This window comes from Lepidothrix coronata, unplaced genomic scaffold (assembly GCF_001604755.1).
Source record: "Lepidothrix coronata isolate B3197 unplaced genomic scaffold, Lepidothrix_coronata-1.0 Scaffold9, whole genome shotgun sequence".
NCBI classification, from domain to species: domain Eukaryota; kingdom Metazoa; phylum Chordata; class Aves; order Passeriformes; family Pipridae; genus Lepidothrix; species Lepidothrix coronata.
In genome coordinates, this window is record NW_016690189.1 from 2,698,692 (window position 1) to 2,842,870 (window position 144,179).

At 39.8% G+C, this 144,179-nt stretch overlaps 4 protein-coding genes across 6 annotated transcripts in view; 3 read left to right on the plus strand and 1 right to left on the minus strand.

Moving 5' to 3' along the window:
• PTPRQ (protein tyrosine phosphatase, receptor type Q) overlaps window positions 1-1,308 on the plus strand; it is a 116,567-nt gene extending 115,259 nt beyond the window's left edge. Inside the window, exon 53 of the mRNA XM_017804252.1 lies at window positions 252-1,308. Coding sequence (XP_017659741.1) covers window positions 252-289 — 38 coding nt within the window. The 3' untranslated portion in view covers window positions 290-1,308. The remainder of the gene's footprint in view (window positions 1-251) is intronic.
• A 22,880-nt stretch (window positions 1,309-24,188) lies between these two features.
• On the plus strand, window positions 24,189-25,911 carry MYF6 (myogenic factor 6). The gene is made up of 3 exons (XM_017804494.1): window positions 24,189-24,770; window positions 24,947-25,037; window positions 25,256-25,911. The coding sequence occupies exons 1-3, from the start codon at window positions 24,255-24,257 to the stop codon at window positions 25,372-25,374; spliced, it is 726 nt and encodes a 241-aa protein (XP_017659983.1). The 5' UTR covers window positions 24,189-24,254; the 3' UTR covers window positions 25,375-25,911.
• Window positions 25,912-31,841: 5,930 nt separating this feature from the next.
• Window positions 31,842-33,285, plus strand: MYF5 (myogenic factor 5). The gene is made up of 3 exons (XM_017804269.1): window positions 31,842-32,376; window positions 32,877-32,952; window positions 33,084-33,285. Exons 1-3 carry the CDS (start codon window positions 31,870-31,872, stop codon window positions 33,275-33,277), a joined length of 777 nt encoding a protein of 258 aa, XP_017659758.1. The 5' UTR covers window positions 31,842-31,869; the 3' UTR covers window positions 33,278-33,285.
• A 24,477-nt stretch (window positions 33,286-57,762) lies between these two features.
• On the minus strand, window positions 57,763-106,724 carry LIN7A (lin-7 homolog A, crumbs cell polarity complex component). Of its 3 annotated transcripts, none has more exons than XM_017804567.1 (7): window positions 106,445-106,724; window positions 87,590-87,708; window positions 70,516-70,587; window positions 67,966-68,175; window positions 61,760-61,804; window positions 61,455-61,618; window positions 57,763-59,876 (listed from the first exon to the last, which is right to left on the minus strand). In XM_017804567.1, exons 1-7 carry the CDS (start codon window positions 106,722-106,724, stop codon window positions 59,834-59,836), a joined length of 933 nt encoding a protein of 310 aa, XP_017660056.1. In that variant the 3' UTR covers window positions 57,763-59,833. The 3 variants fall into 3 exon arrangements, with proteins under 3 accessions (XP_017660056.1, XP_017660057.1, XP_017660058.1); XM_017804568.1 differs by having other exon boundaries at window positions 61,451-61,618; XM_017804569.1 differs by lacking the exon at window positions 61,760-61,804 and having other exon boundaries at window positions 61,451-61,663.
• Between the last annotated feature and the right edge of the window lie 37,455 nt (window positions 106,725-144,179).

Sequence of the window (144,179 nt, forward strand, 5' to 3'; positions counted from 1 at the left end):
CATTTTTTCATAGACTTTTCCAGATTAAGAAGCAGGAAAAAAGTACTTTGACATCCATTTTTTGGCTTCAAAAATGTAAATTTCTAACATTTTTCTGCTCTTTAGTCTTCCTCATAGTAATAGCCATTGCTCAATCTTTCCACTTCTTTTTCCCTGCAAGATTTTTTAAATTCAGCCAAAAATAGTTATCTGCCATTAGTTACTACTTGTTTACAACGTAGGTTAATGTAATGTATCTGTTTCTTTTGTAGGTGATGTGGAGCTTGAATGGGAAGAAACTACCATGTAAATACTAAGAGTAAACATGAAAGAAAATGAGATTTTGAAAGTTAGTCATATTTTTCTAAGCACAGGGGCCAAAGTGAATTCCCCTATTTTGATGATTAAAGCAAACACAGATGATCAAAGCATCTTCTCTTCTATCAATGTGCCTTCATAAGTTGAAGTATTTTATTCAGAACACTGAGCAATAATGATTAGGAGTACTTTTGCACAGACTGCACTTCTGGTGTTATATGAATAGTGCACCCAGTATGTATAAAGTGTGTTTGAACATATTCCTTTTTTTCTGATTATCTTTGTAAAAGAAAAACGAGCCAAATAAGATGTAAAAATATCATATTCCCGGTGAACTTTTTTTGGTGTGAATTTGATGTGTTCTGCATGTTTTGGTTTTAAGTAAAAGCTACAGTTTCTTGAATCATTCTTGCTAGATTGGCTTCAGTGTTGTCAGCTCTTGCAGATTAATTCCAATACCATCATAATGATCTTTACATAACTGTATGCTCTGGTGTTTTGAATATTTTTTTTACAAGTGGTAGCATATCAGCTCATGATCCTGAACAGCTGAAGAGTCACCTTCTGACATGGAAAGGATTATTCAACTCTTACACAGCACACAGTAGCTCTTCAGGGACACTTGGGGCTATTTAAGCTATTTAATAATCAGCAGGTTGTTTTTTTAAATATATAATGGTGATTGCATATGTTCAATGCAGAAGAAAGTATTTAACATTCCTGCTACTTTTTCAAACAGATAAAACAAAGTAAAACTATAAATCTATTATCTATTACAAAGAATTTTAGATTGACTTATGTAAAAGAATGTCTAGAATTCATTCAAATTTCTTGAATATAATACTATTCAGTATTTCAAAAGATTGCTCAAAATGTAATGTCAAGATATTTTATGACAGTGTTGTCAAGTAAAAATGTTCTTGCTTCTTCCTCAGGCTTGGCATCACTGTAGACACTGAAAATTATGGGAGCTAATATTTGGAGATTTAATAAAAGGAAACATCTTCCACTTCCACTAATGATTATTATTATTATTATTATTATTATTATTATTATTATTATTATTATTATTATTATTATTATTATTATTATTATTTATTATTATTATTGGAAAGAGATCTGAAACAGGAATGAGAGAAGCGGGAAGCTCTTATCAGAGAAGCAGAGCAAAAATATGTAGAGTAGGAAGACTAGAGAGATAATTAAACTGTGTGCCCTAGTTTTGCATGGAAGTGACAGTATTCAACTGATATTAGTGGGGGGAAGGGTTGATTGCTAAGTTTTTCTCTGTGTAAAGAAATGGATCATCATTCTGAATAACACTGAAACTGTGACCTTAATCTGAGTGCAAAACATAATAGTAAAAAGACTTCAGAGCTGCTATGTTATGTTTAGACAGAAAAAATCAAAGATGCCTTATTGAGGCATCAAGCTAAGAGAAGTCAGAAAAAACCTCTTTAGAACCTTGAAATATGTATGTGAGGAGCTGTGTTTGCATGCACACACTCTGAATGGAAGAGTAAATGAACAAATCTTTCCATTTCTTGACTGTAGCTACCAGACGAAAATGCTATGCAATGTGTAACCTGATACTTTTCAGAAGAAAACGATAGTAGGTGTTTTTAGAAGCTGGAGAGATTGGTACAGTGAAGACCCTTTGTAATTTAACAGAAAGTGCTAAATATCTAAAACGAAAATCAAAAGATAGTGTTTAAGGAGATGGAAGTGGTCTACGAAGATATTTGGGCAATCTGTCTTTTAGGAAGATTGACGGTATTGTAAACATCACCTGTCAAGCTAAAAAGTAAACAATGCCTTTTAAAGCTGGATAGAGCAAGAGAGAGGTGATGTCCACAGCTGTTCAAGTCTCTGGCAAAGCATTCGGTACAGCTCTAGTTTCATTTGGCTCCTATGAAACACGTGTTCTTCATTTATTATACATGTACTTTAAAGTATTCTGACAAATTGCTTATAGGGACTTACAGATGTTTTTCATCATTTGTAGTTGTACTTGGTAGCAGTACATGCTATGATAAATTGACACTATAGAGTCATAATCTTTTATAATTTTATATCCACAATAGTGGAATATCTGTATGTGTGTCATTTCTCTTTTGATTGGAGGAAAAATCTAAGAAGCCTTATGCAACTTACAGTTGAACTCCAGAAGTTTCAAATGTGCTTAAGTGTTTTCTGTTTTTTATAAAATACTTAATGATGAAGACTCCTGAATACTCCCTTAGGGAACCTGCCTATGGTCAGACATTGCACTTGGTAGTCTGGTGGTCTGACAACTTAGTAAGAGACTAGAAAATGTGCGTTTCTTTGCTGTAGAGGCAAAGCAAAAGCTGAAAAGTAATTCAAGTAGTTTACTGTACCATTTGATGTAAGCAATCTCATATGTTCTACCTTGATATATTTTGCATTGTCTTCAGGGTAGAAGACAATATTCAGCATAAAGTGGCCACAACTCGTAAGATATATGGTCAGGGAAAGAAATATGTCCAAGCAACTCTCTCAAAGAACTGGTTTTCAGTATAAACATAGCAGTAGTTCACTGACCTTCTTGTGTGTCTGCCAACGCTTTACAGTGGTAGGAGAGCATCTATATATCAGAAAATTCCTCCAGACCTTGGTGCAGTCATGAAGAAAGAATTTCCACAGTCTCTTGTCTTTCATCCCTCCTTCCCTTATTCAATGACAACTATGGTGGTTCTACTGACAGCACTGTAGAGCTGGAGGCAAGCTATTTCTCTTTTAAGAGTATGCGTATATAAATAAAGCAGCACACCAATTCATTTTTAATATCATCACTCGATTTTCTACAAATTCTTGGCATTACTAATATATGAAGAGTGTACTCTATCAAAATTAGAAAAGGAATAAATAAAAATTGGAGAAAAATTCAGAAATTCTAGAGGATGATTCAGAGATTCTCTAGGATTATTGCAATTGTATTGAAACTAAGTCATACTGTATTAAATTATCTGGGCAACTTCTAGAGACTGATATATCTCCATACACAGAAGAAGCAGTCTTTATATATGTATTTATAGCCAGTTCTGCCGGACATCATTACGAGAGGCTACTGTCAGTGTCCTTAAAAGCTGATCTGTTCTGTTCACAAAGGTAACAGAAAGACAGCAGAACATCACATTCATGTTGAATTTTAATCACTTCTTATACTGTTAAAAGAGTTGGTAAAAATAATTGTGCAAAGTTGTGATTTTACTGTATATATGGAGCTATTCAGTAATTTAAATTCATAACATTATGTGAAAGATTAATAACATGAATTAATCTGTGTAAAACCCTCTGTGTACTGCTGTAATACAGAGTATGCTCGTAAGCAGTTACTAAGATAAAGCAGGAAAGAGTAATGAGTCAATCATATTTTATACTAAGGTAACCAGACAGGGAGATTTCTTGGTTGAATACAGAAATCACAAAGCATCCTAGATCTGAACATGAATTTGCAGAGATTCAGGACACAGAGTCCTGCAAAATCTGTGAACAGAAAAGATTTTCTCTGAAAATATTTTGACAGCAAGTTACAACAAAATTTGAGATGTACCTGTTTCAGAGGGTATTACATGTGTGTTATAACACAACATCATTGTCTATCCATGGAAACAAATGATAAAAATAGATACAAATTAATTTCTATTTTAAGACCTATGAAAAGTAACCAGTTAGCTCTCTGGTTTAGAGGATATGCATATGATAATAATGAATTCAGGGTTGTTTTATAATTAAGCTACATGCCCATTCAGTGCTGAAAAAATCTGTAATGCCTTGAGTACAGTCAACTGTAACTGGAAACCACTGACACATAGTGCTGAACATGTCTTTGTCGATTTTGATTTTAAGGAAAATGTACTGAAAGGTGATCCACTGCTTCAACCACTTCTCTGTGACTGTTGTGTCACCACTCTATGTACGGTGTTGAAAAGACAAGTCCTCTCAACATTGTTCTCCATGGTTTATTCTTTTTTCTAATGCTGTATTACTTGTCTATATGTGATTATACTAGAAGGAATTGTAAACAGTAATATGGATCCTCTGAATTCAAATACTGAGGGCATGATCTACAGGTGTGTAGTGGTCTTACTTCAAAATGTTTCTCTGTCTTCTTCCCATGAGTTGATTTCCAAATGACATCATAGAATATCAGCTGCATTTTTGGGCTGACTCTTGTTCAATACATTTTCTGCCCTGTCCTATCTGTGGCTACAATTACAAGGTATGAGGCAAGTGCAAACCTGCTTTTGTCGTCTGTGGTCTCAGAGCTGAACTGTGGTATCAGTTGCATATCTTTGCAGCATTGGCACTGTATGCAATTGTAAGAGTAAGCTGGCTTCCTATCCAGGAGTCCCCCCTACTGCTATAAGAAATTCTGGTATAAATTTTAGCACTGGTCGTTGTTCAGTGTCAGCTGAAAAAAGTGTTTGATGTTTTGCATGGCCATTCTCTTCTCCCAATTACTTTTCCCAAACAATGCTGACCTAATTCTTATTTTAATTATTTATTCTGACAACTCCCTTATCATGTAGGCCCTTTTTTAGATTCTACTATGTAAAGAAACATGAAAATCAATGGCTTTTCAGCACTGAGTAACAGTGTATGATACATTTCACAGATCCAACATCAACAGGCAGTTTGAAATGAAGTTGTGACTCTGTATTTCAGTTGAAAGATAGCATTTAGAAGGTTTCAGATATATTTAGATCATCTTACTCTGCTTGTTGATTAGTGTAACCAGGGTGATCTTTTTGTAGGATGACAGCTGCACCCAGCTATCCACTGTAATCATGAATAAACCATTCCAATACTCTTTACAGTCAATACTGTAAAAGCCGAGAGAAGTTTTACAAGGATGTTCCTGAAATATTCTGCAGGAGATGGAGTTCTGAATGATATAAAAAGAATACTTGGATACTGGAAACCTAATGTGCAACTAAAGCTGTGCCATTCACAGCTGCATTCCATGAAGCCTGCTGAGCAGGGTGTGTGTCGTAGAACACACAGAGAATATTTGGGACAACATAACACAACCTTTGAGCTGAGTACTGCAAGATATAGGGAACTCTTGCCATCCATGCAGAAATGCACTTAAATAAGGTTTACTGTAAAATGTTCCTGGCTTACTTGAAAAACATAAGTGCAGGAAACACCTATTATTACAACTGGTAATAATTTGTGATTCAAGTTATTGCTAGGAACCAAAAGAATCTATTTAATCAATTCTTTCACTAATCTTAAATATAGAAACAAATACTTTGACACCAGAAGTGTGGAACATGGACAGACAGAATATAGACAAAGATTTTCCTCCACTAACAAAGGCACTAGCAGAAAAGTAGTTAAACCTCTATGTCCCACTCTTTTCTTCAGTCTGCTGTATGCATGTGCTCACCAGCTAGGAATAATTTCAGATAAACAGAATTTATTCATTTTTAATTTGATTCATATATTGGTAATCTCTTTCTCAGAATCCAGCATAAAACAATTACAGAACATTGCTTTTTCATTTATCAGTCTACTGTTTAGATTCACAGTAGCTCCATTTAACTATTTTTCTTACTAATTTAACTATTTTTTTTACTAATTCTCTGTCAATATTACACAGACAAAGTACATAGTGTGAATTTGGGCTTGCATATCGTGCACAGAATTCTTCATTGAGCTGCGCTAACACAATATTGCACTCCAGGCATGGGCAAGGAATTGACCTGAGGAGACTGGCTGCCTAGCATGTAATCTTACTCCTTTTTGAGAACAGGATAGTTATCTGACTGTCCCAGTCAGGGAGTCCAGAAAATGTTTCCAAAGCTGTCTGACATTTATATGTAGGAGTTTAAACTGAACTTTTCTCTGCTAAGTATGAACAAGAAAAATCAGGACTATTACTGTTGCTGTTAGCAGCTCATCTTTGCTGCTTAGGATACCAAGAAGTCAACCTCTTGTTTTACTGATATTAACAGTGCTTTTAGCTTACAGAGACTTACTTTTGTCTTCTCAATATGCACTTAAAGTTTTGACACATTTCTGTCCTTTATATCTTTTTTTTCTCTTTCAGAGTGGGGATTTGGAGATACTGACTTTTGAGTAGTTACAGGTTGCCTAACAAATATATTGAGCTATCCTGATAAAATAACCATTTGAAGGATGCTTTGATAAAAAATGTTCTATAATAATGGCCAGATTATTGCAATTCCTCAAAAATATACCTATATCCTGTGGGGTGGCCATTATTGTAAGAATTTATCTACTAAATATGCTGTACACTAAGAGTACAACTGAATGCTCATGAAGGCAGATACATTTATCACTTCTTGATTTTCCCATTCTTTTTGCCCTTCTTTACTGATACTCCTAAGCAGGTATTGGGGACATATCAGGTCGCTGGTTAATGGAGATTATGTCAGCTATAGTAACTCCGTTAAAATTTAATGAGACAGACATTCCTCTCCTGCATACTGGTGTGCTCTCTCTGAAACCAGAAGGGATACCTGGCATCACTACCAGAGCTAACTGGTAGTCAGAGAAAGATGGGCCTCTCCTAGTGTGGGAGAAAATCTGTTCTTAGAGTCAAGTTTTCATGGACTGTGTATGTCTGAAACAAATCACTTAATTTCCTTGCATCTCAGCTCCCTAAGCTCAAAAAATAAAAAGTAATTTAAAAAAAATTAAAAATTGTATTAAACCTTTTCCCCCTAACATCTATGTGTCCTATGTATTTGTCTTTGGAAGCTCTGTGGGGAAACCAGTTTTTCCCAAAATGTCTTCACACACCTTCTATCACAACTAAGAATACCATCAAAGTAATAAGTTCTTTCTCCTATAATATCATCCCAAAACAAACTAAAAAATGGCCAGAAGATAGTCAAGAGCCACAAAGGATGGCATCTCTGCAACACAGTGCTCATGCTTTGCTTTCCTTTCATGATTTCTTCAGTTCTCTCACCATGACAATAAAGAATTCCAGTGGCTCTCCATATGGAGCTAAGAGAGACTTTGCCAAGAGCTAACTTTATCTTTCTGGAAAGGTTCCAGATGAGCATCTCGGGAGTACAGCAGGTAGTTTTCACACCTGCCCTCTTTTTCAGTCTTTGGGAAAAAAAATCTCCTGGCTCTGTGTCTGGAATAATAGAAAAATTACAATAATTAACTGAAGATACCAGCATTTTTAATAGCTTGTGATCACTGCTACAATATACCACAGTCACATATTCTTTATCAAGTATGCATACACGGGCAATACTCAAGCTCTTGAAACTAAAAGTACATCCAAACCAGTCAGGTCAGGTATGATTAGCTTGCTTCATGACCATTAAGTCTTGATCTACAGAAGTAATTGGTTCTGATTTAAAATATAAATTTTGGGCTTTCATATTATCTAGTTCTCCAAAACCAGGAAAAATGTTCACCAGTGTCATGTAAGGAGACTTCGTGAAACATAAAATTTCTACAGCAGCTGAAAGAGGGAGAATGGTTCCATTGAGAGAAAACTAATAAACAAGTGTCAAAATGGGCAGCTGGTGTCAATTCCAGAAGTATTTAAAAATCAGAAATGAGCTTGATAACAATGTATTAATGAAGCCAGTGTCTGTAGGAGAACAACCTGGTACTTAGCAAAAATCCATTTTGAACAATATGTTTGACACAGCATGTATTAAAATGTTTAGGAGAAAAGAATACTGTATTAATTAAATACAGAAATACTATATTTCATTGGTATCCAACATCATATTATGTGTTTTGCTTTTTCCTGACAAAGAAGTTCCAAACACAAATCAGATTTGGCTAAAAAGTTCATCTTTCAAAGATGTAAATCTGTGATAAAGCCTTTATGGTTTTATTTCTAAGAAACTACAAATCAAGTGAAATGAGATTTTCTATTACTATTTTAAAATAATTCTTTATGATCTACGTCGGATATTTTCAATCACATTTAGGAAATCTACAGTACATCCTGTAGAAGAACTATGTATAGTTCTGGAGAAGGACTGCAAGAATAATTTTAGTCTCTGTATTTCAGCAGAGGCTAGCCTTCTGCTGCACACGATTCAAATACAGTTTCCATGCCAAAGAAATATCACATGACTCATGGCAATGAGGGTCTGCTGGCATTGCTGAGTAATCCAAAGCCTGCCTTGGGAGGAAGTGAGTCAGGGGAAGCTGTTGAGGCCAACACCATCAGAATAGCCCAGACACTCAGCCCAATCCTGTTCCACAATGAAGCAGTGAGATCACAGGGCAATCAATGCAATTTACTGCATGTCAGCCTTTCCACATGTGTGTTCTTCTCCTGCTTCCCTGTGTACCAAAGTTTTGAGCATGCTTCTCTGTAGTGTCCCCCCGCCCCCGCCGTTTTTTCGTTAGTTTGGTTTTGGTTTTGTTTGTTTGATTGTTTGTTTATTTGTTTTTGTCTGAAGGTCAAAGAAAAAGGTATTGAGAAAGGAGTAATGACATAAAATAGGAGTTGGGTTATGTTAGAGAATTTCAATGACATTTAAATATTATAGTACTTAACTCTTGGACATCCTGTTGTTCAGCAGAATCCTTAGATGACAGGTAAGTGCTCAAACTCAAAACACATAGAAAAATAGCAACTTAATAAATGCATTTTCAGAAATTATGAATGAAACTCAAGAAAAAACAAGGACCAATTACACAAAAATTTTACTACATAAAAGTAGCAAAGTGTATGTGTCCACACAGCTCTACGATTCTCATATCCTCTTGTTAAGGAATCATCCTCTAATTGTGATTCATTTGTTGTGTAATTCGACTGGAATTGTCAATTCTGATTTCCCCTTTTAAAAAAAAAATCCAGGAATAAATCTCTAGACTTCGGTTTTAAGTACTCAAATAATACGTAGGAGACACTGATTTACTTTCATCCTCTGCTTGATTCAGAACAGGGAACTGTTTATCCTTGTTTATGACATCTCAGGCAAATATGCTGATCCATGGGCTAAGGTTGCCAGGGAATCACATATGCATTTTCTGTCTTATCCTGGTAGTGACATTTCCCAGAATATTCAGGTATTCCTTCAGAAAGCAATGTAGCCTGAGGGGGGCAGGCTCTCACATGAAATGTGGAAGGCAGCTGTTCAAAACCCAAAATACAGTAATAAAAAAATTACAGAAGCCTGACTGGATCTTCTCCCTTCCTGAAAGAGCACTGATACCTTGATTGCCTTTATTTTTCCACCCCTAATGCTCCTCAGTTATCCCAGACAAGATAGAATTCCTTCTAATAAAGAACAGTGACAACATACTTCATAGCAAAAGAAGGCAAAAAAGGAATCTCATTGTCCCATAGTCTGCATATTTTGTGTGAAGGCAACATCACTCCTAGCAGAGGTTTGGCTGCTTCTCTACAGCCAAGCCAGTCTTGTATTTTACCTTTCATCAGGACACCTACTGTCCTATTATAACTAATTGCATGTATTTGTTTCTATCCACATAAACAGGTGCATCAGTTTACTGTTCCTCTTTGCAGTGTTTACTGTTTGCCTGATCACTGCCAGCACTTCCCCTTGACTTTTCTAGTCTCTGTATTAGCACATTCATTCAACATTTACACGATGTTTCTTGCATGTCATCTTTCTTCTTAGCGTTCTGTATTACCATTTTATGCTTTCTATAGTTGTACTAGATGTATCAGTTTTGAGATGCAGTCCAGTCCCTGAAAATAGACGAGGAATTGCAGCTAAGTCTAACTAGCGTAGAAAAGGAGGCAAGGACTACTTCACGTGCTTCCCTCCTGTTTGTATGTCCTAGTGGGATGTGTGGGGTTCTTCTCTCAACAGCATGACATATATTCATCTTACGACTCACTGTAACCGGCAGTTTCCTTCTTTTGTAGAATTACCACCTAGGTAGTTACTTGGTCTCTATTTCTGCAGTGATCTGTCTTCCCAAAGTGCTTGTTTGTGCCCTTGTCCTCATTGAATTGAAGTCTATTAAAGACCAGATTTCTGATTCATCATGAAAAATTCAAAATCTAGGCATGACCTCCAACAAGCTGACAATTCATGATGTCTCTGTGATATCTGGAAACTTGATAAGCATATCTCTATTCCACCATCTGAGTTATTAATTAAAACAAAAGTTCCCAGAGCAGAAGCCTGGGAAGTCTCTCATTTGAGAGTTGCTCTTTGACAAGTTTCCAAAGTCATCAGGAAACGGCACTGCGATCAGTTGAGGCAATTCTCTAATTATACTGAGGTCAAACCAGTTTTAACATGTAAGTTGATCTAATTATTTTACCTCTTGGTTTTCCTGTCCTGTCACGACTACTTTTACTTCTGTTATTAGTGCTAATAATTTTGTTAACTGGTTAATTGCACTTCATTTTTTAATCATATTTTGAATTGATAAAGGCATTAAGCATGGTATCATCCATTAATGACTTTCTCTCTGTTCAGGCTCCCTTAGTTCTCTTGCCATTGCAATCTTTAATAAAAGTTTCTTCTTAATTTTTATGACTTTTGATAACAATTTCTTTGTTTGTCCTTCATCTTTCTGATTTTGTCTTAACATGTCTATGCTATCCTTTCTTGCCCAGACTTTTTTCTGACTCTGTTGTTCATGACTGCTCTTCCTCAGCTTTAGAACAGAGTATTACAATAATTTAGGCTGGAAAGGACCTATGGAGGTCATCTAACCCAGGTCCAATTTCGAAGTTTGATCAGGTTACTCAGGGTCTTGGTACGTCAAGATGGCCATTTATCTTGTGGCTTCACTAAGAGGTAGTTATAGTCTCATCAAGAATGACATTCTGGTAAGTCCTGAACTGCCACATAAAATACCCCTGACTAAGTTGTGTTCAAGGTCCAATCCAGAAATTGTGTTCTGAGTCCATCTGTTTTAGGTCCTGTCAATATGTCAGGCAGAAACACATGAAAAATAATGCCCCCAGCTGCTCTGCTGAGCCAACAGTGAGGGATTTCTGCATATATCCAGAAGACGATGTTCAGATACCTCTGGAAATTTAGTGATGAAAAATGTGACACATATTTTTCCAGACGTCTCTAAGGTTTTACAGCAAGGCCTGAAATACATGTTATGAGTTTAGGCACTCAAACTGGGGCACAAGCATGTAAATCCCACATGGAATCAGGTCCTTGATGGCATTACTGCTAATTGGCATGTGCTAACCTATGCATTTCCTGATGTCTCTTGGCAGCTCTTAGATCCTTCTCATGGTAAGTCCAAGAAGGATTATCTATCTAGGTTTCCCTTCACTGGCTTGTCCTTTGGGACTTGATCCTGCAAACCCTATCAGATGTAAGTAATTACAAAAAATACTTTGGGAGGTGAGACAATATTGGGATGTTCAGAAAGGGATTAGATAAATTCATGGACAACATGTGTGTAAACAGATACTTACAGAACTAGGCAGGGATGTGCTCTGGAATACAGAAAGTTGGAAGAGTCACATTTATCCATTAATTACTTCTGTAAGCTCAGTGTGTCAAAGAGCAAGTATGTGGATGAGGGACATAGACAATACATGGCAGGTCTGATGATTGATAGTTGTTAAAGGAAGCCATTTGGTTTAGGTCAATAGTTTCTGTCACATGTTAATTCTTAGGGCAAAAGGAACATAAGGATGGCTGAGATTAACTCAGTCTGTTCCTACTAATACTGCATCGCCCCAGGCACAACAGAATTAAGATCACAAAGATCTGAACTAAAACATAACCAGTTGTGAACCAGTTCTAGTAAACTGGTCAAGAAATGCTATGCACGACAATGAGAACCTCACAAGTCTTATCATGCAATCTCTTTCAAGATTATCTGTAGTGCATTTCTGGTTGTCTTCACCATAGTTCGGCATGACTGCCCGTTGGGATCAGTGATGTGCAATGACAGCTCAAATGAAAGTGCTGTTGCTATAACTTGGACTCATCACACAAATGAATTCTGTTTTCAGATACTACTAAGTTCCAAACAAATCACAAAGAATTCACATTTCCACTTCAGATATTTTTGATTAAAATAATCTAAAAGTATTTCAGACCAAATACTATCACAATTAGAAAGCAAATTCCTTGCAAGGGCCTGGTACAGTTGATAAGACCATTCTAGATCATGGTTTACTCAGAATTTTTGGGGCCTTTGAAAATTCACATTAACTAACTAAATTTAGTTTGACTAACTTTAGTCTAATTTATAACTCTCTACATACTGGTGTCAGTTTGAGCTGCAGACATGATTGTTGGTCTGTGCGTGCACGCATGCAGTGCTTGAATTTGCTATAATTAAAGTGACTCAGTGACTTTTTCAGAAATAAAAATACAGTTGCAATTTATTTTTTATTAGATAGCTCATGTTGGTGAGGGAAAAAAGAATTGTTCGATCATTTCAGGTAGTTTCTCTATTGTTCATAAAATTCTTGCCTGAATTTCAGCTCAGGGACGCTGTGAGCATGTATTTATCTTCTGCCAGGGGATGTCATATATCTCAAGAAAGTGACATTGCTATTTTCTAGTCTCATATTTTATCTTCTTGCTTCAGATACATAACTTCACAAGCAGTTTAAAACTTCCCAAAAATGCTAAGCAAGTTCACTATTAACTGAATCCAGCATCAGGACATAATCACAGTACTGAACAGCTGGAATTCTGGAAAATAGTTTATGTGAAATGTCACAAAATTCTTGGGACCACGGAAATGTCAAATTTGAGATGCTTGACTGAGAAAGCTCCACAATGAGAGGTGATAGTCTGAGCATCTGCAGACTCTTTGTTGTTTATAAACTGTTGCTGCTGCCTGTGTAAAATCAACTTCTGCAAAGACACATCCTCTACATAAAAAGACAGCTGAATGTCAGCATCCATGAGGTATCGATGCTGCTTGAGTGTGCTCAAACACTATTTTTCAGCCAATATAATGAATAATACAGTTTGTAAAGATGGTGCCAATTGTGCGATCATTACTAACTCCTTCTTCCATGAAATGCTCAGACCTAGCATCAGCTGGATCAAGACTATGTGTATATATATAAAGCATCTTTCTGAAAAATGACTTTTGAATCCAAATGGAGCAATCTGAATGATCCAGAACCTTCAGAGGGCTCTTTCAAAAGCAATTTCAATTAATTATTTATTAGTTACTTGGCAAACTTTCTTTGTCGTTCATCATTGACACTGAAATGTTCCATACTGTTTTCTAATTCTCTTGTAATAATGACAAGTGATTTCCATGGAAATGACTGTAGAAAAAGTTATCTAAGGCTTCTCATAATGTCAGTTTCTTTATCATGATATCCTTGAGGGTTAGTACAGTGTGCAGGATGGATTTTGCAGCTTGAAAGATGACAAAAGAAAAGACTGAATCTTCAGGGCCAACTTCTTTCTTACCCATGTCACTGCTGATGATCATTCTTGTAAATATTTCAGAGCCTTTATATTCTTTACTGTGTACCTTCCAAATCTGATGGTTTTTTATCATGCTGTTAAATACTTGTTTGACACTTGAAGATGAGGAAATTGTTAGGTGATTCTGTTTGATGCTGTTGAGTGGCCTCAATTGACTGTGTAGGAAGAACACTCAGAATCTTTACATTGATTCAAAAAACACTGATGTTGTTCACCACAACCCAAGCAGAAATTTACATAATTTTGTATTGTCCAGTGAATGTTAATTTGGTTTAATTTTCAGTGTTTGCACCATTGACTTTACAGTGATGATCATATTCTTGATTATGATGACCAGTTCCGTTTGATTACTTCTTTTCCTATAGTAGTTTGCAGATGGTAATCAATTCTGAAACAGAAGTTCTGTCTTGCGTATCTTTCATTTCATTCAACAGGTCCTGATTCCCCAAAACAGGACATGGTTTACCGATGACAGCAATGTAAATGCAAGAAGAAAGCAATCTATGATTAGACTTGTTCCCCACAGACTGCCTCCCTGCTGTAAACACAACTGCCCTCATTACCTCTGGTCACCACTGAATTTGCAACTTGCTAGTTAATACGGCTGCAAATAACCAGTTCTGAAAGAAGAGGAAGATAAGGTGCAGGTATGGTACGAATGGTAAATGCCATGAATGGTAAATGCCATGCTTTGAACTCATCTGGTTCTAACTCTTTCCTTTTCACATAACATCTAGTTTCAGAAACCACCCTCAGACACTACTGGAAAGCTAGTGCTGTTTCAGTATGGCTGTCCAACACAAAGTTTTACACTTAATTGTGTCCTCATAAAATTATATTTATAATCTATAATAATCTATAATCATTTAAACACTAAGTTTTTTAGAAGTCCAAAGCACTCAGCAGTTCCCACTGAACAGAATGCAACTAGGCTACTATATATGGACCTATAAAATAAAATTAATTTATTATTTGTCATAAGCCAGCTGGTTTACACTTCACAACAAAAATATTTTCTCACTATATTCTCTGAGTCTAAACATAGCTATAAATTGTCAGTTCCAGTTTCAGAACACAGATCTAAGATTGCTTTTCAGGGTGGGGGGATGTTATGTAATCAAAATAGATCATGTTTCTTTCTTCTGAACTTTTCCTCAGTGTTAAATTATCAAAACATTTCTCCAAAATCATAATCAATATGTTTTCTCTAAAAGTCCACATGCTTACATCAATTCAGTTGAAGCCTTATTTGGATGATTTTTGCAGGCACAGAAGGCATCTGTCAATCTTTCAATCTGTGCAGTTTCTCTGAAATGTTGTCCAGAGTAGTCTGGTGAAAAATGAAATACAATGAGTTTTGAGCATACTTTTGCAAAGTCTGATTAGAATGAGAAGAGTAAGAGCCATTTTTCCATGTAGAATCTCTGAATATTATCCCGTTTTTATTCCTGTCTTTGTTTCTATGTGCCAGATGAATTGCACGGTGAAGGAAGACTATCAGTTTAGCCAAGGTTCTTCCCATACCTTGAGAAATTTCATGCTCTCTTTTAGGAGAACCGTAGGACTGCTATGTACTTTTGGAACATTGCCAGGCTGTTTTAACATGGTACAGAACTAGTGGTCAGAGCCATTTACTTATTTCAAAAATCTCAAACAATAAATTTGCAGATTTTCCTTTGTGCCATATACCCGTGGCACATTCAAGAAATCATATTAAAATATCTAGATCCCTGTGTACTTAAAAGAACACATTTTTAAGCCTTCAGAAATATCAAAGCAAATGAAATCTTAATATATAAACATGCAGAAGTTATTAAGTGAAATCATGTGAAATGAAGAACAGAGAGGTGGAGTACAGTATAGACTGCTGTATTTCTTGCAGTGACAGATAACAGGTAACCAACCTTATATACAAGCATGTACCTTAAATGTCACACAGCTGAATAACTGAATGACCTTCACAGCCAAAAACAGTTTTGCAGCTGTGCAACAGGTTTCGTTAACATCATGATACAATATATGCTGGATTCAAGGTCATAACTGCTATTTAATACAGTGCAAATTTCTTTCCAGATGACTTTATCCCAATAGCTTCTATTTTCTAAAAACAGCAGCTGTATTCCTTTTGAAATCCCATGTAGATAAGATACTTGGGGTTCTGTATGAGTATTTTCTCTAATCCCAGATGCATTATACAGAATTTATGTTTTGTTTGGTTGGTGATCCAGGTTGCCATATTTGAGGGCTCACAGCAATGCAAGTGAAGGAATTAGGAAGACACTTCTGTGTTGAAACCTCTTCAGAGCACCCTGTATTTTCCACTGAAGCATCTGATATTGACCTTTCTCAGAAAATACAGGTAACAGATTTGGTGGACAGCAGTGTAGCACCTCAAGTACTTCATCCCTATGTTTGATGGGAGATAAAACTTCTGGATTTTTGAGGCGTTTTCCAGGTGGACAACTGTGGTGGGTCGACCTTGGCTGGAAGCCAGGTGCCCGCCCAGCCGCTCTATCACTCCCCTTCCAAGGCAGACAGGGAGGAGAGTAAGGCAGAAAAACAACTCGTGGGTTGGCATAAGGCAGTTTATTTAAAGCAAAAGCAAGGCAGAAACTTGAGCAAGAAAGCGAAGCAAAACGAAAGGTAGCACAGTTTATTCTCTGCTTCCCATGAGCAGTGATGGTCGGCCACTCCCAAGAAGCAGGGCTTTAGCACGCATAATGGTTCCTCAGCAGGCAGCTGTTGGAAACAATGAATCTCTGCCTTCCTGCTCCTTGCCTTAGCTTTTATGTCTGAGCTGACGTCATATGGTCCGGAATATCCCTTTGGTCAGTTTGGGTCAGTTGACCTACTTGGGTCACCTCCCAGGATTTTGCCCTCAACTGAGGAAGGAATGTTACAGTGTTGGTGCTGTGCTCAGCAGTAGGCAAAACACTGGTGTGTTATCAACACCCTTCTGGCTACCAATGCAAAGCACAGCACTGTGAGAGCTGCTATGGGGAAATGAACTCCAGCTCAGCCAGACCCAATACAACAACTGAACAGGTTATCACCAGGAAGGGATAGAAGTACGTTCGTCTTTCAATGACTAGAAGAAGCTTGCTGATGCAGAAGATCATAAGTGATGAAAACAGGACCTAAAACACACCAACCAGTTTACCAGTCCAAACAAAGTGGAGATCGTAAGAAGTCAGAATGAATAATCAAAACATTTGATGATCAGTCTGTTCTTAAGGGATAAAGAAATGTAGATCTGTGATGACATTATTTTCTTGCTCTAATGCAAAGAAGAGAGGGAGAAGAGAGAATAGAAATAAATATACAAACCTTTTTTCTTTTTTTTCACTGAATCCCAGTAAAACCCAAGGATTATGGATATGCAGCAATCAAAAAACTTGTCAAAAGCTACACACAAAAAATAATCTTAATGATGCTTGGAAAGGGAATGGTCACATATCAGACTACCCACAGTACGTTCAGATCAGTCAGGAACATATTTATGGAAATTGGGATGGTGCATACATACTTTTCAAAGCTGAGACTGACTCAGCAAAGTCATCTGTTGTACCTAAGGAAGAACTTGCAGGACAGCACTTGGGACATAGCAATTATCTCTGCTAAAGCAGAAAATGTGCAGGGCAGAAAGACCGACTTTTCTGTTTTTATCATATACTGCAGAAGATTGATGGCATATCACCCAAAGGTCTCAAACAAGTCATAACAAAGTGCATGACAAAAGCTTTATTTGTTCAGCTAAGAACAATGTAGGATCTGGAAAGCAAGTGACAATGATGCCTCATGGAGAACAAAACCTTGAAGTACAAATCATGGTGAAATCAACATTTCTTCAAAATTATGAGGTAAACTGATCGCCCGCTAAGGCAGCAGAATACTGAAAATGAGCAAATTCTAAAATTAAAGACAACAGGGAAAATATATAAAATCTCATGAGAAAAAAGGAATCCTATAGGGTTATGACATGACTGCATTATTTCCAATATTGTAGATACATTCTGGAAACAATAATATCTCAAAATATTCCCTTTTCAGTTGCTTCTGCATTTTAAATCCATGATGGCTTGAAGCAACTGAGGACTGAATTAGTACAGCCCCAGGAATTAAGTTGAGACCAAACAATGCCAGCATTTGACTACAGCTTAACTTTTATCTGAACCTTCCAATGCTATGTATCTATACTCAAACAGCTTGTTACACGGGCACACTTGTATGTCATGGAGCTAACCAGGAAACCAAAACAATATTTGATAATGGATGATGAAACAGTTGAATACAATTTATGTATAAAAAGCAACCATTCCATGTTTTTGTGATGTGCTGTTTTAATCAATCCCTATGTTATTGCTGAGGAGGGAGTTATCTACATTCATTACCTTCAATTCATCTTCACAGCTTCCACTTCCAAGACACTGTCATCCCAGTCTTCCATGAAGATCCATGGCTCTGCAAAACCCCCTCTTGAGCCCTCAAAAAGTAAGCTGTCATTTTTCCACAGCCTGGACAGTAAACTCTCTTTCTGTCTATAGACAGCAGGGGTATGATTAGCCTGTGCTAGATGCAGAAACTAGATCTCCACATACTCTTTTCTTCCTTTCACTTGCAGAAGTAAAATGAATACTGTGGTTTAACTCCTGGCCTTTTACTGAGATTAGGCTTAGATGTCACAGTCATCATGTTCTGAAACTACATGGTGTGAAAATACATTTTACACTTCCAACAGTTTGTAGTGCAAACAGACAAAAATGCTGCAAAAATAGCCTTTCATGTAATTACAAAAAAACATGATAACAAAAATATGATTCTACAATACATGATGTGTCTTGTACTCTTGTCACATTTCATGTTCCCCACGTTTTGCCTAATCACAAGTAGAAGACATCTGTCATTACTCCCTTTCTTCCTGCAAGGAATGCCTACTTGTGGACAGAACCATGGAAAATGCTTGTCCCAGCCAGCAACAGTGCAATGGGTTTCTGATAGGCCCTCCCTCCTCCCCAGGAAAATGTCTTGTAGTAAAATAAATGTGTTTGTGCAGTGGTGACTATTTGTCACTGTAGAGCCTGACACAGGCATTAAAGCATCTGCCATTTAGAACTGTGTCTCATAACTGGCCAACATAAGAGCTGCAATGAAATCCTACCTTACCATATTGAACTGGAGAAGTCTGTTTAGTTAGCAAGGTTGCACCTCTCAGATACTAACAGGGCTGTAACCGATATGAGCACTAAAGTCCATATCCAATTAAAGGAAAACAGCAATAATTTGGAACAGCTATACAGCCAAGACCTCTGTGAATAAGAATTTTTAAATCTTCCCCTACAAAGACCATAAAATTATACAGTGTTGTCTTTTCCAAGTTCCTACCTTTCTGGCTTTCCAACTCCAGAGCATATACTACACCATTCACTACTCTACTTGCAAAACTTGCTTTTGAGGAATGGTTGCTCCCACATGTTTTTGAATTCTCTGAAATATCACATACTTATACACAAGCACTGGCATGCACAGTACACACACACTTTCTCTAGTCAGTTCCTAAATCTCCAGTGAGAGTGCCTATGCCAATATGGATACGCAAATAATATAATTTCCTTGGACAAGCAGAATTTGAATATGCTTAAGTAAACAACAGATTCTATGTATGTAAAAGTCAGCTGATAGTCTAACAACATACATAAATTAAAATCAAGAATTAAAACTGGTCTGTGTTATCTATCCCTGCAGACCTCTGTGAAATTCAGACATTTTAAGGCACGAAGAGATAAAGAAATTCAGCTAAGAAGTTCTACTACGTACCACAAGCCAGGAAGTTTCATATGCTCTGTTCCAGTAGCTGGAATTACGCTTCCATCAATGTCAGAAATGTTCTTTTGCTTAAATTTCCCATAGGTTACCGTCACTTTATGAAGTTCTGATCCCTCACAGAGCCTACACTGTCCAGACTTTCCAGAAAACTCATGGAAAACCTCTAATCTCAGTTCTCCAAACATTTCTGTAATATGTTGTAGATTGAGGAATAGATATGTTCTCTCTAACAGACTACCTATCTTTTGTGCACCAACTCTCCCATTACACATCTCTCAGCCATTGAAAACATCTTTAATCTCAATCCTTCCCATCTGCTTAAAATATTCTTCTGAAGGTAAAGGAGAGATGAAGTTTCTTGCCGTTTTCAATCCTTGGCATAATACACTATCTCAGCAGCAAATCGTATTTCTCTAGTTCTTCCCGAAGAACAGTGACTATGAATATGAGCAGATAATACAGGTGAGCCGGGTGCAGATCTGTGGAAGCTGGCAGTGATGAGGACCTAGAAACCCCTTCATGTTTAAAGGTGCCTTCCAGCTTAGCTTCTCCTGAACGGAGTCCAGATGACACGCTCTTGAGAGCACCCCGTAAGAAGTATCGAAAGTGCAGTAAGTGGAGGCTAATCAGAGATTTGCTCCACAAGTGCATTCCTGACAAATTAAAATGAGAATGTAAATACATGCTGAGTGAGTATTTGAGTGCACATACTGACACACCTTGAGGAACGACAGACAATTAATCCTCTAATAGCTTAGACTGATGTCCTAAGTATGTTACCCCACAGACTGCAAGTGACAACAAAACATGGACTGACCCATATTTCTGTACGTGCCACCTACCCTCACCTGAACACCCCACCAAACTCAGGTCAGAAGGTCTGTGAAAACAGCGAACACAAGAAGAGTAAGAGCGTAAATGTTTTCTGTAGCAAAGAAATACTCTAAGTGGTTGTCTTGAGACTGTAATGAGGAGAGCATATTTTATTTCTGTTGAGAAATTTGATGAAAAAAGCAATTGATGGAACATTATATTGTTCAGCAGAGACAGGGAAATGTCATGTTAGAAATAGCAATCAGTAGAAGATATCAAGACAAATGTAGGAAGAATCAGAAGCCTGGTAAAAGACAAGTTTTGAAGAACAGAAACTGTTTAAAAAAACATACATAAAGGCAGAACAACACTGTATTAACAATAAAGTATGTTGAAAATTTCTGCTACAAAAGATGCTGTTGAAAAGGAAGAAAAAGAGAGTGAAAATGTGAACAAATATTTCTGTATCCAAAGTACAGACAAACTCTGAGAACCCCAGTGTGCTGGCAACTTGCCCTTTATAAATCTGCAAGAAGCAACATAAGTATCATTACCCTAATAGCTAAAGTATGCAACCATCTCTCAAATCAGGTATTGTATGAGTAGAATAGGGCTATGAAAAAGACAGGCTGAAAATTTCACCTTCACCCAGGTGCCCTTTCACAGTGACACACTGGAGTGAATATGATGTATCCCCACTGAGTACCAAAGCCACTGAAAAGAAGTGTCAGAGAGCCAAGATTTAAAATGCACAGTGCTTGTGGCTGGAAGAATCTTGAGAAGAGTGAAGGAGAAAAAGGAGGTATTTGGAGTGGCATGCAGTGCTAAGTGGGTCCTAGATGACAAAATATTTCTCTAAAGTTTTGGACCAAATTTCTGCTTAAACCTTAAGGTGTTAAGAGTGACATAAGCAGTTCCAAGATTAATATTCAACCACAGTTATCCAGAAAAATGCATGTGAAAAAGCGAATTTGGGGGATCTGGAGATCAGCTGTGGCTTAAAATACAGTGCATTTTTCTTGGATTTGAGTCATCCTGACCACTTACTGAATTTACAACTCACCGACTTTCTGAAATACTTCATTGGTAAGGATAATAGACCTTGTAGACCAAATAAAGTACATCACATGTTTTACTTGTGTAAATATGCTGAAAGTACATTTTCAGTAGAGTACCACAGTATTCTGTTGGAAGCACTAACAATTAAATAAAGAACTGGCTTCAGAGTGAGAGTGAGTTTTTCTGTGAGGTTCTATCAAGCAGACTTCCGCAGTGATCCTCCTTCCAATTCTATGTCCAGTTCTTCTTATTCACATGCATTTACTTCCTCTTATGTGTTTGTGCTTATATCTTACATGATCTGGAATGCAAGACACCAAGAGAAAAAAGGCCAGTACCAACTTTTGAATCTTCTACTTGATCTGGTTTTTGTTCTGAGAACATTTTGCTCATATATGCTAGGGCTGTTTGCTAACTGTGTTATATTCACCAAGGAGCCGGAATGGGAGATGAAGTGTGATGGCTACAGCAAAATTCAAGTTACTTATATCATGGGGAAACTGGTCTACTTCATTCAATTTAAAATTTGTTTAGACTTGATAGGAGTTTTGCTCAATAAAGGGCTAATTATGCTGTGTACACGTCCCTGCAAGGAACCAAATCTGTTTACTCTATCACTAAAAGTGCTGGAAAGAAAGAATTTATTTTGTTTCCTGTCAAAAAAAATATAAAAAATCTGTTGACAGCAGCAGGAGCATCTGGATCCTAAGCTTCCAGTTTCCCAGCTCACTAAATACACTTAAAACTCCTGAAAGGACAACAACAGTTTGGTAATTATCCTTCTCCCTTAAACTAAGTTTTCATTTGTGTGCCTTATCAGTAGACTGATTTTGTCTCTGTCTTCTTCCAAACATTCCCAGAGTAGTAGGGAAAAAACAAAACATTAAAATATCGAAATAATCTTCACACTTCGGTTTTTTTCCTTATTTCTTCTTTCCTTTTTTTTTTTCCTTTTCTCTACCATTACTAATGGTATGGGAGAAACATCCCTGTGGGACTCCAAAGCATGTAACACCAAGGGGTATCTTCTCCCTGGATAGCTAGCAAATTAAATGAGAGACACAAGGGATGGGTAAAGGTCAACATGATATCCATTTTTAAAGGTAGAAAATTAAATCACAGGGAAATTACGTGACTGGTCAAAGGTCAAACAGAAAGCAAGTTGCAGAGCATGGAAACTGAGAAACTGTCTGATGGTAAGACTGCCCTTTTTCTAATTTGAAGAGGGAAAAAGCTCTCAGTGGTAGAATAGTATCAAAATCAGTTTCACTGACAACCATCTGAATTTCTTTGTCTCATCCAAAACTGTATATTGTTCTGCCTCATTAAAGCAGAAATGAGATCCATTCCAACAACACAGATGTAGTCAAAACAAAACCGGAACTACTCTTAGTCGTTAAGATTTTTGTACGCCAAGAAATTGGTTTGCAGTTTTGCAGAAACGGTCAAGTCAATTAATTTCATTGTAGCTTTGGAGAAATTAACAAGTACGTCACACTTCCCTTCACAAAGAATGAAGTTAAGTGCTACACTTGAGAGCTATGAGAGCATTCCAAATGCTTCATCCACTCTTCATGTCTTATTGTGACTTTCTATGAAAAAGTGTATGTGTGTGTATACACAGATATGTACAAACATAGAAATACATTTACATATCCACATTAACATACATAAATATGTTTCTGTGTATAGATATGGACACATATGCATATACACATATATGTATATTTACATAGGTATAAAGAAATTACATGGGATTTAACAAACACAAGGCAGTCCAGTGAAAGAGGCAAACAAGCCATTTTCCTGTTCCTGCTCTTTCTTCAAGTAAGATAGGCCCAGACATGATGTGACATCACAGCATACACTAACAGAGAGCGATCAGAAGCTCCATTTCTGTCTCAGTGACCAGGAAGCTCTGTACACTCTGCCAGGCCCAAGGGATCAAACTTCAGTTACACCGTATGCCTGGGCTTTGCCTGCCCTAAACACTGTCAAGGACAAGGACTGTCCGGAGAGCCCCATCACACTGTAACCCAGTCACCTGGAATCACTCCTGTCACCTCATGGGCAACGTGGGAAAGTTCAGACTGAAAGGTTAAGCCGAGGTGCAATGTCTGTGGGTGCCTCATCATCGCAGTAAGGCTCTACCTTGGCAATCCTCCCTATACGTGTGGAGGGACAGCGAGCTTGGCTCCTAACCTTGGGCTGGCCCTGGTGGCTTGGGTCACAGGAATGGCATGCTTCAAGGGGAAGGTGGGGGGCGGCGGGGGAAATAGCAGGGGTTTCTTCTGAAAATATTAACCTATCTATTTGGAAAGTGATGGCTGCCTTTGAAATGTCTCCTTATAGATCTATACTTAGCACTGGGGCAGGGAGTATGAGGGTGTGAGGGGTGGGCTGGGGGAGGGCTCCCTGCGCAGCCCCGCGCCTTTGTCCTCCAGCGGTGCCCCCGCGGGCTCGGCAGCGGGGCCGCGCCGGGACGCCGCTCCCGATCCCCACTTTCCCTGCGCCCGGAACCCACGACATTTAGGGAGCGGGTGGGAAGTTGGGATGTGGGGTTTGAGGGTTTTTTTTGCTTGTTTTCGCCTTTTTTTTTTCCTAAACTTGCCCCCCTCCCCTAGTGTCCCCCCTCCCCCTTCTAAACAGGAGATGTTCTCAGGACAGCGCCCGCAAGACTGGCTGGAATCAGTTTTGGAGGGTGATACACCGCGACAGCTAAAAGCTGGATAGGATTTCAGCAGCTCCTATATAAAGCACAGGGGACTTATGTCACTGCACTAATTAAATTCCATCTGGGTTGTTCCTCGGGGTGTTTTTGAGCCTGCCACCCAACTCAAGCAGGCAGAGAAGCCGGGGGACAGCATGATGGACCTTTTTGAAACTGGCTCCTATTTCTTCTACTTGGACGGGGAGAATGGAGCCCTGCAGCAGCTGGAGATGGCTGAGGGATCCCCGCTGTACCCAGGCAGCGATGGCACCTTGTCCCCATGTCAGGACCAAATGCAGCCAGAGGCCGGCAGTGACAGCAGCGGAGAGGAGCATGTGCTGGCACCCCCGGGACTACAACCCCCTCACTTCCCCGGACAGTGTTTGATCTGGGCTTGTAAAACTTGCAAGAGAAAGTCGGCCCCCACGGACAGACGGAAAGCAGCCACCCTCCGGGAGAGGAGGAGGTTGAAGAAGATCAACGAAGCCTTCGAGGCTCTGAAAAGGAGGACTGTGGCGAACCCCAACCAGAGGCTGCCCAAGGTAGAGATACTCAGGAGCGCCATCAGCTACATCGAGAGGCTGCAGGACCTCTTGCACAGGCTGGATCAGCAGGAGAAAATGCAGGAGATCGCGGGGGACCCCTTCAGCTTCAGCCCCAAGCAGGGAAATGTAAGCACTGCCTCTTGGTCCCTCCCTCCTCCTCCTCCTCGGGGAACCTGCGAGTCCTCGGGCCTCCGGAAGTCAGCCGGCCAGGCTCGGCCCGGCCCGGGGAGCCGCGGGTCACCTCACTAACACTCGTCCTCTCCCCGTGTCTCCCCGTTCCCGCCCCCGCCTGTGTGCCGCAGATCGCCAGTTCGGACTTCCTGAGCACCTGCAGCTCGGACTGGCAAACCGTTTCTGACCATTCCCGAGCCCTAGGAATCAGCCCCAAAGAAGGTAACTCGTCCCGAGGCCGGACCCCGCTCCGCCGGCCCTGCTCGCCCGCCGCCCCCGGGGCCGAGCGCCCTTCCCTCGCCCCGACGGCTGAGGCCCCGGCGGTCCGTCTCTCGCCCTTCCCTCCTTTGCCCGGGCTCTCCGGCATCCTGGAGCCCCCGCGCCGCAGGCCCGGGAGGAGGAACGGTTTGCTCTTTAATCCCTTTTCTCTCGTTGAGCAGGAGTCTCCGTTGTCGAGTCGTCGGCCTCCAGCAGCCTTCGCTGCCTCTCTTCGATAGTGGACAGTATTTCTTCCGACGAGCCCAAACCGTCCAGTGCGGAGGAAGCGGTGGAGAAATAAACCCGGTTCTGTGGTAGTATGTTTAACGAGATGGAGCCCCTATCCTCTTTCCTCTAAACAAGTAATGAAGCAAATTAACACAGTGGAAAACCCAAGCAGGGGCCTTGTTAAGGTTGATTCAAGGTACACCTACCCCCAAAAACATGGCTCTCACTGACTCGAGCCAGATAGACTTTCCCTCTTTTGTGTTCTTCTTTTTTCCCCACGAGTTTTGTTTTCTTTAAATTGTGTTGCATAGACCACCCCTCTTTTTTCTTTCTTTTTTTTTTCTAATTTAAGATATTTACCTGTGTACCGGTGATCCTCTTTGTCCGAGACTCACCGGGAAGTTCATTCCTGTCTGAGTGAAGCTGTTGGTTGCATTTTGTGTGAGTCATATTTAAAGAGTTCCCGCCTCGTTTCGTTCCTGTAAATAATTTCAGTACTGTCTTTTCTTTTGTAAACATAACATATATATTTAAATGGTGGAATGTGATATTGTATATAAGAACAGATGGATTTCTTGGATTGTAAAATAAAGCTCTTTGTGTTACAGTGTTTTCCTCCCCTCCTCGTAATTTCATAATAACCCGATACTGGAGTTAAAACCTGCCATCGACTTCAGCGAGATGAAGCCCAGATGAGTCAGACTTGTGTAGCCGAAGCACGACCCGTGTGACTGGAAGCAGGACTCGGCATAGATTTTTCCTTCGTTTACTCCTCGAAGGACCGTCTCTCCTTATTTAGGGCCGCTCCTGCGATGTGAATTACCCGCCTAACCCTCCCCGTGGGCTCCCAGGGAAGCACGGGCAGGCCCGCCGCCTCTCCGGCTCCCGCAGCGCTCCGCGGCCCGACTCCTTGGGTGCTTGCGCAACGCACGTCCCCCTGGAAAGCGATACTGCTCCCCTAAAATGTCCAACAGGGCCGCTCGAGTACCTTGCCAGGCAGGGACACTTCTTCGGCCTTGCTCTGCAGGAGGGTGAGCTTAGAAACGGGACACGCGAAAAGACACCCCCGCCCCTCCACCTCCCCCCCGGTCCTTGAGCTGGAAGAGGCTCAGCGCGTCCCACCTCTTCCTTTCGGCACCGAGGACTTGAATGCAGGCCTTGTCTGCGGCAAAAATGATGGTACTGCTGCCCTAACGGGGCAGCGATAGGCTGTGGCAGGAGTCCGCTCTCTTGGGGTCTGGGGATAGCTGTGGTTTCTTCCCAGGAAAAGTAACTCCCCTTGACTTCCTTGTGCCTGAGGGAGAAGGGAATGGGGTCCCCCGGCAAGGAAGGAGTTAAAGGGCCGAAAAGGTTTGGAGGTGGGAGGGTAACAACATATGAAGCCTTTCAGTCAGTGATGTGAAAAAACACAGCCTGAGGATGGTGGAGCCGAGCTGCTCACAGTCAGAGCGTTACGGTTTGTAACAGATTATACCCCCGGGAAGAGGTGGCCACCAGGAACAGCACATTCTGCCGTAAGCACACAGACACAGGGCTCGCCGGAGAGCCTGGGCAAGCAAAAGGACGACACTTCGACTTCACCCAGCGGCGCTCTCCTCGTCAGCTTTAGCCATTGATTTATTTTTTGTTCTTGTTTTTTGAAAGGTCACAGTAGCTTTTCGGGAAAGTCTCCCCCTTCCCGGCCGGCTCGGGCACGGGTACACCCGTCTGAAGTGGAAGCTCTGGGCAGAGCCTTCCCTGAGAGCCATCTCTCCCATCACCGTGCCTTCCTACCGCCTTTTCTGTGCCGCCGTGGCTAGTCTGACTTTTAAACCAGTCAAGTGCTAGCTCTTAATTGCTCTATAATAAGATGCTCCGTTGTAAAGAATAATTGCGGCGGGACAGTGTGGTGGGCACAGTGATGCGACGGTTGCACCCTTTTTCTCCTTTCAAATTAAACCCCTTTGACGCGGGGAACTCTCGAACTCTTCAGAAAGCTGCGCGTCGGGGAGCGAGGTCCCCTGCGTGCCGTCTCCGCGACCTGGCGAGAGAGGGGAGGTGGTTCATCTCGCTTCTGTAGCGAAGGCACTTGACCAGCCACAGAGTATTTCAGATCGGGCTAGCAGCTCGTCGCCTTCCTTCCTAATTTGTTTTGATCCCTCCAGGTGCGCGGGAACAGCTACACACAGTTCACACGCTGATCCGAGACCCGCGGGACCCGCTGCCCGCAGCAGGGTAGGAGCGGTGCTGAGCCACTCCCCAAAGCCAGTGTGTCGCACCGACATCTGGGCAGCCGAATGTCAGATTAACCCTCAGCTCAGCACTGACTTCTACGAACAACCAGTTCTGCCCGGTAGGACCCCCACTACAGCGTCTTCTCCAGCAGCATGGTAACCTGAGCGATTGTTTGGAGTAAGTTTGCCTAAAGAACAGTCTTTTTCATTAAATAAAGAAAATATCTCTCAGAGAGACTCTCCGTGACCTCCACGGCTGCGGCTGACATGCCGGGCTTCCCAGTGAAGGTCGTCAGTGTGTTTGCAATTAAGATGTTTGTGTTAGATATTAATAACGATAATCTTTACTCAAGTCCCCAGCCAAAGCAAATAGGGCGCTGGAATCACAAAATCAAAGGGTAATAACTGGGTAAAGACAAGAGATTTGTGATTTAATCAAGTCTTTTTCCGGAGCGGCCACGGACAAAGTCACCGAAGTTTTTAAGGGAATGCAAGTGGCCCCGTCCCTGTCTCCTCCCCGATGCAGTTCATTTAAGGCGGGCTCGAAAGCCCATACTCAACACAGGCCTCTTCGCCTCTACCTGCTCCGCTCCCCCGGGAACCACCTGCTCGCTCCCTCAGGAGCGGAGGGGTGCCTGGCCCGGCGTGGCAACGCTCCGCCGCCCGCTCGAGATGCCTGCGGGGCCGGGGAGCGATGGGGGGAAGGCGAGGGGGGAGAAGATGGGGTGTTTGTCTGCAGTGCCGCCGCGTTGTCACTGCTTTCCTCTGAAGTGACGCGACCGAGTGTTTAAAGCCCTTTTTTTTTCTAATTTTTTTTTTTTAATCTTTATTTTCCTTGGTAAAATAGCCTACAATCCAGGGAGGGAGACGGACAGCCAGTACCGTGCTCAGCTTATTCTCTGAGCTCGAAGTCAAGGGAGGCAGGCGGCGACACAGCAGCTATTTCCTGGGGGAAAATTCCTGCGTGGATCGCTGCTGTTTTGAGCTAGGAATGGGTGTGGGGGGCAGGGGAGGGAAGAGGTCGAATAATTGAACCATGTGCTCGCTGGGACGTCCGTCCTATAGCAGGAACTAGCAACTTTTCCCAGTCTCAAGGCTGCTAAAATATCCCTCGTGTCCCTTTGATCTCTCCTGGGAGTCCCAGGGAGCCAACAGAGGCCAATGCCTTCTTCAGCTGTCCTCTATACAAATCCCTCTGGCAGGTACTAATGTGTTTACTTAGGTGCGCACGGTTCTCAGCGCTGGGGGGAACCAAACGTTTCTCACACGGCTGGAAGCGCTCGGCCCCACCAACCCGACTGGGAAACAGTTTTGCTGCCAGGGCAGCGCGGGGTAGCCCTCACCGCCGGTGCCGGCAACCACCGACAGCGGGAATGGAGCGGCTTGGCAGCATTAAGTTTCATCCCTGAGTGACGCTCTCGCCGCGCTGCACCGGGGCCCGGCTGTGCGCTCCGTCGAGGCCGGAGGCCGGCGGAGCAGCGCGCAAGGCGCTCCCAAGGGCTGGGGTTGGGGGCGCGCTCGGGTGGACCCCAAACACCTCTCACTCCCTCAACCTGGTGATTTCTGGTTTCGGTGGAATTTTATTTTCTTAAATAGAAAGGTGTGGGGCTTGGAAAAACATGGCACGGTCTGCAAACGGTGCCTACATGGGATGGAATCCCTCCAGAAGTAGGTGCGGCACTGCGATTGCTGATGAGCGGGGGGGGGGCTGGGATGAGGAGCATCATTTAAAGAGAGCCTGACACATTCACCGTTTTCTCTCTACCCGTCCGCAGGAGCAGACAGTGTCTCATTCTCAGGCTGCTTCCCGCTTTCCGGACTTGAGCCTTCTGAAATGCAGCAGTATCCTCCCCCGCCCCCCCACCTCGCCCTTCCCCAGAAACCTCATTAGCCAGCCTTGTAGTTCGTGTTTTCTCTCCCCTTGCTTTAGTTCCACTCGCCTACTGCATTTTTGCAAGTTTGTTTCGAGATCACTTTACCAGAGGAGCCGGGGACTCCTTAAAGAATACTATTTACAGACTTTTTTTTCTTCCTGAATGACAGACTCTTCCATGCTTTCTTCCCTTTCCCCAAAAACATTCAAGGAAAAAGGAAAGAAATTTTTCTGGCTCCTCAAAGACTTTTTGGGAAAGGCACGGTTTTTAACAGCCCCCGCTGAGCTAAGAGTCAAAGCGACGAGCTAAAGCTCTGCATGCCAGGAGAGCGGGGCTGAGGGGGTTGGCGTTGGGCACCGGGAGATCCACAGTACATGCTTGGAGAGAAACCAAGCATGCACCAACCAAGAAAGGTGATCGGAACTGCAATCGGCACTTTAAAGATCAAGGTTTTTTGTGCATGAAACATGAATATGTAAACAGGTCTATTTTACCCAGCGCAAACGTTCTAAATCAAATTGCATATATGTGTCTGTATCTCTGTGTGTGCTCGCCACATCCCAGTGCAGAGTTCAAGTTACTGCCGAGCAGAACCCCTTCTGACGGACACTGTCTTAGCAAAACAGTAGACAACTGCCCTGTTTCAGATGCAGCCCAACAAAACAGCAACCTGCATCTCAGAGCTACAGAAGCCTGAAATTCTGAGCTTTCCCCTTTCTGTAACTTTACTCCTTTATCAACTCTCTGCTTTTCCTACAGTATTCATTTCAAAGGGGGCTCCCCCTATTTATGGCCCCAAATAAACCAAAGTAGTGCAGATGTAGCCTTCCACAGACTTTAGATAATCACGCGTCTGCTCGAAGGAAGAAGGGTGTGTGCATGGTTGTTTTTTAGGAAAAGTTTTAGCCTTAGAGTGGAAATCCGCCTTTGGGGATTCGGGGGTGGTGGTGGAGGGGAAAAAAGGAGCAGATGGGGTCCCTCCAGCCTCAGCCCCGACCGAGCTGCTGGCTGCTCTCTGCCTCTCCCGTGAGGATCGCTTTCCAGCGATGTGCGCTGCTACAGGGCACCTCTCTCAGAAGATACTCCCTACCTGCCTTGCTCACTTGATCAGCGGCTCCTTGAGACAACCGGCTCGCCATGCCACCGCATTACCTCTTCCTGAAGGGAGGCTAACTGAAGACACCTTTTTCCTGGGCACACGGACAGACTCCGTAGTGTTTGAACCGCTGCTGGTTCACTTGCTCTCCGTTTGAGTTAACCTAGGTCATATAATTTTATTCCCAGGTAGGGAAGGTTTCCTTTGCCTTCTCGTAATATTTTCCTCAGCTACAAAAGCCACCTGGATGAAACCAAAGGATTCCTGCGCGTTAGCAAATGCCTGTTAAATGGCTTCATTACCACTCTAATGACCCTTGCACCGCTCTGCTCGGCTACTGCTGCGGCTGGGGATCTGCAAGGCTTTTGTCCCCGGCTTGTGTAAAGTTACTTAGGGATTGCGGGGTTAGAAATTTTACACTTCCAGGAGGGGTTTGTTGCACTGGCAGCTGGGACGCATCTGTAACGGTACAAGTTTGCCTGAAAGCAGAAAATTAGCAAACCCAAGGCACTGCTTGACTGTCGTGTCTCTAGCAGCACCAGGTCACACGAGTAGGAGAAAGAATGGGAAGGGGATTTGTTTCGGAGCAAACACATACACTTTTCTTTTGTGAATACCTTTCCCCGTGGCCCGATCCGACAGCACTAAAATCTGGGTTTCCCCCTCCTCGTCTCTCCCGGCCATAAGTAGCTGAGTCTTTTTGTCCCCCAATTTGTAAATTTAATCAGTTGGTGACACAAACTTTAACTACAGGACAACGCTGTCCTCGATATAAATGAACACATCTTAGATCTAAAAAGAAGGGTAGATTGTTTCAGGACCTGGACCACAGACCTGGACCACGGACTGTGGGAAATAAAGATATGCAAGTAGACACTGTAGATGCTATGGGGATGCTCAGCGTTAATTCCCCGAGGCAACGTGTGATGGGAGATAGGAACAATGGAACGAGGAAGGACTCTGTTGGAAATGTCGATGGTTTGTGCACGTCCACTGCCCCCCTCTATCTTTCCATACCAAAACTGAAAATTCCCAGAATTGGCTGAAACTTCGGAGATGTCGCAACCAGTTCTGGGGAGGTCGTTCATTAGAAAAATGCCCAGCTCTCGGCTCTCCAAAGGAGCGGTGCGGAGCAAATTGTCTCCTGGGGACTGGAGGGGGCTTGTCCAGACAGCCACCGGCAGAGGCTGTGGTGGGATATGCTAATAAAGACTGGCCGCTGCAGACCAGCCTCCCTTTCCATGTATATATAAGGGCCCCCTGCATCACCCGAAAGACACTTGGTCTTGGGTCGCTAATTACGGAGCAAATTGCCCCACCGCGCTGCAGAGCGCCTCGCCGAGAGTCAGTGGCTGCCGTCCCGCACTGACGCCTTCGCAGCAGGGATGGAGGTGATGGACAGCTGCAAGTTCTCCCCGTCCGAGCTCTTCTACGACAGCTCCTGCCTCTCCTCCCCGGAGGCCGAGTTCCCCGAGGATTTTGAGCCCAGGGACCTGACCCCCTTCGGCGCCCACGAACACCCCGAGCCCGCCTGCTCCGAGGAAGAGGAGCATGTCCGAGCTCCCACTGGCCACCACCAGGCCGGTCACTGCCTCATGTGGGCTTGCAAAGCCTGCAAAAGAAAATCCACCACAATGGACCGGCGGAAGGCGGCCACCATGAGGGAGAGGAGGAGGCTGAAGAAAGTGAACCAGGCTTTTGAGACCCTGAAGAGATGCACCACTGCCAACCCCAACCAGAGACTCCCCAAAGTAGAGATCCTGAGAAACGCCATCAGATACATCGAGAGCCTCCAGGAGCTCTTGAGGGAACAGGTAGAAAACTACTATCACCTGCCAGGACAGAGCTGCTCCGAACCGACCAGCCCCACTTCCAGCTGCTCCGATGGGATGGTAAGAGAGAGGCAGGGCTGTGGAGACCCCAGGAAGGCCCTCGGACAGGTCCCCCTCGCCCTAGCATCGTGGGACCAGTCCCATGGGTGTGGGACGGGTCGAATGCATCCGGACATCAGGAAAAGGCGGGTGGTTTTCTTTTTAACAGGCCCCTTCCCAGATTTACCGTTGAGCACGAACGTGGGCTGTCTGGGGATGCTTGGGGGGGGGCACTAGCGCTGTCCGAGGGCACCCTTCAGGCGCTCCTGCCCCGGGGTCTAGGCGTCTCCTCTTCTCCTCTCAGCGCGGTGCCGCAGAGGGGTTCGGTATGGGGCGGGGGGAGGCGGGGAAGGCGCTGCCCAGCTGCGGCAGCGTGGCCGGGGGGCTGCTGCCTCGCTGCCCCGCGGGCGCCGGGGCTCCCACCCCGCCGGTCTTCAAGGCGCTTTCCCTTCTCGGGGAGCGTCCCGCTGGCCCCTGGGCGGGGGCGGCTGGGCCAGCACTCGCCCCTCGCTGTCTTGCAGGCCGACTGCGGCAGCCCCGTCTGGTCGGCGAGAGGCAGCAGCTTCGACGCGGTCTACTGCTCCGAGATGGCCCACGGTAAGCTGGACTCGACCCGACCCGAGCCGCGGCCCCCGCGCTCCCCGTGGCATTTTGGGGAAGGCAGCGCGGGACCCTGCGGTAACGCGCTGCCGTGCCCCCGTACCCCTTCCCCCCCACCCTCGGTGCAGCGTACGCCGCCGATCAGAGCAGCTCCCTGTCCAGCCTGGACTGCCTCTCCAGCATCGTGGACCGTCTCTCCCCGGGGGAGGAACCAGGGCTGCCCCTCCGCGACGCCGACTCTCTCTCGCCCAGCGCCAGTATCGACTCGGGGCCGGGGACGCCCGGGACGCCGCCGGCCCGACGGACCTACCAGGCGCTATGAGGGGCCAGAAGGGCCGGCACCCCGCGCCTGCTGCCGCAGCCGGGGCTACTGCCCGCCCGCCGGAGTCGCCCCCGCGCCCAGCCGCCTCCTGCAAATGCTTCTCGGGCGAGTGGGGCAGCCCCGGTGCCCCTTGGGCCGCCGTCTCTCTCTGGGGCTGAAGGCAAAGCGTCCTTCCGGGCCCCGGCCCGGGATATCCCTGAGGCAGGCAGACCCCGGGGCTCGGGACACACGCACTACCCTGGAAACCCCGCTGCAAATAAAAACGTGCTGTGAGAGAGCTGTCTGACCGACTGGTTCTTTAACTGCATTCCCTGGTATGGGGGAGGGCAGCGAGACCCGGTTGCGGGGCTCCCGCCTGCACTCCTGTTCAGCCGTCACCCAGCCTAGGTTGCCCCCGCCTCATCACGGTGGTCCCGAGCCGGGAGATAGAGCGTCTTGCCGGGCTGGGGCCTAGGAACTTGTTTCTCACTTCACCAGTGCATATCGTTCTGAGACTGCTCATGGAGAAACAAAAATGTGGAGGGTTAAATTTTCCCATTAGAGGTCCTGTTATGGGCACAGTTTCCTTTATTTTCTGTAAAAGTGGTATTTCATAGTCATATTTATTTTCAGTAAAAGTGGTACTTTATAGTTCTATTTTTCTATCCTTCCCTCCCCTTCTTCCTTTCTCCGCACCAGTAAAGCTCTTGTTTCTTTGACTGGGTATGAAGACTGACTGTGTATTCCAGGATTTGGCCCTAAAATTGCATGGTGACTCTCCTCTCAAAACAACTGTATGATATAGCTCTGATCCTCTGATGGGGAATTTTACTCTCTGGCAGAGACAAATTTAGTAAAATTAGTAAGTATAAACCACGTATATCTTTTTCACAAGCCATGAGGTGTATTTCACAATATTCAGAAAGCAATATACATTTATTTGCTCCTAGTGACTTAGGTCTTGCCAGTCAGGATAAAAATTCATTACTCTACATTGGGTCTAGAAATAACCAGGTTAAATCTTCATCTGTTTCAGACTTAACAAGTATCTCCTTCCAGGCATTCAATCTAAGTCTTTCTACCATAAAAAAATTCCAGCTTTTTGCACTCCTTTAGTTGTAATTCAACTTGTCTAGCTGCCTCTCCCACCAAAAAAAAAAAAAAAAAAAAAAAAAAAAAAAAAAAAAAAAAGAGATGAGATGAAGAGTCGGGCTCCTTCAGTGCATNAAAAAAAAAAAAAGTAAAAAGACAGAGATGAGATGAAGAGTCGGGCTCCTTCAGTGCATCTAGAAATGTCTCATATGATAAATACTCTGAGTAGGAAGGGATATACGCCTTACTAGAGTGGCATAAGAATGTATTTGCTGGTTGTGTTTATGTTGCTAGCAGTCAGTGGCCAAGGGGCCTGGAAGTGGTATTTCACCTCTGATAAATCTTTCACTTGAACTGAGCCCAGCTTAGTCATGTCACCAGAAGTTACCACCTGACTGCTGTTTGGCAGCATCTCTGAACTGAGGATGAAAGAAGCCTAACTTAGGGATGGCTCCATCCCCACAGCACATTGAGGGACCGTGCCCCCCACAAAGGGCTACAGAGAAAGTGAACTGGCACCTACCTGCCTGCCTGAGCCTGCAGCTGGGTGGTAGCAGATGTGCATCTGACATAGGGGCAAGGACAGCCTGCCCCTTGTGCACAGCTTCCCTCAAAATCACTTTCTGCCCTTGCTGTGTGACCTTGAGGTAAATGTTTTTTTTTCAGCAGAGTATTTTAGGAGGAGCCTTTACAGAATGGGCTTTCTGGGTGTATAGGTATGTCCCAGGTAATCACAGAGTAGAAAAAGTGGTTTGAAAACCCTGGGTTGAGGTTGTGCAGAGGTACAAAAAAGGTGTTCACACACTCTTGTCATTACAGATGCTTCAGGAGTATGCACGTGCCTTAACACAAACAGAGTCTGTCTTGGTTACGGGGGATCACTTCCTGAGCCATCTGTTCATAGGAATCTTTATGCAAGATTGTGAACATCACTAGTTTTATTTGATGATTTCTCACACATTGCTGCAGTGTTCGCTCCTCCTAACCAAAATACCATCCCAAGGATACGGATTATTCCCAAAGACCTAATACAGTGCAGATGATTTTAAATGGTATTTTAAAGTAAGCTAAGCTGGAGAACTTTCAACATTTCAATCTGCACTGTGCTGACCTTGGCAAGTGATCTTGGGTGAAGTATGCAGAGTAACACTAGCAAATCACATGTTGGTAATGTACACCTCTCTTTGGCTGGCAGACATTTTAAGAGTTGCAAAAAGGTCAATACTTCTGAGAAGCAGTTTTTCAGAGTGTGAGGAGAAGCATTCCGTCTGTGGGATGTTTGTCCATAGCTTCCTAAGTCCTACTAGGCTAGTTTACTATCTGTGGATTTTGTTATACACATCAAGGAAACAAAATCTTAATTATAGGACATCTATGAAAAAAGCTCCCATGAGCCAAAATATGCAGTAATCCTCATAAGGAAGTGAGCACCATGAAACTGCCTTTAGTCTGTGGATTGGGAAGAACAAGGTATAAAAGGCTGTGGTCTTGGAAGATACACTGTTGTGGTCAGATTTTGCATATTTAATAATAATAATAGGATGTGAAACTGAAAAAAAAGATTTGTATTCTCTATGAAACATGTTCATTTAAGGAAGGTGGTGCCCAGAAATACATAAGAAGATGATGGTCTAGAAAATCTGAGCTCCACCTATCCTAACTCTTACTATGTGGCTGAGTGCTTCAGGCTCTGAGATAGCGTGCAGTGGCCTCACAGGCAGGCAAACAAGGATGCCTCATGAGTGTCAGAATAGTGAATTTAACACAGGACCTGCGAGTTTTCTGTCTATCTGTCACTGCAAGGAAGGGCATAATTCTCTACAATTAAAAAAAAACCCCATAATTAATGTTGTATTTTAATTTTACTTCTGAAAATCATACTTTTTTTGGTTAATGACTGAGGGAGGCAGCTGAGCTTCTTTTGTGTGTGCGCGTGTGTGTAGTTTTTAATGTCTTTTATCTTTCTTAAGAAACCTTTAAAAAAGCAGAGACCGTTAGAGAAATACACGTTTTAAATTCAGATCAAAAGGCCCACTGTACATTACAAAACTAACATAGAAACCTGGAAAAGACCCTTTAATACATCATCAAGATAGCAGTCCTACTTGCTTTATGTTCAAATTTCTTGAGCTGCTTGTACGGAAAAACACTCATTTTGCCTGTAGGAAAAGATCAACATCTTTTTTTCTCCTGTGGTGAGGCTTAAAATGATAAACTCTTAGTAATTAGTTTTTGGAGGATGAAAGAGTCTTAAGTCATACTGATGCCCAGGAACACTTCAAATTCACAGCTACATTTCAGTGGAAATTCAGCATCTTCATCTTCGCATCTCAGCCTTCTTGTCAGGAATAGTTAGACTTAACCACAGCAGGCACCTCCTCCTCCCTTCCTTCCTCACTCTCTCCTTCCTTCTCCTTCTCCTTCTCTTTCTCCATCTCCTTCCTCTTCCTCTGCAGAGCCCTCGACTCACTCATCACTTCTCCTTACTCCTCTCAGCTGGACCTTGGAGTCCCTGGAGGACCCGCAGCTGGCCAGCTGATTACTGCTGACCTTTGGCAGGCTCTGCACTGGGTATCAGCCTTACAGCTGGTCACAACTGCCTTCCTGGCAACTAAAGACCTAATGAGCTTGGCCAGCTGCAGACTGGGCTGGGATCCTGCTGGCTGATTTGACCCTGTGTGAGGGATGGAGAAGTTCACCCCCAAATGTGGAGGGAGCAAGCAATGCATCTGTCCATGTGCTGCTGCTCCTGGGCATCAGGGCCAGGCTTCTCCTAGAGCCAACTGGATTAGTGAAATGGCTAAAAAAGAGACAGAAGAGCTGTTTTTTCTCATGATTTCTTTTGAGTTTTCTGTGGAGTATTAGATTAGGCTTCACTAGTGGCCTTCACCCTCACTGTATCTTATGCTGTTCATTCCATCCAGTCCAAGAGATACACCCATCCACCAGAATAGCGATGGATTGAAAGAGTTACTACCCTTCCCAGACATGGTGTGATATATTTTCCCTTCATCCAGCAGGTGCCCCACCTTCCTAGCTCCAGGAGGTTATGCATCTTGGACACTCGTAGACCTCATGCCAAAACCACTGCAGAGTCCAGCTACTTTCTCAAAGGTCTTCTGTTTTCCACTCCCCAGACCAGCTGATAGGCATCATTCATTCCTGAAGTCCATTTTGTTTTTGAGCATTAGTAACATTTATGAACAGCTTGGAAATCGGCTGAAATATGTCGGTGGCAATGATGCCAAAGGCATTGCTCATCTGTGCTTGAAAAAGGTGATATCATGTATATAAGGGTCAGCAAGGCCAGAGAGAGATCAGTGTGTGCATTAAATCAGGTGCATTTGAATCTGACACCCTCTGAGAGGCCTTCAGACCTGGAGTAGAAGCAGAGTAATAAATGTATGGTTTTCCTCTTTTTTTCTCTGAATCTTCTATGAATCTATGCTTTGAACTGACGTTTCTGTTTTAAAAATCCATACAACATGTATGCTAAGTAAAAATCAAATTCTACAAAGAAGCTCGAAAAGCTTTAGGTCCTGTTTTTATTTTTTTATATTTTTTAAAGTACCAAATCCTCCCACTTGCAGTGGGACTCAGCTACCTAGCAGGAACACAGCAAAGGTCTGGCTGTAGTATAAAACTCAAGCTGATGTGCTTGTAATACATTATAGTGAGGCAAACTGTGGATTAAATCAACTTCTAATGGTTTGATTCGACAGAATTTAGAAAATTAATAAACTAATAACACCTTAATTAGCAGTGAGAAAACAGTGACTGTAGCTTGCTACACCTGTGTATAGCTCAGTGCAAAGACCTCACTAGCAAATACACCACAGCTCCAGGAAAGGGGTTTATTTTTTTGTAAATGGATGTATTTGGATCTGCTGAAAACTCATTCTGTTGCCCTCATTTCCATGTTTTAAGTAGTGATGTATGCAAGATGTTGCGTGTTGTTTTTTGGGTTTTTTTACTAGTCTGAAAAAATACTAGATTTATTCGTGTTCCTGTCCCTTTCATGATACTTTGAAGAAACAGAAAGAGAAGGAGTATTTCTATTTTAAAAAGTATTTAGTTCTACAATTGCTCTTTTGGACCATCTTCAAACTGAACTAATAGTGCAATTCAGAGTCTTTCTGTTGAGTGCTTTGAAAAGAAGAGGAGGAAATGTCTCTGCTGGTGATGCTGAAGATGCATCTAAAGTATAAATCTGAAATCCCTTCCTCAAAATTAATGCTTATGCATAGATTTGTTGTAATCACCTGTATAGATAGTAGAGATCACATCACAGCAAAAATTCTCAGATTTAACTACATTATCTCAGTGACTTGAAAAAGTAGCTTTAAAAACATTAAAAACTTTTCCAGTAGGCCAGAATCGAGTCGGTCAGTCATCTGGAAAGTGGCTGCCTTTGCTTTTGTCCTCACTGCCGTGATTCTCTCTCTGTTGGATTCTCTCTCCTAATAACAGTATCAAACTGTTATTAGGAGCAAATCACCAAACTCCCTTCTTCTCTGGGTGCATGCCTATTGGCAGCTATCATTTTTATCCTAAGACTCCTACGTTTCATTAAAGTTGTGCCTTGAGTGAGCACCTGGAAGTCCTTTGATCCTCTTTTTCTCAGGTTATATATAATGCTATGAATTCACAAATGTGAATTTCTAAGTATAAAACTCCTGCAAGTGGATGAGCACCATCCTCTTGGGCACTTTCAGGACCTCAGTCGGTAGTGAAGATTTATGCAGCACCTAAACAATAAGAGTTGAGCTCATAATCCCTGCATGATTAAATGGGGATTTTTCTGCGCCTCATTCTGAGTTTAAACATTAACCCTCACTTTCCTTGCAAACTCTATGAGATTGCTTACCTGGTCACAGCATAGTGCACGAGTCTGTTCCTGTTGTGCAACTGGCCAAGGAAGACACATCAAGCAGGTGATGTAACAATGTAGTTACATTATTGTGGTGGTTTGGACCTTGGATTTTCCCCCAGAGGCTGAAAAGTGGTAGACCCCAAGGGGTGGAAACCCCTGGAAGTTTTGAAGTTTTGCCCAATGGGTGCTCCTGCAAAAATGTAAACATATCACAAGCTCACCGGAAGAGATGAGTTGTAGTTTTGGTGGTTGTTGGAGAGGTGGCCATGTTGTAGAGCCACGAGGAAAGGGCTCGGAGCCCCTCGGGGCCTCCGGGGCCCCCCAGCCCCAGTTGGGGCTACAGAGATTTGGAACAGTGCTAGACTGGACTAAGTGTCTGTAGTATGCCGGGAGATGTTTTCTCCATGGGTGCAGAGCAGCAGCTGGCACTGACCAGAGAAACAGTGGCACAGAGCCAGGACAGATAAGACCTGAACCGGAGAGGCAACAGAGACACGCAGCATCGCAGAAAGGACTCCTGGAAGGAGACAGAGAGAGAGAGCCAGCAGCAGAGCTACAGAGTTTGGGGTAAGACTGATACCAGACCCCAAAACTCCCTTGAGACCTCCGAGAAAGGAGGAATAGATGGACTCCTATTTGAGAGGAGCCTTGGAGTACAGCAGCACCAGAGAGAGAGGAGCTAAGAAGCTCAAAGATGTCCCGGAGCTGGACCGGGACGGCTGGATGGAATGCAGAGGGGGTGACTTTGGCTCCCCCCTCGCACTGCTGCCATGGTGGCAGCCTGAGAACAGGGCACAGAGGCCCTGCAGGAGCTTGAGTCTCCTGGAGATACCAGACCGTCACGAAGACCCCCCTGTGTCTTCGTGATATGACCGTGGTGAAACGACCTTGTCTGGGGTGACGAAGTCCACGGAAGACCCCTCGGTTGTGAGGGGAAGGGGACACCTCACTAAGCTGAAACTGTTTCATTGCTGGAAATACGGGTGGATTGACACCGAGTCTGAGCGACAGTGACTGTTTTATATTGGGAATTCCCTCTGGAAGACATACCTGCTGACAGGCAAAAGAGAGCTCCTGCTGAAACCAAAAAGGTAAGCACAGAAAGCGGGGAGGGCAGTTGTCACGCAGCTGTATATGCAGCTACTCAGTTTGAAGTAAAGGGATGATATCTCTGGGCAACTGGGAAAAAGTTTAATAACTCTAAAATCCTTACACTGAGCATGAAGTAGAGGAGAAACCAAGTAAACAAGGACTGAGACAGCTGTATCCTACCAGTGCCTGAAACGCACATGTTTCACAGGGTACAAATTTCTCACATGTTTATTGGCTGGGTGAAATACAAAAATGACTGAACTTTGAAATGTGAAACTTGTTATTTCTAAACTTCCTAATAAGCAGGACAGTCAAAGCTCCTTTTAGAAAAGTGCTCATGAAACTGGACTTCTCAAGCAGAAGTGATCTGCTCTGAGGGGTGGCCGGGCCATGTCTGCCTCCCACAACCCATGTCCCCATCACTCTCTTTTCTGTTGAAGATAAGGCCTATGAGAAAAAAAGAAGCATGTATTTTGGTGTATAGTCTTGATTTAATACGTCATTTCAACAATACCATAATTCCTTACATTCGTATTTATAAAATGAATAGTCCTATTTTTGTTAATGCTTTTTCTTGCCCATTTTTTTCCATCTATAAAAAGTTTTATGGTTTATAAAAAATGAACTTGGTTACATGAATAAGTTTGAGTGTCATTTGGGTTTAATACTTACAGAAAGAAATCTTTAACTTCATGTAATCTCTCTTTTAATCAGAAATAGCGTATTATAAAGTACAGCTAGACAGCTAAGTTCATTCTTATCACAACTCCACTGAAGCCCCTGGAGTTTCACTAGGAAGAGATTTGGGCCAGAAGGCCTACAGTGTAGTTACATTATATTCATTTTCTCATTCTTCAGAAATGGACTGTTTATGTGCTGAGCTGTAAAGTGATATTCATGATGACTGAAGCCTGAACAACATTAAAATATCCAGATCCTCTGCTCCAAATCCTCTGGTATCTGAAACTGTTCCTTTGCTTTCAAAAGGAGGGGTTACCGCTGCTGAGGGTAAACAAGGGCAAGGGCACAGCTTTAAGCTGAAAGAAGGACTAGCCTAGCTAATGTTGAGGCTTAACTGCAGTGAGCCTGTGTCTCAGATGCTGCCCCAGCCCCAAAGGCTGCCCACTGCCCTCCCCACTAGCCCTGCCTTCTTTCTCCTGTGGCAGAAGCTTCCTGGTTGATCCTTTCATCTCAGTAATTCTTGGGAGATTTTCTGCCCCACCCCCCAAAACCGCTCTCTCAGAGGAATTTTTGTTTAAATGAAAAGTGCTGGAAAATTGCTTTTTGCTGTGATTACAATGGGTACACCGATTCGCACAACTTGCGGTGTGCTTGAGAGCCAGAGCCCACACCCTGTTCACACACTATGGCATATCAAGTACAGTAATGTTTTCTGTTTTATTTGGCCATGATGCCCAGAAGTAGGAGCTTGAAATTGCTCTCACAATAACTGAAGTGTTTTTTCTATGGTCTTGACTGCCAATCAGCTTATACTAAGTAAGTAAGATAACTACTACTGTTAAGTAGTAGTTGCTGGGAGCAAGGGGAGGAGTTCGTTGCAATGTTAAATCCTATAACCTAGCCCAAAAGAACTAGGGGCAGAGTTTGTAATGGAAATACCTTTAAATTTTTGTAAGCCATGATTTGAGATGTATGTTACAGGAATTACTATAACAGGTACCACCCGACCCCTGAGCCTTACGAGAAGCAGTGCAAGTGCAGCAGTGACCTGACCTGATCTGGCTGTGGTGCCCAGTAGCTCCACACAGCACATCACCTCTCCTGTCCTAAGTGAGCATTGTAGCAGATGGAGCTCAAAGTCATGGATTAAACGAACTCAAAGGACATTTTGTGAACATTTGTGGACATTTTGTGAACATTTTGTAGGTGTGGCACATAGGATAAGGGAATGCACTTACAATAATTGCAGTGTTACAATAATTGCAGTGTTTTTCTTGATGGTCTTGAATGCCAATCAGCTCTTCCTGAATAGGTAAGATAAGGTAAGGTGTCTACCTACTGAGTACGGCAATTATTGATAGGTAGAAAGTGCAAGGTGACTGTGAAGAATTCTTCCTCTGGAACCTAATTATATTTTAAAAAATTTTGCCCATCCATCTAGTAAGAAATAAAGTCAGAGAGAAGATTTTGCTGAACACATGATAAGACCCTTCACTTTTTAAATAACAAATTTTAGACTCATTTAAAAGAAACCAGTGTTATAAGATATTAGGGTAAGATGCAACCAAGTTTATTTTCACATCCTTTTGAACCAGTAGAAGTACTTGTGCACAGGCATACTTTATATATGCAAGTTTTAGCAAGTTCAAAGCTTAAAAATTGAGATGATTTGTGGGAAGGAAGAAAACCGGTGTATAAGCATTACCAGATTATTTATGTAAAATGTCATAGGAGTACTTTTTTGGGGGATTGGTCATGCGATGCTTGATTGATTCTTCACCCCCCAGTTAAATTTTATTGTATGTAATCCTGCCATGTCAGATATGGATGTCCATATTGTCTCTGGAAAAGACCTTCCCCAGTAGCTTTATTATCATATTGCTGCAGCAATGTTTGGAAAGCTCAGGGGCTTCTTTAGAGAAGTTAGAGGCTCACAGGAGGTAGTAGTTCTGCAAAGATGAGGTTCTGCATCTTTCAGCTACTTGAACAGTTCTGTTCGATTCTGATCTCGAAGGTCACTTGGCTAAAATCTGTGAGCAACACCTACAACTCTTCTTCCTCTAATTCTAGAAAGAAATGTGGTTGGCAAATATTTTGTGGTTTATGAGTGTTTTCATGTTCCCGTTTCCTTTAGAAAAAGAGAAAAGCTGTGTATAACCCAGTTGAAAATGTGGATTATCTGAGAACTGCCTGCACTGTAAGAATATGATCACTGCTCCAACATTAAACAGTCCTCAAAATTTGCTGATGACATGCACACTCAGGCAGGATTCATCAGGTCCTGAGCTGATGTTGGTGCTGCTTGGTGCGGCAGACTGACAGACCTGGGCTCTAACTTAGAGCTGGAAGTAGGGAGAAGGGCTTCTGGATTAATTTTGATGCTATAATTCTTCCACTGAAATTAAATACAATGAAGCAATTGGTAAGAGAAGGCAGAAAAACCTGAATCCATATTGAAAGCATGTGCTGTGTATCCAAGCCAAATGTGACCTAAAAAGCTGTAGCCTGAAAATTGGAAATTATAAGCATGATGTCAATCCAAAAGAAAGTATAACACACAAATACTTATAAAATTAAAAATAATTCTGGTCTTAATAGAAGTGCCTACCTTCAAGTGACACCCTACACTTGTGTGAGATTTCACTCCCTCTGCCTTCTCCAGAGAAGGCTGCTCCAGCTGAGGCTCTTTTGGGTGCAGGAATTCAAAGATGAAGAATCCTTTTTCCAGTGGGATTGTTCTTTTTATAAAGCTCTGTGTGTGTGCTGGAAAAGCAATTATTTTGTCACTAACATAGGACAAAGCATCATCATGCTACTCAGCTGTCACTGGGCAGTATTTGAAAGTGGTAAATCTATTTTGGACCCAGTAATAGTTCTAATCTTTCTAGTCTCAATAAAAAAGTTAGAAAGTACAGGAAAAGGTCTGAAGTCTGCCCCTCCCCTGCAAAATTCTGAAATTTAAGGGACAGATTTTCTACAGAATGTATGATTTTTAAAAATCTCATTTCTCTAAAATGTTGAAGTACAGAATTTTAAGTATAAAGCTTAAAAAATCAACTGTACTATTTAAAGCAATGAAATATACAGGAGTTAGGCACTATACAAAATTCTGTGGCAGACAAAGGCTCAAATTCTCCAGTACGATTAGGTGTTTAAATATAGCTGAGAATCAGAGACTCCAGAGCCACAAGTGCCGAGGGCCTCAACGTCTGGTGAGGCACCTGGGTCCCAGTGTAATGTCTGCAAATACATTATGTGAAGTGGGGCTCTGCCTAAACAGCAAGAAGAATTTGGTGAAGGACACGTCTTAAGCGTCTTAATCTGGATTGGAATGTAGTGTCTTTCCCCAGTCAAGATCAATCTGTCCATCTTTCTGTCTGTCTCTCTGTCCTGTGTCTGAGCCCTGTGTTTCATGGTCTGAGCAGGAGTAAACAATTCATTTACAAAGCAAAAGGTGGATGTGAAATTGTTCCCCTTTTATTAAATGGGTTGTCATAGCACTCACTCATGATGTGGGAAGATGAGTCAGTGCCCTTTTCTGCCTATGCAGAAGGGTCTGGTTTAATTACGAGAGAAGAGGGTGCTTTGGGACACAGCGTCTCCAATGCATATTTGAGCTGCACCACTGCACGGACTAAATTAAATTGTCCTTCCTGCAGCTTGTGTGATGACTTTGCCTTCTCAGACATTTAATTTGCCCCTAAGTCAACTTTCTGCTCCTTTTTTCTCCAGGTTGTGGGGTGGATGAGTTGTGTGGCATATGATCCCCTTTTTCTGTAGGGCTCTGTGATCTTTTTGGTCATGTGGCTTTTTAATACATGACTAAACTGTTGGTGATCTGCATCATGCAATGAGAACACATTCAATCCTGTGACAAGATCACTTGGGTATGCTCAGACATGTGTATGGGAGCAATCTGCTCATCTGCATTTTCATATCTGTCCCTTGCATGGTGCAACAAGAATTTTGGTCACAAAGGTGGCAAACTTCTCATTAAGCACATTAGGCAGGATTAGGACCTGCAGCCCGTGCCTCTTCACCAGGCTGAATGGATATCCTAAAGCAAGAGCTTTGTAACCACTGGGCTGCTGCAGAAGGTGGATCTTTGCTGGGCTGTGAACAGGAGACCTTGTGACAGGAAATTCAGTCAACTGCTGTGACCTGGGAGAAGTATGAGCAGTAGTAACAGGGAAGTCTTAATCCACCACAACTGTTGTGACTCAGGTAAGTGTTTCTAGATCTTTTTGCTTTCTAGAGGACGTCCCTCGCCAAACCTGATCCTCTTAGGAGAAGCTAGAGCCTTAGGACAATTGTAATGAGGTTTCTGATAAATATGAAACATAGACACTGGAATAGCAGTGTATAATAATTTATTCTCTGCCTTTGTCACGTATTGGAGGAAGTTTCTTCACAGTGGTTACTATGCACTTTGAATAGTTATGTCCAGGAATGATTAACAGGTTTGCTTATTACACATAGTAGCTGGTGCAGCAACTCACAGCATTGAATGAAAAACAGAGAAGCAGCAATCTGTGCTACCAGCAGGTATTTTTATTCTCTGTTGATGAATTGAATTATGACTATATGGCAAGAAGGTTCATGAATTGAGAATGAAATGGCAGTTACCTCAGGCACACATGCTGGAGCATTTTGTTGTGTTGTGTCTTATAATACTGAGAAAATTCAGCTACAAAGAGCCATGTTGATGCAACACTCCCTTAAGGACTGGGTAGCGCACTGAGTTTTAAAACTGCAAACAGGAGATCAGTTAATAAAGGATGCTTTTTGGGGAACTACAGAAAGGCACAAAAATATTTTTAGAAAAGGAAAAATTAAAGGGCATAAGGTATCAAACACCCCTCCACTCTTCACCCTTGGAGATTACCCAGACTTTCCTGACCTTCAAATGTGGTCACAGAGGGGGTAAATTAGGTATGAACAGGGGCCTTGATGGGATGCATCCATAAGTGCTGAGAGAGCTGACAGACACCATAGCCAGGCTGCTTTGAAAGGTTGTGGAGATCAGGAGAGGTGCCTGAGAATGGAAAGAAAGCAAATGTCACTCCAGTCTTCAAAAAGGGCAAAAAGCAGGACCCAGGGAACTACTGGCTAGTCAATCCCTGGAAAGGTGATGGAGCACCTTATTCTGGAGGCCATCTATATGACAAGAAGGTGATCACGAGTAGACAGCATGAATTCACTAAAGGTAAATCATGATTGGCCAACCTGATTGCCTTCTACGATGAAACAACTTCCTGGATAGATGAGGGGAAAGCAGTGAATATTTTCTACCTGAACATCAGCAAGGATTTTGGCATGGTCTCTCACAACAACCTTATAGGCAAACTCAGGAAGTGTGGACTAAATGACCGGAGAGTGATGTGGACTGAGAACTGGCTGAACATCAGATCCCAGAGGGCTGCAATCTGTGGCACAAGGTCTAGTTGGAGGCTGTCACTAGTGGTGTCCCCCAAGGTTCAACACCAGACTCATTATTGTTTAACTTGTCCATCAATGGCTTGGATGAAGAGGCAGAAGCCTCCTCAGCAAGTTCACTGATGACACAAAGCTGGGAGGAGTGGGCAGTACCCCAGAGTGTTGTGCAGCCCTTCAGAAGGACATGTTGGAAAGATGGGCAGAGAGAAACTGTCTGAAACTCAACAAAGGCAAGTACAGGGTTCTGCATCTGGGAAGGAGCAACTCCAAGCACCAGTACAAACTGGGGGCTGACCTGCTGGAAAGGAGCTCTGTGGAGAAAGACCTGGGGGTGCTGGTGGACAACAAACTGTCCCTGAGCCAGCAGTGTGTCCTTGTGGCCAAGAAGGCCAATGGTATCCTGGATGCATTAGGAAAAGCATTCCTAGCAGGTCAAGGGAGGTGATCCTGCCCCTCTACTCAGTCCTAGTGAGGCCAAATCTGAAATGCTGTGTCCAGTTTGGGGCTCCTCAGTACAGGAGAGACATGGAGCTTCTGAAGCAGGTACAGTGGAGGGTGACAAAGATAATTAAGGGACTGGAGCATCTCTCTTACAAGGAATGGCTGAGGGAGCTGGGCCTGTTCAGCCTCAAGAAGAAATGACTGAGAGAGGACCTCATCAATGTTTATAAATATCTGAAGGGACAGTGTCAAGAGGATGGAACCAGGCTCTTCTTGGTGGTGCCAAGTAATAGGAGAAGAGGCAACAGGAAGAAAATGATGTGCAGAAAGTTCTACCTGAATATGTGAAAGAACTTTTTCACTGTGCACTGGAACAGACTGCCCAGAGAGGTTGTGGAGTCTCTCTCACTGGAGATATTCAAGAACCATCTGGACACAATCTTGTGCAATGTGCTCTAGAATAACCCTGCTTGAGCAGGGAGCTTGGACCAGATGACCCACTACGGTCCCTTTCAACATGACCCTTTCTGTGATTCTGTGATTCTGTGAACATAGGCCACTTGCCACTTTTGGGGAAGTGAGTGGGGAAGTGGGAGCTTCTCTGGTTGGAATTCAGGGTCACCAGGGAGTGTAAAACAAGGTAAGAAAAAAGGGCACTTTCAGGAAGTGCAGGCTTCCAGAAATGTCCTCATGGAAAGTGAGGTACTGCTAAATGTTGGTACCCTCAGGGTTATCAAATCTGAGGAATTATCTTGAAAAAAAATCCAATTTTTGATCTTAAATGGTTAAAGAAAAGGCTTTTCCTAGCTCCCATGATGCCCTTGCGATCTAGTCCTTGGATTTTGCCTCTATTTACAGGCATGTGAGTATCTTAGGAAATCTGTTTGTAAGACCTCAGTTCAATCAGATGCATGGCCTGTTTATGATGGCATGGACTCCCCCGTGAAGCCAGGGGCATGCATTATAAATCCAGGTATGTGGTTGCACACATTGGGCTATAAATGGCAATCATTTTCTCTATTTTTCAGTCCCATACATTGCAGTGAAGTCTTGGTCTGTGATTGTACCTTTAAGAGATAATCAGTACCCAATAAACATGAGCACTTTAAAAGTGCTCAAAAAACACAGTTAATCAAATGCTAATTGCATGAGTGTAATTTTGTCACCTTTTTTTAATTATATTTTGAAATCTGTACATGAAGGGTTTTCGTAATAATGTGCTATTGTATCTAGTTTCATACTGGTAACATTTCTGCAGAATGATTTATGATGTAATGTGCCATCTGCTATGAATTTTGATGAAATTATTTTATCCTGGCTAGATATGGTTAACATTTTCAGTATGAAGTTCATTTCTGGAGTGTTTTAGTAAGAGGCAGGTGGTGCTTCAAACAGTCAGGGAACGGATTTCAGACAGTTTGGATTTGTCACTTTAGAGGATTTGGGGATCTAGTTGTAAAATACAGCATTGGATCACTATTTCATGAGCAAATAGTTCTCCAGACACAAATCCTACTCCCTTGTTTATGATTTTCTTTGAAGCATCACAAATTCTTTAGCTTAAAAATATCAAATAGAGTGACTGCAGCTCTACGGGAAAACAGGCAATGTTTGGCATCAAGGCAAGTATACGGGATAGAAGGGAGAATTAAACATTGTAGGGACATTGTAGCCATACAGGCAGTAGGAAAGCACATATGTGCAGCAAGCAGAGCACCTCCAGAAGCAGTGCTGCTGCAGGGACTCAGCAGAGGCAGCAGAACAACTCCTCGTGGAGTGTGGCATGTCCTGAAGCTGCTCCCAAATCAACAGGTGACAACAGCAAAGGGGAAATAATATGCATGTTGGGCTGAGAAACCACTGTGCACAGTAATAGGTTGCTAACAGTGCGTTGAGGTCTTATGTTGTAAATTTGGCAGTTGTGGTTTTTTGTCACTTCTACTAGTTCTTTTCAAAACAATTGTTAGAACGCATCAGATAAGTGATTAAAGTAAATGTTTTTTTCTCAATATAAACATTTTTTTTCCTCAAGTTTTAATGAAATAATGCCTTTGTTTTTTTGGCCATATGTCTCTTTCAGCCTGTTAGCAAGACTAAGCTCTGCTTGTTGGGATTTGTTGTTAGTGTTGCTTCATAAATAAAAAACAGAGAGAAACACCCATTACACAAAACACCCGTTACACAAAATGTATGTATAATACAAATTTTGTTTTTTATATGGTTTGCCTTCTTTTTTTTTAAACAAATCTTCCTTTTCATATTGCTCTCCAGGTATGCATACCCAGGAGAAACTCAGTTTTGAGAGTAGGATCTGCCTTGACTAAACTATCTGAACCCCCTTTACCAGAAGCTCTCGAATTTGAGAGGGGATGTGAAATTTCTCTGGAGGAGGGAAGAGGTAAATAAAAAAAACCCTAACCATCTTGTTATATAAACCCTCAAATTCTACTACAGTTGGAAAGTACTCTTTAGCAATTTAAGATTAGTAAATAAATAGCTTAAAAAAATAACACTTTTTATAAGTAATCAAAATTATATAGAATTCCTGTCATTCCTTTTGCTTGGATAAATAATTGGAGGAAGTTAGAAAAGTGGATTTTGAAGTAAAAGGTTAGTTTTCACAGTGAAGTCATGAGTGAAATATAACATATTCTAAGTGATTTGGAAAAGAGATGTGACTGGAAAAGAGAAAAAGCTTATTGATATTAATAAATCAGGATAGTAAATAATAAATCCGGACTGTCTGTAAGAACTGCAGAAGGACTCCATGGGATTCAGTGACTGGCTTTTAAAATGGCAGATGAAAATTATGCACACAGGGAAAAACGCTGCTAACTTCACATATAAAATTGTGGGTTATCTTGCCTGCTGTCACTCAGGAATGAGATCTGAAAGTTATAATAAATGATATTAGGTGTAATAGAGAAAGAGATAATGAGCAATGAGAAAATAACACTATGCTCTTATGCAAATCTCAGTGTGCACTCAGACTATAAAGGGTCTTCTAGTACCCCCATCTGAAGATTTCTGTAGTAGAATATTAAAAGATTCATGGCAAGGAAGCAAATGTGATCAAAGATTCCTAAATGACTTCTCTAAAGGGAGTGTAAGTTGCACAGTAACCTAGGAATTCTGTTTTATTTTTAATTCTTACCATTTATACAGCATCAGAAGACTGATGACTCAAGGAAGATGCATTTCTATATTAAAATATCTAGAGAAAAGATAAAGGCATGATAAAAGCCATGAATGGCATGAAAAGGTCTATCCCGATAGAGCCACCTGGGGGCACCAAATTAATTTAAAAGAAAATGTAAAATAATAAGTTCAAAACAAAAATAAATGGTTCTTTGCACCACGCGTGAGTAAACTGCGAAACTCTGCTGCAGGATGAGTGGTTGCTGAATACTTCAAAAAGCCCCTAGAAAAATTCTTGTAAGTGAAATTCATCAAGGGATACTAAATACAATTACACCTGATTCTTGGTTCAAGACTCTTCTGAGGAAGCTCAAGTTCCTGGAAGTGAGTTATGGGGGAGAGCTCATGGCAATGCTTGCCCCACCTTCTGCTCTTCAGAGTTGGGTTACAAGGTTCTCAGTTCTGGTTTCAGCTGGTGTGATCCCTCTGATCTTTAGTGGTCTGTTATCTTGAAACAAACAAAATACGTATCACCAGATGGTTTTATGGCCAGGTAGCATGCAATTTCCTAGAATTACATCCTAGCAGTTGTTCATTCAATATTGTCTCTATGTTGCAGAGATATGCAGACATAATTCTTTGTCTCAGTTACTGCCTACTACTTCATATAGTCAGAGTTTGCTTGGCTTCTGTGCACTAATCCTTGGCAGTTACTGTTCTGGTGGTAAATGTTTTTGTGCTCGTCTAGAGCTAGAATGTTGCATTCTGTAGCATCTAAAATTTAGGCTTCCTATCTAATCTATTCATCTAGGTTTCCTCTGTAGTGAATGGAAAAAAGAGGCATTTCCTATTTATTAATACTATGAGATGGAAGAGATATTATTACCCAATATATTTTCTTCAGTGACAAATAGGATGCTCCTACAGACAAACCAAGAAACCACAGTGCTTTCTATGGGACAGGTGAGAGAAGGGTTTTATGCTGCTTCACCAGCTGAATGAGAAACCTGTTAAAGCTGGTGTGGGAACAAAGGGTGGCAAGGCAGAGGGGAGGGGAATGGAGGAGCATGATGAGAAAATTCTTCTGCTGCCTTCTCTGGAAAAAAAAATTATGTTGTGTCAGTAACCATTACACAAATGAGGTGAATCACTCCTTGGAGATAATTTTTCCCTCCAACAGCTGCAGAGAGATGTTAGCTGCAATTAATTGCACCTTCGCTGACACTGGCCTCTGAAAAAATGTCAGATGTTCTGACTGACTTTTGAGTCACTTCAGCCGCTTCAACAGTTAATCTTAAAGTCAGAAAAATCTGTCAAATCTTCATCTCATTTGACAGTAGGAACGTTTCTCTTTTTTGTTCCTATTTTTTCTCTAGCTTTGAAGATTGTCAGTTTTTGACTCTTGTCTTACAGAACAAATTTGCTTTAAGATTGCATTCATCTCCTTAGTAAGCCAGATCAGTATTACACCTGAGTAGCTGAGCTGAATAATTTAATAAAGGCAAGATGACTGCTTCTAAAACATGCTTTGGAGGTGTACTAATTCTAATGCAGACCACTGCTGAGGGTTCATTAATTCAGAAAAAAATCTGGTTGGAAACTTTTGTATCTCATGAAAATCACTTGCACTTCCATTAGAGTCAATGACTTAATTCTCACATCCTTGTTCCATTCAGATTTAAAATAGTCATCCTAGAATTACCCAAGGACACAGAGAAGAAACCAGTCTCAGCCATACCAACCTCAATGGATGACTTCTTTACAGATGTCAGGAGATTATTATTTGAACCAATCAACATAGATTTTGACAAAATACGGTTTTTTTCTTACTTAGCTTTAAAGTCTTTGACTTTAAATTTGGCAAACAGTTATGTAGTCATATCAGACAATTCAGGATGAGCAGAGGTCTCCTGTTACCTACCCCTCTTGGCCCAAAATTGTAACCCTTATCAGAGTATGTGGGTTTCTAACAGAAATGGAGAATTTGGGCTGTTATTAAGCACCATACTCAGAACAGGAAAACTGAACAGGAGATTTGGCCCTTAACAGACAGTGAATGCTGTCAGAGCTTGCTGAAGGTAGGACTGTTTCTTCATCTGGCTGCTTTCCTCTAGCCTCTCTTCCAGACACTGGTGCCAGTTTTCTGAGGCTTCCTGTATGTCAAGCTTGTGCCTTTTGGGGGTGTTGCCTTCTCACAGGGCCTTCAGAGAGGAAGCTGCCTGAGAATATAAGCTGTGGTGTATAAAATGTAGCTCCCAGATTGTTTTTCCTGATGAAAAAAAAAGAAACTAAATACCCACATACTTCCGATAAAGATCAAAGTCTTGATTAGAGCTTGTGGAGAAAGAAGAAAAAATTATAGTATTTACAGAGGGAGAAATAAAATGCCTCTAAAGCTAATCCATAGATATACCTGGATCTAATGATCCAGGACTCTGTTTGGGTGTCCCTCTGAGGAAGGTAGTGCCAGGCCGTGGTACAGACTGTTATCTTTGAGAAAATCACAGCTACAAGGGAAACCCAATTCGATGGCTTTGACAAGTCCCCCTCAAAAGCAGAGCACCTGCTGCAGTGTGAGATTCGTGACTTGCACCCCTTTGTTACTGCACCTGGTTCACATGGCTCCCTTCAGCAAGGCATGATGTGCTTCATCTTTCCTTTACTTCACTGTGGATGATACACTTGCCTAATGGTGCTTTGGGTTATTTTTTTCATCAGCACATGTATAATCTTCAGCAGCAGCAACGGCAGGTGCAGTGTGATCAGAACCTGACTCTGTGCAGTCCACTAACCATATTAAGCAATATTTACATTAATCCTAGAATTATTATCCGGGTAAGAATATTGCTTCTATTGCTGTAATCCCATTGCTATTTGCCATCCTTAGCACACAGAGTATTCACTTATGTGGTGTTATTGCACGTTAAATGGAGTTCAGTTTTCCAAACTGTCCATTCACTGTAAAATGTGTGCATATATGTTCAATGAATGCTGTATATATATCTCTGTGTAGTTTTTTAACGCTGGCAGAAAAGAAGCCCGCAGCAGTGACACCGGAACGAGCCGCTAAAGGTGCCATGAGCATCATTTTACACTAGGCGTCTCCCTTAGCTTATTTATTCAACTGCGAGCTGCACCGTGGCACTGCCCACTGAATGTAGTCGAGTGTAGTTAAGGACACACAGATATATTCATACAACGGAGCAGTAAACGTGATATACTGCAATATAGAACAGTGGAGACAAATATTGCTTCAGAAGACCTAGTCAGCACTTAAACTCTAGTCTCAGTTAATTACTGCTTAAACCCCCTTCAAGTAAGCAGTCAAGTTTATGTTTTCGTTTAGGGGTACTAAGGCACAATGGTAAATAGTTTAATTTCTTTCTTGACAGAAAGATATTGATAGTACAGACAAGATAAGTACAACATGCACAAAGCCTAGGCTTGAAAGGTGGTGCTGTGGAAGTTCTGCATCTGAAGCATGAAGTTAGTACAGAAATTAATAATGCGCTGCATGTTTGATCCCCAGGAGTTTAAAAAAGGGTCTTGCTTTCTCATTGTTTACTGTTGAAAACTCACTTTGAAATAGAATTTCAAAACAAATGAAATATTGGTTCCTGGATGTCTTTTAATAATACAAACACTTTCAGACTGGATGGCTGAAGCTTCTGACTCAATGTTAGGACATTGCCAGAAATTGATTCCACATTTCCACCTCTGAAATTCCAAACAGACATGCCAGAATGCTGGATTTTCATCACCTTTCATCATCAGGTGCTCAGTGTGTGCACAGTGACTCTGACCTACTGCATATGTGTGAATTCATGGTGTAATGCTTTCAAGTAGGTCTAGATTGTCTATTGTTTCAGCAAGAGAAGGGTGTATGGCTGTTCCACAGTCAGTGTCATTGCAGAGTGCTTTATCAGGAGGGAGGTAAAAATCATCTGCTGAAAAGGGGTTGACTCAGGAAAGAAGAGACATTACTGGTGTATCCTGAAAAAAGTTTTTCAAGATTTATCTACCATTTTTCTACCTCCTTAATGTATTTTTTCCTTCAGGACTAGCAAAATTATTTTGTGTAGGGCAAGTAAGACAGCTGACAATGGTGGCCATGAGAGGGCAGCTACTGGATAGGGCATGCAAGTGAAGAGCAGAGCAGTTCAGGAGGTAGATATGGCAAAATCTAAATGCCACACCTGGCTGAGGAGATTGCAAGGGATCAAAAAGGGTCACTGCTCAGCTCAGAAATAACTTGCATGGAAAGAAGGGTAGGGGAATACTGAGAGTTGGAACAGCTTTGTGGTGATATTTGGGCTCTTGTCTAAGGGAATTTGCAGGTCAGAGAAGTGGAGGGATAGGAGAGAGATCACTGGAGAAGTATCTCTGAGTTACTCTCATCTGACTTGGGCCCATCCTTACCCACCAAATTGTTCATGGTTACCTTAACATACCCTGAATTTTTCCCATGCTGTTTTAGATAAGCATCTTGTCTTGCTCTTTCCAAATCTGTTATTAGAGATATGGTTTCAGAGACATGTTCCTCCCAACATAGAAAAGTAACTTGTATAGATAAAAATAATATTCTGTATTCCTAGAGAAGTTTTCATGTATGAGCGAAAAATCCCAAGTATCTTCCCCTTTCTGTAGTGCTGTCCTGGCTACTCTCTGTACTTCAGAAGTTGTACTTCATGTTTGTCTTTTACATTTCTTCAATTTCAACAGAAATGCTAGAGAAGCAAATCCTGGGATCTAGTTTTATATTGGACCAGTTTACAAGCTAATCNGGTGCTCAGTGTGTGCACAGTGACTCTGACCTACTGCATATGTGTGAATTCATGGTGTAATGCTTTCAAGTAGGTCTAGATTGTCTATTGTTTCAACAGAAATGCTAGAGAAGCAAATCCTGGGATCTAGTTTTATATTGGACCAGTTTACAAGCTAATCGCAGGCTCCCAACTAGATTATCACAAGTGTAACTGTTGGTCTGGTTTGGGATGTCAAAATAAAAAGGCTGGGCAAGATTTACAGCTTCAGGCTTAACACAGACTTTTCCTTAAAATAAACATGAATTTGTGAATCTATAAAACATGCTCACTTCGAGGAAACACATTGAGAATTGCTAGTGGGGAGAAACTGTAATATGACTAATTAAGAAATTCTCTGTAGGACTGGGATGTGTTTGGGTATCACCTTTTTGGAGCAGACAGCTTCACACAAGTCTCAGAGAGAGGAAGGAAAGGAAGAGGTATTCCTCTACCCTATCAGCTCTCTATGGTTTTGACAAAAATAAGTGCAGTTGCTGAATCATAAGCTTCCCTTGTGGTTGATGAGTTGGTAAGAGTGAAACTAACTATAAGAAAGTAAATTAAAGGCTGATCAGAGATTAAGCCCCTATGGCATTTTTCTTCCTCTTGGATTTTGGCTGTTCCTTATAGACATCTGCTTTTAATCTGTTAATCCTAAATAACTGCAGGTTTTAGATTTCAGAACTGGTCAAGCTTTGCTATGACTCTTGTTATAGCAAATTCCTATGCTGCAAGTTTGATGGCTTTATTTTTGTGTATCTCTGTTTGTAACCTAAAATCAAAAGCAGTAGTTCATCTTTTTGGCTGCAGGTTTTGTAAAATGCACACACACTAGCCCAGCGCTGTGGGTGGCAGTACAGACTTCTGCTGTTAGCCTTCCCAGGATGAAGCTTGTTACAGTCTTCTCCTGTATGCACTGCAACCAAAGCTTTTTGTTAACAATATCTGTGCTGAGCTCTTACATTTCTTAGAATGTTTCAGAACAGATATCTGTAACAACAGGAACCTCCTTACAAACCAGAACCTCTTACTCATCTGAGCTATGCATGTAGAGGTCTAACATTAGGGAATTCAAACACTGGAGGCTTGATATTTACTTATTTTGAAGCTGTGTATGAGTGTAGCAGCAACCTCTCTCCCATCCCCCCAAAGACATTACTTATTCCAAGCTAGTAGTTTAGGCTGTTTAGTCAGTGGCTCTGCTTATAAACTTTTTTACAGGATGCCTTATCCTATTTAAAGATATATGTCAGATACAAGTGGGTTGAATCTTATTCGATGGATCCCTCTCTCTGTTGACTTTGGAAACAATCAGTGCAAACTCTGCAGCTTTATTTTAGACAACTGAAGGTAGAGGAACTGCATTCGCTTCACAGACAAGCAGGGTGAGTGTGGGTCCACTTGCAAGATGTTTGAGCACATCCCCAATTCATCCTGACCTTTTCATGGGTAAGCACAGTGAGTGGGCTGTATTTCTCATCAGACATCTATTGCAGCAGGCAGCACATTCCTGCAAACTGACCCAGAATACTCTCTTGGTTTGAAACTTGTTTTATTTTATTGAATGCTGGCTATGGAAATGGTCTCACTAATACTTATGCAAGGACAGTACTACTTCTAGATAATAATCCACTGCTTACACATGGAAGTGTCCCCTAAGCACCTGTAGACACAGTTCTGCATTAGGAGATTGGTTGGTTTTCTTTTGCAGAACGATTCAGACAGAATTGCTACTTTCTGAAACAGGCGTTCAACCTGTAATAAAATATATCTTCTGTGAACATAATACATTCTGGTTTAGGCTTAAAATTATGCTTAAAATCCTGTTTTATTTCAAACACAGGCAAACCCACTCCCCTTCTTGTTTAGCGCTTTTTTTTTATTCTAGGAACTTGGTTTGCTCACAAGATCCTAATTTCACTTAAAACTCTAAAATCCCTAAAGTTAGTACATGAATAAACAGTTTCTTCTAGTGCAAATGAGGCATATAATTTCGAGCCTTCTGCAACAGTTCCCAAAGGTTCCTAAGTCATACTGGGAGCCTGGCTGTGATAAATACATGCACAAGGTACAACGTATAGGTCTGTGAGATCTGTAGTATTATTCACGAGGGAACTGCAGGTAGATTTTTACATCATTTCTCTCACTCATGGGCATTCATTGACCTTCCATCTATGATTTTTCACTGTAGAAGAAAAAGACAAAAATACAAACTGGTGAGCTTTTCACTTATCAAGGACTATGGAACCCTTCAACGCCCTATAAAGTGCCAGTCAGATCAAATGACACAAACAAAAAAACTAGGGCTAGCACAGCAGAGCCATCAACTTCTCTAAGTAAATGCCACTAACTCTGCATTCTCTGTTATCATTAGATATTGCATCTGAATCTCTGGCATAAGGGAACATGATGCAAGAGTGTGTAAACACTCCTTTGGTTACTGTAATAAAAAGACAGAAAAGGCTTCTTGGATCTCCTACCTCAGTCTGCTGCCAGTGCAGAGAAACATGAGAGAGCCCCAAAGGTAAATATGGGCAATAAAACTTACTAAATTCACTGAAAGAATATTAATTCAGTGTAGTGGAACAGCAAATGCCAGTTAAAACACAATGCACAAATACCTGCAGGCCTGAATGTGGAAAGTGTTGTCCTCCCTGCATGTCTTCTGGGTACTAATTCAGCAATGCACGTGTGGAAGTGCCTTACTGCATCCAGACCAAAGACATTTAAATCACAAATGAAAATACTGTCTACAAGCAAATGCATGTGATAGGTTTAGGGACAGAGATTATTCCGTGATTAAGTGGCTATGTTTTATTGATCAGTAAGGGGCATGAAAAGTGATAGTAAGTTATTTCTTCCTGTTTCCATTTCAAATTCATTGACAGTTAGATTTCACTTATATTTTTCTTTTATCTTATTGTTAAATGTTGGCAAAGACTAGAATGTTAATTTTAGTGTGTATAAATAATTTATTGAATAATAATATATGAAAATGAATTTGATATGCTTCTTTATATGAATGACAGTCTATTATTGAAATTTATTAATCAGCACATTCCACTCAAATTGTTTGAAGAAGAGGAGGGGAAGAGGTGGAGAGGCAGTTTGGAAAAATGCAGTACAGTGGGCTAACTAAATCTGAATACTTGGTCTCTGAAAATGCAGCTATCAGTGTAATTCAAATCATACTGATGAGATACAGAACAGTTATATGCAGTCATAATAACAATTTATATACTGTCAATATTAATAGCAACGTCTGTTTGAGAATACAGTTTTAAAATAGGTACATACAATTTTATTAAGTATAAAAAGACACTGTGCAGAGCACAATACAATATATTTCATCTTCAGCTCTGATAGTTCTCAAACTCCACTGTCTTAATTGATATTGTCACTGATGACTACTGGATAGAATTACTTCTCGGTATAAAAAGAAGCTTCTCGAGATGAATCCATGCTGTTTGGTTTTAAAAATACAGTAATTTCCTTTTAATGGCTACTTACACTAATCAAATACTGTCAAGACTTTTGGCTAGCCTGCATTTGGTTTCTAACATATGCTATGATACTGCCAATTTCCCCTGTTTTCCTTTGTCTTTCTCTGTTTGAGAATAGATCCTTCAAAATACTAATTGTTTCTGACTTTGTTCCAAGTTCTCAACCAGAACACTGGTTTTGACTATTTCTACATTCCTCTCATTACTGAACTTTCACTGACATCAGCTGGAGTTTTCAACATGCAAGGACTGTAGGGTTCTCCCCTAAGCTCCTTTTTCCCCCCAGTCTTTTCTAATGAAGCACAGAAGGCATGTGAAAATGCTTATATTTTTTTTCAGGATTTGGGGGCCCATTTTCTTATTTTCTTGAAAGTAGATGACATCTATAGCCTTCCAGCTTTGACTATCTTCTTTGGAAAAGCAGACATGTAAACTTAAGAACTTAGTTATAGATTTTCTTTGCACATTCCAATTTGGTTTAATTAAAAAAAAAAGAACTCTAATTTCAAATTGATTTAAATGATAATGTGTGAGTCTTAAAAGAAACAACTTACACTTCCTCCTCTCTAAAATACATTAACATTAGACCAGAAAATAAATTAAAAAATACAGAAATGCAGAGATTATGCAATCACAGTAATATCTGCCTAACAAAGCTTGGTCTTTTGCTAACATTAGCTTACCACATTTGCAATACATGCTAAGCAAAGACCCTACTTCTCTAAAAGGTACATTCAGACAATATATATTTTATGGAATAAATATATAATATATCCAGTTATAGATTTCTGAATAGTAACTATAATAGATACAAGCAATACCTAAGTTTAAAAATACAGTTCTAGGCTTCCCTAACTTTACTACTAATAAAATTAAAGCTGACCTAAAACTTTCTCACTCTGTTGATGTATAATAAAATATATGGAAACACCAAGAGTAAAAAGCCAATTGCTTCTACAAATGGAATACTTTATAAATATAGTAAATTGCTATTTCCAGAGGGAAATTTGAAAATTATAAACAGGAAGTTAGGTTAAAACAGCTCTACAATATATAGTACAAAGTGGTTATGAAGCGTGATATATAAGTTTGATGTCTGTGGCAAAATTTTGAACTGATGTAGATGTACATTTCTGGAGATAACTATGGTAGAGAAAGATCCTGTCCTCAAAAGCAGCCAATCTTAACCTCATTGAACAAAATTTTCAGTGACTAAAGAAAGCCAACTGGCAAATTTGTCAGAGTAAGGAGTGCAAGATTAGATCAAACAGAATTATTGGAAGCTCTGGACTTCTCTGTTTCATGGGGTTTACCAATCATGCTTTCTCATTAGGAATAGTCACAGCAGTAATAGGTATCTGTGACTGCTGTGTGCTGAAAAGCCTTATCATGAAGGTACCCTCTGTATGGCTCACTTAACTACATCAGTCTTGTACTGTATATTCTCCAGATGAATTCTGTTTCACATAGTTGTTTCCTTTTGCTGGAATACTGAAGTACAGCTCTGGTTGCTTGATTACTGAACTCTTGATTGAGGCTTTTTCTTCCTTGAGAATAACCTAGAATTAAAGAAACACATTCCTCACATCAAGCACAAAGAATTGAGGAATTAAGCTGCTGGCTCTCTTTGCCTTGCCTTTCTTCCCTTCCAGTTAAAAAAAAAAAAATAAAATCAGTAAAAATACCTTACTTGCTAATGAAAAGATTTAGGTAACTGAAAAAAATTAAAAACTTCACGTGTATGTCCATGTCCTGCAATGGCCTTGTTTTACACAGAAACCCTACTGAAATACTACTGTTTATACCTCCTGTCTGAGTGGAGGCCCTAAGGTGGAATTCAGAACCCACTCAAAGCCTTTGTTTGCATCCACAAATCTGGAATTCTCGTGATTACAGGACAGGGGGTTTACAAGACATATCAGCAGAGGTCAGTGCTAACATTAATAACAATGAAATCATTATGATGAGCTTCAGCTTTTGACCATCTGGGGACTTTCTGAGTCACCTCTGGACTCACATTAGTCCAAACATCCTGTTTTGGGAACAAATAGATATGAGATGTGGAGGGAGATGTAGAGGGTTGGAATGTAAGTCATTGGGACATGCTTCCAACTAGATTTTGTTCAGGCAAATAGAGCAAAGCTACAAATGTATTAATGGCAAAAACTTTCACTGATTTCAGAAAAACTGAATCTCTTAACCTCACATGTCAGATGTTTTGATTACACTGGGAAACTTGCAAACCTCTTGGAAGCTCTTCCAATATTGAATGTCAGTCAAGAGTGAACTAAATACTTCCTACCAAACCTGTACATGAGAAGTAAGCACTTGTAGGTGCCCTGCAGAGTAACCACAGAGTGAAGTTTGGGTTCCCTGTAGCAGGGAAGGGACTAGGAAGAGTTTTCTTCATCTACCACCAGCAAATCCAGATGTTCTGTTTCAGAGTGGCAACTGATTAGCTGAAAATGCATTGAACTGTGTCTAAATCTGGTGGCATATTTTTACTTGTCATAAATGCTCTGGTTTTTAATGCAAAAAATGTTCCTAGGAATTACAGACTTCTTTTGCTTGCAGATAAGCCAGAGCTGCACAGTGGATATTGATCTCAGGGTTATTAGTTTGAAATTGGCTCCAGAATTTGCTAGTGCCTTTAACCTATTTTCAAAATGTATTTTTAATGGGATAAACCATGTGGCAATGCATCAAATAAGCTGTCCTCATCCTGACTGCAGATAAGTGCTTGCTGGGTCCCCAAGGGTACCTCCAGCTTCCTGACTGTCCCGCCCTGGGGCTTCTCCCACCCTGTCCACAGCCCAGGACCTTATGTCAGCCCCCAGGGCCATCATCCCCTGCCCCAGCAATGCTCCAGCAGGGCCAGTCTCCAGCTCCCCATAGCCCTACCCCACCCAGCCATGGGGTCCCACTGAGCTGGACTACCTGTGGGATCATGGCCCAGTCTGTCCCCATCCCCAGGCAGCCTGGGCCTATGGCTACCCTGCTCCTGTCTGGGGCTGGGATGGGCCCTGCTGTCAGACGCTGTGCTGACAGACCCCTGGATGCCTGGGAGCAGCTGGCCCAGGCTGTGTCAGGGTGCTGTCAGCGGACTTTAAGGAAGACCAATGAATCCTCTCACCTACGACATATGGTTTTGCTGTGTAGTTTGCTGCTGTTGCTGCTGCTGAATGAGCAATTGCTGCTGTTGTCGGCGCCGGGCTGTTCTCAGTTTTTCGAAGCGAGCCTCCATCTCCTCCAGCACCTTGGGAGTGTAGCGTACCACCAGCTTGACGCTGTCCTTAGCTGCCTTCAGCAGCTCCACCGCCCGCTCGTGCTGCTCCCCCTCCACGCTCTGACCCCAAAAACACAACTGGGACCCCCAAAAACACCCAGACCCCAAAAAAACCCCATCCAGAACAACCACCGGGACCCCAAAACCCTTCACCCCCTTCAGCAGCTCCACCGCCTTCTCGTGGTGTTCTCCTTCCACACTCTGGGAGCACGGAGAAAAGATTTAATAATGAAAATGGTACTTTGATCTAAAGCTGTGTCTTCTTCATACGGAAAGGCTGTTAAGTTTTAAGAAGTTTCCACACCTGACATTTTTCAAGGGACCATTAAAAGAAAGTGTTAAGTGAGACCTATGCATTGCTGGGGATGTCTTAATTTTTATATTTAAAATAACCTAAATCTGTTTTAGGTTACAATTACAAATCTAATTTCTGATCTGTGTGAAATTGAGGGGAGATATTCAACAAGCTTTTTGCACACAAAAATAATGTCGAAAACCCCAAACAAATTGTTTGCAAGGTACAAAAATAAAATCCTACTTAAATGTTGGTAAGAAATGAAGAAATTGAGAGATTGAAACAGCAGTTCCTTTCTTATGCCCTGTCCCTGCTTGGATCATACAGGGAATGACATGTGATGATTAAATAGTCATCATCATCAAATGGTTTGGGTTGGAATGGACCTTTAAGATCATCTAGTTCCAACCACCTTGCCACAGGGGGATACCTTCTACTGGACCAGGTTGCTCAGAGCTCCATCCAACCTGGCCTTGAGCACTTCCAGGGATAGGGCATCCACAACTTCTTTGGGCAACCTATTCCAGTGCCTCACCACCCTCACAGTAAGGAATTTCTTCCTAATATTTAATCTAAATCTACATCTACCCTCTTTCAGTTTGAAGCCATTCCCTCTTGTCTTATCGCTACATGGCCTTGTAAAAGTCCCTCTCCAGCTCCTTTGTAGGCCCTGTTAGGTACTGAAAGGCTGCCCAGAGGTCTCCCTGGAGCCTTCTCTTTCCAAGTTGCTGAGCTGTACGTGGAGGAGGATGCCTGCTGCTCCCCAGGACAACACGTGTCTTAGGAAGTTAATGGCATTGTTCACGTTTAACATTTATGTGATATGGTTTCTCTGTTGGAAATAAACTAGTCTTTATCTAGTTAGTTGTAAGCAATCAAACTGAAAAACAACTGAAACATTACAAGCTCTTGCTAAAGGAATATGTATTTTTCCTCCCTTTCCAGAAAATGTTTTATAGTAAAATGATATCTGCCGTGAAATCAAAAGTATTCCCAAAGGGGCTTAAGTTCTGATTTCTACGCTAATGTTGTTTGAAACAGTATATTTCCAAAACAGGGATGTGACCCAGCTGTGAAAAGAGTGTTCAATTTCTACTATTAAGTGGACTAAATGGAGTGCTTTTCAGGCATGTGGATTGCTCCACACAGTAAAAAAAAAGGAGGGAAATTTTTAATGGTGTATGATTGTCCACATGTGTTGTATGATATATTCCAAAAAACAAAAGTATTTCTGCACAGAAAAAAACCCCAACAGCCTGCACATCTGAGATCTTCGCATGGATTTTAGACTATCTAAAAATAAGTAATTTTCTTTCCACTTAAAATAAATCAAAGTTTTACCACCTGCCGTGTTTTAAAACTCTTATGTATACCATGCTATTTAAAGTGGACCTATACCCATAGGCTTCTGGACTTCCAAGGAGAAGCAGCAGCATTCAAAATATTTGAAGTTCAATTCATGCAAAAAGAATAACTTGTTATAGCAACTGCCAGAAGAAAACTCTTTCTATTTTCATCTCTCCTATTTGACTGAGTAGTATTGTGCAAGAACAGTGAATAAGAACTACTTCTGCTGTGGCACAATAAGAGCTAAAAATAATGATTCAAAAGTTTCAAAAAGCAGATACAAATGCTTCTACATAGATAATATAAACAATTCCAGCTTATTGCCTTGCTAGTTATCTTCCTTCTCCTGTTAAATATCTTTCAATATATTAATACAAATAATATATTTGACTCAAACCCATGTCTGAGTCAACTGACTGGACTCAAGTTTCTACAGAAATTTTAAGATGCTTTGAAAACATCAATGCATCAGAGAAATAATGAATGTCATTTCAGGTGTTGCAACAATTACCAGAAGCAGAGAAAACCTTCAAAAAAATACTTCAAAATACAAATTTTGAACTGTATGTTCATGAAAGTCCTCCAGTAGGGCCAAAGATCTTAAAGAAAATTCATGATCTGTGATGACCAGATTTGTTAGAAATTGGGAAAAATCAGCTGTACAAGCACTGCTACTGAAAAACTAATTTGGAGAAAGAAGTTGTTTCCTTATAAATATTTGGAAAAAAAAGGAAATTGTTGTGCGTAAGAAACAGTTAATGTGTCTAGTGCTCTAAAGAGAGCCAAAATAAAAAGCTATAGATGAACACAGTGTTTTGTAAAACTGCTGTAATGAACAAGTCACAGATACAAATGAAAACCTCTTCCCCACATCCCCTAGCCCATAACTCTTCAACAGTGTTAGAAGACATGATCATAACTAACTCATGCTGTAACTAGCTCTCTTTTATAATAAGCACATTCTTTGTGACTGGCTCTGATACTGGCTTTTGTAAATACAGGTCTCGCCTTAAGAGAAACCGTACAAAATTTGGCTTTGTTCTGTATTTCATTTTTTGCTTGTAAATCGTGGTCAGTATGGCCTGGCATGGACATTCAGAGGAAACAACAGTGTATTCAGTGGTGGTGTGATTGGTTTTGCTGTGCAACAGCAGGAACTTAGAACAGGCTGTGAACAAACATTGTAAGCTCCCAAGCTACATGATGGTTCTAACTGACATCAATAAGCAATTGTGATTGTTCTGTAGGAGAATACAAGATGATGTATTTTAATACTTTGTTCAACCTAGTAAACTGCATTTAATTAATGATTCTCTGTTTTCTCGCCTGTTTGCCTCTGGCCTTGTTCTTCCAGTTTACAGACAGTATTTTCTCACTAGAAATGAAGGGTCTGACTTTGTTGCTATCCAGGTCAATGGAAAACTCCCATTGACTTGGATTGTAATGGTACAGAATTAAGCCTAATGCTCTGAACCATAACCAAAGAGGGTAAAATAAAAAAGGCAAAGATAGCACTGCTAAAACAAATACTACTCTCTGAACACACCTCGCTCAGGTCTTGACAGCCACAGTTTTCAGTTGCTATTTATGTGATTGCTATACTTATTCTCAATGTCTTCATTGACGCTTGCACTCCTATTTTCAAGGCATTAAAAACCCTGCATAACAGAGCTGCACAAGTGACATAGCAGAGTCCCTTGGAGTGTGGGAAAGGAAAGGGCAAAGGAAGTTGTTTTGCTGTTTGAATTCTTCCACTTCTGCAAACCTCTGAGGCTGTGCTGGCAAAGGACTCCTGCTGGTATCAGTCATTCCTGTATAAGGTACTTTGCTGACTACATTATGCTGGTTGGGGACATTGCAAGGATCTGACACTCATGTTACTTTAGAGCCACCCACCAAACATGGGATTGAATAAAATTGTTTTGGAATACATATATTTACTTAATATGTAATTTTTTAATTATATATATTTACTCTTTTATTTTCATTATTGCATCGGCAGATTGCATCAAAGAGAGGAATGCAAAATACTGTAGAGACAAGAACAGCTGAAAGAACTGCAGATATAGTGTAGGCAAACACCAACAATTACTGTATCCTGGTTCACAGACTTGTTATAAATCTAGAAGAATAAAATCCCACTTTCTTGCAGACAAAAAAGAAAATCTGTTAGCCCACAAGTTGAGAGACTGAGAAGAATATTTCTATTAGGTATCTCTAAAGAAATACTTGGGTGACAAATTAGCCATTATAAATCTATTTTGCATCCTTCCTCTGACTCACACAAGGTATCTGATGAATGCAGAATCTTTGCCAGATATGAAGAGGCATCAGCAAGTGCCTTTGCTGAGCCATCTGCAGGGCTTACTGCTTTCAATTTCCTTTATTTTTAAGGGATGTGGGACAAAAGCATGTAACAAAATCCCCAGTATAATGAGAAAACACTATTTTTTAACATACATTGAAACAGCTCAAGGAACAGTCATCTCAGTCACGCTCAGATAACAAATCTGGATTCTGAACACACAGCTCTAATTTTATGTTGATAATTATGAAGTTGGATAACCATCAATGCCTGAGCACAAACAAGTTACAGATACTCATGTTCCACTGTAGAGCTGTCTGTTCTATTGTACATACTGTATATTATTTGCTTTTCTCCACCTAAATTAAGAGAAGCACAGAGTGAATCAGTCCCAGTGAACAACGCTAACTTAGATCTTTTTTGTCCTGTCTCAAGCTGTCTGCAAACAAATAATCACTTCTATAATGTTTGCCTTTTTAGGAATTATATTTGGGTTTAATTCAGCCCAAAATTGGTTTTTGAAAAGTTGCTCATTACTGTGAAGATGGTGAGGCAATGGAATAGGTTTCCCAGAGAAGTTGTGGATGTCCCATCCCAGGAAGTGCTCAAAGCCAGGCTGGATAGGGCTCTGAGCAACTGGGTCTAGTGAGAGGAGTCCCTACCCACGGCAGGGGTGTCAGAACTAGACGACCTTAAAGGTCCATTTAATCCAAGCCATTCTATGATTCTTTGATTCTATGATTATTTCAAGTATGCAACTGCAATTCAAACTTCAAATTCTGTTGTTCAGATTCTGAACACAAAAATATTTCTCTTGTATCTCTACATCAACTTTCTCATGTCTACATGCAACTGGGAATTTTGTATTGCGGTTTTTCGGTTCTTTGCATTACCTTAATATATATTCTAGAGCACACGCATGAAATTTTTGAAAAGAGATTCATAAAATAGAGGTGACAAGAGGGTCATATTAAATATATCTTGACATCTGAAGGTTCACCACTTTCTTTTCTGTTATTTGCCTAGATGCTGTTGACAGTAAAAGGATTTTTCAAACCCATCCATCAATTAGTGAATTAAAACTCTTTTTGTCTGCCTTTTTATTCACCTGTTGGAAGAAATGCTGAACAACAAAATTCTTTGATCTACTTCCAATTAGTGAAGTTCAGGCAATTTACTTCATGAAATATTCAGTTTATTTCTTTTTCTCTGAGACTAAATTACTTTCAGTAGCTTTTCTTTTTTTTATTTTGTATCTTTTCTTTCTCATTGTGTATTGGTGCAAGACAGTTTCCAGAAGTAATATTTCTCTTTTGAGAACATTATAGTTGATATAAGAAATGGTAAAAAGTCTGTCTGAAGTGTTGCAAAAATATTTTTTCAAGAGAAAGAGGATATTTTTGAGAGAAACAGACGAAAACACAAAAGCATGTAGAAGAGGGCATTTTTTAAATTGTTTATGGGCTTGCAACAAAGAAGAAATTTAAGTTGTAAAGTCTTATATTTATGACTGGATTTAGAAATTGCTTCTTCATGCCTTTGGTGCATTTAAATGTGAGGTTTAGATGGTGGTTTACACAAAAAGGATTACATTTTCATAAAGGGAAGTGTAGGCTTATATGAGCAAGTCTGCTTATCTTTTCACTACTTTACATTCCCTTGTAAAAGGGAACAAAAGCAATGAAATGCAGATTTTGACCATATCGTGGAATCAGAGCCTTGTCCTGTCTATTCCAACAGCCCTTTTATTTTTACCTCCATGTTGATATTCACAGTAAAACTACTGCAAAATACTCCACCTTGACTTCCACAAAAAATTAATAAGTAAAAAATGTACCTGTTTACTGAGAATACATCTCCCTGTATATGTACATTTCTAGAGCTGACTTCTCTAACAAAGATATCATCAGACAGCTCAATGAATGTCACTGAAAGAAATCTAGAATGAACCTTCCAGTGCAAATCAGCACCAAATGCGCTTACCAAATTTCTTTTGATTTTATGTGTTCAAAGGCTCTGAAGGTCACAAGACTGCACAAGTGCCACTCACGCGGCATTACTGTGCTTAGAAAGGGCTGTGTGCCTCAGAGGCTATGAAATGAAAGAAAAACAGTTTGTTATTAGGCTTTTACTGCAAAAGGAAAATTATCAATTAAGGACATAGCTTCTTTGTAAATTAGGCAGGTGGTACAGATTCAAAATGAAGCTCTTCAAGCACTCTCCAGTGCCAGGAACTGTAGTGGCACAAAGTTGTCAATGGAGCTTTGCCTCACTGCATCACAAATGCACACTGAGGGTCTCTCACAGAGCTAATTCTTTTTGTTTCGTTTGGCTGCATTTTAAATCATGGTATTAGAAATATGTGAAAAATGAAAATCCAGATGAAAATGAAAGCGCTATCAAATTTCCACATACCACTCCATTAACTGAAAGCAGCTGGTCCCCACGTTTGAGCCCACCATGCCTTTCTGCCACTCCTCCAGGAATGATGCGAGAAATATAAATAGGTGAATTTTGCTCTTTTCCTCCCATGACATTAAAGCCCAGGCCTTCCTCAGTCTTTGGCAGCTCCACCACACGCGGGTGTGAATGGCCTTCGCTTGCAGCAAATGCAGCAACTGTTGCCTGGAAGAAAAAAAATGAGTGATTTGGCTATTTAGGGAGAACAGTGATAGACACTGATGCTCATTTGCAGGAAGATCTCCTTCCTGTGAAAACATTTCAGTATCTTACTCTGACATTTTCTGATTTTCTGAAAGTATTTTAAAAATATTAAGTTCTATGCCAATATTTTTGAAATAAAGGAATAAACAGAGGAACACAGAGTTCAGGTGACTTGCCAAAGATAACACAAAAAGTTAGCAGCAAAGCCAGAAGGCCCCCTGGGAAGCCTTACTCTGTGGTGGCGAACCTTTATGATCACTAGTGCATTTCTTCTTTGCCTTTCCATGGGAAGAAAATCTATTCCTGTGGGATAAGATAATGTGATCTCTAATGTGTTCCTAATTGAAATAAAGTGGATGAACTGAATTGTTAACTCTTTGCTTTGCTTTAAGAGTTATGGAATTATTTATTTTAAATCCTAAAATTATATTCTTCTGTTAAAAAGTTTAATTTATAATCTTTTTGAAATCTCACAAAGTAACTCCTGAACAGGAATAGGAGGTTTTATTATATAACTGGATCAAAATTTTTATTGAAAAATTAAATCTTAAGACAGCAGATATATAAATCAATTAGAAAAATCCTAGATTGTTAATCTTATTCTAGGAAAAAAAGAAGTAACAGACTGTAAAGCTTGCATCCAGAAAAATGTTACATTTTTACTTCATTTTTCACTACAACCATTTTCTTACTTATAGATCTTAGTAAATCAGTAAAGAAACATTAAGAAAATCTTTTATACTTTTCAACATGTGCTTGTAGATCAAACTGCTTCAACAGTTCTACATTACACTAGTATTTTTAAGCATTCTAAAATGTTTATGCTTAATAGAAGCAATTGGATGACATGACATAATGGAGCATTCTCAATTACATGTTTTTGCACATGCAGAACTTGTCATCATGCATACATTTTATGTCAGACATGAATGCACTAGGAGGATGAAATGCAGACAGCCCAGAAATAACCAGGAAATATTGTGATATTGAAACATTGCTCTGTAACCTGCTGTTCTATATGAATAAGAAATGAGAATGGGAAACACTAATTGGACTTCTCCCCATTTACTAAATAACATAGCAATAATTTCTATATTTATCTGCAGTGTAAACAAATCAGGATTTCATATACACATTTCTCTATATAAAACCACAGAACTTACCAAATTTACATTGACCATTAACTTTCACTTAGAAGGTTAAAATCAGAACAGCCTACAGAAAAGAATGTCCTATTTAATAAGGAAAATACACTGTAATTTAAGGTATATTAGGCTATTTGGTGGCTATTATAGAGCTTGCTTCTCTGAAGTACTCTAAAATAATTTTGTAACATGCTCCCAACCTTCACCTTCTGATACAGCTTTAAATTAAAATCTCTTAACATAAATACATAATGGTAAGATCTTAGTTCCATTAGGATTTCAGGGAGTTTATCTCCACAGGAATGGACCATAAACCAGTATCTCTAAAAAAGATTTATCAATTTTGCAAGTTTACCTATTTTGCATAGAATCTGCTATGCCACATAGAAGATACTGTTCCGTACAAAATGATAATGGGAAAAAGAAATCCATTTGGATTCCCTTGTTTGGAAGCATCTATCTTTGGGCATGTTATAAAAATACAGAGCATATTTCATACTGGCACATAGAATGTGTTCTTTCATGGTTGTATGAATTCCCCTAGAAAATTATCATCTTAGTAACAGCAGCAGTGTAGCTGCCACAGTCTAAGGACAAGAAAGGCGGGTCCTCATGGACAAAGACACAATGTATTTAAAAAAAACAGGCAACGTATCAGAAAAAAACCAGGCTTGCATTTGACTATGGAATCAAAAAAACGTTGACCAGGCCATTTCTCTCATTGTTCATCCTTACCACTTGCTCAGTACCTACAGTTTCCATTACTCAAAAGGGGAATTTTAACTGTTTAGTTTCTATCTCCCAAATAATTGTGTCCTCTCTGGATGAGATGTATGGGAAAATAGTCCCTTAAAATATTGGTTGTTGCAGGCAGACTTCTACAGAATGAACCAGTTTTGCTTTTGCAAAGCAACTTTTCAAAAAGCATCATATTCCATAAAATCATTCTCTTTTCTTAAGCTACAGAAGCAGCATAAAGGTTGAAATTTTCCATTATGATTGTTACCTGGGAAGTAGCACTGGTTCTAGACTCTGGGCTGCCACTGATGTCTAAATTTTCTTACAGTGTACACACGAATACCTGAAACACACACGCGCACAGTCAATTACTAGATCACTTTGGTAACACATATTTCAACAGTTGCACATATCCTACCTTTGCAGTGGCCCTGGCTCGGAATTCGGGACAGCCATTAACAGTTATGGTTTCATGCATGTATTGATACACCTAAAACGTTTATGAAAATAAAATGAAATTAATTATAGAAGCAAAACAAGGACTTTATATTAACCCAGACAGTAGAGTCCCTTTCCCTCGTAAGACTTTCATTAACGGTGTATTCATGCAATCACACAGTCAAGTGTCTGCTAAACTTGAGCGTGCTTAGGTTTATAGAGAACATCAATCTGTGTTTCTCATGACACTTTGCAAACTTAACAACACAGTTCCCTTCCCATTTCTAGTGATCAGTTTCCCAAAACCAGAACAGTTAAGTTCTATAATATCAAAAACTGGTGTCTCCAGGCAACTGACTTGAATGCAAATGATCTGAACTGATCTGAGTGGTGTCTCAGCCTCCAACAATGGCTTCTTTGTTCTCTGAACTTTCCTATGAACTAAAGACTTGGGAGACTGATGTTAAAAAAATATGTAAGTTGCTCAGCATACAGAAGAAGAAGGCTGCTCAGCTGAAGACTGGAAGTGAAAATAAAGTTTTGGAGAAAGGTCACAATACTAGCTTCCATCAACTATAACTAGGAAAAGCGAAAAGGGCTGGCAGTCTGATAGGTCAGACATGATCAATGGGTAAGATTATCCTTTAGAAAATAATTGTACATTCACATAAATTGCATACAATCAACATTGCCAATATGTATAACTTTCTGTTGCTTTTTTCTGATATACACTCTTGTCCCACTTCCCCTGGTCCTTAACTCTCCCTTTTAAACATCTTCAGAAAGGAGAAGCAAAAACGCTCTATCTTCCACTGCCTTTGTTCTCTAGATTTGTCACACTCTTCGATGAAAAATAACAACCAATGCCTTGATACTAGCTAGTTATTTTGATAGCAAACTTAAAAAGATAAAAATATTTACATATAATATACAGAAAGCTTTTTGAAAGACAAAGATCAATGCAAACAAACCAAACATTTACATTTAATTTTCTTATAAAATCACCAAGCACAAAAAAATGTTCCTATGACCACTGATTTACGGTGGGCATTTTCTTGACCTACTTCATGAGAAATTTTGTCTTTTCATGTGTTTATGTCTCAGGCTGCATTCCTCAGAGATAACCTTTGCTGGTAAAGTATGTTAGCTCTTACAACAATCTCCTTAGGTTCCTTGAGGAGTGCAGGTTCAATTGCACTTTCAAAAATATATTTACCTTTCAGCCATTTGTTGATACTTTAGCAGGAGTGCCAAAACTTTCCTCTTTGGTAATGTAAATGTTACTTTGGGAGAGGAGTCAAATCCTGTACTTAATTGACCTATAAACAATGACTTCTCCCACTGATAGGTAAAACCTCCCCATTCCCCTGTCCTGATGACTTGTATTGCCTGTTATTATAAAACTGAACACACTGACAAGCATATGCAACAAACATCTAAACAGAACTAAGATTTGTGGCTCATTTCTGACTTCAGTGGGCAGTCATAGTGTTAATTAAGCACTCTTGCATAGCAAAGTGTTTGGGATGACTGATCCCCAAACCTTTTTTTAGGGATATCATACACAAGTAAAAGGCAAAAAAAAGAAAGAAGATAACAAATGTAATCCATTTTAGAGAACTAAAATATGCTAAACACTTTCAAAATACAGCAAAAAGATTATTTGAGTATTGTCAGCACATATGTCATTCTAGAACTGAATTTAAAAAACCTGGGCAGAGACAAAAACTGAGACAAGGGGAGTATGCTGAAAAGTTTCCTGCTTTCTCCATTGGAAATGAAATCTTGCTTCCATTGGTAACATTGACCACAGTGTATGCCAGGATTTTGCCCTTAATTTAAAAAATATGGGAAAAGAAAGTTCTTTCATAGCCTCTAAAGGATCTCTGGTTTGGTTTGTTTTTTGTACTGGATGATGTCATCATAAAAATGGGTTCAGCCTATTTACTCATCAATAGGCTGCACAGCAAGTTCAAAGTTTATTGTATTATGTTGTAGGGCATATTGTTATATAAGAACAGCCACTACATTATATAAGAAGAATACTGTGTAATTGCAGTAATGAGTCATTAAATACTTGTTTCTTTAAAACCCATACTGTACTGAACTAGTGTTAATGCTGTATTTTCTTCAGGTTCCCCTTCATCTTAAAGCATGAGAGCAGACTGTACCTATTGTTTTTGCTTGCACAGGTATAAATGCTGTGGGTTTCTATAATGTCTAAAAGCATATATTTGAATACTGAACTGTTATTACTTTAAATTTCTTTGCAAACAGGTCACAGTATTTCATATAGAGGAAAGTTCTTTAAAACATTCATTATTAAGGTGAAATATCACCAAGCTGATTACTTTCACGTGATTACTTGCTAAGTTTGATGTCATATAACTTTCTATTGATTGCATCCTATCATCCTACCAGTATCTAGCTGGTAGCCTTCGTAATACTCAGTATCCTGGTAACTAACTTGCTGACCGCTGAAAGAACAGACTCACTAGTGTGTGATTCAACTAGTATGTTAAAAAAGAATCCAGCTACTCAAAAACTTGTGAAAAAATATGATCAATAATGTCATACAATCCTTGGGTTAATTTGTAAATTCTCCATGCTAAAAGATTTAAATGCTCTCCTGCAAAGAGTTATCCATGAACATAGTATCTACAGTACAGTTCTTAGAAAAAAGTCTTGCATGTCAAATCTCACTCTCTATAAGCAACAGATGCAACCAGTCTTGAATATTTGCTTGACATATTTGTAAATCTAATTATCCTATTTGACTGTTCATAATGCTTAATGTAATTTGAGTTTAAGAATGATAAAACATACACCCACATAACTATCTTATTACTAAGTCAGTTTAACAACCAAACACAGATTAATCATACCTGTTCCACCAAGCCCCTTGCACTCTTTGTAGAGTTCAGATCTAATCACTGCTCACTCTCAAAATGCACAAAAAGTACACTGAAGTCCATAAACAAATGTTGTTTTCCTGTAGCCACACTACCTCCTGTGCTGTTTTCAGCACCACCTTAGCCATGATTTGTGCACAATGAATCCATTCTGCTGCCTCTTCTATGTACACAGAACACATAAACTGAAAATCTCTTTGTTCTCAAACTGAATAACGTGGCATTTAAATCCTCCCATTGTGGAAAATAGCTTCATGTTAAATCCACCGTACATGACAAGTAATTGAAGTGGTTTTATAAAATCATTTCTTTCTATGTTATTATTACATTATGCATTATCTATTACATATATATACACACACAGATAATTATCTATTGCTCAGGACAGTATCTAGATGGTTACTATGGCAGTAATTTGAAAAAGAGCTGCACATCTATTTTTGTATGTACGGCTATGTCTTTTTTGAATGTCTATAAGACTACATGGGTGTTTAGTAATATTATTTGCTGACAGACTCCATACACAGCCTGATGGTCTAGTGCCTAGGGAAAAGAGTTTCCACGATACATTAACAATAGAGATTAAATTACAGGTGAAATGTCAATGTTTCAAGACGCAAAGCTGCAGCTGTAAGGTAAATGGTAATGTTTCAGATCATTTTCCCCCCAGCGATTTCAAGACTGCCAGTGTCTGTGCGCTGAATGTTCATTGGGTAAAGGCGTATTGCAGACAAGGGTTTGTTCACACAGATCTCATTTGTGCTGTGGAGCAAGACCTACTCGGCTTTGTTTGCGCTTTCCTGTGGTGCAGAGAATACAACACTCCCACCAAGAAATACTCCTGAAAGCATGAATACAGACTTTTTTCAGCTTCTGCAGGTAGTCTCCTCAGACACCATAATCTATTCGCCCACAGTACTCAAAGATTACGAAAAGAGCAAGGGAGGTAAACTACAACTAAAAAATCTGAACTTGGCAGTGAATCCTCCTTGCACTGTGGCAGCTCTCACAGGCACAGAGAAATGCACTTCTCCCAGCAGGAGCTGTAGTGAGTCAGAGGCAGCAGGTATTATTGTTACATGATGGTCCTCATCCCCACACATTCAGCTGGGAGGCAAAGCAGATGGTTTAGGATTACTGAAGCTCAGGAAGGGGGACTGCCTTACAGATAGTTTAGGAGCTAGCTTCTTACCTAAAATTACTCCTTACGGACTCATAACAAAGCAGCACATTATTTAGGGCTGGGCTATTTAAGTCAATGCAAAGCTTTAGGAGAAGGTCCAGGAATAACAGTGCACTTAGCAGCCTGTTTTATAAAGGTGGCTAGAAGCAGCATTCTGTTTACAGCCTGAATGATGCAGCATATTTTCTGATGGATTCTCAAAGTTAGAATTTAATTAAACAATTTTATTCCATTAACTTCTCTAAGAGGTATTCAGTGCTTCATTCCCTGATGAAATATGTAATTCTAAGTACAACTGTACCTACAATAATGATGCTCAACTTAAGGACAACTTGGTCTGAACACCAGAAAGGAAGACGCATGAGGCAGAAATCATTTTATAGCAACGAACTAGAGCTCAAAACACTCCACAAACACAATTCAGACCTGTGAAGTAGCAGGCCCAGATAAAGTTTTCTGAAATTTTTAAGCGGGGAAGTAACCTCTTTGAAAATGTTAGGAGTTTCTCAGCATATGAGATAATAGATGTAAGTAGTAGCAATGGGCTGCGTTTCCACAGTGTATGCAGTATGATAATAATAAAAAGACATTAAAACACTTCCTGCAAGAAGTCACAACCTAAGTGACTTAGGTACATCATAGGTAAGCAGGTAAAAAGGTGAAATGAAGAAGAAACTTGCAAAAAGACCGATAAATTATGTTTAACATATAGATTAGCATCATCTGGCATCGTATTAGTTCATCTGCCATATTTTTGTTGCTTCAGTGTAGAAAAGAAATGTGTATCTATTTTTGGAAGACAACTTTGAAGGAAGGGAAGACAAGAGTCGGACAGACAGTAGAGAGGGGAGAGTTACCATGAGAATAACCAGTGCAAGGAAGACATAATTGTTTTCACTGTGCTTTTGCAGTCATGTCAATGGAACAGTATACATGTGTGCATCCTTGCAGAACTGAGGCTAAGCTATAAAAGAGAGATTGTTATTTACTTACACCTAAGTACAATGCTTCTGCCATCAACTAGCTGAATCCTTGTCTTCCTAACTGCCTTCATATGTTGGAAATGATGAAGCAAATATTTCTTCCTTCTAATATGTCAAGTGAAAAGGAGTATCTCAATCAGTCTTATACCATGGTGAGAAGAACAGAAGATGCTTTAATCAGCATAGCTGTTGTCCTCTCTTCTCCCTTCTTCTCAAAATCAGGTGCTAATTCTCAGGACTTTAGCCTCCTGATCTGTGTGAAGGACCAGGAATCAGAACAGGGAAAATCTCAGAAGTGGAAAAAGATGTACAGTGATTGAAAGGACTTTATGATGCAGGCTTTATAGCTATTATGTACACACACTTTGAATGTTCCCCCAGAATTTGTATCTTCTGGGCATGTCCTGGTCTGTTCACCTCCCTGCTCCCCTGTTTCTCTGCTGATTGGCTGGAGAAGCTCCATTCGCCCCTTCTCTCCCCGGTTTCTCCCACGTTCCTCCCCCTTTTGCCCGTGTCCCTATCCTGGTTTGGACCCCCAGTTGTCTATCTCATGCTCTGCCCTATGTTCTGGCCCTTACCCCTCCTGAACTGATAAAAGACCGGGTGCACACGTGAATAAAGTATTCTACCTGCATCCCACCCTCGTGTCCCGGACCCGTGCTGTGCCATGGTCCCATCCTCCCCTTTCGGACCGCGGCAGATCTGAGACCCACTCATCATCTCGCTGTGCAAGAACCAGCCCTTGGGGCAGGGCAGGAGAACAGCTGATCTTGCGACTGGGGGAAGTTACAGAGCACAGTTGCACTGCAGAGCTGTGGAGTCTCCACTGTGGTGCCTGTGAATACTTTGTTTCTGTGAGCAAACTTCCACCTGCAGCGTCAGTTGTGTCTTTCACCCCACTCTGTTTCCATTACTTTTGACTCTTTCACATTCTGTTTGGTATTTTTTCCTTACCCACAACCTCTTGCCTATATTTTTCCATTCTTAGTCCAATACATTTATGTCTGTGGAGAGAAATGTATTGATTTATACAGCTGGACAGATTCCACCAGAGCTATGCTTCAGCACTAAATTCAGATCATGCTTGACCACATCTGTAAGCAAGGACATTTTAAATGCTACAAAGATCAGGAGGGACTCTGGTAATCTTTAACCTCTTATACACCATAAACCATGGAATCTTCTCTAGTAATTTCTACACCAATCATCATTTTTGCTTGAACTACAGAGTCTTCAGAAAGTTCTGTGAATTTCAAACCTCCAACATGCTTAGGAAATTGTCAACTGAATAACAGCATTTCCATTAAAAATGGATTATTTCTAACCTAAATATGTCCAATTTCAAACTATATTTTTTATATATTTATTTTTTTAATATATATTTATTTATATAATTTTTGGTAATCTTTCCTTCTTCTCTACTGGAACTAGGTGTAGGTCTTTGTCTCATTTTGGACATCTATGCCCTTTATAACAGGCTTGCTGATATTTCAAACAGTATTTGCTTTTCTACAAAATAACTCACAAACAGATCTAGTTACCCATTTAAGATGACAGTGGAACAGATGAGGACATAAAAGAGTGAAAACAAGTCAAACATAACCAAAAGTGTATATAAGCAGCGTGGAAGTATCCAGCTGACCAGATCACAATTCCTCTTTCATATTTCCTCTTTCATAATGACTTTTTACGTCTGTAATCTTACTCAAGCTCAAAACCAATGCAGTGGAGTGCTTCCATTCAGCCATAAACCTGTGCTAGCTCAATGAAAGTGAAAAATCTCTGGTGATGGTGCGTTTAGTTTTGTTATCTCTTTAATATCAAATGGAATTTCTGTTTTTGTGTCTGTGTTCTGCTTTTTAAAAACTACCTCATGTGATAAGCATGTTTGGAAAAGCACATCTGCATCATAAGAGTGTTTTCTCCACCAGAGCTACAGCCCCTAGCTAAGATACTGTCCTAAACACTGTCACAGACCATAGTCCAGAAGACAGTAGTTCCACAGGGTAGCTGAAAGCAGGCTGATTTTCTATCTACCAAGATGACTTGAAAAATATTAACATTGTTTTTTTCCTTGTGTTAATAGCTACTTTTATCTTTGTTAATTAAAAAATTTAAGTTAATTAAAAAAATTTTGGAAGAGACTATTCTGGAAGACTGAAAAGCAAGAGAATTTGAGAAGACTTTCTAAATAGCAGTCCTTGTGAGGGACAGAACCCCAGAAAACTACTAGTTGTGGAAGAACACCATGGATGTCATGTACACCCACCACAACTACATGGTTGCAACAAACTTAAGAGTCTTCTTAAACAAGGTTGCTTGAGCAAATGAATCACAAAGGCCCATTTTGTTATAGGACTATGACAGGTGTTTGAGTAATCCCGACAGAAGAAGAATTAGGCAATCTCACACCCATGTTCACAGGGTATATACAATACATAATCTTCAGTCTGGCCCTGAGTGCAAGCTGACAAAAGTTCTTTTGTCAATGTCAAAAGGACAAGTCGAGAGACACCTGTGAGTACAGGGAGGTTGAAATGGTTGAAAAGTACCTTTGAGAGGAAGGCATTGTTCTTACTGGAAGCACCAAAAGGTCTGTAATACATAAGTTGTTGCCTGCAGCTACTGAATTTGGACAACTGAATTTGAAAAAGCTGCTTTGTGACAACTAGTCTGTATTAATGAGCTATTTATATCTGACAGAATGTGGTCATTCAAGGTTGCTGGCATTCTGAATATTTTTACATTATAAGCTCTCATTAGCCTTTGAGCACTTATATGTCTGCATTGGGAAACCTGTTGGTGTTTATTTTCAAAACCAAACTTCTGCATCATTTTCACAATTGTTGCAACAATCCCCTTTCATGAAGTAACACTGCATGAATGTTGCCACATGATGCAGTAGGGATGCTAACCCATTAAGAAGCTCAAACCTGTAAATGAAATTCAGTCTTGTTTAACAACCTGAGGAGATGACACAGTTTTAAATTCAGACCATGTGGAAGAAATATTATGAATGTTGGCTTTAACGCTGAGGATATTTTATTTAACAGTTTCCTTCTTTGGGAGCGGGGATTATGGAGGAAACTAGGTCAGTTTTACCTAAGTGAAAAAAATGAGCCGAATCTTGATGCATTATTAAGCTGTCCTTAGGCGGTAGGAGAAAAACAGCACAGGCCTGAAACAGTGTTAAAAATAAATTAAGTATAATCACTTCAAGGGTATAATATTTTAATTTAGGGTGTAATACTTTATGAAGGCTCAAGTTAAAATGGCATTTTTCATTTTTTTTGTGTGGAAAAGGGTGGAATGTACTCTGCTCTGACAGTATCTGTGGTGGTGTCTGAAAGCTGACACAAGTTTTGGTCCCCGAGTTCTTGCCATATGATCCTGCGTCTGTCCAAGAAACAACCCAACAGGGGTTACAGGCTGGGGCCAGAACCTCTTTCCTCCCTTATGCACAAGCAGAAGAATGTAGCAGATGTACCAGAATATGCATGCTGTCACATCCTCTGCACATATTGGGTGAGTCAATTGAAACACTCCTGGTGTTGGTGTTAGGACACACAAGACCTCTGTGTGATTCCTCTTCTTCCCTCCAATGTCAATTCCATCTGGAATCATCACTGACACTGTAAAGTGAATAGAAGCTGCTTTGCACTCTTTTAAGAATAAGGAAAAATAGACTTTTATTTGCAAATAAAAACTACTCGTATAAGGAACAAGAAAAATCTAATTGGCTCATTCAGTTTATTTCATATGCCTTACACACTGTTCTATACACTGCTCTAAGTCAACGGCAACTGCGATCTGGTGTCTTTGAAGACAGTGCTACAGTTGTTTCAGAAATTGTATGCTTTGCAATCACTAAATCTTTGCAAAATACTATTCTAAAAGTCTCTTTCACTGCTTCTACTGCAATATACTGGCATAAAAAGAAATACCAACACGTGTGATTAGTTAATTCCCATAAGACTACTTGGAATTCATAGCTTGTAATTTAAAATTCCCTCTTAGACCTCACTGCCAGTTACTTTTGAGTTCAAAAATATACCAAGCATTCTAAACACTAATTTCCACCACTTTATCAGTAAGTCTGTATATGCTGTTGGGGCTGACGTATGCAACAGCCATATCCCAAACTTTAACAGATTTGTCAAAACCTTGCCAAAATGAGCACCTGGATGAAACATGACATCATCATGCAAGCTCATCTCAAGTGTTCCTATCAAGCTGAGAAGGCAGGGAGAAAGAAGGAAATTGCTGATGTTTTAAATGCCAACAAAAATGTAGCTAAAATGGAGGTTAAAAACAGTTTTATAATTTCTTCTTTTTTTTGATGGCACAATTAAGAAATAGAGATCGAGCAGCATTTCTCAGGAGTCTCATCAGTGACATCAGTTAAGTGGCAGCAGAGGGATACTGAGGCTCCATCAAAGCAGAAACAATGGTGCAGTGGCTTCCAAAAACCTGTCAGCATAAATATTACTTGGTAGTTCACCTTGCTGCTGATTTCTCTCAAGAGGAATAAGCAGGCTTGAGATGAACTGAAGCAAAGGTTATTCTATTTATTCCTAAGAGTTTTATGTAATCAAATAGAATACTGCAACAATAAACTAAAAATGATAATGCGAGGAAACAATGCTGACATGCTGAGATGCATCACACATGTTCCACCAGTCACCTTATGTAGCACACACAATTGCAGTTGTGTGCTGAAATAAGAACATCACCTGACCACCACTCATCAGAGTTTTATTAAGTACAACATAATTATCCATATCAACTGAAACATGAACAAGATATGTCATTGTTTTGATTCTATACATTGTAGGACTCTTGGAGCACTAAAATATTTATTTATCTGTTGTGAAAGGCACAATTACGCAAGCAGAGCACAAATATGATTAGATATATAGCCATCAGCCAACTCTGAAAATTGATCTTTAATCAAACCCAATGGGAAAAAGCACTGATAAAGACCAATGATATGGTCTGGATCCAGATTCTGGGGTGCTACATATGTAAAATCGATGTATTTAGCTCTAGGCAGCTAAAAAAAAAGTGGCAACAGCAGTTGCTTTCAATCTCCTGCAGTGAAGTTATGAAAGTGGTAGGGACTTTGTAATGGCACAGAGACTAAATAATGCCTTTACTCAGATAATATTTGGGCAGCTTGGTAAGTTCATCTAATTGCCATTAATGAAGGCCATCTGCTGAGTGACAAGGTTATAATTTCCAAAAGTTCTCATTTATGCTATCCAGAGCTTGCGAGCAACAGATCAATGCTTCAATCGCTAATTGTAAAGTGGCAAATGAAATCTCATTGTTTTTCAAAATTTGAGTAATTCCTGACTACATTCACCCTATAAAAAAATAGCACATATCTTAACACAGTAACTAAAAAAAAATAAAAATCTGTGTTTATTGCTAACTTAAGCTTTTCTGTTGAACTTTCTCAATGCTTAGTCCAGCATGGTGGCAGGACAAAGAGCAGCCAGCTCATCTTTAGAAATCTGATGGGTTTTTATGATCTCATTTACATACATTACAAATCCTTCTCTCGACTCATCATTACAGATACACTACTTGCAACCAGGAGGCAGAACCCATTAAAACATGAAAATATTACTATTCTGTTGTACCATCGTATTTTAATGAAGCTAAGTAATGCCCTTTCCAAACAGCGATGGAGGTACTCATTTAGTGGAAACTTATTATTTTATGTGGCTTTTCATTGCTGGGACAATGGTAATGAACAAAGGATGGAAAGGTACAGTAAAAGATTCTTGCAAATGCTATACAGCCCCACAATTCAGGTAAACTAAACTGGTTCATCAACTAATTATAATCCACTCCAATATCTAAAAAAAAAGGATAAAATGCTCAAACTTTAGCATCCAGGAATGCAAATTTTTATGAAAAGTTACAAATCAATCAATGCATAAGCATGCAAAAATCTGAGTGAAACTGGTCAATTTGAAAAATTCCATATTTGCTACTGCATGAGTGCTACTACTAAATTAACGGTGCAGTAATTCCGAACAAGATATCTGGAATACCACAGCAAGTTATAACAAGGTATGAGATTAGCTTTGCTTCCCAGCCAGTCTAATGAGGCATCATGCTAATATAATCATACTGCTTTTGTTACAAATCTGAGTTGATGGATCTCACTCACTTTACTCCTGTGCATTGTCCTATTGCCCTTTTGTTTACTAATTGCCTTATTAGTAAGTCCGACATATCACTCAATCGGGACCAACACGTTGGTTTGCATGGGTAAAAGTGACAGTAGAGGACTTCAGATGTCAGGCTTCTGACTGAGCCTTAATCACAGTTCTGTACTGTGAATTGTAGCAGAAAGTCTTCTCAATACATTTTTTTCCCAAGCTTGCATCTTATAATTTAAAAATTTCAAAAACTGGGCTTGCCCTGTGGAGATGAGACTGACTGGAATTGCATTTCTCCTCCTGTAACAAATATTCAGCTCCCAGTGAAAATAAAGCGTAACACAGGGCAGGATTTGGACTCTGGGGCTTACCTTGGTGCAAACTGGGGGAGTTTGGCCTGGTGAACCTCTATTTTTACAAGGATTCACGAGGCAGAAAACAGTGAAATTCTGCTTTCAGAGGCTAGGTTTGGGAGGTGGAGGAACATGAATAACCAAATTTTGAGATTCTTCAAACATAATGAAAGCAGGTCTTTAAATGACTCCTACATTAAAATCCTAAATTAATAATTTAATTAAAGAATTAATGAGAATTTTTGTCTGAGTCCAAGCTAATACCCAGATTCTTATATTTAGTACAGACTTTTAAAAATGGAGTACAACACAATACTGGGAAATGTGAAGCGAATGAACATCTAAGGGTTCCAGCCAGCCTTCTGCTATCACTCAGTACATTACAGTAAAGTATGGAGTATAGTAACATTAGACTCAGTTTTCACCACCCAGCAGCCTTCTTGTGATCCCTTAATATTTTCAAAGACTTATATCAGGGTTAATAATGAAAAGCACAGGTGGGTGGCTTGAGGAAATGACCAGATAATAACACATTGCATATCAGCAGCACTGGGATTCCAGGCATTCAGATTGCTAAGGCATGGAAATGAAAATTATTAATCAAAGGAAATCATTCCAATATACTAACTAGGTTTATTAAACTATTCTACTAGTTATAGTGAAACTATGATTTTAATACTATACAACATACTGAAATATATCTCTAAAGTAACTGGGGAGCATCCAGACCTCATAAAAAATGAGTCAGTGTTCTCTCACTGCCATTTTTGTCCCTGTAAGTCAACAGTGGTCTTTAAATGTCCAGGATACTCTGTCTATAAGCTAATTTTATAGCAAGCTTAAAAGTTTTAAACTACTGAGGTAGGAACTGAACTATTTTCAAAGACAATATGCTTTTCCACTGACTAATTTCATACAAAATGCACAACATTAGAGTACTTTGTATTGACTGCTCCTCGTTTTTTAGTCACTCAGTCCTACAAAAGTGCTCTCTGCGATGACCTGATATTTTGCTGGGAGTCATAAGATAACAGAATAAAACCATGGTTGCTTCTGTGTGTTTGGTTGCCACACCACATTTTCACAGAAACATTTTAATCTGATTAATTTTGGTATTGGTAGATGTTTCAGCATAGGTATTTACTAGTCAGATTTTCTTCCAAATAATATCTACACAGAAAAACATCAGATTTAATCTTGAAATGGAAAATTGAGTAGCAAAGGCAGGCTGGAAGGAAAGCGAGATACACTTGACTATTACATATTTAACACACAGAAAGAGAAACTGGGGCATCAACATGAAAGAACATTGTAGACTACAACTTCTGCATGAGAGGAAGAGGAGGGGCAGGCACTGATCTGTTCTTTGTGGTGACCAGTGACAGGACCTGAGGGAATGGCCTGATAAGAGTTCAACAAGCATTTGGATGATACTCTCAGGCACATGGTGTGACTCTTGGGGATGGTTCTGTGCAGGGCAAGAAGTTAGACTTGATGACCCTCGTGGGTCCCTATCAACTCAGCATATTCTGTGATTCTGTGAAAACTTTGCTCATCAGGAGATGTATGTGTTTATCAAGCTGTATTGTTACAGTGCTTGAGCACTGATTATCAGATGTTAGCAGTAAATGAAATTCCCGTAACCTGCTAAGGCATGTCACATTTTCTTGTTGGTTATACTGTGTTCTGTCAAATTGTTTATTCTATCTTCTCTATCTTTAAGGTTTCTTGCCAGACCAGAAATCTGCCTTATCTTAGAATTCTTATAACTTCCTTTTACTGACTTACAACAATTAAATTAACTTTATCAATCCAGGTTGTCTAGTTTTATGTTGCATGTGAATATAATTTCTCAGTAGCTCAGCTGTGCATTCAGTTCCACAGCCTAGACCTTCATTTATTCCAATAACCCCCTGGAAATCAGATGACTATAACATAGCAGCAGCTTTAAATACACAGCAAGAACACTTGGAAGGGTAAAGGACATAATGGTATAAATTCCGTGTGTTGCCATGTGACAAGGCTATAGAAGGCTAATTAATCTTCATGTAGCTATGGAGATTTTGAAATAAGTAATTTTAAAGCACAATTAAATTTTTTTTCCAAATTGACTTTTCGTGTGACCAGACTTAGGTTAACTTGGGGTCTTCAGGTGAAAAGGAAATACCGAGGCCATTGCATACTTCAGTTATTTCCATTCTTTTCAGAGCTAATACATATTCCTGCCTAGTGCCAGACAGAATATTTCAGTTGGTGGTACTTATATTTAGCTAAGTGAGAAGCATTAATCACCATTTCCTGACATAGCACCCTTGAAAAACGCTAAAGTACTTCTATTTAAATTTCATTCACTCAATCACTTTAAAAAAAATTTATTTCTATGGAATATTAGTGTGGGGATTTGAACTGGTGGTTTGCTTTACTAAATAGATTCCCATAAATACAATTAATTACAGCCATCAGATAGATTTCTACATTAGATTGGAATGTATGTCATCTAATAATATATCTCACACTTGTAAAGGCTAATTGGTCATTAAAATGACCTCCAGCTTCCGTAGTTAAAGAATTCCTACTTGTAGAAGGGACAAGTCACATTCAGTCAATACAATGCAGGTTATGTTTTATCTTTGATCTTTTCACCTACACTCAGCCCAATATTGAGTTTCTCTGAGACATATTTTAACAATCAAACTCACTGGACAGTTAGGTTTCTATAATTTCACAGACCAGAATGAAAATTTTTATTTTCCAAAGCTCCTACATTATGGAATTTACAGGACTATGTGAGTCAGCCTTAATTTCTTTTAGGAGGTTTTCTGATGAAAGTTAGGCTCAGATCTTGCATTATAGAATGAACACACCACACTGCAAATCTGAATCTCTGTGTATATATAATAAGCAGTCTCTTTCAGAATTTGCATACTAACACAAAGCCGGCCTCCTCATCCCATTTTGATTACACCTACCTACAGCTCATACCCGGTCTGCTTCACACCCACTTTTCTCATTACTTCCAACTGACTGCCGTGCATTCTCTTATAATGTCAACAACTTTTCTGCTCTAGTTTATGTAGGTGGTAATAAAGAAAATAAAATCCAGTCACCACACTCTCACATCTTGCACTCAGGATAAAAGAAGATAAACAATGGGAGGGAGCACTAGCAGAGAAATTTCTGTCTAGCCTCAGCTATTTGAAGCTCAAATACACTCAGAAAAAAATGTGCTGTTCAATAAAGCAGGCTTTCATAAACCCCAAAGTACACGAAGGACATACAAGAAGGGCATCCCTGATTAATGGCACGACACAGCTCAGATATCCTCCAAGCCCTTGCTGAAGTGCTTGGAGATGTCTAATAATGTAACATGACCAAAATATCCCATGCTTTTCTAATTTATTTTTTTTAAACACAGAAGTAATTATTTTCTGAATTTTCCAACAGCTCTTTAACTGGTGGAAAAAAAGTTATAGCCTAAGTATTTGCCAAGGGCTTAACGTAAGTAACTGAAAGAGAAGCCACATGTTGAACAACCTTAAGTACTCGCAATGTAAATATGTCAATCTTCCTACTCTTCCTAAATGAAAAGATTTGTTACTGGGCTTTCTATATTTGAAGATTTTTTTCTAAGAAGAGGTTTACATGCATAGTGGTGAATAGCATTATTTTTTGGAGGGTGTAGGAATTTTGTTCTCTGATAGTGATATATTAGACAGGTTACATTATATATATATATATATATAAAAAATATTTAAAAAGAAATACATGTTTTTGTTTATGAAGTTGGTAGAACTGCTCATTCATCATCACTCAATTCTTGTGTAACAACTAGCTCTGGGCTCCTTAAAGTGTCCATTTTTTGCCTGTAGGAATCTAACACTAATTGGATAGTCTGTCATGTGCAGGTTGTCTTTACACAACACTCTATAAAGACCTTTCTTGCCACTGAGATGATTTTGTCAAAATCTACTTTCAGTTCACTGAACTGAGAGTGAATTTTTCTAAGCCACTTTCCTAATTCTTAGGCTCTGTACCTGTTTCAACAAGCTTTATGTTTGCTTCTGCTATGACTATTTTCCAGAGATTAATATAAATTTGTTAAGATTTCATTGATGACACTGCAAAGATTCAAAGTTGCCTCTAACAACTGGAGTACCAGGCTCTGCCATCTGAGAAAAAACCCAAAACAAAAAACCAAAAAAACCTCACAACTTTTCAATGCTCTGTGGTTACTCAAAGAAGCATTTAATTGGTTAAATGAAAGGACTAGTCAGAATATCAGATTTTGAGGGTATACAGTGGCATTATTTATTGTCAGGGAACACTATTCTCTTTAAAAGCCTTGAAAACTGCAATTTAATTAAGTGGAAGCCTCTCTCTGATTCTCACATTGGAGAATATATTCCATAAAAGAAAGAGTGTGCTCCATTTTGCTTATTAAACTAATGTCTGCTCATCTCTTCCTTCCTTCCAACCACTCAGCAGTCCACTCAATCAATTTGTTGCTGTTGCCTAGTTATCAGGAGTTCAATTCTGCTACCATTGAGGGAACATTGATTCAGCAAGGGAGGATTAGTCCCAGACTGAAGACAGATAAACTAAAACAGAAGTTCTTACAGACTTTCTACTAACAAGATGTTACTTTTATTAGGGCATTTAGAGTTGCTTCTGTTTGGCAGGCTAACAGCACTTGGTTTAGTAGGTAAGATGTCAACACAATGTTGTATCACATCATGGTTTCTTGTCTAAGGGACTTCTAACAGAAGTGTTTGTAATTTAACTGCTTTAAAGATACTGCTTGTATGCATGTAGGAAGTTGGGTGCATCTTCTCTAGCTTGACTAGAAGAAAACAATTATCATTTATTACTGTTGGGCAGAGCTTAGGAAGGCCCTGACCACAGCTGGTAGGGTAATGATCACAGTTCTTAGCAATCTGTCAAGAATTTCTGCCGTGTGGAGCAAAGCCCACCAGGATCTGAGCACTGACTTTAAAGGCAAGATTCCCGTCAGTTTCAGTTCACTTCAGCACTTGCAACTTTTGGCTCTCACTGCATTCTGATTTTATCGGCACATCCCTATCTCACACCTGAGCTCAAGGGAAAGGCATTAAGCTTGCACTGACCCGACTTGGCATGTCCCCAAATCCCAGCTGTACAGGTTACCACTGACCCTGAAACAGCTCGAACAGAATACTAAAGTAGTAATTAATCACTCCTTCTCCTTAACAAGGCTAATTGCCTAAGGGTTGATGCCTTGCTGACGCAACTGTTCTGTGTCTGCTTTTCAGTAACTTCAGCATTCTGCACAGTAGCAGGCAGTCACAGACACATCCATCATCCTTTATACAAGGTACTCATGACTCTCCAGCACTGAAAGAAAGGCAAATACGCTTTTCTGTTCAGGAAAGAGATGTTAGTCTGAGAAATAACTAAAAATCTCAAACTCATACCTCTCTGATAGCTGTACAAAACTCACTCTGCAGCACCTTCTTTAGAGACTGTAGCTTGTGTACTGGTACTTCTCCAGATTCTTGCAGTTTCTCCAGTAACTCAATTGCTCTTGCAACATCTGAGTGGGGAAAACAAAAGGAACACAGATCAGTATAAACGGTGACTAATAAGTGACTAAAAAGGGCACACTGGTGGCCATTTTAGATTTTAAATCGGCTTTACCAACACATACTGTATTACTCTTCTGTTATACCAAAGTCTGCTAGGAAACAATGCTGCTGTTGAGAGATCCAAATCCCAAAGTATGGACAAACCATGCACTTACATGTACAACAGACCCAGAGAGGTTCAGTCTTAGTAGCGAACACTCTTTGCAACAAAGCTACCAGTTCAAAGCAGCTAATTCATATTAGAACAAAATATTTCTTACTTTCTGCATAAGAGAAAATAGTACAGGAAAAGAATTGGGTTTACTTTCAGAAAGTCTAAAAAAATGAAGCTGTGTCTTTATGTAAGCACCCTCAGGGTGACAACACCCAAAAAAATATTTGATCTTTTCTTCTCATAAATCTAAATCTAAATATCAACTAATAAAGTTTTCCAGAAACAAGTAAAGTCTGCTCTGGAAGAGTAGGAAATCTGCTAGAGAAGAGTAAATATAAGGTTCTTGTCTAGGTCTCCAAAGACTTGATCTACCACACAAAACCTATATGACCCATAGAAATACATGGAATAGTATTTTTGGTGGCCTGAATTCTCCTTAAGCACCTGTGTATTGTCAAGGGAAAGATCTAAGTGTTTCTGAAGAGAAGTCCAGAGGGCTTCTGAGTGGTTAGCAGGAATCTGATACAGTTGAACAGTGCCCATACCCTCACTCATATTTTTTCTCTTTAACACTAGTTTCTAATTTACATAGCTATTACTAAAATACCTTTAAAAAGAATCAACCCAACTCATGAGATGCCCAACAATCCTTTATGGCTGAGGACACAGGAGCACAAGAAATAGTGGCTAGAGTCATGGAGGCTAGCCTAGTCAAGCGAGGGACACACTGACTTACACGTAGGAGTGAACTGAGCAAAACATTCTGGTCAGCCTTCAGGATGACAAGAACTTAAATACAGGGATTTTTCCTCCTCTGTCATCTAATGCTGCCTTGCAGCTTTTCCTCTAAGTTTGCTAGTATAGTTGAACCTGACAGTGCTGTTATCTTGACTGTGTGGTCATTCTCAAATCTTATAGTGTCTTTTGCATAGCAATCAAAGCCACTACTGGCCAGTTTCACCACTCTACTAAATACAGGTCTGTGTTCCAGTGATGAAATGAATGTACAGTACTAAATGATAAAACAGTATTTGAAGCATTTTAATTCTGTGCTTGAAGTGCAAAAAAAAGAAAAAAGAAATATTTCCCCCCACAACTCCAGAATTACTACAATGTCTAGAAGCAACCTTACATAATTCTCCTTTCTGATGGAAAAGATTATACTGTTTGTGACTGGGAGATTATGCTAATTGAAACAGTTCTTACAATCCTTGGCTTGTAGCTGGGCTATACTGACTAGATGTCTGATACAACAAAGACATGAGAAATTTTCTGAAAACAGAAAAGACATGACAGTAGATGAGCTGCAATAGGAATTAAATCATAATCCTATATTTTCACTTGGAAGAAAATAATTATTATCCAGCTGCATTGGTGTTAGGAAAAGAGAAGATGACATCTTAAAAGATTTACAATTTAATTAAAAGAGGTAGGCAACTAGTCAGCATAGTCAATTCTGCCTTAGTAGATTAACACCCAAATAATTCTCAAGCTTTTTTAGAGGCATTTGCCAAATGCAGTTCAACGCATAAGAGGAAGCATGGCAGAAAGTACACTGTTTCTTTCAGGAGGATGTTTCCACTTACCTGGCTGTACCTTGCATGCAGAGCAGTCTTGGAGTTCATGAACTTTCAGATGAAACTAACCCTAATCTTGTGTTAAAAGATTGCATCTGAGCTTTTGCTCTACGCAGTGCTTTAACTGCTATTGGGCATCCAGTCCATGTTACTAGATCACAGGTATATCAACAACAACCCCTCTTACTGAAGTGATGATGAGAAAGCTAAAAGGAGATCTAGAAAATAATAAGGCCATGGAAATCAAAAAAAAATTAGATTCTAGAGAGAAGAATATGACTGATGGGACATAACACATCAAAGAGAATGGTTTTAAGATTAAAGAAGAGGTAAGTATACTTTTCAGCAAGAACCATCTCAGTGGATTGAAAAAGAATGGTAAAACATTAAATGAAATATCATAGAATCACAGAATTGTTTAAGTTGGAAACCTAGTATGAAAACCTAACATGATTTTTTATGTTCTCAGTAATAATAAGGTTAAGGGATTTTTTAACAAAGCTATTGAATCATTTGCCTTGGAATTTTTCTTTTAAAGTCTGTATCTGCCACACAAGACTTTCATTTAGTTAAATACTAAACTCACACTCCCCAGTTATTAGTACCAGTTGGTGCAAACTGGTATGTCAGACAGCACAAAGCAATTGGATGATTTATTCTGAAAGAACTTCAACATCCCACCATAATAGATCAGATAAGGTCTCCACAATTTATGTGATACACGATGATAAATCCGGGGTCTGGGGTGACAAATCTGGGGTCTTATCCAGTGCTAGTTCAGGTAAATTTTGAACTGTCTTTGCCTCTCACCAGCAATACTTGTCAAAGATAGTACCAGACATGTCCGATTGGTTGCTATTTTGCAGGTTTTTTTAAGTTTCATCACCACACCTGAAAATTCTGTGAATCACCCCAAATTTGCTATGGTCCTGAACTAAACTGTATTCAATGAAAAATTTGTACTGATTAGAGTGAAACATAAAAAGCTTTATGTTCATTTATCAATCTATAACAGTTAACTATAGGTCTAAGTATTTCCCTAGGATGTGGGCCAGACTCTAGATGATAATTAATCACTTCTAAAGTGATGAGTGTTACAATACAAATGATAAATTCATATTCCAGTTGAAAAGTCTGGCATGGGTGCTTAGTATGTAGTCTCATAGGCAAAACTGGGCACTAAGTTGTCATTAGCCAATACTAGATTACTTAACTTTCTGACTAAGAAGTGACTTGAGGTTAAAAAAACCCCAGAATATCCCAAGAGCACTCTGATTTCACACTTATAAATTCATCCACCATTCTAAAATACATGAATGCTGATGCCCAACACCCTGCTTTTTATTCAACTATCTGTTTACAATAAACAGTCTTCTTTCTCTTATCACCATTAGGCCCATAACTTGCTCAGTTTGACCTGTGGGATATTGCTCACAGTAGAGATATTGTAGAATAATATATAAATTACAGAAAGAAAATGAAGCATGTGTTCAGGGCCAAAGATGTTTGTTATCAGCTGATACTTTGTCATAAACAAAATACAACAGTTGGCATAAAACAGAAGACTTTGAGCAGACTAAAAATGTATTAACATGAGTGTATAAAATAGGACCTCATGAAATAGGCTGTATTTCCTTCCATTAGTAACTTTGAAGACTTGAATGAACAATTGCTTTTGGACAGGTTAAAAAGTGAAATTTATCAGTGCACAAGAACTTAAGTGATGCATAGGTTTTTTGCTGCATTGGCTTTTTGCCGATGGTACTCTCAAGTTGAGCTCCAGCTAAAACTAGACTGTTTGCTCAAAGAAGTGATATGACTGGCAATGAGGAAGACTTCCAAGTTACATTATTTCCAAGCACATAGCAGGGAATCCACCCCTGTTGAAGTCAATTAGAATTGTCATATGTTTGATATATACTGTTAGGATAATTTTCCTGTCTCAAATTGTCCTCTGATTATAAATCTAACTAGCTTTGCTTGTCGGTGTTATCACCAAGGATTTTTGCTTAGATACCATTTTCTTACATACTTGTGCAAAGGGCAAATTGCTGAGAAGAGTGTGTGTGTATTTATATAGATATATGTTAAAACAGTCCCTGGAATTAGTTAAAATTAGTTAAGTTCTACACAAAGGAAATACCCTTGCTTTTTATTTTTGTGTATTTCTTTTGTCCTTTCTTTAAGCAAAGATATTTAACTCAACTTTTGAAAACGATTGTTTTGCCTACTCTCAAACATTTTCTAAAATATGAACGCCATTATACTAAAATGAAATTCGCGCTAATGTCATTGAAATTTATCTTCATTTCCCCCATTCATATCCCACAAATTGATAGGAATTGACTGATGATGTGGGTAGAACTGTTCCTCTGTATTCTATGATGCATACTTTTTAAAAGGAATATGCACGTATTTCCCCCCTTATCATAGCCAACTCACACTCCACCTTTTTTAATTATCTCCTTTTTTCTGATTTCCTCATAGATATGCACAATTCCTTTCTCTCTCATTCTGTTTAACATTCGTTTCTCTTTTTTCTTCTCATCATCATGCTTGCCTACAGCCTTTCAGGAAATAATACTGTTTCAGTGTGGTGGGTCATGTTATCAGTGGAACACAGAGAAGGTAGGAGGCTGCAGGTAGGTGGAACATATTTTATCAAGTGCACTCATCAGAAGAAAAGCATGACTCTCAGAAAAAAATCTTCATTTCAAGTGTTCTTTCTGTATTTTCACTTGAATGATGCTTCATTTGCACTGCTAGCAGGACACAAGCAGAAGATTACTATGCAAACCCTGAGAAGAATCACTAGGACATTCAAGTAGCAAGATAACATACTGCAGTACAAGTGGAACACTGTATACATCATGTATACACAGATATATAGCACAAGGCAATTTAAAAAAAAAAAAGGTCAACTGGCTTAGTTATCATTTTGTTCTGTTACATTTTGTTTTCCCTTGCTGGCTCTTTTTCAAACAGCTAGCAACGAACACTGCAGACTGATGTTTTATCTGCTAGATGTTTTAAAAAGCAAATGCTTCTTCCAGTACAGCTTTTACAACTCGACAGCAAATTATGAATCCACAGAACGAATCTTGGCTGGTCTGAACTTGGTGCTCTTTCATATTACCATTAAAATTGCCTAGACCAGCCTCCAGCATTCTCTGAAAATTGTTTAGCCTGTGGTTTCACTCTGGTAGATTTTGTGCAGGGTTTATATTTGTTTCAGTTTAGTCAGGTTGAAAGCTATTAGGAAAAATGTAGCAAATGATTTTAGCATGCTAAATGTGTCCCATTTAATACCAGAGTGACTCTTGAAAAAGAATGCACATGCATGATTTATACTGCAAAATGTGAAAACTATTCTATGTATACCAAGGTAAGTGTCTAACTTTCCCTTCTTGTGCTAGCCTATGAGTGAATTGGTCTGCAGTCCTTAAAACAAATATATTATCCTCTGACTTAAGAGACTATTAGATAGTTAAATAGTAAGCTACAAAGCCATGCAATATCAGTTTGGGTTCAAACAGTAATCACTCAGAAACACAGTGTTTCTTTACTCTGGTAAGTACTCTAGAATTAAGTTGTTGGGTTGTTCCCAAAGCCAAAATACGGTGACCACTTGTTTACTGTCAAGACATCAGAGAAGAGGTTTCTCATCTTCTGAGGGTCTTTCTATGCCTCATTCCTGTTAATTCTGGAGACTTTCACTGCACTACTATGCTAGTTACTAAGAAAAGTAAATGTGATGCATAAACACCATCCTTTGATACCTCAAAGAGTAAAACATCACTACAGAGTGACAGCAAGGACACTCAGTAAGTCTCTAAAATATTCGCTAGCTTCACCATGGCACCATGGCATTACCGAATAATAACCCTGGAAGTTTTCAAGCTCCATTCCGTTGTGCTTGAAGACCTTTAATCAGGCTGAAGGTGAAGAATCTGTATGACATAACAGGTCCTTATAATTGTCAGTAGTTTTTCATTCCTCCAATACTTGCATTGAGGTTTAGTTATTCCTTTAAACTCATGAGAATACATTCCAGAATTCTTAATGTTATTTTGCCAACTTTTTATCATAATTCTCCAAGCCTACACAGGATGCTTTATTATATTTAGCAATCGTCTCCAAACATTATCAAATGACAGCAGGTAATCAATGGTTCAGAAACCAAAATTCTTTGGTGATTAGCAAAGTTAATTCATAATTCATAGCCAGCAGCCCTACTACATTGTATCAAACTATTTATATGGCTTCATGGTTAAAGCACCAGCTTCGGAAATATTTCAGTGTATATCTCTGGAAAATGATCTGTATTGCTAGAGCTCTGCTGTCAGCCACTGCTTTGTACAACATGTCAAGTCTTACTCTGGTATCAAATACCAGATAGTCTAATATGCTTCCATTCATCTCTTTGGTTCCTTACTATCAGCACAGTGTTCTCTCAAAATTCAGAAGCCCTTCCATTAATTGAATATATTTATTTAATCTAATCTGAAGAGTTCAGAAACATTGAGGGAAAGAGCAGCCTTTTTTCCCATTTAAATTGATATAATTATCTTGCCCAAAATTTCATGCTAATCGGTAAGCATAAAGGTGTGCTTCACCATGGTAAATCACACTTGATGTGCAGGGAGCAAGGAGCCAAGCTGTTAAAAAACAGCAATGTTATTCAACACTTTATAGTATGCATCTGTGAGGTCTATTCAAATTATTTATAGCAAGAATAATGCTACCACTGCTTTCATACTCTAGTTTAGTTGATATGGGTAGCATTTACAGATTTAATGCACTCTCACTTTACACTCCTGTGGTTAAACATTACAACGAATACACAAACAAGTATAACAAAGAACAACCATACAAAGCTCTCATGATTTATCTTGTGGTGAGGGTTTCAAGCTGCCACACTTCTGATGTAGACATCAACAGCTTAGCAACTCACCCTACACTGCTGTTACAGTTAACACGGAAAAACAGACACTTTGAGGCTTTGATTCATCTGACCTATTTTAGATGAAATGAATCATACTCTGGGAGCGTCTGGTCCCTTTGTTGACCATAAAGGGAGACTAGATAATTACCTCAGATGTAAATGACTGCATCCTACATATCAGACATCTACAGTATGATGAAGCCCACTCTTACTGTCCAGATATATTGTGAATGACTCATGCAAATTCATCTCCGTGTGGTCCAGGAGACGTCATACCTCAGAAGAGTTACATTTGACAAGAACAGTGTCATTACAAGGGAGGTCAATGCCCTTTTGAGTTAAAGCTTTTTAAAATGCCTTAACTAACGACTTTATGGATTTCTTTTTCTTCTTGATGTATGAGAAAAATGAAGAAATCATGAGAGATAACTGAGTGTATGTCTGTCTCTGTCATTTTGCCTGATGTGAGGATGACTGCCCTAAATGCCATTAACGGCATATCCCCATGGGTTTCTGCATACATTCCCCAATGCCTGGGACAGGCTCATTTTTTTTGGCTACTCATCAGACCTCGTTTTGGTCTACATGTTTCGATATGTTTGAGCCGTATTTAGATTCTGTTTGGCTCTAACTTCTCAAGCACATCACAGGCGTTCAAGTTCTCTGCTTCACTCCATTTCTCAGACACAGAGCCTATGATCCAACTGCTGCACACCCCAAGGCAGTGTTATATACCATGAGTCTTCCCAGCAGGTCTGGTAGCCACACCTGAACATGATAGCAATGGTCTGAGACATTTTGCAAAATAACTTATAGAAAGGACATAGTTTATTTGCAGAGAAAGCAGTGCTACCTGTGATCCAAATATAGACAGCAAACTGTGTTGAGACTCCTCCATCCAGCATCCTCAACACCACCAACACTCCTCAGTGCTCTCTTCAAACACTGAAATACTGACATTTCAGGCATACTGCTCCCGAATACTCTGCTTAGCTCACTCAACATTCAAAAGGTTCCCTTAAATGAAAAAATATGCTCCTGTGTTCTCTGAACCTCACAATGTCTACAACATCTTAAGTAATCTCAACCCCCTTCTTACTCTACTAAGTTTTAACAAGTGATTTCTGTTCTTACCCTCAGCTAGGGATTACCATAGCCTCAACCTACCATGAAGGCCAACTGGGAGAACTATATTTGCTTTACTTGGGTCAATTTTCTTAGTATATTCATTACTGTACACAGGTAAAGCTAGTCCAGTTTTTTCCTTGAGCCTTCATATGACTGATGTAAATCAAAGGAACATCTTTGTCAGCAATTTCAGATTTTGTTTGCTTGTGCATGTGTGAGATTGATCTACAGAGTACCTAAAACTATTATGAGTTCCACAGATACTTAGAGAAAGTGGTTTGGTACTGACATATTTTCAGTGCTGATTTTTAGAGAAATAACAATAAATCACAAAACAGTAAAGACTGAATTAATGGGTAATTCAGGATTGATTCAATAACACGAGTTTCACTGGCTTAATTCAAGCCATTATTGAAGAGCAATAATACAATTAGAATTTTCAAAGATAAGCATTTAAAATTAACCTTAAAACCTAATAATTTTTAAACACTGGTATGATTTTTGTTCTTCCAAATTATTAGTTTCATTGCAATTTCTAAAGCAATCAGGATGAGAAGGTGCATAAATATGAGTTTGAAATTTTTACTAGAAGACTTTGCCATCTGTGAGAAAGATGAAACTACAGCTACACCAGCCCTTTACATTTGACAGTACCCACTGCTTTGTATAGAAGGCATTGAACATAGCATCAGTGTGAAAACAAGATATGAAATGATTGTTAAAGCGAAAAGATCAAAACATAAAGCTGAAAATGGATATAGAAGAGCATTGAAAACTATGGTATTTTCTCACACAGTACTTAAAACAGAATGTCAAGATTTTTCACCTGAATTACCTCTAGAGAAAAGGGAAGGCAAGGTAAAGTTCCTTTTTTTTTTCTTTCCTTTCTGTGTAGTTTTGACTTTATATTGCTTAATCATACCAGCTCTTCGTGATTATAACTAGGATTTATAGTTAGCTATTCACTGCTGAATAGAACAGATGAGACATGATTTTGATCCTTTCTTTTTGACTAGGTACAGGTGGCTACAAATATGTTACCAAAAGACCACAGGTTTTTTAAAGTTTATTTTGTGTTCAAATAAGTATTATCTTTATAAGGAATATATAAGTATATATTAATTAACCCTTGCTTCCTGAAGGAAGTAGGGTATTTTGTAGTTTCAGACTTTGTGTTATTTAAATTCTCAGTCTTTCTGAAAGCATTTTTTTAAAAAGGAGAGATTGCATGTGTTTAAAGCAGTTATCTGCCTACACAGGACATGTAAAACAGTGTTCTGTCTGACTTCTTGAAGCTATGAAATAACAAGAAGAAAATCCTTTGAAGCAAAGCTATAATTCCCTGAAAAATTCAGTATGATGAAAACACCTGGCTTCCACAGCTGACACCGTTCACCATGCTGGAGTGAAGCTCCTTTAAACACTAGACAGAAGCACTTTGGACACTTGGCTGGAACTGGAAATGTAAATACTTTAGAGGTTCTGATCCCAGATTAAAAGAAAGGGTTGATATATAACCCAAAGACTCTACTTAGACAGACTACTTACTTTGGTGTTTTAAACCACAAGTATATAGAGAAAAAAATCAAAATCAGTGAAGGAATTGAAAATTTGACTAAGTTGGAGGCAGAAAACAGAAATAATTACCAGTAATAATGTTGCCTGAACAAAGAAAAACAGAATAAAAAACAACATGCTTTTCTCTTAGCTAAAATCCATTCTCTTGCTCCCTTGCCTAAGCAAAAGCAAGTATTTATACACCCTATGTAAGCATCACAAAACAAAACTATTGGCCATATGGGCAACCTCATGCCTTTCCACGCTGCTACTTCCAGCGTGTGTTTTTATTCTGCGTCACAGATATTTTTTTTGGCAGGTAAGAAGACAGGAAGAGGGGAAAAAAGGGCCCCAACAGGTGTCTCGCAAAAGGAGGTAGGGTTAACTTAGGGATGCTAATTCTCCTTCACAACAGGCACTATGTTCAAGCCAAAGCAGTAACTCTCACTTTTTTTCTCTGTTTGCATGTCATTACTAGACTCTCCTGCTGCCTCCCCTCAGTTATTATCTCTCCAGCTAATCTTAGTCTTAAATCTTTTTATGTTATTACCAGAAAGATGAGAAAGATGGCCGTGGGCAACCGGCAAGCGTACATAGTGACAATACAAACTGTCACTTGAAGTCTCGGATCACAATTTTATCTTGTTTTTCTAGCTGGCTTGAGAGTCTGATGAGACAACAGTGAAAAGATGTCTTTTGTGCAAAACAATGGATGCAACATAGTCATTATGTACACATAGCAAACACTTTACCTGTAGGTAAAGTGATGAGAAGGTACTGAGAAGAGACTTAATATTCTCTCTCAAATTTTAGTGGATTTAAGGATATTGCTTTTTGTAGACTGAATCCCTCTGGTACCTGGCTACATTACTAGTTATTTCTCAGGAAAGGAAAAAAACTTGTTCTTTGGAAGTGTGTAGCTGAAAAGCTACAACTAGAAGAAAGCAATATAAATAAAATCCTTTGTTAATAAATGCCCACAAAACAAGGCAGTACAGACACACTGTTGGCAGATTTCAACAACTGACCACTGTTAGCTTTCAAATTTGAAACAAGTATGATCTTTGAAGAAAACTGTGACTATTGAATTGCTGCAGCAAGTTACAAACAAAACCTTGAAACAGAAAACCCGTGTGAGAAACAGAGAGCTCACTGTCACCTTTGCAGTTCTGTTGCTTGGTGTCCTACATGTTGAATGATCCCGAGAATTGGAACAGCAGTACTGGAACTCTTCTCAGGTTGCAGCTTGATTTTTCAAGGTGTCTACCTAAGATATGAGTGGCGCACACTTTGACATGGTTGTACCACTAGGATGCAAAAGGTACTGTATAAATTAGTAGTGACTTATAGCTATCACTATCAGGTTACAAGACTATCAGGTTACAGAGGGGATCAGATGTACAACTACCCCTTTTTCCAAAGGCTGCTTCATAGATTTTAAAGCCATCATGCCCTCTTCAAGTTTCTCTGGCCTGTCTCTGTATAACAAAGAACAGCTATATTATTCTTTTGCTCCTGTGTTGATTCAGTAAGTACTGATTCACAAAAACACTGCTGCCAAATCTACTGAAAAGTGGAGATGATGATATATAAATTTCTGAGGGCTTAGACTGCTGCTGATGGCCATAATTATCCACCTAATCTGTTTCAAGTACATTCTTCCCCAATGCTTAACTGATTGTAGGGGAATTGATACCTTAAGGTCCAGGAGATTTACTTTTTCAGAAACCATGTCTGAAATAGAAAATTAAAGAGGGTCTGAAGGATTAGTGATTAAACATGGGCTTTTATTGAAAAGAACTAGTAGAAATACAACTGTTGTTCAGGAGAAATAAATTAAGAGCCTCTTTGGCAATACTCTTCCTTATACAATTATCCTTGTTTGTAAAGAAACAAAATCAATGCTTTGATGCTCTATGTATTCATGGATACTTCACTGTTCCATCTTTTAAACAATAAAGAATCATTCTCCGATCTCTTCAATCTCTCCGATCAAGATTTTTTCATCTCTTTTTTTCTTACAATTATTAGTAAAGTAGCGGTAGGGTAACAACATATTATGAGAAGCTGTGTGCATTTCCTGGCAGCTTAGCTGAGTTGCATTTGAGAAATCTGACATTTATCTAACCTCTCTGTTTTGGACCCTGGTAAAACAAGTTCTCAAATATGTACATACATCTCCCTCTGTATTTAACATATCTAAGACCCAAGCTTGTGGTTTATACACTTAGGAAAACATTGTTATTATATGTAAGTGTGTATTTATTAATCAAATTTTATCATCTGAATAGAGAATTAATAATTGAATGTTTCTCATTCAGAGGCTGGCTCTCCAGCAAATATCTCAAAATAAGATTAAGCTGACTGAGATTAACTTTGAAAATGCCTGGATTTATACATATATGTACAGGTCATAGCACATTAGTAAATAGTACTTTTGCAAAGCTGCATCATGTGAAACAAATTAACTGCACGTGATAGAAGGCAGACTCACAAATTTACAGTTATGTGCTTCTCAAAACACCATCTGCCTTGATTTCCCTTAAATCCTTAACTTCTCATTATTTGTGCTTCTAATGAGCAATTGAAATTGAAAGTTTTACCTAATTCATATGTCGAATTCTATTGCACTACCTACAGGAACAGTATTTTGTATTTAATAACACGGGTCAGACAAAAACTCGTACTTATATTTTTTGCGCTTGCATGAGGGTCATCTATGTTACGGAGAGACGGGACATATGTGTCCTGAAACAGCGAAATTATCCTCTGCATAAAGCTGATGACTTAGCTTGTCACAGTTTTTAAAAAGCTTTCTTTCTGGTAACATCAGAGAAGTCCAAACCAAGTAATAGGACAGAATTAAGAAAATTGTTTATTTACAGTTACATCTAGAGACAAATTTTTTTTTTTCTATAGTTACACAAATGTCTCTCAGACATCAGTGTGAAACTAAAGTTTGTAGGATCTAGTACAGGGATGTTATTTAGAAAACAAATTCTTCTTTTTCAATATTATATGCAAATAGAGAATATACATTTACAACACACAAAAATACGATCCCTTGTGCTTTCTATTCACCAACTTGATGCAAATGGTGAATCCTGCACCTGTGCAGGGGCCTGTCATAGCCTCTATCCCCTTCACTCAGCTGCAGGAGCAGGTTCCCTTAGAGGTGTCAGAAGCAGGACACAGACAGGCAAATTCAGCTTACCATTTTGCCCTATGCAGGATAAATTCAGATAGATTAAAATGATTAATTCGCTGCTATCATGTCTAAAGAACATTTTCATCCTGACAGAGCAGGACAAACTCAAGGTCCCTGCATAGCCATCGGTTGGCCACAAGCCTCGTTACTCTTTCAAAGGTGTCTCACAAACCTGTCCTGACCACACATCCTGCTTCTCCAATTCTGTCTTCTTATCAGTTACACGTTTCTGAGGGAAAGTTGACTGGAAATTTAAGGTATTCCCCCTTGACACTCCACAAAGGTGACAATGTTAAAAGTTGCCATGTGTTTTGTAAAAGATGCTTCCGTGTGTCTGCATACAGGTGCAGGTCTCTCTCAATCTCATTGTCACTGGGCATCGCTCTGGGCTGAAAGACAGGGTCCTACCTGTAAGGGGGAGCCCAACCAAAGGGATGTGCTCCTGTGGGTGCCCAGCCACCTCAGGCACATCTCACCTGGCAAAGAGCTCCCATGCTGCCATGTACCCCAGCACCTCTTCAAGTGAGGACCGTACTGCCAGAGACATTTAAGCTGGACATGTGCATTTAGCTTTTAAAACTGTGTATTTTTACTCCACTCATGAACATCAGAGATGACATGTAGACAGGTACTTTCTCCTACTCCAGCTCCAGAGTTCCAGGTGGCACAGCTGAACTACATTTAACTAACCAAAACTTCAACCACACAGATCCTCATAAAGTGTCCCAGTCATCACCCACAAACCACTCTCTCCATCTGCTTAACTTATTCCATCCTTTAATAAAAATGCATTTAAAAATCAAATAAATGTTGATACACTGATGTAAAAAACCCAAGCATTTCAATCCGTGACTAGAATTGTCACTTTCGTCCTGTCCCTACAAACAACAGTCCTTTTTCTTTCTTTTACTTGGAAGAATTAATTTGTTTATTTATACATCCTCAGTTGGCATATCAAGTGGAGATACGTTAGACTTAAAGTGTGCGGCACTTGCAGAAGTATTTTTCAATTTTAGCATGCTAGGCTGAAGAGCAAGAGAAGACATCCCCATGACAGACAGGCAGCCAGGCAGGGAGCAGCACATCACTTAGCACTGCTCCACAGGGCTTCACCCTGGGTGACAGAGATCTGCTCCCCCGTCAAGGACTGTATTTCACACTTTGTGAATCTGATTTTCTCTTCCTGATGAGTATGTTGGGGTTTTTTTCCAAGATAGTACACATTACAATAATGGATGCACAGTCTACTGCAACTTATGTTCGATACAATTTTTGTAGGGTACATATATATGGGCACAGATATGGAAAAAAATCCCCATTTATGTAGGCTGTGATGATGTAGTCAGAAGAAAAATGACAAGAAGAGAGGAGGAGGAAGGAAGGAGGAATACTCTAGCAAGTACCTATGTATATTACTGGTCCGGCACCATCTGATACCACATCTGATGGAGTCTGTCTAATATCTCTAAAAGCTGATGGCAATTCCAAGTCCATTCATACTCTTATTTATTGTCACTGAACACAGTGCTTTATATAGTATTTTCAGGAAGTTTTGGGACACTTATTCCACTGGAAAAATATTTGCTTGAATTCATAAAAACCAACAGAACTCAGTTACGCATTACAGCCAAACAGCAAGAAGTCTTTCCAGTTTCCAAGAATGTATTTGAAAGCAAGAGAAATTTGGTTGTCAATAGCCAGTAGATATGACCTTGTTATGAAACTTCACAGGGATTAAAATATCAGCACTGTATATTCAGTCTATTCAAGTTTCTTCTTTCATCCTCAGTCAAATGAAGAAGTGAAACCATCAGTGACATGAATAGTACCTATATAGGGAAAAACATAGTAAGACATGGATTACTAACAAAAGGCAGTTGAAAGTCCTGTTTTCAGGAAAAGATATTCCCTTGTTCTTAATCACGAGATGGTCTTTGCACATGCTAATTGTATATCTTCAAAAACAAGAACGACTTTTGAAAAGTGCCCTTTTAAAGCTGCCACTTTCATGATCCTATGCAGAGGAACTGGGACTGAAGTTTTGCAGCAATCTAAGAAAATACATGGTCAGTTTTCTTTCAAAGCAGATTTTCATCTTGAAAGGAAGAACACGAGTAAAATTCGAAGTAAAATACGGTTTATGAAAAATTTGCCAGGTGTTTGACCAAATAAAGAAGTTCAGATAGGAAAATCTACAATGCATAGCTAGAAAGATGTCTCCTTCAATTTGCAGGCCTCCATATGACCACTCCTAAAGTGTATGCCAAGGGCAGCACAGAAATCTATTGCCTCCTAATGTTATTTCTGGGAGTGTAATGGTACTTGTAGACAATACTTCCATCAGACTGTGCTAGCACACTCTTTAAGTGACCCCACCCACAAGCTTCCTTTAATTTCTCATTGCTTATAACGTGTACCTGCAGCACACAGGAACACACAGGAGGTCCTCAGATAACCATAAGGAGACTAAGCTGGCTGAGGTAGATGACACTGCATTTGGAGAAAAGCAGAACACTGTGGCTGGATGCGTATGCAGCATCTGAGACAACATCAAGCTGGTGAGGTGCCGACTGTCACAGGGCAGCAGACCAGAGGATTAGAGGAGGAAACCGGGTTGCTGAACAGTGAAAATGGATGAAGATTACAGGCAACACATAGAGCAACGGAGTTAACTGCACCAGGGCTTTGAGAAGAGCAAGGCAACAGAAGGCAGCATCCAAAGGAGACCTGGGGCTCTGGATAATAAAGGCAAAGGCAGCAACTGCTGGTCATGGGGAAGGGTGACACAACACCTCTGTGGAAGACAAAGGACATTATGAAGAGAGGCAAAGGCAGCAAGATGTGATGAGCAATATGCCAATACAAATAATTAGTGTTGGAAAAACGCCAACTAACTGAACCAGGGCTGTCTGTAAACAGTGTCAACAAAATTCTTACTAAAGACATACCTGTGGAAGAAGTCAAAAACAACTGTATAGGTGCTTTTAAACATTTCTCTTTTGTATTGGAGTGAATGGAGGTAAATTAAGCTGGGAATGTTTTAAAAATCCATAACCCTGAACATAAAATGAAAAAAAAAAAGAAAAAAAGAAAAAATCCCAACTTTGCATTTTTTTACTTATCATTTTATGAAAGACATGTAACTGTCTCAACCTGGAATAAGATATAGCTCTCAACAACTTCAGGGTTTAAGCGTTGAATTGGCCAAAAATATTCCCCCAGTTAGCTCTGATGAACACCGGAGATTACTGATGGGGTGGTATCAATTCAGGATGCAAGACATTTGCAATAAAGGTAGGAAGGGTGCACTTTCTTATGGAGAAGACTTCTTTGGCTGTTGGAAGATTTATTTTGCTGCTGTACTCAGCAGGCAGGCACTTTCCCCTCCCAAAGCTGCCCAATGCTTGGGGCCACCCTTCCCTAAATGGTACCACTCATAGCTTGCACTGCTTTATGTTTCCTGCCCGAAACAGTTGCTGATTTCTTCCCCTCCTCCCAGTAGAGCACCACACAAAGATCAGGCAAAAGCCTTTGAGATTAAATTGTAAGTGATTAAAATTTCCATTATTTTGTGAACTTGTTCTACATATTAAAGAGCCCTAATGGAACTTGCACACATTTGTGCAGGTAGAAAGGCACATGATGATAGGAATTAAGGAAATTAATTCCTGTGCTTTGGACAGAAGTAATCTTCCAGAATGTAATTGGCTTTCAATCATTCATATACAACATGCCCTTCACCTTTAAATGGTAATTCATTTTACCAGAGGTTTTGAATGCCATTTACATCAGGCTTTAAGAAAGCTCCCATCTATGTAGCAGAATACAGTGAATATGTTTTGTCCAGGAGGAGACCACGTCAGAGGGTAATTCAGATTTCTAATGTATGTATCCCTATGACGTTTTACTGTTTCTGTGGCCCTTAACAAGGAGGAATGCAGAACGTGTCCTGGATAGACATGAAGCAGCAATTCCCCCAGCACCACAAGGCTAACAACACCACCTCTCCTGAAACACTCTCTTATTTTCTTACTATGCTGAGCTCTGCGTGGGACAGGGCAAAACAGATACGAGCATACAAGACTTTTCTGGGCTGTGCCTTGATTACAGCAGAGCTGTGCAAAGCACAGTGATGATAAACATAGCTTGTCTGCTTTAACAAAAGTAACAGGAATCTGGAAAATCTCACCATCTATAACTTTCCTTCTCCCGTGGCTGTAAGAGAAAGACTACAGCGGAAATATCTGGAAGCACTGGGCTTGGTCTAGTTGCTTCTGGAGTTGCTTCAGCCCACCCTCTACAGCTGATGCAACAGCAACATGTTACAGGTGATGAAGTGTATCCCTCTGACAAAAGGGCCTTCTGTAAGCCAGGTGCGGTATTTAAATCTATTTCCTCCTGCCTGTATTTTCGTTTTGCACATCACATCCTATCATTTTGTGATGTTTTATCTCACTCAAACTAATATCAGCCCTGGCTGACAACCAAGGAGACTGTAATGCTGACATCCCTGCCAAATGGTTAGGCATGTCCTGGACACAGACAACAGATGCTTATATTTAAATTTGGACTAATTTGCATTTTTGTGTATTGTGGAATTTTTAAAGCATAGGTTTAGTAACGAAAAGGAGTGTATAATTCTGAAATAGCAATAATTTCCTTTGAAAAGCCAGGTTTGCTAATGGATTGCCATCTGTTCAACCCTTTGCCAGAAAATAGATTTGTCCTGCTTACTGAAAACAGTATTAGGGTGAAACTGTAGATTACACAGTGGATTTCTGAGCAGTTTAATTTAAAGCGCAGGCTAGCACTTTGCTATTTCAGTAAAAATAACTTCAGATTCCCCCTTTCTACTAATGCTGGAATTCAAGCCCAGAAAACTGTATTTAGAGTACTTTGTGGGCTGTTTTGCTCTCAGTTGGGTTCTAGAAAAGGTGCCTACCTCTCCTTTATCATTTTGAAACTGAGTTTGTGTTTCTTTTGTGCAGGATTTACAGCAAAAAACCTCTCTTACTTTGAAAACCCATCTTAGTCCTCTAAAAAAACCCCAGAAACATTTAAAACGCCAAGGCACTGACCTCAATTATGCTTTTGAGAGTACAAAATTTTTAGAGGCTGGGTGCCTCTTGGAGCCTCTGGATGCAAGTGAGGAGGAAGGATACTGCTGCAATTCAGGATGCTGCTCTGGGAGCTGTTGGACCTCTCTACCCAATGGAACGGTAGGAGCAAAAAAAATCAGAATGGTAAGTTACTCTTCTCTGTAACCCACAGAAACCTAATGACGTTTCTCCTAAGCCTTGTTACATGGACAAATCCACTGTAGGGGAGAGGTTCAATTTTTACAGCCCGGAGGCAAAAGTTGAATTGTAATATAACTTCGAGATTTCAGCATCCTCTTACACTACCTGTACAAGGTTACTGACACGGGCTCAAGGCTACCCAAGCACCCCCCGCGCTCTCTACTCAGACCGAGTAACTGTCTACGGAGATATGCAGAGCCGCTCTCTTGTAGGGTAACATCATTACCGTCGCCGAGCAGAGGACTTGCAGTCACGATCTCTTCCTTGCACACCCTACACCCCTGTGCAAGCCCCCCAAAAAGCCACATTTTGCCGGCAAACGACGCTCCCGTCGAGAGGTTCGGGCTCCTGACTCGCTGCCGAACGGCGCTGCCCCACCACCGAGCATCCCCCGCCCAGCCACCTGCAGGGGTGGCGACGCGGGGCCCTGGGCGCCGAGCCACGGCGGGGGCGCCGACGGGGGAGCCCCGCAGGGCGGGGACAGCAGAGCGGCACCAAGGAGCGTCTCCGGACCGGAGCGCTGGTCGCGTCCCGCGCCACCGCCGCGCTGCCGGCGGCGGGATGCCAGCCCTACCCCGGTCTCTGCCCGCACAAAGTTTTATTGCCTCCGTGTCAGCTCTTCTCCCGCCGCCCACCTGAGCCCCGCGGGAAGGCGCCTCCCCGCTGCCCGCCGCCACAGCCGACCCCCGGCATCGCGGGGCCGGAGCGCTGCCGCGGCAGCGCCCGCCGCGCTGGGGCTGCGGGGGCAAAGCCGCCGCTGTGCCGCGGTGCTTCCCGGGCAGGGGCGGCCGGGGAGCGGCGGCAGCCGCGCTTACCTCTGTCCAGCGTGAGCGGCTGGACTGCTGTCAGTGTCGCCATGTCTGCGGCGGGGCTGGAGCCCGAGTGACGCGCGACTCCGGCACCGGCGTGGAGTGCGGGGAAGGGCGGGGAGGAGGCTGGCAGGGAGAGGGGGCGGAGGAGGAGGGTGGCTCCGTGGGAGGAGGAGGCGAGCGGGGCGGAGAAGGTGCCCAGGGGAGGGCGGCTCATGGTACACGGGCCGCCGCGATGCTGCGGGCGCAGGGCGGCCCGGCGGGGCCCGGCGCGTGCTGCCGGCATCGCTGCACCACCGGGACCGGGCCCTGCGGGTGGCCCCCGCCTGGCCGCGCTCGCCTCCGGGCAGAGACCGGGCACCGCAGCGGCCCGGGCTGTGCGCGGGGCCGGGTCGTCGCCGGTGCCGCGGCCCCGGGGATGCCGCAGCAGTCGGCGGAGGGAGAGAGAAGGGCGAGGCGGCAGCTCCGCAGCGCCGCAGGGCGGGGAGGACCGGCGGGGGCCGGATCTGGCGGCCCGGCCTCGCCTGGGCCGGGGGCGGCGGGGCGGGACGTGCAGTGCTGGGCTGTGCCGGCCCACGTTGTGCTGTGCCGCGCCACCCCGTGCAGGCCCGTCCCAGGGCTGGGCTCTAGGCAGCGGCACGGGGGGCCGTGTGCGCGGGTGAAGCCCTGCTCCGAGGGCTGACTGCGGGCGAGGGAGATCCGCATGCGGAGGCGGTAGCTGGCGCTGTACAGGGCCTCGGATTAAGGGACATACCATGTAACGGCCCTTTTGGATGGATCAAGACGTCGGCCTCATCACCAGTCCGGCCATCACCTCTTTTCTAAGTGCTGCGTGCGGCCGGCCATCCTCAGTAAACCCAACGCACCCAGCATTCTGCACTGCCACGGGCTGAGTCCTCACATTTGCAGAGCGCGAGGTTGGTCACAGACAAGTGGTGGCTCATCACGTCTTGTAAATGTAGCTTGTGTGAGCCTGGAGACCTGCACAGAAGACCATCCGCGAAAGGTGGAATTTCACACTGGAGCTCTGTGAGGTTTGCCGGCAGCTTTCTGGTTGTCTACCCTTGTCCACATGAAGAGAAAGGAAGGTGATCAGCTGCCATCCGAGAAAGGCTGGCACTGTGGCAGAATCCCACTGAGTTTCTGCTGCTTTCTCTGTGGTGGACAGTGGTGTAGAGAAATATATGACTCAGTGAAGAATGGTGTCCTCTTTAACTATTGCCCTGTGAAGCACCTGTGCTACCTAAGGAGCACTGGGATAGGGTGGAGTGTCACTCTAAAGGGAAAGGTAGCATTGTTCTCCTCACCCACTGAGTTTTGACATACCACAGAGAACTAAAGTGCAGCAGTTCAAGGTTGCACATCAATAAAAACTTTAGCTGCAAGGGTATTTAAGCGCTACTGTAGATAATTAGGGAAGCTGTGGAAAATTTGCCATTAAAAGTTTTCAGAGCAGATTAAAAATACATTTGTTTGTTTTAAAATTAGAAAAGTTTAAAATATATATGTAAATATGAACCACCTATTTCTTCTGATAAACTGAATTCAACACAAATTTCTCTAATTAATAACAGTAAACAGTAGCCTTGTTTGGTTATCTTGGCAAAAAAATATTTCAATTAACTAAAATATCAGAGAGAAATCAGTTCCTGACAAACAGTTTTTGAAATCAAAACTTTATTACAGATATAAAAGTGTCTTTAAATAATATTAAGAACAAGATGCCAAGTAAATTAGCCAACCAAGTTGCTTTCCATATAGAAATTCATAACCCTCAGACTTGCCTTATTAAAGTGCCATCTTCCAAACAGACATTTTTAAGCAAAATACTGTTATCAGAGTCACTTTTCTGCCAATAAACTTTTTAAAAAAGTAGAACTTTAGAAAAATCAATGTTTGGGCTTGGGCAGGGTGCCTGTGGAAAGCAATAAGCTTTGTCTGAGTTTATCCTTTTTTATCTACCATTGGTCAGATTTTGTGTGTCACAAGGACTAATTGGCACTTGGATGAGAGACTTGAATGGAAGTATTAGCTGCACTCAAGGAAGATGAAAAGCAGCATTTGCTGAAATTAAGCATTTTCTAATCGGCATAGCTGCATAGTTAATTCTCAAGAACATTAAAGACCCAGCTGAGGAATACTTTTAAGCAGCTGAACTGGAAAAATTGCACAAATTGTACAGCTGAATTCGGCAACTGGAGAAAGGGGTGGAATGAGGCAGGGAGCTGTGCAGTAGCTCTTGCTTTGCCAACTCCCAGGAGAAACAGTGGACTCTAATAGCAAAAGTTAGCAGTCAAAAAGAATGAGTGCCAGCCAGCCTTCTGTCTTAGAATGTGTATCTTTTTGGACATAATCAACTGGTCTGACTCTCAGTCTTCTTGTTGGTTCCTTAGGCTGTATTGGAGCTTTTAATTCAATAGCATATGTTGTTTACTGAACCAATGAAATTAGACTGAATTAACAGATTTTATATCTGTTATGTGGATTATAAACTGGTTTACTGACATCTCTAACAAGTAGTCAGTGGTCAGGTGCCAGTGAACAAGGCTATTGCTAGTAACATGCCTGTAGACTTTTTCTGGCTAAATTTTTAAACAAAATTCAGTATTTTGTTCAAACACCTAAAATGTGGATGTAAAGGCTTCCATGGCTATGCTTTTAGGTAATACAGATAATATATTTAAAAAATAACCATGAAAGTGGGTAAACGTTGAAAGACCTCTAGAGAGGCTGTGAAATGAACTTGACTGAGAAAGGACCTGGGCAACCTGTTCCTACTGTGACAGTAGCCTGGCTTTGAGCAAGAGATTATACTGGACATTTTTCAGGTCCTTTTAAACCTAAATTATTCTATGGTTCTCTAGTAAACTGTCCAAATTACTAGTAAGAATTATCTAAATAGCTGGATTCAATTGTTAGATTTTAAAAAATAATGTGTTTTAGTGCTCCTGCAAGTAAGTGATGAGGAATGCAATAGTTACTTCCAGGACTGGAGATTGTTTTGAGGAGGAGTGTTCTTCTGTAGCAAGCTCAGTGTAAGTTCTTGATTTGCTGTTGCCAAAAGGGCTAATTCAGTCCTTCATATGTAAATGAGGAATGGCAAATACATACAGGGAAATTATCTTTCTTGTGTACTTAGCATCCATAAAACAACTGGCCAGAATACTGTATCTAAATCTGATGTTTGCCTTCCAAGACAGAAAATCAGCTTTGACTTGAGATTTAAGGACCTCAGACAAAGTTAATCAAAGAAAAGGGTAAGAAGGAAATTAATTACTATGTGTAGGAAGAGGCATAATAGTGGAGGGATTTATAGTCTTTAAATTTGTAGTCTTGTGACATAAGGTGATCCCATGACTGGAAATTTAACAAATGCAACCTTGAGTAAGCTGTGCTATTTTAGCAATAAGGATAACGTAGGGACCAATTACTCATGGTTGCTTGAAATCTTAACAAAAATCAGAGGTTTTTCTAAATGGCTTGTTTTGTTCTAACTTCTGAAAAAATAGGATGGCTGAGGTACTCAGGAGGTTAGATGAGATAATGAACGTGATCTATTGCTCTCATGACTTTTATGACCCTTTGGCTTCCCTCAAGAATTAGTGCTACAAGGGCCACAGAATTATTTCTACACAGCACGGTGCAATGCAATATAGGAAAACCCAGCACAACTCTGAATGCACTCATTGGCTGCCAGAGTAGCACATCTAAGCTTTGCATGGCATAATTCATAGAACCATACAATGGTTTGTGTTGTAAAGGACCTTAAAGATCATCTAGTTCCACCCCCCCACCATGGTGAGGGTCTTCTGCTAGACCAGGTTGCTCAAAGCCCAATCCAACCTGGCCTTGGATGGGCCAGGGATGGGGCATCCACAACTTCTCTGGGCAACCTGTTCCAGTTTCTGACTACCCTCACAGTGAAGAAATTTTTTCTAATATGTAAACTAAAACTGCCCTCTTTCAGTTTGAAGTTGTATCACTACATGCCCTTGTGAAAAGTCCCTCTCCAGCTTTCTTGTCAGCCTGTTTTAGGTACAGGAAGGTAGCTTGCGGAAATAAACCCCAAAACTCACAAAGAGTATTGAAGCAGGTATGTTTATTTACAGCGCCGGGTGCATGGGGAATAATTTCGCCAAACATGCACACCTATTGCCTTTGTTCAGCCTTTTTAATGTGATACAATGTTACATATGCATTAGCTAGGTCAGCAAATTCCTGAAAATTGGGAGGGGAAGTCATTAACATACACCACATCTATAACTCCACCTTGGAACGCCCCTTGGGGGTCTTCACTGAGGGTCTTTTGGATGAACTAAGATGTCTTCCTTGGCTCTGACCTTTTCAACTTTGCAAGGAATGCTGAGATGGCACTGGCCACTCACCTCAAAACTGGTTTCATCTTGTCTCCTTCTCTCAGTCCCCCTTTATCAGTCGTCAAGGTCTCCCTCAGAGCTCCTTATCACAACTCCAAGGTCTCTGTTTCTGCTAGAATCCTCATTATAAAGTTAACCATATCTTGTCTGTAAGTTAGCATAGGTGAGCAAGGCCCTATTCTAATTTAACAGTGTTCTAGCTAAAAATTAACTCTAGCAAGCAGCTAAGGCTACAGTCTTTTATCGCCACTTTATATTTTAATCACTCCTTACCAAAGGACCTATAAGGTCTCCCCAGAGCCTTCTATTCTCTAGGCGGAACAGCCCCAACGCTCTCAACCTGTCTTCATAGGAGAGGTGTTCCAGACCTCTGATCATCTTCATGGTACTCCTCTGGACTCACTCCGACAGGTCCATGTTCTTGGTGCAGCCTTGGATAAGGTTGGCCTTCAGGACCATGAGCACAAATTGCTGGGTCATGTTGAGTTTTTTAGTTAATTAAGATGCTGCCCCATGACTGGAATAGTGTGGTAAGTGCAGGTATTTGCTTCAGTACCAGAACCATCCCTAACACAGGTGGAGGCCCTGATATAGTGGCTACAGAGGTTTATGGCAAGAGGCCATAACATGGTGGCACAGCTAAATCTGTGTTTGGGTAATACAGCACTGTTTTATGCTTTTTAGCCATATTCTCAATATTAGTCATTGGACTAGATGTCTTGTCAAGGCTAAATTTCATCTTGGGTGCTTAAACATTTGGGTTGCTACCTACATTTCCCATGAAATTTCACTTTGCTGCAGGATTTTTCACATCCAGCCTTACATTGGGAGGTTTGCTGGTCAGCTACTTTATTTCACAGTGAGGTTACAAAATAGGTACATTTTATTATGTTTACGCCGATTTTGTTAAATGCAATGTGTTGCTCCACTGCTCTTGTATTGACTTGATTCCCTCTGGGGAATGTCACACACTCAATTTGCAGGATGATAGTTGCATCTGTTATTCCACGATTTAACATAGTTTGGTCATGTTTGCACACTGCGTGAAACTCTAGTATATTTCAGAGAATATTCCGAGTGCAGAGAACTTTCAAGACCTTAGATCACTTCTTAGGACAGATTCAGAACATGCATTCAGCCTCTTCTCTTTTTTGTGTTTCACTTGTGCCCTGCACTTCAGCACAACTAAAAACAGAGATTGCAGTAGTGTTGTAATATGTGTTGTGAATTCTCAGAAGACAGGATTTTTGTCACCATTCAGATTTGCTTTTTGAGTGGCATTTTGCATGTAAAGGGGAAAGAATCCTTCAATTTTTCACAAAATCCATTGGTTATTTTCCATGCAGTTTCCATGGCAGAACTTCAATCGCAGAATTTCCATGGCAGAAATTCGATGGTTTAACAGCAGTTTGTTTATTGGGCAGAGTGCTGCGTTGGTTGCCCATGAGAATTGTGATTTAGTGCTTTCTGAGAACTATATGCTTTACTTACAAGTACAGTTGATTTTGTCCCAGGAGAGCCATGCCATCTCAAATAATATTTCAGGTGAGCTGAAAAGTCATGGATGCACAGCTGTGTATAGTTCAGTATTTTTCCGCTGTACTACTCTGTTCTGCACTTTCCTACTCATTTTACAGGACTCATTTTACATTCTAGTAACTGTGTGATGGATTACTTTTTGGTAGATTGTGCAATTACTGTTTTCCCAAATACTGAAATCAATTTGGCCTTTGAAAAGAATTTATTTCTTTCTAGTTTTGTTAAAGATTCAATTGCAGTTGGCAACAGGGAGAACAGGCTCAAGCTTTGCCAAAATTCTCCTTGGGCTGCAGGTGGAGGGTCCACTCAGTCCAGTGAGTTTCCAGTGAGTAGTCTAGAATCCTGTAAGTCTATGGAGTCTTATGGTGGGTTGGCCTTGACTGGATGCCAGGTGCCCCCCTAGCTGCTCTATCACTCCCTTTTCCAGCTGTAGAGGGGAGAGAGAATAAGATGAAAGATGACTTATGAGTTGGGATAAGGCAGAAACAAAGCAAAAGCTTGCATGCTCAAAAGCAAAGTGAAAAAATAACAAGGTTTATTCTCTACTTCCCATCAGCAGTGATGTCCGACCACTTCCTGAGAAGCAGGGCTTTGGCACACGTAATGGTTCCTTAGCAGGCAGCCATTGGAAACAAACGCCTCCCCTTCCTGCTCCTTTCCTTAGCTTGTATATCTGACCTGACATCATATGGTGTAGAATATCCCTTTGGTCAGTTTGGGTCAGCTGGCGTGGTTGTGTCCCCTCCCAGGATCTTGTAATTGGGGCAAGCTACAGTGCTGATGCTGTGCTCATCAGCAGCCACAACACTGGTGTGTTATCAACACCCTTCTAGCTACCAGTGCAAAGCACAGCACTGTGAGGGCTGCTATGGGGAAATGAACTCCAGCTCAGCCAGGCCCAATACAAGCCCCTTTAAAAATAATTTCTGCGAAAGCTAAGATCTATGATCATCTTTGGATGCCCATGAAATCTGAAACTTGAATCTATTTCCCTTTGTTACTATGACTTTACTTATTTTGACTGTTTTAAGGATTAGATCTTGACTTTAAGTTTGTCAGTACTGAGGACTTTTGAGAAAAGTATACATTGTCCTCTGTGAGGCCACAGAAGTCTTCAGTTAGTTTAATACCAGTTCAGGCTTCACTTCCAAGCACTGTACCTATAGTGATAACTTATTGATAATGAGTGAATTCACACAGTTTTTAGTTATTTGAACAACTGAACAAAAGCATTGATCTGTTCTCTTCAGAGACCAGCATAATGAATTATCCACCTGCGCTCTTTGTCCAGTCTATTGGTATACATTTTGGATAGAGTTTTTTGATCAATGTGATTTCTTAACAAGAAGCTTTTGAGTGAAAAAGGAAAAAAAGAAATGAGTAGACTTATCCAAAGGAATATGTTTACTGATTGTGCTTCACTGGGTTTCTCATTGTTTCCATCAAAATGTCCCTATACAGAATGATGACATAGATACTTACATTTAAAGGATGGTAAAACAGCAGTACATGTAATTTTTAAAAGTTTTAGAATTATCAGTGATGAACTAATAGTGATAGTTACACATAGTCAAGTATAGAGGTGTAGCAAAAAAAAAAAAGTGCAAGAACAAACCAGAATTCCATAAAATTGCCACAGCTAATTAATTTTGGAGCGTGAATAGTGCAACAGATAACATTGTCTATCAGCCTTGTATTTCCTGAAACGGTTAGTCCTGTGTTAATTTTCATGTGAGATCAGTGACATTATGTTATGCGTCTGAAAATGGGTGGGACTTTGATTGCAGGGAGTTATTGTAATTACCACTGATTTTAGTATGCTCTGTAAGTACCTTTTTGAACCATAAAAATTAAAATATGATTAAGAAGCCCTTTGGGGATCTAGAGTGCATTTTCACATTTTAATTGGGAAGTGAAGAAAAGCAAGCTGCTTCTAAAGTTGATGTGTGTATAAGCATATGGGTCAGGGGAGGTTTAGGCTAGGTACGAGGGAAAGGTTTTTAACCTAGAGGGTGGTTAGGCACTGCAACAGGCTCCCCAGGGAAATGGTTACAGCACCACGCCTGACAGAGTTCAAGAAGCATTTGGATGATACTCTCAGGCACATGGTGTGACTCTTGGGGTGTCCTGCTCAGGGTCAGAAGTTGGACTCAATGGTCCTGATGGGTCCCTTCCAACTCAGCACATTCTATGACTCTATGATTCTATTTAAATACATCTGGGGACCAGAGTGTCAGAGCTACTGGTGATTCTTGTTGAGAATATTACTTTATCTTCAGAAGGGAAGAGAAATAAGGGGAAATATGGTTGTCTTGAAGCAGTTTAATGGATGCCCCTGTGTCTCCAATCAACATCACTTCAGAGCTGATCTGTGTGATATTGTGAACAATTAAATCACATCTGCTCACTGCAATGCAGTCATGCTCACTTGCCAAGTTACTCTATTTCCTTGTGCATCCCAGAGGCAAAACCAGCTTCAGGTCATGTGTGGGTTTTAGATGCATACAGATACTGATACGACTGTGTGTAGTCCCAGTATTTTAGTAAACTTGCTTGTCTAGAGGCAGTTTGAAGTCTTGGTTCCTGGACAGGAGTGTCTGCAAGACTAGTCCTGCGAACATCTGGGCATATTCTATCTTTGCTCTTATGGCAAACTTACTTGCTTCAATGCAGTTAACTAATGGAGAACATATGCCTGAGTTGGTTCAGAATCTAATTAAATGACATATTTTCCTCATGGAAGGTCTTCAGGGAAACCTTGAAATGTGCAGATTTAAGTTTTTGGCTGATTTTTGGAGAATTTATTTTTAATATTCAGAGGAACATTTCCTCTGGGCACTATACTACTGTCTTGGAGAGAGACTTTTTACAAGGGCACGTTGTGATAGGACAAGGGGGAATGGCTTCAAACTGAAAGAGGGCAAGTTTAGAGTAGACATAGGGAAAAAATTCTTTACTGTGAAGGTGGTGAGTCACTGGCAGAGGTTGCCCAGAGAAGCTGTGGCTGCCTCATCCCTGGAAGTGTTCAAGGCCAGGTTAGATGGGGCTTTGAGCAACCTTGTCTAGTGGAAGGTGTCCCTGCCTCATCCCTGGAAGTGTTCAAGGCCAGGTTAGATGGGGCTTTGAGCAACCTTGTCTAGTGGAAGGTGTCCCTGCCCATGACAGGGAGATGAGGACGGAGGATTAGAACCTGATGAGATAAAGGTCCCTTCCAACCCCTACTGTTCTATGATTCTATACTAACGGTATTATCCAATACAAGCTGTTGCTCATCTGCTCAGAGCCCTCAGATGACACCATTTGGTAAATTTCCTCTTCAATCACATTCAAAGCCATCAACTTTGCCTTCAAGTTGACCCATGTTCTGTTCCAGGCCAGAGAACAAATTCTCAATTTTTCACACTGTAATGACTGCAGCAGTGTCAACAGTTTATATCTAACTTTTTGAAGAAAAACTATTTAAAGAAAGAGACAAATACTGCTGGGATTAACAACAGGTCATAGGAGTCTTCTGCCCTGCTTTCTCCACAGCCACTGGTGATGAACAAGGCTCACCTTAGCAGCACACCTGTCCCATCAGCAGCTATCATCAAACAATGAACCTCCAGTTTTTCTCCAGGTCTGTCTTAGTGCCTCCATGATGATCAGAGCTATCTCACCCAGTCAGTGCTGCAATGAGCCCATGAGGGCTTCATACTGAAGTTCTTTTTGATGCTCCTATCTCCCTGCATTGGCACAAGAAGCCACATTTTGTTGCATTGCTTTGCCTAGCCAAGCAATTTCCCTTCAGGGACATATAGTTAATCATGCTTTATGAGCAACCCTTGGAGACTGAGCACAGTGACAGTTGCCAGTTTGTTCCTGATAATTGCTGTGAGGGTGTGGGCATAGGGACCAGCTTATGGTCCTTGTGGTCTGTTCCCTTCAAAAGCACAGGACAGCGAGAGTATCCTTAACCAAGGCCACCTGCTTTGCCAGAGAGTGAGGTGGCAGGGTGAGAGAGAGAAATTATCAGAGAAAAATCATGTCCTGGCTTGATTCTACTCATCTTATTTCTTCTAAATCCAACCTTGTCCTTTGATTTATTTTTTTTATTGTACAATGCCTTCCTTTGGCTTTACCCTGGCCAGCATATGCACTTCATGTACTGAGTTGTCCTAGATGCATTGAGGATCTGCCCTAGGGGTTGATTACATATTGTGTTACTCAAAGATAGCTCAGTCTACTTCTGCAGGTCTGGCCATGAAGCTAAAAAAAACATCTAATAAAATCAGTGAAGGTATACTGATTGTATGGTAGGGGAATGAATCCTCACAATCCTTAAAATTATTCATCCGAGAAAAAGTGGAAATACTACTGATCTTTATTGTCACCTTTCTTTCCTTAGAAAATTTCATACACTGAGAGCAAGCCTTTCATATGCTGATCTTGTCCAGCACCCTTCCTGCACTTGCATTTCACTCGCCTTTAGCAGTGTAATACATTTAGTTTTACTGTCCAGGATCCTCTCCACTAGATATACCCACTGACATCTTCTGCTATCTGCCAGTTAGTACTAGAGGTGCACTGTTGAAATCATGTCAGGTTGAGGTCCCATATGTAATGACATACAAGAATCCTGGACCAAACTAATACTATTATTAATAGTATTAGTATTAATACTAAGGCCTATTACTGCAATTCCTCCTATTGTCTTGATAGCAGCTCTTTTTATCAGTCAGTGATATCTCATGTGCTAGGAGAGAGGAAAGGACTTGGTAAGTCTGTGCGATCAGAATAAGTTTGGGTCCAGCAACTCTCCTTCCTATCTCCAGATCCAGTTTGACCGTGCCAGAAGGGGAACATTCCTCAGTCTTCCTCACTGTTCTGAGTTACTAACTAGAATGGAGCATGAGACCTGTATGATGTCTGTCATTACTAAGGCTGAACTAAACTAGCTTTGCTGAACCCAAGGGTTCATAGGGTTGAACATCTCTGTATTGCATTCTCCAGTGCTGTGTGTGAAACCCATGTAGGCAGTCGGGGTTTGACTTGATTATGCATCACTAAGGCAATGTCATTGGATTTCAAATGGGGAGAACTGGGTATCAGAACACTGAACAGCCTAGAAACTAAGCAAGGACAATATCAAGAGAAGGGCAGTGATATCAGCAGACTGTGGGATGGGAATTTGCTTGACTTGTCAGTTTTTCTTTTGCTCTCTGCCTGCAAAAGATCTGTTTTGCGGTTTACTAATTTTTTTCTCCTCCCAAAGTGAGACTGAACAGACTATTGTGAGCTTGAGTTTGCTGGCAGCAAGAAGGGAAACCCTTTATCTCACAAATGATCCAGTAAGGGTTTTAAAGTCTGTTTTCTCTTTTCCCTCCAGAGATACCTGTGGATTCTTAGTATCCATGCAAAAGAGAAGTTGGGTCTGTTTTCCTAGCTTGTGAAGGATTTCAAAATTGTCTTTATCCAAAACTGCTTTACTTGGCTGTAATCCAGAGCAGTTCCAAGAGAACAGGACTATTACTGTGAACAGGTAGCAATTTCAGAAGTGCAGGGGATTTCAGTATCTTGATTCAGATTATTCATCTGGTGCAGGATTAGAACTATAAAGTGTTAAGGTGAAAAGATTTCTCCCTCTGTATCCAGACCTTACATTGCCGTCCCCCTTCAATAAGGTGCACTTCACATTCTCATTCTGTGTAGCTGTTGAAGGAGAAGCTTTTCCCAAAACACACTGCTCATCTCCCAGGCTGACAATCTAGAAGGAGAGCTGGTTTTAAGCATAGCCAATTTGGGCAACAAAATAAAGAGAGAAGCACATAGTGTATCCCTGCTTTATGGCTGCCTTCCTGAACTCTGTGGTCATGCTGAAGGTGAGTGCTCCCTGCTTGAGGGGAACACTGCCATGCAATGAGAGACAGCAGTCCTGGCAGGGCTCTGACAGCTTCTGTGTTATATGACAAAATGCTGTCTGCTGGTAGAGTAGATCCTTCAATATGTGCTTTGCTGATAAGATGACCAAAACTTTGCAGGGTACAGGGTTTGGATTTCCTATCCCTAGGTCACACTTGATTGACCCTTCAAGTCAACATATTCTGTGATTCTGATTCTGTGATTCTGTGACCTGAGACCTCACTGAACTTGTCCAGCCTTCAGTAGAAAGATAAGTGCCATTCCCTCCATTTACACGTGAGCTACCAAGTCACATGAAGACCAAGTAATTTTTCAGGAGCAGACAGGCTGTCCTTTCCTCCTGATGAAGCAATTACATGTGTCCATGCTGATTTGACAGATGGAGTAAGTTAAAACAGTGGAGAATGATAAAGATAGTCATGACCCCAGGCTCCAAATGGCTCATCCAGCAAAGTCTCATGTGAACACGTCCAGATTTAGGGTTGGACACAATGACCTTAAAGGTCTTTTCTAACCCAAATGATTCTATGACTCTCTATGACTGTCTCTCTGGAGACAGTCGTTGAAAGTTTGATTCCCCCCCTCCAGTTTTTTTGATAGTCATGCTATTATCCCTTGCTTCCTGCATTTCAGTTAAAATACCATATTTGATATACCTAGAGGTCCCAATGCTAATGTTCTTAATGCCTGTGTTGGTATTTCTGGTAAAAGCTAAAGGCTATTTACATCTATAAATCTACTACCGTGTAGTCAGTAGAGCATTTAAGTGAAGTTTATGCTGTGAGACTGGCCTGCTAAGGCACTTTGTTAATAGTAAGTGCAGAAAATGCTTTTTAACTGTGTTCCTATGGCATTCAATCCCTGAGAAATTAAATCTAAAACCACTTTCAGTGATACATGCAGGAATTGAATCTTCGTGTACATGTATACTCAACAAATGAACTGCAGTGAGCCATGAAGGATATTTTAGGATCCGTTGCTGCAAGATATTGAGCTGTGCTAATTCCCTGGAAAGCTAAGTAGGGGAATGCTTCTGTGGAGAACTCTTGGGCTTTTGAACTTGCATTATTCAAAGCTGTTCCCCCATGCAAATACAAATTACATGGAGTGCAGCTAAAGAAAATAGAATGGGCATTATTTTCCAGGCTTGCTAAACAAGACAGCATTGTGGACAAGGGAAGAAGCACAGTTAGCCTTTATGCTGAGCATAGCAAGAACTATTTGAGACATAATTTATCAATTGCATTCATTGTTTGTAGGGTTAATATTATTTTTCGTGAAATAGATTATTATCATCCACAAGGACAGAAGAACTAAGAAATCCAAGAGACTAGGCAAGGCAAAGATGTGTTTTGCCCATCAGTGGGTTGGTAAATATTTCAGTACAGAGATAGTCAGTACTCTAGGGCAAAGCAAAACTGCAAGTGTGGAGAATTTCCTGGATAAGGCTTCCATCACCAGCTGTTAGGCGTTTTAAAGGCATTACTTCATTATCCACTAACCACAAAACAAATTGTGGCTGGCACTGGAAGGCATTTTAGCTTTGCATCACTGAGAATTAAAAAAAGAGAAAAATGATTGTTTTCTTCAGACTAAAATGAATGTTATGGAGTGCGTTTAAGCCAAGCTTCAATTTTCTAAAAAACCCTCAGAATTTAAATATTTCTACCAGTGCAATATCAAGACACTGCAGGCATTAAATGATATTTGTTAGGGGCTTGGTTTCATTCATATAAAGCAGCATAAACAAAGATGGGCACATTCCAGATGTTAGATGTAGTGATTTGAAAGGGAAAGAGTTCCCACCCCCATTTTTATTAAGACAACTTTCCTAATATAATGAAGAATTTTAGGGAGTGGGATTATGAATCAACTACAAAATTGGCTTTGTTGCTTAAATATATGCAGAATATAATTATTGTAACGCTTTAGAGGACAGATGGCCAGAGATTTCAGAAATGATAATACCAGCTTTCTGCTTCGGACTGGTCAGTGTTAGGCCTAGAGGTTACATTCAAGATGCTCTGAGTTTTCCTGCAATGCTTAGATCTAGCGGGACTCTTCAGCCTCACAGGGCTTCCTATAAAGATCCATCCTTGGTCATTCAGCAATCCAGTGGAGTGCCATGACTATCTATTTACAGGAAAGCATTACTGCAGAGGGCTCCAGCACATCACTAGCAAAGGAATGAGACAGCTGTACCAAGGTGAATTGTGCTTACTTTGGGCCTCTGTATCTATTTGGGTTGCAGGGATTAGGCTTATTTTGCAGGGGTTGGTTATCTTGACTGTTGGCATCACTGTGTCAATGATAGATCATGCTTAATTGCAACCTTCTGATTAGTCATAAACTTTTTCCCCCCCTGAAAATAATTGGGGATCAAGAAACACTGTATTAATCAAAAATGATTTTTTTTTAAATTTTGGGTGCAGACAGTCTTAAAATATGACAGGAGAGATCATCAATAGTGGAGGCTGTTTCAAAGGAAGCACATTCTTCAGAACTATTTCCGTTCCTTTTAATCCTCTCCAGACATATTGGAGCTTCAGCTTTAGCCAACTGCTGTAACGTTTGAGACTGTCAGATTTTGGGATGTATCAAGAAACATGCATTATACTGCTGTCTTCACATAGCTTATGGGAAACAAGGAATGTCTATGTGAACTGCTATTGTATGTCATCCTGTCAGAAGTCTGACAAGATTTAAAAAATGTGGGACTGCTTGGGGAAAAGTTGAGCAAACACTTAAGAATCTGTATGATGAGAGCTTTGGAAGTGAAAGTATCACTCAAGGTTCATTCTGAAAGCATGTGAGTAATTCCTGATGTCTCTCAGAGAAAAAAAGATAAGTATCTTGTCATTTGTTACAGCAAAAATTCCAAGGAAATGCATGTTGGGCATCTTTGGTGTGTGTGTTAGCAACATGCATATTCACAATCTCGGGCAATAGCACACTGACATTCACCTTTAAAGCATACTTCGTGTTTGTGGCCTTTTAGCACTGTATGATGTCATCTAACATGCGGCTTGTGACAGGAGCTACCTGAATTGGTGTGTTTGCTCTCATGCATCTCACATGATCTCTTTTCCACAGACAAAAGAGATTCATCAAAATCAGGAATTTAAGTCACTGTTCCCACTAGCCACTCACAGAAATAGAAAAGACAGGAACAAAGACATCAATTATTAAACTGTAATTTGCCTTATTGTGTCCAGAATAGCTAACTTCAAAGAAAATGCCATTTATTTTTCAGTGACACACAAAATAATTTATGCATTGCATTTGAAGTGTGTGAACTGCAGTGATAAGTTAACATAAATATTCAGCATTTGAGAGTCAGAAATCCCAGCAAGGAACAAACTCTTTGTCCTTATCTTTCACTGCCTGTAATCATTTCTCCTTGCTAGGTGACTGTTGCTATTCTTGGTGATTGGCAGAGCAGTCTGTGAGGCTGACTGTCAGCAAAATGACACGAATTATATTATCACCTCTCCCTTTCTTACAGACCACTTCATCATTCATATCTTAGTTTTGAATGTTGTTATTAGGCTTGATGTTTTTCTGTTCTCCAGATCTTGAAGAAAAGGGTACTTGTTACTTTGGCACACTATATAACAATGTCTTCCCCCCTTAATATAGGAATTTATATAAGAAAAAAAATTAAATATATTTATGTGAGTAATAAAAGTTATTTCTTGAAAATAGCAGCTCTACTTTTCTTCCATTTAATCTGTGATGGTGCATTTTTTCCAGCCATTGCCCCCTTTGCAATCTCAAACTGTCTGAATCTGCTCTCAATTCATTGCGTCTGAGTTACAGAATAGGTGCTTGAAGTCCCACCAACTTATTACACTCCAATCTTGTTATGGAAAAAAGGGAGGACCCAATAGGTGAAGTCAAGAAGAACTTATTGTTAATCTAATTGAAGTCTTAACAGCCTAATCATCAAGGTATCAGCATCCCAGGTCTTTTCTTAGGATGACCATGATGCCGATGTTAATGGCTTTTTTTTTTCTTACTCCAGGGCTCATTTTCGTGTGTTTTCTACATCTTGCTTTTTCTTCATTAATCTGCAGTGTGGCATCACATCTGCGTTTTCAATACATATTGTGGGCTACATATGCTGGATATGCCTGGGTTTTGTTAAGCTTAATGCAGGTTTTGCACAGCTCCCAAGGTTACATTCATTCAATAATCAGTAACCAACTGCTGGAGAGTTTCTTATAGCCCTGGGGCCTCCAGCATCATTCTGTGTCCAGAGTTTTAAGGTCCCCCCTGTCACCTCATGCTAGGACTCTTCCACATTACATTATTTTAGTATAAAAAGTACTTCACACCCTACAGTAACCATTTGTTTTTATTATCCATTAGAGAGGTATATGAGAAATATATGAGAATATTTTACCACACAATTGTACAATTGTTAGACCAGGGCAAGTTTAGATTGGAGATAGATATATATAGATATATATAGATATAGATAGATAGATATAGATAGACAGATAGATAGATAGACAGATAGATAGATAGATAGACAGATAGATATAAAAATACAAAAAAAATTCTTAAATGAAAGGTTGTCAAGCACTGAAATAGGTTGCCTAGGTGGAGTCACCATTCCTGGAGGTCTAGATGCGGCACTTAGTTTAGACATGGTTTAGTGATGGACTTGGCAGTGCTGGGTTGGATTCCATAATCTTAATGGTCTTTTCCAACCTAAATTATTCTATGATTCTATAAAATCTTTGCAAAACTTAAAAGAATAGTAGTTACTTCATTGCTCAATAAGTGCTGTCACATGTCTTCAGACAGTCCAGGACAAGACCAAAGCCTCACAAGACCTGAGGTCTGTTTCACTAACTTACCATGATGACTACAGACCACAAGCAGGCAGAACTCCCTATTCCAAGGGTCTTACAAGGCTGCAGATCTGGTCCCAGAAGTTGAGACTAGAGCCACAAGGAAGTCATATGCTACTCCAGGAAGGTAAAGTGGTATTTAGCATCATGAAATGATTAAAGTCCCAGCTCCATTGAACCTTCCAGGTGCCCAAGCCTCTGCTAGTTATCCTGAACATAGCTAAATATGTGCTGATGCTGCCTAACTGCTCAGAACATATCTGAGACCTAAGAGGGATCTCAGATCAGGTGTGGGCCAGTTTCTTGCTTTCCCAGGTCCAGTTCTGAATATGTGTTCTGAGAATATGTGCCAGATTGGATGTTGAGCCAAAGATGGGACAGAAAATCTAGCTGAAGAAGGGAGGAGGACTGACTAGATAGATATCTCTGTATGTTAAGAGATTGCAGATGTGCACCTGAGTTTTGCATGTGTTTAAGTCCCATTTAATCTGCCATTTGTAAACTTATTCCTTGGTTGTAGAATTCTATTATAACAAAGATCACAGCTGTTCTAAAATGCCTGGATCATAAAATCTTGATCTGTTGGACAGTGTATTGGGGGTATTATTTTATGTTGTAAGGTGAATCTTGCATGAGCCTTAAACTAGCATTTCAATGATACATTGGTTGTGGCTGTGCAGGGTAATGTGTTCCTTCTCAAATGGTAAAACAAAGTGCAAAAGATTTGAATTGGTTCTAATTTTTTTCAAATGTAATTTTTAAATTATATTGTTCAAATTATTAATGTATTTCATTTTTACTGCTTGCTCAATTTTCCTCAGCTTTCAATATGAGTTACTTTTAGGATCAAAGTTACTGCTTTTACTTTTATAGTCAAATCTCGAAGGTGAAGTTTGATTAGCTTTACCTTTTCTGTATTCATTGAATAAAGGTCCTTCTAAGTCCTGATTGGCAATTCAGTTCTTGTTATGAGGGAGCAAAACATCATCTTCTTATTGGTCCAATTTCTATTACTTCCTCATAACAAGTAGCTCTTGTTAATTAATTATTCTGGTGGTTTTAATCTTGGGTATTTCAGATGAATGCTTCGTTGAACTATTCCATTACCAAAGTATTTAATTTTTAAAAGTAAAGGAACTAGTAATATAAAACTTCTGTATACTGCCTCTGCTTAACATTCAGATCCTGTGTGATCATCTCCTGGCTGAATTCATTATAATATTAAAAGAAAGTGGTTTTTCTTAAAATTATATAATCAAAGCAAAGTAACAAACATCTGAATAAAACCCTTCTGATAACAGGGAATTTTCTGATAAGAGGATGAGTCCTATGTATGCTTGCAAGGCCCTAAAATCAGTGTGAATAAATTTCTACTAAGCTTGTCTCTTGAATATATCCAAATTTTATGTTCCATCAAACATTTATCTCATATGGAACTGATGTAATAAAGAACATCAGTTCATCACAGAGGAGTTGATGCAGTATGTATTTAAACAGAAAATATTGACAGCTGCATTCTGAAATATATAAAAATCCATGCTATATTTACTGACACATTGCTGAGAAAGTTTTATCTTGGTGATCTAAATGGGATAATCAGTAAAGCATTTTTGAGGGTTCTGAAGGTACCTGTCATCTTAAGCATTTGCAGATGCCAGGAAGATGTTGAAGCCCTGATTCATCATTTGAGGATGGTTACATTCAAGTACATATCATGACCATTTGCCTGGGTGCTTATTAAATGACACAGATGGCTGATAACAGTCCTCAAATCAAAAACACCCCAGTGTAGTTTGCTTTTCAGATCACTTGAGTATTGCATAAAACTCACGAGTTTCATGGTTGTTGTGGAAAGGGTTAAGCTTTCTTTTTACACAAAGCATATATTATTTTACTAATTTGTTTACATCTTAATCTTGCTATGCTTTTAAAATTGTGTCCAAGAATTACTAAGAGACTTCTGCTGGGCTATGCAAGTGTGAAAGAAAAGATATTCAAACTCAAATTAGCACATGATTTTACAGATCAGCAGAAAAAAAAAATCTTGCAGGTCTCTCGTAGACCATTCCTTGATTTCAAGATGCATGGTTAAATAGAAACAGCTGTTGAAGAATGTATATACCTCCAGATGCTTTAAGTAGTTACCCGCATGAATCTTCTCTCAAATTAAGAAATCCAAGAGGTATATGTCAGGAAAAATGTCTTTAGAGAAGGAGAAACAAGGGAAATTATATGCATGGCTGGCATGAGCAGTGGGTAAGAAAATAAAATTACTTCCCCAGATAGGAAGAGAGTTACAAGGACCATAGCTGTCTGTCAGATGAGAACCTAATAGCAGCATAAATGAAAGTTCAAACAGTGAAAAGTACACCGTTGAATTATTTAACAAAAACTAAGAGCAGGCTAACACAGAGAAAGCTGAGACACTGCATAAAATGATACTAAATGTAGCCAGTAGGAAGCATAGATGTGTACATGTTTTACCAGTCTGTTTTGCCCCAGGAACAGGATTGAAGGAATAAAGACACGAACTTTAAAGAATAAGTGTATAAATTTACTGTGGTGCAAAACAGCAAGGAATTACAAAAGAAGCAGTGGCTTATGAAAGGATACATTTAGCAATGCATCTAATAATTACTACAAAAAAAGTTTATAGTGATTAAGAGAGAGATACATCACCAGTTACCCTATGTAATACAGTACCATCATCCAGAGTGCACTTCAGCTGGGAAAGCCCCAATCACAGTGAAGGACTGGAGAACCTCTCCCATTAACTGGGAAATCCTATACAGTGCATCCACACGTAGGTGAAGCCTCCATCTTTGCTGTGAGAGAGTCCAGCTTATATAGTGTTAAACAAACAAGCTGACATCACTCAATTTGTGCAGAAAACAATCTGGCTTTTCTTCTCTCTTTGGTTTTCCCCTGAAGCCTGGCCAGGGCCCAGAGGAAAATCAGGGAGTCAGTTTGGACCAACTACTGTCAAATGCCCCCATGGTCTTGACTAGTCTGCAAACACAGAGCTATGGATACATTTATATCTCAATTATGTGAGGCCTACTGCTCTCACGGCCTTGACTGAAAAGAAAGACACATTCATACAAGCCTCACTAATTATTAATAATATGCTTTGCTAACAAGCATGAATGTTTACTGTTAAAGCATTACTAAGGATTATATAGCATCTTGGTTAATAAGCAGATATATGGCTAAATACAATATTAGGCTAAATATAATATCAGGTTGGAAAGTTCATCTATAGTTCAACTTTGGCTCAGGGCCTGTTTTTCAGGCCCCAGCATTACAGTACGTACAGACAGTTACATGGAATAGGTGAATATACCACACAGTCTGTTTTATTAAGTTGATTGCTGTCAGTGTATCTAGTACAGTAATTGAAAATGAAATTTAGAAATGCTAGTCCTGAGATCTGGAAGAACCAAAACAACTTCAGAAAATGCTGGTATATGTTTGATGTGAGCTGTCCTGTATAATGGCACATTTCTCCTCTACTCAGCACTGGTGAGGACACACACTGGAGTGCTGTGTCCAGTTTTGGGCTTCCCAGTACAAAAGAGATATGGACATACAGGAGAGAGTCTAGTGAAGGGCCACTATGGTTAAAGGACTGGAGTATCTCTCTTATAAAGGAAAGGCTGAGGCTGTTTAGCCTGAAGAAAAGGTGGTTCATGGGAAACTTTTCACAACAGAAGGGTGTAAAGAAGGTGAAGCCAGGGGTTTTTTCATTGATTTCTGGTGACAAGACCAGAGGCAAACTGAAACACAGGACATTCCCTGTGAACATCAGGAAACACTTTTACTGTGAAGATGACTGAGCACTGGCACAGACTGCCCAGAGAGGTTGTGTAGTCTCCATCTTTAGAGATATTCAAAAGCCATGTGGAGGTGATCCTGGGCAACCAGCTCTAGGTGGCTCTGCTTGAGCAGGGTGTTGGACCAGGCGCCCCACACAGAATCCTTCCAACTTCAACCAGCCTGTGATTCTACCAGTTAAGCATAGCTGTAGATGCATATCTGTTTTGTATGCATTCCCCTGTAGGCTATCTTATTAGTACTGCTAATGCCAATTGAACTAGTTTTGCACAGTTAAAGACACAAAGGACATTCAAAGGAAGACTTCACAACTGGTAGTCATAAATTATGAAGAGGATGAAGTGTAATTTAATACACACAGTATAAGTGTTTTGAAAGACATTTACATATGATTACATGAGCGAACAAGTAACAGAGGATGTCTGATTTTTTTAACTTTCCAAACAAGGCAAACTAAGAAACTATAGTAGAGAATGATAATAAAATAATTGAATTAGAAGACATCTGTTTGGAAAAAAAATTCTACAACTGTCTCACTGATTTTTCATTTAACCTTTAAATGACTAGATAACAGTATGTTCAGCAAATAGGCTTCTGAAGTCCATAAGGTCCTCAGAAACCATGGTAATTTTCCTGAATTGTGAAAGAGACACACCTACCTGTCTTTATTATTAATAGGAATTTGCATGTCTAATCTGTCTTGCATTGTGCTGAGATTTCACTCTACTGGAGTGGGAAAGTGTCAAAACCCACCATATTTTGGAAGGAAGAGTTTAAGGTTGGTCTGGCAACTCAACTAAATTCTTTCACCTTCTGAGAAATAGGCTCAGCCTGATCCCATGGGCTGCATGTTTTGATTAGCAGAGCTTGAGAGCACCTCATGGCTGGCAAATTAAGCCACCATGGAGCAAACTTTGCATGCTGACTCATAAAGGCTCTTTGCAAATATCACTAGCAGGCTTTGGAATAAATCCTGCCTTCATTTTTTGGTAACATTTTTTTTTGCCCCAAAAAGGATTTAATATAACCAGACATTTTGTACATACTATCAGTTGTTTGATGGGGATCATTTCTTATGGGACACAACTATTATGCTATATCTGGTCAGTACTAGAAAGGTTAGTTTTCAATGTCTTTTTTTTTTTTTTTCATTTATGGTATAGGACAACTGCAAATCTGCTAACTTGAGTAGTGCAGGGAGACCTGAATACTGCACGGGAGACCTGTGCTGTGGGCAACATACTAAGTTTAAAAACCTAACAGTATCAAACACAATTAAATAATATCATGAACACAATTAAAGGTAAATGCTGTAGGACTGACAGATTGGTAGATGTAATTAAATACATGCAGATTTCTGCTTGCTTCGTTATGTTCTATGCAACTGTTAAGTCATATGGAAAAATGCATTTCTGCTTAAAAAAAATTCCTCTTCATTGCAAATCCAAGGATAACTGCAAATTCTGGATAACTGAGAATGAATCAGTTGTATAGATAAACACTATAATAAATATTTATTTAATGGACAAAGAGTAAAGTAGTAAATGAAAAAAAAAGCTACTCTTGAAAACAAAGCACTGGTTTTGAACTGGGAGATATGAATTTAATTAATTTTCTGTCAGGATTTTATTTTTGTAGTAGTAATTTTTACTCATGAGTGGGTGGCTCTTAAGATGAACAGCTTAAACAATTTAACTGAGAACCTTGAGCTGTGGAAATTTCAATTATAAACTATGAAAGAAGTTGATAGCGAGCAAGAGTTTGCTAAAAGGGCTGTTTTGACACACAGCCCCCTTGAATTCAGGGTAGTCAATTTTTTTATGTACAGTGAGTGGCTTGTTTGTAAAAGAAAAACTAAAAAAAAAAATCACATAGAGGTGGTAGTTAAGTACAGGTTATTGCTTTTGATGCTGTAATTATTTATGAAATTTTCTTTGCTAACCTGTGTGGTTAGGAAGATGGGGTAATGTGCATCAGGAGTAGTGCTATGAGCACTCAGGTTGGGTGACTTCAGTATGTGGCAGTCCTGATAAGTAGCCAAAGGAGAACAAAAAATAAAGCACACAGGCAAGAAAGAATGGGTTGGCTGTGTTGTTTGGAGCATGGTACTTATAATACCAAGGTTGTGGATGCAATGAATAGATATTCCCCTTGTATATGTTCACTAATATAGCACTGGCTAAATCATCTGAAACTGCTGTAGACATGTCACCCCCAAGATCTTAGGTTATGAGACTCAAAACAGAACGGAAAAGCAAGAGAATTAAAAGCAAAAAGAAATAGAGGTTACTGACCTCTATTCTATTGGGTCTATACTGACCTCAAACCCATAAACAATGGGTTTGATTCCTGATGCAAACAGGGGAAATGTTTGGGAAAAAATTCTTATCAAAGTTCAAACTAAGAGCTAAAAACAGAGAGAAGAAATTAATTATTTGAAAAATCTCTGTTTTCACTAAAGGGATACAGCAATTCTGTGCTTACTGGACACTTCTGCAACTGAATTCATGAAATCACGTGGAAGACTGATAGGTTGACATGCAGATAACTTTGCACTGATACAGAAGTTTTAAATGAGCATCATATTCACAGTCATAGAAATAAAGTGAAAGCCATTACATGTGGTTGTCAGAAGAAGTCAAAAGAAAGATGGAGAGTATTTTCTGATATCAGTTGGGGCACTTTTGAACTCACAGCACTACTGGTAGTAATTGAATTAAAAACAAAGTGGTAATTGCTGTCCTTGAAAATGATCCAAAACAGATACTTGAAGCACAAGAGAAAGATATATTGTCACTACCTGAGACAAACTCTGGCACATAACACACCTTTATGCCCTTTAATCTACATGAGTAAAGATTTCTTTAATTAGAAATGAAGTTGTGAAATTTGTTGCAGTAGAAGAAGAAATTTCATGCAAAATTTAAAATTTCCTGCATTTATATATTTTTATATCCTCATATGAACTTTATGATCTGCTCCATCCTTGGGAATTGCCAGACCAAGAAGTAAGGAAATACCACCTCTGAACAAAGCAACTTTTAATATTTCAGGGATCTGTGTAAGATTATTATTCTTTTGGAGCTTTTCACTCTGAAACAATGTTCAAGAATCCTACACATTAAATAACTTGATGTGTTCAGGTCATTAAAAGAACTTCTGGTTGGGATAGAAGCACCCAAATGTTGATAGGGATCTGAAAAAATGTGCCTGTGTTATCGATGGGGAGGCATGAACATAATGCTCACAGGCCATTATGGTCGGCAATATGTCAATTTATTATTTAAATCAGTTAACTTTTATACAGTTTAGTTTGCTCAGGGTACATGCTCACAATAAGATGATTGGATAGCTCAGTCTGTGCACGCGTCTCATGTCTCCAGTTCATTGGACCTGATGTCCTGTCCACGCGATCTGAAATCATCCTTGGCATAGAAACCTCTTTCTAATTAATCTGCTCTTAGGGTTTTACTAAATTTGCAGGTGTTTCATTATCTTCAGTTTCTCAAGGTTTTCTTTCTATAAACATATTATGTTCTCAAACCTTATAATTAGACACACAGCTAACAAGTATAAGCATCACATATTTTCACACAGTCTATAAGTATAAACAATACACGCTTGCCACTTCCATGGCAAGCAAGGCCTACAGAGTGCAGGAAAAATTGTTCACAGAAATCTCACTGTTCCGCAACACTGTGTCATTGTAGATTTGTCTAGACAAACGGATGATGAAGCATTTGGTGAGAGGTACTGGGTTATCTAACACTTTTCAGCTGCAGTGCAGCTTCTCCCTTTAGTATGTTAACAAGGAATATTACTTTTTGTTCCTTGTGCTTATACTTCCTATCTAGGCTAACCTCATAACTATAGCCTAGATTGAAAATATTCCATGAACAGTTGGAGAAAGGTAAGTTGGCTGCCCTGAATAGGTACTGCTTAAAATGTTTCTCTTCCATATGCAGGCTAGGAGCAGGTACAATTGAGCTTGCTGAGAGCCTTTCCATGAGTATACTGTGTAAGCTGAAAAGAAGTGTGTCATGGAAATTTTAGGAACTAGTATGCACTTTGCCTAGTGGCCTTGAACTCTTCATCTCTGCATCACCTACACAGTCCCATTTTCCTTTCTTGTTTCAATGAGAGAAGAGAAGGGTCTTCACTGAATTATAAAATCTTGCAGCTCTACATCTATGTTGCAGGACTTGAGTGGTTTAAAAGATGACTTAATGTTAGTTCTAGGTGCTTGAAGTGGAAATACCAATCTTTTCTTCTAATTTCAAAACAAATGAATGCCATTTAGTCATTTCCCTTTCAACAATCCTTATACATTACTATATCATACTGCCTTCTGTGAAAAGACTGAGATTCTTTTTGATTTGTATTCTCATGTTTGAAATTCTTTCAGCAAATGAATGAAAATTCAGTACTTTCTTGTTTGTTTGTTTGTTTGTTTTGCAGAAACGTGCTTTCCTGATAATCTTCTAGTATGATGCCAGAGATCACCTAACGATTATCTTAGCACTGCAAAAATATTCCAGTATTTGACTATTGGTAAAACAAACCACTGAATATAGAAACAGCAGAATGAAGTAACTCAACTTACTGGGTTTTTTTTGAGTGAAAGATACTATCCTGTGCTTGAATTTTATTATTAAAAGTACCCAGTGTGTTTGAGTTTGCCAGTTTTGCATAAATCCCACAGAAGAGTGATAACAGTGATACATTAGACTTACATTTCAGCCTACACCCATGTTAGCCACCAAAATCCTTTCTTTTGCTTGTGCTACTGCTCCTGACTAAACATTGTCTTCATTCACTCTGTCTATGATACCTTCATGCTCAAACGAACTAAAGCTGTTCATGGAAAGCCTCCACAATGAAACATGAATAGATTTTGAGGGAGAAAATCTATGTTACAGTTCCATTTTCTCTTTTTCTGGCTAAGAACATCTATAGGCAATACTCTTGTTGATGCTACTACAGATACCTAGGTTCAAAACAGCCTACCTTGTTTTTCTCCCTTATAATTTTGGTTTTACTAAATTGTATTCCTGCATGGGCAATAGTGATACTGAGGCTGCAAAATGTTTTCTGCTTTAAAACCTGCTTTCATGTAATGATTTTGTGACTCATTAGCTCTTAGGTTGTAATTTTCTATTTCTGGTTTCTAAGCAAACAAGATTCTTGTCAGTCTGCAATGAAGCAGCTCAATTATTTTTGAGTCAAAACCAAGTATAATCAAATACTGTCCGAAAGTATAAAAATAGTCTTCAACAGGTGCTACCTGGGGAGACTAATGTCATATCACAGTGTGAGTATGATAACTGTATAAGACTGTTTAAAATACAGAAATAAGCTCTCTTTTTTTTTTTTTTCCCCCAGTTCTTTAATAAAACTGAACATATCCACCTGAAGATTGTTATGGTTGAGAGGTATCTGAAACAAGGTGAACTATGAAATATCCTGTACTCAGACCAGCTATAATTTGATTATGCTGCTCTACAGAATTGTATGAAAGGGTTCCTTGTGTTGTTACCATTGCTTGTAACTGAAAGAGCTTTCAGATCAGGTGCAGTGGGTAGCCCTTTTATTGCTAAATTTTTCATTAGTCATGGAGCTAATGGTGATGTATAGGTGTGTGAATGGGCAGAACTGAGATGAAGTATCAAAAAACTTGAAAGAGCACGTGAAAAACAGATATATTGTAGGACTTTTTCCATCCTGGAAAAAACTTGTTCTTATGGAGGGGTGAGAATGAAATGGATCCTTAATAAGTATTTTCTTTAATTTTCAACACCTATTATGTACCTTTATGCTTTGAAAGTGTACATGCAAGTATCCAAGTAACCTACTTACACTATCCATTCTCTTCTATACTTCTAACCATTTTCTTTCTTTTCTTTCTCTTTGAATTATACAAGTCACTTCTTTTTAGTAGTTCTTCATATGGCACTCTACATTAATTTCTAGTATCTTTTGATGCTGTTGATATTGCAGGTGAAGATGTATATTTTAATTCATATAATGCCATTTCATTCCTAGTATTTTCTTTATTATTTTCTATGTGTTTTTATACATTTGAGTACAACACATGATGGCTCTGTTTCCTGCTTCTACTAAGTACTAAATATATGTTGAGATCTAAGTTGCAGGACTCTTACCACTAGACTCATGGAGCAAAACAAAATAAAATAAAATTAAAAAAAGTGCTATTCCATTCCTTATTTCACCTTGCAGTTCATTAAAGAAAAACACATACTACTTTTCAATTTTCTATTTGTGTTTTCTAACATCTTTTTCAACAGCAGAGGTTCAATGGCTAATAAGCACATTTACACCCAATAAGAACAAATTTTGAACCTGTTTCTGTAATGTTTATTCTCTAAGCAGAACTATAAAATTTGCTGTACAAATGCACATTTCCTCTGTTTGATATAAAGATTGTCCTTGTATTTTACAAAATTATAGAGAGGTCATTTCTTATTAATTTATTCATTGCAGTACCTGACAATCTCTAAGTGCTAAACTAAACAGAGAACCTGTATTCTGAACCTTAAAAACAAAAATAACTTTTGCAATTCTATTACCAGGACTACTGATTACTTCTACCTGTATCTGTAGCCATTCTTTGACCTGTGAAAGGAGAGAATGTTAATGGAGCTCAAAATTTTAAGAGACTAAGAGAATTTTTTCTTAGTCCAATTGAATTCTTATTTCTCTTTAATGCTGCATTATATTAAAAAATCTGCTGCATTACATTAAAATGGCAATAATTTTTTAAAACAATCATACTGATAACTTTAGAGAAAAATAACTACATTTTTAAGGCTTGAGTTTTGATAATTCTGTGTATAAGTGGCTGCAATATCAAAGCAGCAAGCCATTCCATCCTTAGAAACACTTTAAGAATTTTAAATGAGAAAAGCTGTGTCTCAAAGTTTTTATTCTTTTTAGATGCAAATAAATGAAAATCTAACTGAAGATGTGTGGTTTGTTGACACTTCTCATTCTAAAGTTAGGGTTTATGGTATTTTTAAATGAAAATCTTAAATAACGTCTGGTCTTTGTGATAACTTTGTTTTTCATGAGGAGAATGCTGATTATACATGTACTGATTTTGTATATGTAATGCTAGGATTAAGTATGTGACAGATTTCTATTTAAAACAGAAAAGAATTGTGCATTTTTTTATATCATTAAAATGTTGCAAATTAATTTTCAGAGAAGCTTGTGTATGACAATTTTTTAAAAAATATCTACAGCTGTACAACATTTACTTTTAAAAGGAGCTACTCCAAATCCTTTTTGTATCCTGATTAGCCTGAATAGCAAGGATTTAAAGGGCTTCTGCCAGCAAGGATGTTATGGTATTTCTACTCCACTCTGTCCACCAAGCACACATCCTATTCTTGTGCTGAACCAAATCAAATGTATTTATTTAGCTGATTTGAAAATAGACTTCATGGATCATTACTGGTGTAGGATGATCTTATACTTCTTCGTAGGCAAGACTCTCATGGATGCAAACGAGCAAGACCAAAGTTATAGGTGACCCACCTGTGTGTCCTGCATACATCTGCAAGTAGATCAAGTCCAGCTCCCATAACTGGCTGTGGCACTGTGGTAACTGGGAAGCTGCTGAATACTTTGAACTCCCAGGTGAGCATCCAACAGCTGATATTGGTTGCTCTAAGACCCCCCTGCTCAATTCTGTCCCAGCCCTTGGTAGAGTGATGGGCTCTTTGGTCCCCACTCATGTGCAGCTCAGATCTCCTTAGATCTCCAACATATAAAATACACATTTTAAGATTAATTGGCCATTAATATTTTGGTTTGTGGCTCAGAAAAGTTCACACATTCATTTGAAGGGCTCATATCAAAATTATGATGAGAATCAGTAATTTTTAACTGAGACAATGAAGTGTATTGCTCTGAGATTATGCAAGATGCTCAAAGGAAAAAATTACAAGAGATCTAATTTGCTGAGAAAGGCACAATAAATCTCATTTCCACACTGGCAGAACTCTATGGAGCAGCATCCTATCTAAGTAGTGCTTTGGCCATAAAAGTGGGACAGCTGGAATGCATTAACATTTTTGACCATTAGTAATGAGTGGTAGGAAGTAGAGCTCTCATGGTTAGCACACAGTGCACCCTTAAGTATTGTTGGGGAAGTGAGTTAGTGCCTTAGAAAGTACTCAGTTTCTAAGTTAGATCTAAGAGACTAAAGATTATGACCTCTGATTTCTCATGTCATGGAAAAAGATTTTTGCAGCTATAGGCTCCACAGAAGTACTGTGTTTACTGGCTACAAAGATTTACTTTATATTTGAATATCATGTCCAAAGTAGAAAAAGAGATTACTTTTTATAGATGGGCTTTGCATTTCTTATATTTGAATTAAATGAAATCCTGCAAAACTAGCCAAAAGAAAAACTGATTACATAAATATTCCCCTGGCCACATCACTTCATCAGGGCTTTTTTTAGGAATAATAAGTCTTTCAAAGATAGCCTATAAAAATGTCATGTAGAAAAAAAACAGCAGCAGATGATTTAATGTGAGTGAAATAATTGCCATGATTTGCTATAAAACTATCTTAATATAATATTCAATTTTGCAGTTAAGCATTTTCCTCACAAATAGAAGTCAAATTGCATCAGCTTAGATACAAAAATCATGGATTGCAACAAAAAAGTGTTTTCTACAAGGAGCTTTTTGAAATTTTCCTTTCTATTTGCAAATGTGCTTCAGGAAAAAAAAGGACCTATTTCTGATTGTGCTAATTTTCATTGTGGTTGGACAGATTTTTATGATACAACCTGAACGGCGATTACATTTCTTCTGTGTTCTTTGTCATAGGAAGGAGAGTCAGATGCCTCTGCCTCTTGTTCATATCTGCACAGGATTCGCTTAGTTTCTCTTCCACACCAGTCCAATTCAATATATTAAATTATCTATTTGATTAATTATTGACTTCTTGAACTTTAGCTGCCTCATATGTCAGAAAGTTTCTCACTTCTTGCCACTTTCTTTTGTTCTTCCATCAGAACTAGAAGAGATCAACATACCTGTTTTCTACATCATTGTCAATACTAGGGCAGCTATCCAATGCTCTGATACTGGTTGATGTAAAAACAGCTTAGTATTAGTAAGCAAGAGGAACGTAGATAATAAAATAAAATTACAGGAAGAAACTGCCTTTTGTTATCAGTCTTCTTTTAAAAAACTGCACTGAAATAAGACTTTTATTTACCACTGTTGTGAATCATGTTAAAAAAAAACAAAAACAAAAAACAAACCCAAACCAGAAAATGCATGCTACAAAATTAACAGCTGTTTTTTATTTTGTTTGTCAACCAGACAAGTATTTCTTAAGCAATCAGAAAACAATTCAGTACATTCAAGTCCTTGAATTATTTTGGCAATGTGCCCTCTTATGTTGCACATTTGAGCAGTGACTGAATTGGCTGGTAGTGCATTTAGCTGCAGTTCATGGCCTTGGGCAGTACTTCTCTTCTGCTAGAGAGAGAAGGCAGGCTGGTACCACAAAACCTTTACAGGTTTTATTTTATCACTTTATGCAAAGCCACTGCCTGAAGATCAAAACTTCTGTAACATGTTCACAAAGACATTGAGCATGGCCTGTTCTGTGACAATTTCTGGAATTTCACATGACAAACCAGTCCTTCAGCTGGTGGAATTTCCTTCAGATTATGATAAAGCAGAAAATATACTCCAAAATGCACTCAATGTATTAAAGCTGCTAGCAAATTAATTCTTGGGATCAGATTAAAAGGAATCAAAAATAATTATTTTTCATTAAAAGAAGAGATTATTTGAGCCATTAAGGTCTCAGCACCAACTATTTCCTTCTATAAATCCATTCCCATTGTGAGCCACGACTGCTAATTTAAATATAACCTCTATTGCCCATGACAGGTTGTCCTAGTAACTACTGCACTAATGCATTAGTGTTGGAGATATCTATATTTATAGCCCTGCACACATCTTATGGCTGCTTGCCCCTATAGTTAAAACACTTATGCTTGTAGGTTATGTTTATAATTTATCATGTGACTCATAAGTATCCATTTCTCATCTATTAGAACTTCTTGATTCCCATATGAGAAATAGAATAGAATTTGGGAGTGAAGTTTCATTTAGAAGTTTTTCTGGACTGTGCATAGAGAAGGCTGTGTTTTTGTGACACTCACCATATTCTGACTGTTTTTACCTTCCTCTTTCCTCTGGTTCTGAGGAAAGCAGTGGACCTGCCATTCTAGCTTGTGATTGAATCTTCTTAACTCAGATTTTCTGTTGAATGCATTAAATATATCTAGAAGCCAAAGCCAGTTAATATGACAACTGAGAAGTCATTTGTCACTACAATTATCCCAGTCTGCCTGGATTGCTGTGAGTAGTGTGGAAGAAGGAGGAAAACGGTATATCAGAAAGCATTATTGATATAAAACCAGCACAAAGATGGAAAACAAAGCAGCCAGATGTGTCTTTGCTTTTAGCACAATCTTATTTTATTAGCCTTGATGTCAGTGGCCCATGGTGACTAACAAAAGTGGCAAAGAAACTCAGGATGGTGAAACCTGCAGACAGAGGTACATTGATCACCATGCTGCTGCTGCACAAAACCAATTGTTAGTAACTTAGATTTTACCAGTTGATCTGAAAATACTTCCAGGGGCGATAACTGTCAAGACTGCATTTTGTAGAGGAAGAGGCTAAAGCACAGAGTTTAAATGTCTTGCTAGAAGGTCAACGGTAAACATTGATCTCTTGAGTCCTATCAATTGTCTGTTCATTATACCACTGATATTGTCATGTCTCTTCTAGAGTTCTACAAAGGCTTACTACAGTGTAGGAAGCCATGACAAAGTTATTAACTATAAGCTTGGTAATAAAAAACCCTTTTCAGGAGTGCAAGTCACACAGTTCTTTTCATAACCACTTTCAACAATGCTAAGGGACCCTGGAGCTAAAAATCTTTTTGTGTTCCCCTCACGTAATGCAGGAACTCCTTCAAAAGTCATTCATCTGGGTTTGGATGGAAGGGAAGTATTAGAAATTCAAAAGTATGGTAGCTGCATGATATTCCCCTGTGGATGGTTATTGGCTTGCTAGCAACGTCATGAGACTAATTCAGCTTGTGAATTCTCCAGCTCTTGATTAATTTTGTGTGGCCATATAAACCAATCCTGCAGTGGGAAGCATGCCCCACTGTCAGCTTTCCTCCACGACTAGAAAATTGGCACTCTGTTCTGACAGAGTTCAAGAAGTGTTTGGACAATACTCTCAGGCACATGGTGTGACTCATGGAGATGGTGCTGTGCAGGGCCAGGAGTTGGACTCGATGACCCTTGTGGGTCCATTCCAACTTGGCATATTTTGTGTTCTGTGAAAGTGTCTTTTCACGGAGGTAGTAACTTTTCTCAGGGTACCATGAATGGTACACTGTACAGGTGCTTAGGATTCAGGCTGTAAATTACACAAATCTCTGACAAGATCTCCAGCACATGAGGTGGTGGATAGGATGCTCCATATTATGCTTTTCTGTGGCTAAGCTTTGGCATCTCTGGGATACCTTTGCCCATAGAGCAACATGAGCTTTTCCAGATCTACTTAAAAGGGAAGGTGAAGGATTATACAACACATAAGTAATTACTTAAACTGATTTCCTTTATGTTCATTAATGTAAGTTATTTTTGTTGGATCAGTATAATGATGATGTGGAGTAAATCATCATTACTCTAGATGCAGCCTCTAGATGTATAAATACATAAACCTTTAAAGGTGAAAAGTAGCATACTATATTGTGTATCAGGTAATAGCCAAAACTTGCATTTTTATTTCCAGCTTTTCATGGCATTGTTTTCTGAGATGCATAGTGCCAGCAAGGGAGGAAGAAGTATTCTTCCCAGGGCAAAGGATAGGGTAGTCTCAATCTCAGTGTGTTTTACCAGAGGATTAGAAAATAAGACAGAGATCCTTTGGAAATAAGAAGAGCAGGCAATGACATCAACAGATGGTGGATGAGAATATTGTATAGGTAATTTCATTCTGTTCATTTGCAAAATTGTGAGTCAAAAGGAAACAGGAGAAACTAAAGTGAATTTAAGAAGAGGTGAAGGTACATTATGGACGGTGAAGCTTTTTGTTTAGCAGTCAGTGGAGATAAACTTTACATTTCAAAGACAGAAGGATGAGAGGCCTGATTAATAGATTAGGAAGTGAAAAAATATTTTTGGAGCCTTCAATAATAAGGGATTAGAAGTATTTGCTGTGATAGCATATTTAATGTACTTTAGAAGCCAATTGCAGGATACTTTGTGGCACTACCGAGATCAGAGAAGACTTTAGGATATCCTACAGAGCAGAAGTAGAAAAATCTTCAAGAAATTTTAAAATCCTTATAGGTGAGTGAGAGAAGGAATTAAAAAGGAAATATAAACCACAAGTGTAAATATGTCGATTTTAGTTTTGCGGCAAATTTGACATTCTGATTTTGCATATTTTGAGCAAAAAAAAGTTACTGACTCTGTGAAAACACAATTAGATGAAATGTTGTGAAGGTTAATTGTAAAGTTAGCACTGGTAGGAGCAATAAATGTATTTTACCAAAAAGAAACAAGTAACTAAGTGAAATCTGTGTTTTTCCGAATAGAAACAATTGAAGCAAATTATGGGATTATGCATCTAATTTAAACATGAATATGGCAAGACTGAATTTCATTGGTGCAGTTGTCCATTGTCACTACGACAAAACAGCTGAATTTTCTGAAAACCAAAACGTAAAATAGAAGAGCCTGCTAATACATGGAGCTGTTACATATAAAAGATTCAGGTTAGGGGCAACCATCCCAGTTTTAGAGTGCTTAGCTATAGTGTGGTTCATTTAGAAAGACATTAGGTGTACAATTAAGAATAGAAGTATCCTATTAAAAATGAGGTACATCATGGGAGGACTGTCATCACAGGTTTGGACAATATGTTTTAGCTAGAGGCTTACATTACTATGCAGACACTTGTTTTATATTTTTCCTGTTTTTACAGTGCTATCCTCTTGAAGCTTATTAAACCTTTTTCTGCAGTAAGGGCACTCAGGCATGAATAATCTAAGGGCTAAACAGAACACTATTATAAATACACAAGTGTCCATTACAAGAAGTAGTAAATTTAAAGATGATTAAAAAGCAACAGCAAAACACAAACATCCTCTCAAGCACAAACAGTTATAACATAAGGAGTATGTGTTCTTTTTTTTGTGAAGGATTCATCACAACATGAGTCTTGGAACTGGGTTAAATAAATAACTAAGCTTGATCAATGAGCTACCATGAATCATCTCTAGATCACAAGTTCAAAAATAAAAAAGAGGATTTATTTGTTATTGCTTTGTGCCTTATTTAATCATGAGACCCATACAAAACAGGTCTAAATATGCTGTACTGTGTTTAAATAAGGACAAATTCTAACATGACTGTGTTGTACACCTTTTTACAAGGCTGTTGAGAGTTCCAGTTCAACAACATATTGAAACATACTGTTTAAAAAGTCCTCAAGTTTAACTGAATGAAGTGCAACTAACTAAGGGCTATATCAGTATAAGAAATATTTTAAAAGTTTGAGGTCTAAATCAATTTTTAGGCAGATGAGGCAATTAACTCTGAGCCTGCAGTCTGAACTTCCTCTATTTAAAGGCTGGAGGAACACTGCAGGTGGCGTAATTTGCAAAGCTGAGGTGCAAATGTAAATGTCTGACAGCCTAGTTTAGCACCATAAAAGAATGAGGCCATGAGAAAATGTGGACTTGAATGTACAACTGAATGTATTTGGACATACAGTTTTGCTGCTGGCTCACCAGTAAGGGTTTTTCTGCTTCACACAATGATTCTTGGGCCTGAACTCACGCCTATTTATCTTATTTAGGTTCTTCCAGAATCCTATGACATGCTAATTTGCAAGATGAGCTATAGAAAAAGCTATTTTCAGAGATTATTGCTGATATTATTTGGGGCAAACTGAGTGACAGCTACTATTTCTTCCCTAAGCTGCTTTGAAATTTCATCCATTCTTCACCAGTTGGAGCCACTCAAAAGTGGGATCATTCAAGAAATTCACAGAATTATTTGTTGTATGGCTTTGGATGATTTTGCATGGTTAAAAATATAGCACGCAGTAATAAAAGACAGTTGCAATGAAATATGCTATTAAAATTGCATTTAGTCAATTTAGGTGTTAATTTCTCATTTATTTGCAAAATAATTCCACAGATGAAATAAACCAGCACATTGCCACGCTGTTTGAACATTAACTTTTCTTGTCATACACTGAATATACTTATGTAGTGGAATAAAGATCATGAAATATGTCACAAGGACAAAATCCAGCAACTGTTGAGAATGGGATTGCAAGAATGAAACTTTGGGAGATAAACAGAAATGGAGCAGAGTAAGTCAACATCAGTTACACAAAAAGAGGCCCTTCAGTATATGCCAAGAGGATGAACCATAATTTGCTATGGGCCAGGCTTCTAGGCAAGTTTGCTGCCCTGGCAATGCAAGTGACAGCTTCTTGCAATGAGATGTGACAAATAACGAGATAAATACTAAAGCTGTGTCAACTAACTCTGTGCTCCTAAGAGTCCTAGGAGCCTTTAGCCCAGCCAATAAGGCAAGTTCTCCACTCTTTGTGCACCCAGAGGTCCTATGTGAAATGCAGAGCTTTGAATGTCAGAGTAGCTCAGTACTAGATTTTAGGTATTGTTTTGAAAATCTCAAGCATATGTATTTTTCTTTTTCTTTTCATCATGACCTAAATGCAAGTCACATGTCCCGTCGCCCTCCTCATCCCTCCAAGACAGATGACAGATCTAGTTGAGCCTGGATATTCTGTGAAAAATCAGCTTTCCTGGTTTATCTTAGTCACCAAAAGTTGAACATAGGACTTACAGTCATCGTAATTTTTAAGCAGAGTTTCTTCAGTAGTGGAGGAACTAACTTCTTCATACTTCTTGGGCTGTACTGTCAATTTCAGAAAGTGTTGCTGATAAGAAATATTTATATAACAGGTAATTTAAAGATTATTTTTATAACAATACTGGCATTAACAGTAACACTTAGATTGAGGGCTAATGGAATCTTTTGCAGTTCTGTGAAAAAAAAAACCTTCTGAGGAAAAAAAAAAAGTTGCAAAATCCATGTTTATTTTTGTTATCAGGTTTAAAACGACATCAATAAGAATATCAGTGCCTGAAGTCCTTTTGTCCCCTTCAAAGAATATGGATTGAATATTGAAAGTTTTGTAATAACAGTCCTTTTGCCTGTGATGGTTTTGGTGCAGTGATCTGGAAAACACTGGTAGAGGCATGTGAAAGAAATGGGAGTAGTTTTGTATAAAACAGTACATTTTAGTCTTGTAGAAGCAAATAAGCAATAATCGGCTTTCGGGAAGCTGGGCAGCTCAGAGACATGGATTACACAAAAATCAAAGTTCAATGACAGTCTTTATAAAATTACATCAAGTTTGTAAGCTAAATACACAACAGCAGAAATGCAAAGCAGAAGCTAAAATTCTACTTATCCCCCATGGAATTTACTATGGATCTTTTCCCTCACACATGCCTAAATACTGAAGAACTTATCATAAATTTTGCTTTTGCATGAAAAAATTTTGCTTTCATGGACTTGATTTGTTAAGTGACATAATGTGGGGTTGGGTTTTTTTAGTTCATTTGTTTGGTTATGGTTTTGCTTTTAAATTAAGAAATCCCCATTCTCTATCTGGTTTTGTTTCTCACATTTTCAAAGCCCAAGATGCTTTCAGAAACAGAACTTAGATCTGGAAAAATATGGATGAAATACAGGCTGTCCTGAACTGTAAGACCTCCTCAGGGAGGAACCAAATGATAAATCACTAATAATTGAAACTAGAATCACATTTTCATCCCAGAGGATCTCTAACTCATTTTCACCTGGATTGAGTCGGACTTTGATTTCAGCACTTTCCAGAAGTCTTTTAAAAGTGGCTTCTGCCTGCAGAGACAGATATTTTAGCATTTTTACAAGTTCTCATCATTAGTCTCCCAGCACACTGCACACTCATTTCCAGAAGACAAAAATAAACAGAAGGTCATGAATTCCCAGCACCTTAGTAGGCAGAGGGGTAATCCACCATGGGCGTATTTTTTTCAAGCAATAATTTAATTATTTAGAATTCTGTACAAGAGTTTTAGTAGACTTCATATAAAGCTGTGATATGTTTAACATTCTAAGACTGGATATTAACTGGAATAATAATTGTATTTACTTATGCAGCTTAGTAAGTGGCAGTGTTGTTGATCCAAAGAAGGTACTTTGTGAGGCAACTAGTAGGAAGGGTTACTCCTCGGGAATGGACATAATTTTATCTCTAACAATTTGATTTGGAGGAGTGGGCTTCACAAATTGGGCTGAGGCAACTGATACCTCTTAAATCTGGCAGTTGCATGCCTCAGGTAGACAGTCATTGCATTGCATTCAGCCACATACTTGGATTGTGAACACCAGTCTAAGGCTGTACGTGATCATTTCTGAGCAGGCACACACTAAAAAATTAATTGTGATTCCATAACAATTTTCAGTTAGACTTGTTCTTTTAAGTCAAAATTAGCCTAGCCATCATAAAAGTAGAAAATAAAAAATACAGTTCTAGGACTATTTTTTAAATGCTGAGATCACCTATGTGTGACCTGACTGGGAATTTGGGTTCTTCAGGGATATTTGTACAGTGCATTCAATACTACTGAGCATCCAGCAGTGACATCTGATTTCAGGGTCATCATGGTGTCACAGTGTTCACAGTCTCTGCAAGCTTCTCTTTATTTTTCTTTATTTATTTTAAAACTTTTACTGGCGCACTCTTTTGACAGCAAAAGCAGTGTTATTAAAAGTAATCATAAAATTATTACATTTGAGAACAAGTTTCGGTTTTACTGTTTTTTCTCTTTCTTTTTTTTCTTTTTTTAAGAAAAGTAGTTTTTGTTTTCTTGCTTTGTTGGCATGCTGTAGCTTTTAGCTTGCAGTAGGGAACTTTTCATAATATGTCCACTTAGTCCTTCAGATATTTTAGGTATTGAGGGCATTAACTTCTTTTTTAGAAGTAAGTATCTGATTCTTAACTTGAACATTTTTGGAAATTCCATTATGCTACTCAAGGCTGTATGTTATTGAGACACTG

What these genes read in the sequence shown, in the direction of transcription:
- MYF6 (XM_017804494.1), top strand. Translation starts at nt 24,255, where the DNA reads ATGATGGACCTTTTTGAAACTGGCTCCTATTTCTTCTACTTGGACGGG. An exon ending in TCAGCCCCAAGCAGGGAAAT is followed by an intron (nt 24,771 to 24,946) that starts GTAAGCACTGCC and finishes TGTGTGCCGCAG; the next exon opens with ATCGCCAGTTCGGACTTCCT. An exon ending in AGGAATCAGCCCCAAAGAAG is followed by an intron (nt 25,038 to 25,255) that starts GTAACTCGTCCC and finishes CTCGTTGAGCAG; the next exon opens with GAGTCTCCGTTGTCGAGTCG.
- MYF5 (XM_017804269.1), top strand. Translation starts at nt 31,870, where the DNA reads ATGGAGGTGATGGACAGCTGCAAGTTCTCCCCGTCCGAGCTCTTCTAC. An exon ending in CCAGCTGCTCCGATGGGATG is followed by an intron (nt 32,377 to 32,876) that starts GTAAGAGAGAGG and finishes GCTGTCTTGCAG; the next exon opens with GCCGACTGCGGCAGCCCCGT. An exon ending in CTGCTCCGAGATGGCCCACG is followed by an intron (nt 32,953 to 33,083) that starts GTAAGCTGGACT and finishes CCCTCGGTGCAG; the next exon opens with CGTACGCCGCCGATCAGAGC.
- LIN7A (XM_017804567.1), bottom strand. Translation starts at nt 106,724, where the DNA reads ATGCCGGCAGCACGCGCCGGGCCCCGCCGGGCCGCCCTGCGCCCGCAG. An exon ending in GAGCCAGGGCCACTGCAAAG is followed by an intron (nt 68,176 to 70,515) that starts GTAGGATATGTG and finishes TTTTTCTTCCAG; the next exon opens with GCAACAGTTGCTGCATTTGC. An exon ending in AGGCGGTGGAGCTGCTGAAG is followed by an intron (nt 61,619 to 61,759) that starts GGGGTGAAGGGT and finishes GAGCTGCTGAAG; the next exon opens with GCAGCTAAGGACAGCGTCAA.